Below are 142,769 nucleotides of genomic sequence, written 5' to 3'. Positions count from 1 at the left end.
ACTATTATTATTCAATTCAGAGTATTAAGGACCACATTTACGTGACATAAAGTAAATAGATGGGATGGGAATAGATAGATAGATAGATAGATAGATAGATAGATAGATAGATAGATAGATAGATAGATAGATAGATAGATAGATAGATAGATAGATAGATAGATAGATAGATAGATAGATAGATAGATAGATAGATAGATAGATAGATGGATGGATGGATGGATGGATGGATGGATGGATTTATTTTTCTATTCTTTATTTTTTACTGTCACCAGTACAATGAAATTAGAAAACATGTTCACCAGTCGGTGCAAATTCCATAAATAAAATCCCTTAAATATATAAAATAGCCAAAATGCCAAAAGGTAATAAAAAAATAGATAAAATTTAATAATATATAAAAACAGCATTCACACCAACATTCTGTTAGTTATTGCACAACCACAAACAGATTTTTTTTTGTGTGTGTTGGTAATTCTTTGTACTGCATTTGGATAAAAACTGTTCTTGAACCTGTTTGTCCTTGTTTTTATGGATCTGTATCTGTTGCCTGATGGCAACAGTTCAAAAAGTGAGTGTCCTGGATGGGAATTGTCCTTAATTATGTCCTTACCCTTTTTCAGGCAGCAGGAACTATGTAGTTCTTCCAGTGTGAGGAGAGGGCAGCCGGTGAATCCTTGATTTGTAATTTAAAACAGATCATATTATTATGGCCTGGATTTAAATATAGCAGATTTGTCAGCCAAACATTTTGTGTTCAAGATAAGTAATGCCTAATTTCTCTCTCGTCTATATTATGTTACTAAAAATAGTAAAATCATAAAATTTCTGTCGCTTTTCTGGTGACAGAAGTGAAAATGTGTCAACAAAAGTTGGTCCCTCGCAAAATTTAGGCCATGGCTGGACCTAATGTCAGAGGTACTGTTTTATGAGCACATAGCCAGAGTTAATAATGAAAATGAGAACTTTTAAAAAGTCATGGGACCATATTTTTTTTGCGCCTATGGTAATGTGAATGTATCGTGATGAGGCAAATATGCTGCTGTGGTGCCTGAAATATTATTCTATTGTGGTCTTGTATTTCCTTGTTTTCTTTTCCCTTTTTTAAAATACTTTTTTGGTTGAAAACTCACTTGTGATCAATCTAGGGACATATTACTGTACTGTATAATAACAATGATGTCTACTCTATTGTTGTTGTTGTTGTTGTTGTTGTTTTTGTATTTTTATATGAAAACTAAATAAAAAGTTGAATTGCCAAACAAAAAAGGAAGGGAGCTACATAAAAAGGAAATACTCAAGTAAAGTGCACGTACCTGACACTGTTAGCGAAAAGAATAATTCTGCTGAACTGGAAACAAAAAAATCCTCCAGTTTATCAAACTTTAATGAATGACATAATGAAACATTTGCAGTTAGAAAAAATAAAATTCACCTTGAGAGGCAGCCATTTATGGATTATTATACTAAATATAACCCAGTGAAAAATTAACAAATGTAAATTTTGGAAAACCTGACATCCTCCGAGTTGTATTATAATATTTAAATCTACTTTATTTGTAAACCTTATTTTTGTTTTGATATTTGATTTGACTCCACCTAGGTTTTTTGTTTTTTTGTGTTTTGTTTTGTTTTTGTTTTTTGTGTGGGGTTTACTGCTACTATCTGTTATAGGAATTATTTAGAGTGACCCTTCAATCGAGAAGATTGGATTTGGAGTAGTAAAGTTGAATTAGAATTTATTATCCTTGTACAAGAAAGAGCATTTAACAGTGCAACACACAACGAGGGGTTACAGACAAAAAGGCTCCCAGAGGAGCTCTAACAGCTGGTTCTTATACTATTATTGATAATGGGCTGTCCTAACCCTTGTAAATTGTTAACAGACAGTGCATCTAGACATTTTCCTTTGTTCCCCTAATCAGTAATCAGGATATCCCCAATCTAAATGTCCTCTGACCTTTCTCTAATCCTCACTCTGTTCTAGACTTCCTTTATTGATACTTTACCCTGAACCTTACCTCACCCTGCCAGCCCCAGCAATAAAGTCATATAAGAGAAGTATAAACAAGACATGTAAGAAATGGGGCCTCCCATACTCATTGTAGGATTTAAAACATCTGAAACACTGTATAAACCTAATTTTTATAACACTATCATTCTGCTCTTTCGTGTTGATTTTAAGCATGAATGAACATGTACATTCTTTATTTTTGTATGTGAACGAAAGAAAAAAAAACAATAAAGAGAAGTTTGAAAAAAAAAAGTACACGTACCTCAAAATTGTACTTAAGTACAATACTTGAGTAAATGTACTTAGTTACATTCCGCCACTGCTCATATTAACACCAGTTAGTACAGTAATTTGTTCATATGCTCAATGGAGATACTGAAAGCTATTTTCTAGAACTCATGCAACCAGCAGGGGGCGTACCTGGAGAATGTTGTACCCACTTTTTTTTTTCCCCCAAAGCTGAACAATAACGATACATTATTCATTACATTTCTTTCACAGAGATTACATTTGTATTCATTTTACCTATTGAAATTTCATCTTGCATGGAAGGTCCAGCAAAAACAATATAATTCATTATAGGTTTGCTCCTATTTGTGTTTGATTTGAGCATGTGATAGAATGTTTAACACATATTCTCTCTCTCTTTGCTTGTATTTATCACTTATTCATAAACGTCCAATGCTATTTTGTACAATTCCTGCAAACATGATCTTTTTTTTTAAATTAAGGGACCTTCTTAAATGTATGATCATGCTTTATTCATTAAAAACGTCATGAGGAGCTTTTAGTTTTAAGCTTGTGCTAACAGTACAATATTTTACTTTTAACTTTAAGTCAGGTGCAAAACTTTCTCAGTTTGATATGTACAGCCCCAGTTATCTAGTAAAGTAAAAAGCAACACAGTTTAATTGGAATAGGACTCCAATTAAATTATTCTGAACAAGAAAAGTCTGAACAAAACCAAAAATAGACATGAAATTCTTTCTCTGCTTTGTGTATCTCAAGGAACATTCTGTTCACCTCTTATTGGCATTCACTGCAGCCTGCAGCTTTGCAGGGTGCCGCTAATCTCCTCCTGGCCATTGGGGCGTATAAAGTATGTTATGAGGAGAAAAAGTGAGTTCAAGAAATCAACTTATTTATCAATAGTGTCTTTAATGAAAGCTTTGTATGCATGGTAATAATATGTTTGGCTAAAGATAAAGTGATGCAGGGATATGATTAAATCTACTTGCACTCTCCTTGGGCATGTAGCCCATTATTTTTCAAACTGGGTCAGATTAATACAATCGAAGCAGAAACTCACCAGGTGTTCCTTGGCATTGCGTGCCAGGTAGGTAACCTTTACACACGATCATGAGGGAGAGATGGAAGCAGGTTTTACACAAACAAAACAGAGGACAGGTAATCTGATGAGACATTTATTGTTTGCATTGTGCTGTGAAACTTGATAATCATTTTCTTCAGAGGATTAAAACTTCAATGTCAGTAAATGGATATGTTTTTACTGTAAGGGTTGAAAAACACACCAGGGCGAGACAAGGTCGTACTGACCGCACAGGATCACAGCTTTGTATCAGCATTTTTCCAATACACTATAATTTGTGCCTGCTGCCACTGTGACACTGATACCTTATACCTCCCTCTTAGTGAATAACTGCTTGATCAAATTATTATGAAGAAATTGTTGAATATGTATTTGATTTGTCCTGACATGACCTTTTTGGATGATACATACAGGGTTGAAAAGACCAAAATATCTTAATTGATAAACAGTTCAGTCAAGCTCAATTCAGTTCATGCAATGGCATATTAGCAGTGGTGGAAAAAGAATTCAGATCCCTTACTTAAGTAAAAGGACTAATACCACACAGTAAATTACTCCACAACAAGTTACAAGTCCTGCATATAAAACTTTATGAAGCAAAAGTATTCATTATGCAGAATGGCCCCACTCATATATATATATATATATATATATATATATATATATATATATATATATATATATATATATTCTGCTATGTGGTTTGATTTTCAAACATATATATATATATATATATATATATATATATATATATATATATATTCTGCTATGTGGTTTGATTTTCAAACATGCATATCACTTAAATGTATCTGGTTTTGTTCAATCTTGACCATGGAAAGTAACTAAGCTGTCAACTAAATGTAGTGGAGTAAAAAGTACAATATTTGCCTCTGAAATGTAATTAACTTAACTTACATATGTGTAAATACTCAAGGAAAGTACCTCGAATTTTTTAATTAAGTACTGTTCTTTAGTAAGTACCTGGAAGGACCATTGCTGAATTGACAACATGATTTAAGACGTTGGACAAAAGAACCCCTTCTTCTCTTTTCTAGGTTTTACGGTAGTTCTACCTTAGAAACGGAAGTCGCCGTGACATCTTCCTTAGTAACAAGAAGCTTGCTCCTCGGTGTATTTATGTTTAGCATAGTTAGCTGAACGCTTCCATTAAGTTTTTTTCTGAAGAGCTTATTTCATTTTAAAGTTGTTTTATTCTATCGCGAGAATACAAGCGTCTAATGTTGTAGCGACGAAGGAGAAATACTTGTAGTTAACTGTAAATGTGACATTATCCACATTATCTTAGCAGCTGCTGTTGTCTGCACCATGTCTCTCTGAAGAAATGACTTCCAACCTTCGGTGCCTTTCTCTTTACATATGTATCGTCTTGTGTGGACGTTTGGCTCAGGCAGCCACAGAATCAGGGCTCACTTCAAGCGGCACTCCCAGCCCCAACAACTGGGGGCAGTTCAGCTCAGCAACCCCTGCTCCGGGCGGCACAGCGGGCCACGACTCCACCAGTGTCGGCACCACTGAGGCGGCTACCCCGGACTCTACTGTGGACTCTACTGTGGACTCTTCCCCGGACTCTACTGTGGACTCCAGTCTAGACTCTATGGCCACCACGACCCTGACTGTGTCTGAAGCCCCCGCTGTGGTCACTGAAGCGCCCCCTACAACCAGCGCCCCGCCTGTGGTGGCTTCAGGTGGTAACTCAACACTAGAGCTCGACCTATATGGGTTTATTAAGACCATTGGTGATACTGATTTTAGAAGGGGGGGGGGGGGGGGGGATCATTTGTTCAATTGTTTGCACCTCTTTATAAGTTTCCCCTCTCCAATCAACTTTTTAATCAAAGTACGCTGATCTTCTCAACAATGTCTTGAACGACCCATTTCCCTCAGGCTTTCAAAGAGAAATGCATGTTCAGCAAGTGCTGGCTTCATCTTTAAATAGGGACCACCTGATTCACACCTGTTTTCACTAAATTGATGACCTCACTGACTCTCTCTCTCTCTCTCTCTCTCTCTCTCTCTCTCTCTCTCTATCTATCTATCTATCTACACACACACACACACATATATATAAACATATATACACACACATATATATATATATACACATATATATATACACAGCATATACAAAACACAATGCAGATAAATAAAGAAAATAGAAAATACATATAGGACATATATACAAGCAGGAAAAGGCAAACAACAGTAATAGCAGCTTTTTAAAAAAATGATTTCCAGCTACATACATTTGCAGGTTATTTACAGAGAGTTAATTAACAAATAAATATAGCCCAACAGATATGGAATTTTTGAGACTGATGTTGATACAGATTTTAGAGGGGGAAGTTCATTGATAACGATCAATATCATTAGTGTATAACATTGTTATACATATTATACAAACAATGATTTACTTTGTCAGCCAATTTTTTTTTTAAATGATAACTGAGAAAATAAAGAATAAATAGGACTAAAATAATAGCTTAATGAACATCATTACTGTTTAGTGTCAGTCAATTGCTGACTATTTTTTATAGTAGAGTAAAAAACTGAATAGCTAATACTATTTCTGAATCATGCCAAGCATTGTTTTCTGCATTATATATTGTGTAAAAAAAGTTTTCATAACAGCACATATCCGATATGCCTTTAATAGGCCAATGCTGGTGATATCTGTCAACCCATATATCTGTCGGGCTCTACTCAAAACACGCACACCACCCTCAGAGACTTCTTTCACAGAAATTTTATTTGTACAAAACTGTAAATAAAAGTTATTTATAGAGTCCGACAGATGGGTGGGGAAGCCTGGATGTTGGCCAGCGATGCTTGTTGGACTGTGTATTTGTATTTTTTTTGTCAAAATGATTTAATCAAATCTAAATGTTAAGAAAAATATAGATTTATTAGTCCACGACGGGGAAATTGCACATTGGCAAAGCAAGCTATGATGCTTTAAAAAACAACAACAATTGTCTATAAAACAATAGTTTTAAATAGTTTGCCCTGTCTCTCTTGTGCACTGATAGTTGTCTACTGTAATAGCTGCTGATGTTCTAAAACTACACAAAACTAAAGTTGTTCTGACTAATTAGTATTTTCTGTTGTTATCCAGGCTGTCTCTGTGATTTAACTCCTGATTTCTGTGACATTGGCTGCTGTTGTGACACAGTTGATTGTGGCATTGCAAACCTGAGTACTGTCTTCACTGGATGTACACAGAAAGGCATGTAAGTATTCTGCACATGCTTTACAGTTAAGCCACATAAAGGGCACATTTATTTGCATTTATTTTTTCAAAATGATTTTACAGATCGGGAGTTTGCATTGAGGAATGGCTGATGTTCAGGGCTAACGTGGATTCGTCTCTTGTCACTGTGACTGATTCCTTGTTTTGTGTCCGGCCTGAAGGTATGTCGATGTAATAATATATTAATTTTAAAAATGAATTAACAATCCTCAGTGCTGTCGCCAGGGGAATCACAAAATATACAGTATCACAGCCAGTTTTGGAAGAGTGCATCAGTGAGCAACATATAATAATAATTCTGTTAAAAATCTGCATATCCCAAAAGGTAATCCACCCCAGTCCCTCCCAGCTCGACTTCAGTATCCAGCTTTAGGGGACTCCTACCACTTCTCAGCACCAGCACCTCCCAGCAGCAGCCACAGCAGAGATTTCTACAGGGTAAATACACTGGATGTTATTCTGCAATATTGTTTCTAAAATATTAGAAGAGGTAAAGGTTTAGACAATACTAAAACTGAATCAGAGAGTGTGTCTTTATAAAAAGAAATCCATAAAAGACTTGATTTTTGTAGGTTGATGATGTCATCCAGACATATTTCTCCAGCTCGGCCGTGCGGGGTCTCCTTCGCCAGCCATCTCCAGGAGTGGCTGCTGAATTCTGTATCGACCGCAACCCTGCAAGTAAGTTCAAAAACAAAAAGTATGTTTAAATGTCTTTTTCATGTCAGCCTCTCAGTACACCAGCAACAGCAAATTTACAGAAAGTAATCTTTTACCAGAAGACCCCTTTATCTCCCTTAAGGTTTTCCAGCAGTCCCTGAAGTACTCTTGCTGCATCTGATAGTAACAGATTTTTAAATACACTACCGATCAAAAGTTTTAGAACACCCCAATTTTTCCAGTTTTTTATTGAAATTCAAGCAGTTCAAGTCAAATGAACAGGTAAACAGGAAAGTGTACAGAGGTAAGTGGTGAACTGCCAGAGGTAAATAAAAAAAGGTAAGCTTAACCAAAACTGAAAAATAATGTACATTTCAGAATTATACAAGTAGGCCTTTTTCAGGGAACAAGAAATGGGTTAACATCTTAACTCTATGGAGTCTTGGGCTATTTTGTCCATTTTTAAATTCTTTTCATGTCTTTGTAAGTCATTTTAAGTCTTTTTTTGGTCATTTTGTGTCTTTTTTGGTCATTTTGTGTCTTTTTTAGTCCTTTAGTCCAACATAAAATGTGATTTTGAATCTTTTTTTTAACTTTCAAAACACTATCATGCTCAATAAAGAATTTTAAATGTTGCAAATGTGCATTCATTTCAGAGTAGACTGAGACATTAAACTGCATAATTTTCAATTCAATTCTGGAAAAGTTGGTGTGTTCTAAAACTTTTGACCAGTAGTGTATATGTGCTGTGTTGTCATAAAAATGCACAATATGCCTTAACAGTTATTAAATTTCTTTGTTACTGTATGTGCATTATAATGTTCATTTATACCGTAACAATATTAACTACGATTAAAAAAAAATTCTTCCTTAAATACCTGTTTTTTTCTTTTGCAGAGTTCTTGAGGTCTGTGTCTCAGTCTTGTACTCGCTTGTTGACTCCTCAGTCATGCACCACAGACCCAAGTTTCAACGCACGCTCCTACTTCTCTGATCTGAGCCTGATCAAGGTCAGCAAGTTTGTATACACTAAATCCTTTTATGGAAACATACTGGTGAGAATCTCACAGCAGATTGGCTAACATAAGTATGTTTTATTACAGATTCCAATTGTTGAGACAGCACAAGTGTCAGGATTTCTGGTAAGTTGCTGATCAAATCAAATCAAAATCAAGTTTATTTGTATAGCCCTTTACAGTAGCCAGAAGGTACCCAAAGTGCTTCACAGGAAATCCATAAAAACAATACATAACACATGCATAACATATAAGTACAAAATAAAAGTGCTGCAGTGCTGCAAGTTAGTACGAGCCATAGACCATAGCCATACATAGAAAGGAACAAACAAAATAAGTAGACCTAAGAAACAGAGTTGGCAGAATTAAATGCCAACCTAAAAAAGTGGGTCTTCAACTTTGATTTAAAAAGGCTGAGATCAGAAGTGAAACAAATGTCAGGGGGCAGTTTGTTCCACAGCCTTGGAGCAGCGACGGCAAAAGACCGATCGCCCCACTGTTTAAGCCGTGTCCTCGGGACCTCTAAGAGAAGTTGACCCGAAGAGCGCAGGGCTCTGCCACAATTGCGAACAGTTAAAATCTCTGACAGATAAGATGGGGCCAGTCCATTAACGGCCTGAAAAACAAATAACAAAAGTTTAAAATCAATTCTAAAACGGACTGGAAGCCAGTGGAGTGATGACAGCACAGGGGTAATGTGTTCCCGTCTCGATGTGCCTGTTAAAAATCGGGCAGCGGCGTTCTGTACTAGTTGAAGACGAGAGATGGAAGACTGGCTGAGGCCAACGTAGAGGGCATTGCAGTAATCGAGTCTCGAACTGATAAAAGCATGGATTGCCTTCTCGAGATCCGGCCGAGTTAACATATAGCACTCCTTAGCAATGACAGTTAGCTCTTAAAGTTATGTACTTACTCGATTCCTATGGTCTATGTCTAGTACCATCAGGTTGAATGCACTTATTGTAAGTCGCTTTGGACAAAAGCGTCTGCTAAATGACATGTAATGTAATGTAATGTAATGAAAGATTTAACTTTGGCCAAGAGACGGAGCTGAAAGAAGCTTGTGCTGACAACAGAACTAATCTGTTTGTCGAATTTGAGTCCATTGTCAAATATTACACCAAGGTTTTTAACATGTGATTTTAAAAAGGGGGCCAGAGTGCCAGAGTTTGTTGAGCTGATGTACATACAGCTCAAAGCCATTTATGACATTAGCAGGAACACTTTTATTTTGCACTTTATATGCTTCTGCACAAGTTTATCAACAGTCCGCCTATCAAATCAGCTGCCAATGCTAGCATTTGGTGTTTTCTCTTGCATTTTGTAAAGGCACAAGTCTTAGAATGAAACAATGTTCTTTATGCTGTCTGGGCCAAAAAAAAGAATCTGTAGCCAGAATAACTAGCTTGTTAGGTGCCATCAAAGTCACAGAACTAACACCTTGTTTGCACATAGCTCTGTGTAAGTATGCAAGTTAACTGGAAGTTCATTAATTCCTTGCGAAACTCCTCCTTCCCTTTTTTTCAGTGCATAGTTTCCATGTAGTATGTTGAAAATTTGAACTTTTGGCCCAAATTTCAGACAGGCGTTATGTGCTCCGCCTTACCCAAACAAACTAGGTTAACACATTGTGAATTAGAGTAATCTTATTTTGCTGTAATATATAGTTAGCATAGGATACAGGTCGATAGAGCGTCATCTTGTCTCTGTAATGTTCCAGGTGTATATTCCATAACACTGGATGGTGAAAAAACACACAAAAATAACCTTTCTTCCATCTTTGCGATGTTATTTCTATCCATTCTTAAAAAGGTGCATTTTCTTGCATTGAAAACCAGGGAACATAAGCGTAACTCTTGTTTCAGGTTCCAGTTACTCCGCTGTCTGACTGGCCTGCACCAAGTGAGCAAAACAACTCCTGTGTCAATGTGGTGAAAAATGTAAGTTGACGAAATCTTGTGAATATTTTTCTCCTCAGTTGTTTCCTAAATCCCAAATCCATCAAAGTAAATTCTTCTTTTCTGGATTCTCCCGTAGGTGGAGTTTGTCATAGGCTACACAGGCAGAGGGGAACTCTCATATGCGACAGTGAACGTAGTTTTAGCTGATGTGGATCCAAATCAGTTGCTGCTGCAGACGCACTCTGTACAGTTCCAGGTAGTCTTTTTAAGCTACGGATTTAATCACTGAATGAAATGTGGATTCAGACTTCACCACTTACATGAATTCTGTTTCTGTCTTCCAGCTGGCCACACCCAGCCCCACTCCAGCAGGACTGACCCCTGCTGTCGGACTTAGAGTAGGATCTCCTGTCATTGGTCGCTTTAATGGAGAAGTTCAGCCTGTATCCTCACAAACAACATCACACACTTCTGTTTCAGTTATGTTTTCATGTATTGTAATAGCGTTGGGTCATGCATGCATCATCCAATGCATCTTCCAATGAACGCAGCCTGGCTCTGCCCCCCGTTGGTCCAAGGAAATCCAGACTCTTTGCACTTCATGTTCCCCGCTGGTGGAACACACTACCAGTTCCTACCAGAGCAGGGGCGTCCCTCTCTACCTTTTAAAAAACTCCTGAAGACCCAGCTCTTCAGAGAGCATCTTCTCTCCTAGACCACATGATAAGTCTACTCCTCAAAGAATTGTCACTAGCACTAATAGCTCTTACTGCACTATACCTTGATTGTTTGCTTTTACTCTTCCTGTAAGTCGCTTTGGATAAAAGCGTCTGCTAAATGACTAAATGTAAATGTAAAATGCATCATGGTTCCTTGACAGTGAGTTAGCTGACTACACTGGGAGTCTCACAGAGCGGGGAGTGTTCCTCTGACCCCAGCAGACGAGCAGCCGTCCTCTTCACACACAGCACTGTCACTGGATGCACATTCAGGTGAGGAAATGAGTACCAGTATTATAACAATGCTATACTGAGTTTTATCAGATTTTTCATGTGTTTCATTTCTCTGTGTGCTGTTTAGTTCCCCAGCTAACGACTGTTTGGAGCTGCGTTCCCAGATTTACGGGATCCTGCAGGGACTTGCTACTCCTGATGTAATTGCCATGAACCTGGCTTCCCAACCGGACTGGACAAGAGTCATCACCCAGGAGTGTCCCGTCAGCCTGGAGGTACAGCTGAATCAGGAATTTAAAGTAACTTTGCATCCCTTTAAGAAAGTTGCTCTTAAGGGTCTAAAAGAGAAAATTGTCTGTGTCAAAAAACTGCCTTATAATTATATATTAACATTATTTTCAACTTCACTGTGTTTAATCTTTTCACCAACTTCAGGCCTAATAATACCTACCAAATACTCCCAATGCTACTATTTTCCCCCAGTCTGGGATATGTCAGTGATTATCAACACTGACTTTGATGCATTTTTATTTATCCATTATACAGCAGCAATAACTCTAGTGGAAACCAGGAAAAAAGACACGTTTTTGCAGACATGAGAAAATGTGTCTCAATCCGATGGAAAATACTAATGCAGTTTTGAATTATCTACATTAAAAGCCTGATATATCAGAATGTATGGCTTGATGCTGTAATGGCCATGGGATCAAAAATTGTTTTGTTAATTGGTTTCAATGGGGAAATTTTGTCCTTAAGGGTCTCTAAAGTTGTGTTTCTCCTATTTCGTCATTTATTTTGTCCCCTCTCTCAGGAAACATGTGTCTCAGGCTGCGTCCTCCCCAACTCTCTCTCTATCCGAGTGCTGTGGGCCCGCCAGGGTCCTTTAGACCTTCCTCAGAACTACATCCTGGGGGCCAAATATCTTTTCCGTTGTCAAAAATTCAAGGTATGACTATATACTCTCTCTCACTGTGAGGCAATCATCAAAAATTCTTCTCTTCCGTGGAACATGTTGTTTCACCTCTATGAAAATTTCACAAATATTCTCCTTGTGTCTTTTTATTTTTAGTGTGCTGTATCGTCCCCTATCACTCTAACCACTGAGGTGACATTTGTCGACACTACAGTTTACCCAGAACCCCCCAGGGGCTCACCTCAGCCTAACTGGAAGTTTCCATTCGGTTTCTTCACTAGAGGCACTGCTGAGCTGGACGGCCACACCGTCAGCAACGGCAGTGACAAAGAGAAGGTCACATGGAGTTTAATGCTGTTCACTGTCATGTTACTAACAGGATTAGAGTTCTTCACAAGGTAGTCTGATAGCTAACAGTGCAGCAGTTAGGGCACTTTTTAACTTCTTATCTTGAGTAACTAGTTGTACATGAAAGAATGTTTGATATGTAATTTTATTTTGTTAAACTTTTTTTTTTTTTTTTACAATATTAAGAGTTTTCCATCTCAAGAAAAAAATAAAAAGACACCTTAACTTATTCTTTTGTACATTTTCAAGAATATAAATATTTTTACAAAACATTTTACGAGTCATCATTTCACTGAGGTAAAGATGCATTTCTTGCAGCCAGCTCCTCTTCTCTCTCCTCCCTTTTTTCTGGTTGCTGTCTGTGTGTTCTTCTCTCTTCTTGTCCCCTGTGGCGCACGTAGTTCAGGAGATGGACGATAGCAGCAGGTGTTATACCTTGCAAACGTGTAGCGGCACCCAGCTGGAGGATATGTAAAAAAAAAATATTTAATTTAACAACAGGTTGACCATTTAAAATATAAAAATGAACAAAATATTATTATAAACACTACACTCACAGTGGTGGGTCGAACTCTGTCCAAAATCTCTCTGACTTCCTGAGACAAAGACACCGGCAGAGAGAAATAGTCTATGTCCTGAGGGAGGGACATGTTCTCCTCCTTCTGAATCCTCTCAATCTCTTTCTTCTGCAGTTGACAGTGAGGCCTGTACACAGCTACACAACAGGAGAAACGTTTCTTTGAGAGAGAATAAGTAGTAGCTTGAAGGAACACAATGTCAAAACATTTAGAGGCAATGCAGAAGAATAACTCAATAACTCTTCAGTGTTGCATCAAAATGTCAAAAGCTAGTGTTTACCCTCTATCTTGATTCTTTGTGCAAATTCTTTGTGAGATGAAAGGCATTCAGGGAAAGCAGATGCCAACATTTCAAAGGACACATCGTTGTACTGCAGCACCTCCATACCACTGAAGAAAAAGAAGCCACAAAGTAGCAATCAGGACCAAAAATCAACCACGTTTGACTGTATCTTGAGACGAAACATCAGTCATGCTCAGCTGGGCAGATTTAATGCATTTTGTCACTCACTTAACTAAGGTGTTCTTGTTCTCACTCATGCGCATGTCAGGCAGCTTTTTTCTCCAGATGGGTGTGGACAGGGTGAGAGCCTGCAGGGCGGCCATTGCATCCTGCAGACTGTCCCTCACTCTCACAGCCTCCTGGTAGCGCAGAGCCGACACACATCCCACCTCCTCAAACCCTGGCAGAGGAAAAAACATTTCAGAGGAGAAAAACCAAGACACAGAATATAGAGCTCATGGGATTCCTCGTGGCTCTTAACCCTTAATAGGGCACTCATTGAAATACTTGCAAATTCCAAATTTCAACCCTAAATATATTGGAGGATATTACATACAGCCAGAATGTGTAAAAAAAACATACAGACCTGGGGGAGGGAGGTAATATTTTGAGAAAAAAGTTTTTGAGATTAAAGTGGCAAATCTAAGTGAAAAAAACCTGCATATTTATGAGATTTAAAGTGGTGAATCTGCGAGAAAAAAGTTGCTTTTCCCCACTTTTTTTCGTAAATCTGCGACTTTTTTCATGCAGATTTGTCACTTTAAATCTCTTAAATCTTCTGGTACAAGTCACTGAAGAATAACTCTGTTTGTACGACTGTTTCTAGCAGATTTTGTTTTCTACATTTTTTTTAAATTGGAGGTCAAGGTCGATAAAGTTAATATTATTATATTATTATCATACTGATTGGTCAGATGTCATGGTGTCACCGTCTGTGACGTAGCCTGATCTTTGCTGATTATCTGGAAGAAATCTATGTGGTTCTACGGCCAAACAGAGAGACATGAGGACCCCATTTAGATATCCACCGAAGTTACCTAATATAGTTCTTCGCCCGATAAAGGGTTAAGGATGTCACACATCCAGACATGTGAAAGAAAGATATGAGTCCCAGACACCACCTACCTTTCAGAGTGAGGCGGAGATCAGCATTGTCTGGCCTCAGAGAGGTTCGAAACTCAGCCCGGCTGGTGAACATGCGGTACGGCTCTGTAACGCCTCGACTCACCAGATCATCAATGAGAACTCCTATATAACTCTCTGTTCGAGACAATGCCACTGCAGGCATGGAGAGCGCCCAGCGTGCTGCGTTCACCCCCGCCCACAGGCCCTGCACAGAAAGAAACGAGATTAAAGCAACATTATGTAACTATTTTACCTCTAGATAACAGTTTCATTATTGTATTGGTGCTACACTGTCTTGTTATTCCCACTCTGTGTCCTGAACACATGTTCGTGCACTGTGTAACTTTGGTGAGTGGGTACGAATTGCCTTGAGAATTGGCTAGCACTCCGCCAGCTATATCACTGATTTTCATCAAATCGTATCAGATTTATGAAGAGTGATTTCTGTGTTTTCTCTCTGATGTCTGCCTCGCTGGTGATTTATGAACTTTCCTGACGGACAGAAAGCATTACTTGTTGCATAACCCTTTGATGCACAACATATTGATCCCCCTTCTAAAGCACAACATGGGTCAAAAATCAAGTTATTTTATGATTGAATATTCCAAGTATTCTTTAAATATCTTATTTTTTGACAAAAACGTATCATTATTTCCATTTTGCCTCTCATACTTTATGAAGAAAAACAGTTTTTGTATTATTACATAGCTAACTACTTGGCTCACTAGCTTGCTAAGCTAACTACTTAGCCAAGAAGTTAGCTAAGTAGTTAGCTTAGCAAGCTACTTAGCTAAATACTTAGCCAAGAAGTTAGCTAATTATTTAGCTTACCAAAAAAATGGATATGGGTCATTTTTACCCATGTTGTGCATTAGAAGAGTAGTGACACAAAAATGCATTTTATTAAAAAATGAATAAAGGAAAACACAAAATTAGGATGTATGATGATCAAAAACAAACTAATTGAAGAAAACCTGGAATACTGAATGATGAAAATAATTTATTGCAAAGATATAGAACATAAAAACTGTCGGGTCACTTTTGACCCATGTTGTGCATCAAAGGGTTAAGTAAAGCTAACTGCTGACTGCTGCTAACTGTAACTGCCGTCAGTTAGTTAGCTTGGTTAGCCATGCTGCTAGGACTGGGAGCTTGGAGTACCGTGGTAGTGTTTTTATGTTTACATGGACAAGAGTAAATCTCAGACTTGCTTTTGGAGAGCTTCCTGAAATAAAAGCCTACAGACAGACACAGAGCTGCTCTTCTTGCTGTCATATGTGATATTCGCTGGTTTGCTATGTCACGTGTTGTTGCACTTGCTAGATGTTTGGATGGGATAGCAAAGTTGACTATTTCTTTAACCAGAGTTATGTGATTATAACAAATGTACATGCACAGCTGCCCATTGATGACAGCAGTGTAGGAGTGAATACACTCTGAAACTGTAGGGGAGCAAAATCATGCTCCATGGAACTATTGATAGTATCAGATCTAATGTTTATAGGGCCCAGAGTGTGTACCAACTGGCAGAATACTATAAATCCGGTGATATTGCTGCCCACAATAATCGCATGAACTTTAAAGGCTGAAAATAGTGTACAGAAACAAAAGCAGCTACCTGTGCAGCAGCCTCCTCATATCCTGTTGTTCCATTAATCTGACCTGCCAGAAAAAGCCCCTGGGTGCTTTTCACCTGCAGGGCAGGGCTCAGCTGGGTTGGACACACAAAGTCATACTGCACACCATAACCTGAAAATATAAGAAACATTCAGGCAACATGTTGCTCATTGTAAATCACTTTTAGATTTACTGTATCAGGTACTGTGCATATTAAAAGGGACTCAGGCAAGCGTACCCGGCGTGTGGATCTCTGCTCTGTGCAGGCCAGGGATTTCTCTGATGAGGCGTAGCTGCACGTCTGGGGGCATGGTCATTGACAGACCCTGAGGGTACAAAAGGTCAGAGGTCAACCCCTCAGGCTCCAGCCACACCTGGTGCTGTCGGCCTGGGAAGCGAAGCACTCGGGACTCAATGGACGGGCAGTATCTGTGAGAGACGAAGACTCAAGTTATTAGTCTAGGGATAAAGACCACACTGTGTACTCCTTGTGTGTGTGTGTGTGTGTATGTGTGTGTGTGTACGTGTGTACCTGGGACCCTTGGCGTCTTCCTGTATATGACAGTTGAGATGAAGACTCTCCCTCACCACTTTCTCTACACCTGGAGTAGTGTGGGTCAGGTAGCAAGGCAGCTGGTCTTCAGGCTTAAGAAATGTCACATTTCAAAATAAAAGTAAGAATTTCAAAATTAAAGGATATCATATAGTTGTCCTTTTGTTGTTTTATCCTTTTTGTATCTTCTATACTACTGAAACTATGAAGATTTTACTCTCAAACTAGTGCTGAAAACTCAGTTCAAACTCTACCTTGCAGCGTATGTTTTTGTTGAGAAAGCTGAATGGAGTTGGATGACTGTCAGGGGGGTGAACCTCAACCAGGGAAAGGTCTACTGAGTCCTTCACAATCCTGGGAGGGGTACCAGTCCTCAGTCTGCCTGTCCTGAGCCCCAGCCTCTCCCTCAGTGTCCAAGACAGCCCAGCGCTGGATGGAGCGTCTCCAATCCGGCCCCCGGGGGACGTGCTTTGGCCCATGAAGAGGGAGCCGGACAAGAAAGTTCCAGTAGTAAGAACCACGGAGCTGGCTGAGATCGGCTGGCTTCCATTTGCTGGAATGATGTCAAAACAAGTGCAAAATTATAAACTGATTAACTGATTTTGTTTTTATGAAACTTATATTGGGAGATTTTGAAAGACTATTTAACTGGAAACAAACTCCAGATTCTCTTAAAAAATCTGTCTGATACTTAGGATTTAGTGAACACATATAAATTATTTAATAGAGAAAAAAAATATGATTGAAGATGAGATTTACATTTTGATTTGTTGATTCACTACAAAAAAAGAATAAATAGAAGATGATGAAATTGAAAGTTAAATTTGGTAATGAAGCATCACAAGGATAAAAATGGTTGAATGGAAAAAAAATGTGTTGACACAAAAACTTAACATAGAAGTTCAAATCAACGTTAAAGTTGTTGCCACATTGTATTATTTTTTCTTGCCCTACATTTTCGAATTTCAGATGAACTTCTGACGACAGTATTAGTACATTAAATGTAAAGTATGTGCCATTTAGCTGTTTAGGTTACCCTGAAACCACATTTTCTTACAAAGTTTTTATTACTACTTACAGAGTAGAATCACTGACTACAGGTTGGTTTGTTTCTAAGCTGACTAATAAATAAGCAAAGGCAAACAAGTCATGATTGTTTTCGATGATTGCCTTCTAAATTTAATTTGAACTAATAGTAGGATAAAAATAGCTATGGTAATCATCTGCTCCCTACCCAGATGTATCCCAGTGACTCTGTGGTGCCCCGGCTCTTCTGGGTTTGGTTCTGATACCAGCAGCTCCTCCACTGAGCCCTCCAACACCGTCAGCCTGGGAGTGGACAGCAGCTCAGACTGAAGGAGAAACAGCAGATGGACGTATGGTTAAACCAACAGTTTAGACTGTTTTTAAAAGTGGGTTTGTATGAGCTATTTATCTAGGGGCTTATACTTATGGGGAATACTCTGACTATGGGTAAGTAGCTCAAACAAACCACTTTAAACATTCCAAGCGAATATTTTAACAGTCACAGACAATCATTCTGTTAAACTAAACACTGAAATTAATTCACATCTGTGTATAATGTACACTACAGGCCAAAAGTTTGGAAGCAAGATCAAATTTGTACAAAAAAGATCATAGTTTCATTGCTGTACTTTACAACCAAAAAATGTGATTATTATATAAAGAGTCACTTATTAGAACACATTTTGACTATAATTATCAGGTTTTTGGGTTTTTATTGTTTAGACTGTGTGCATCCTTCTTTCCTTAATGTATAAATCTGTACAAATTTTAGCCATATCTGTGGTAGTTTGTCAGAGATATGAACACAGTTGAGATTTATTGGCATTTTTGTATCCAAACTCTCAAAACCCAAAAATAATGCAAACTGTGATTAGTTTTTTTAACTTTTGCACTGAAGTTGTGATTCTTCCAAATTTTCTCAACACTAAAACTAAGCCCTTCTTTTCTTTTGTTAACATTTATTCAGCAATGGTCTGGTAACATCAATGTATACATGAAGGTAAATTGAGGAAAATATACTAGTTTTTAAGAAAGCTATTGTGAACAGAAAAAAGTTGCTTCCAAACTTTTGGCCTGTAGTGTACCTGAATGAATTCCCGGTATTGTTGCCGGTCCAGCTGGGCCCTTGGACCCCACACAGCAGGTCCTTTTCTACGATTCAGGATGGAGAAAAAGATCCCAGCCCAGTCTCCTGCTCGACCACACAGCCCATCCAGAGCATCGATCTCCTTCACCAAATGTCCTTTCCCTACTCCTCCCAGAGACGGGTTACAGGACAGAGCACCTGGGGGATTTCACAAGAGAAGGAGTGTATGAGTGTGTGAAAAATTCCACTAAAGAAATAAGCTTTTTGTAAAGCGAACTGTCTCTTTGTCTCACCAATGGTTTGTATTTTCTGTGTGACAAGCAGTGTCTCAGCTCCAACTCTGGCTGCAGCTGCCGCCGCCTCAGTTCCTGCGTGACCCCCACCAACAACAATGACATCATACTGCTGTCGGGCAAGGTGACTGGTATGTCTGGAAAACCGTGACAGAAAACTCTGCAGGGGGGGGAGCTTCTTTGTCAACATGTGGGATGCATACCTGTTGAGTGATGGTGAGAAGGACATAAAAACTTGGACATAATGACTTATTTAACCTGCTTACTTACTACTGATCAAACCTGCTTTACTCTTGAGTTGAATATAAATTAGTTGATACTAAAATAGAATATTACTCCATCTAAAATAAAAGTCATGCATTCAAAAGTTGACCCAAGGTAAGATTTACTAGTGTCAGCACAAATGCATAAAATGCACAAACATATTTGTTTCATTATGCCTGACAGGAAACAAACATTTTGATATTTATGATTCAAATTCAAATTCAAAATGAATAGCTCTGGAAGAACGAGACAGCCTGATGGCTTTAGGAGCGAATGATCTTTTGTATCTGCAACGGAGAGAGAGGAGCCGTGCAGTGCTGTTTTTTTGGTCCATAAAGGTTTTGTGTAGCGGATGATCCGGGTATTTCAGGATGGCCTTGAACATCTTGACAGGTCATCTCTCCACCACCTCCTCCAGTGTGTCCAACCTGGCTCCAACCACAGAACCAGCTCTTTAGACCAGTCCGTCCAACTGCCTTGCATCTCTGTGTCTGATGCTGCCTCCCCAGCAGACTGCTACTACTAAAATCCACTGCATTTGGGGGTAGTAAGCCTTTAGGGGCGAATATTTCACAATAAAGGCATACATTTTTTCTTTCACTTAAAATGAATTGTACAGGTTACTTTCCATACAACAGTTTTAGGCCTAACTGTATACTCTATTTCAGTAAAGTCAGATCTATGAAGATCACAGCATGCAAATACCAATTAGATATATACATTTTGCAGAGTTTTTTTCTTTTATACTATGAGAAAAACATTGACAAATAATTTCATATGTAGGCCTACATTTACCACACTACTGCCGGTCTGTATGTTAGCAGGCTAGGTGCAGGTCCATGGCAATTACTTAATCACCTCCTCAAATATTAAGGTACTTACAATTCTTCTTTGGTAGAAGACGAATGGGATATTTGTTCGATGTTAAATGATGTTAGAAGAAATGTATTCAAAGGGAAGCTCAAGCTCCTTGGGGGAACTCCTGCTACGTAACACAAACGCTCTCTATGGAGGCTGCCATGCTGCTTGCAGCTTACAGTCGTAATAACTGGTGTATAGACGCACTGAGAAAGTTGTTTACTAGGTCAAGTTGGGTTGCCTTGCATTCGCTGTTATGATGAACTCATGAATGAAAAAAACATTTTCAAGCAACAGCAAAATAAACATGAAAATATCGTCACACTGTTAAAATAATCGCCCAAATCTCTTTTGTCAAAATAGGGTTTTTTTGCCCAAATCATCTCCTCATGACGCCGGCCACCTTTGGTAAAATCGCCTACATCCTCAGTTGATCAGATCATGTGATTTTACCCCTTTAAGATCATCACTTTGACAATTTGCCACATTCATAGGCATCAGATAAGAACCCAGCAAAGAGGAGCTAGAGGGAGATTGTTTAGTTATCAGTTTAGTTTATCAGTGTTTTATTGTTGACACTAATATTGGTAACACTTTACTCTAAAGTGTCTACATAAGAGTGACATGAGCATGTCATAAACATGACATGGGATGTCTCATGAACATTAATGACACTTTGAAGTAACATTAATGTTCACGATACTTGTCATGTCATGTTTCTGGCAGGCTTGTGTGACTTTTATGTAGACACCTTCAAAATAAAGTGTTACCATATCTTGCTTAAGTCACAAAGGCATGTTCAAAAAATTGCCTAAGTCAATTTACACACAGTGTTATTACTATGCCAATAGCCATCCTTTGTTACATCCCTTTTGAATGAAATGATCAATAAATGTAATATGTTACACTTTTGGTGAAGTTTTTTGTGTTTCCTGCAAAACCTGAAAAAGTGAGTTGTGACGATATGAGGGTGACGATATGTATAATAAAATAATAAATATCAATATGATACGTTGTAAACAAAACAATAGTGATGTTGTGTTTAGTGACTGCCACGTGTACAGTAAAAACCACGCGTTCTTGTTGATAACAGAGATAAATCAGGATAAATAAATAAATATTTTTTCCGATTCACATAAAATTTCACGTACGCGCGCTCACTAGTAGGTCAAAGGTGCACGCGCACGTCAACGCCCCCCCCCCCCCCCAGCCGGTTTCCAGTCAGCCGCGCGCGGATTGAGTCAAGTGAAGCTACCGAGAGGTGGTGTTGACCGACCGCAGCAGGTTTTCAGCAAGAAACCTGACAAATCTAACTTCCTAAGGCGACTGACAGTAACGCCAAGACCTTAATAAACTAAACGGAAGGGTCAGCGGTGCCGGAGTTGAGGCGACGCGACAGAGAGAAGAAAGTAAATCCCGGAGGGAAAGCGCCCGAAGTGAGCTTGAGGATCAAAGCTAATGCTAAGCTAGCCAGCTATTGCTAAATAATTATACGGAAACTCGTGTCACATCGTCAGCTTTGACATAACCACTGTGGTTACAAAGTAGATAGTCGGGGGAGATTTGTTAAGTTATATGTTACATTTAATTTAAATCGCGAGGTGCTTTGCCTTTACATTTTAGGCCACAAGCGACTTAGCAAGAGTAGCTACAATAGCCGGTCTTACTGAGGTTACACCGGCTCTGCGCTCTTTAGGACAGACAGGTGATACTGCTAAAGATAGTTCGCTTTCAAAGCAACTTTGCATCTTGAGGAATTAGTGTTTATAAGTTAGACTTGGTGGTGTCTAAGCCTTGTGCTTCACAATGCTGAAACAACAGCAGCAGCCCGGCTCGGGCGGGCGAAAAGCCTCGAACGGGACCTCGGGCCCCGCCGGTATGTCTTCCCCAGTCAGCGGCATCAACAGCGGCAACAGGACGCCGGCCGGGAGGTAAGCTGGGTGGGGGTCTGCTGCCAGGACAGTCCGGGGATTGTCCTGTGACTTGGAGGCCTACCGGTTAAGGCGCTGTATGCTAAGTGGGCGTGTCTCGGAAATAGATTTTCTCTGCAAACCAATGAGATTAGTGCATGTGAGATTGACAGGGGCTGTGGGCCAATTGGAATGCCCACATTGAATAGAAGACAAAAAAGTGAGGTGGGTCCAAGTTTGGTGGAAGCAGTGAGCAGCAAATCAGCATACAAGCTATGCAAAGTTTATCTGGCCTGTCAGTGAGAGCGAAGGGACCTTGATGATTGAAAAATGTAAAAAAAATACAACACATCTTTGTAGCAAAGAAAAGCCTGAAATAAATATTATTAAATCGAATTTCGTGGCCAGCAGCAGGTCATATGAGGTCTAAATCACTGAGATGTGTGTGGTTACTGAACTCTTGCCAGCTTCGTCTCAGTCTTTGTTTTGTAACCGTCTATGTGACGAGCAGTGATATCATCCCATGTGTGCATTCTTTATCGAGGGTGCATTTACTCTCCAGATTCATCTTATCCCTTTAATGATTGGATGTAACAACGAAAATAATTGCTCTAAACCACGTTTCCTGTTTTTCTAAAACGTTGACGTGGTTTAAACAATATAAGGATGTAGAGAGATTCTAGGTGGGATCCATTTAAAGGGGTCAGGAAGACTTAAACATGTTTTTTCTTATTAACCAGTGTAGTAGTTTTATTTCAAGATTGAAAATAATACAACACATTGCCATCTTAAAAATTGCCCCTCTTCTGATGCCAATGTTTTTGCTTTTAGCCAAAAAGGAAAATATTGCGGCATGTGGATGTAGACATTATCTGTAAAAGTATACATTCACAATGGGTGATTTTTAGAGACCAAGATTTTCAGTGCACTAAGAATGTTGACTGGGGAACTTGTCAGACCTGTAAGAAAGCGTGTCATCATCTCCCAATCTAACTATATGTTTTATATGAGGAATGTGATACTGCCTTGACAGGTTTTAAAGTTGTACTCCTTTTGTTTTTAAGTAGATGAACGTGTTTTAACTGTGATTCTTTTCCACAGGAATCGAACTTCTGCAAAGCCATCATTCCAGTCATCTCCTGTGAGTATCCTGATCTAGTCAAGCACAACACAAAGTGCACACAATATATAGTGCACAGTGTAACAGTCCTAATCCATCACCTTCCTGACATATTTAAACCCACAGAATGCAATTTCTGCAGTTATGGGTCTCTCAATCAAAACGATAACAAAATATGGACTTTGAAGTTGTGAAATAATCTGGGATCTTGGGAATTGTCTTCATTTTTTAACAACCACCATTCTGATTAAATCTTACCAAAGTGACTTGGACAGAAATAATATAAACAGTTGAGCTAATGTATTAAAGCTTATTTCAACTTACGTTTAGTCACATTTATTTACATTATGACATTTAATTCTAATCAAATAGCCAGAAGTAATGTTAAGTTGCTATGTACCATTAGATGAGTCAACCACCCATTCAGCTATTGTTGCTTACATTAGGGAGCAAATTAAATTTTGGGGTAGCACAGTGCTGTTGGACAGTCTGTGGTCTTACCAAAAATAATTTAAGCATGCTCAACATTGTTGTAACTTTATAATGTTGGCATACACTTTAGCTTGGTGGCTGGCATACTAGCAAATTCTAGTAAACTGGATCGATATTACAATTTCATATCAATAAACTACTAGATTTCTGTGTTGCAAAACGGAAAAAATTGATGCTGTAATTCTGTTATGTAGATTCTGTGATGTGTTATTTTTAAATTACCTCCCAGATGTAGCATCTTGAGTTAGAGCAATTTGAGGGGAATGACAATGGAAACATTTAAGGTAATTTAAGTCCACAACTTGACAACATATATAACATTTTTAGACATTTTAATGCAGAGCTGTTTCATAATATGCTCTTTTACCATAGCTCTTTTAAAGGTTTTATATCATGTTTAAGTGAAGATTTGAAAAGATTGATGGGAAATCAGCTTTTGTTTGTGCATCAAGTCCCCGTACTTTAAAAGATGATGATGTTTCACTCCTGTGCAATATCCGTGACGTAAAACACATTTTATAGTTAGAAAAAAATGTTAGGTGCATGAAACTACAGTCCAGTTCAATCAGAGGATCAGGAACAAACTTGTGAGAACAGTCCATTTGAATGGATGAGATCAAGGTTAAATTTATTGCCATATAGTGTAAACACAATTGGATTTTTTACAGCCAGTCATGCATGGATGTGGTTGACAGAAAGGACATATAAGACAAGACATGATATGACAAGATGACAGTGCAATGGATTGATAGGTGCTGTAAGTGATAATACTGATATTGATAATAATGATGATAATAGTAGTAATAACAAAGTGCAAGAGTGCATTCAGTCCTGGTGGGGTATTGTGCTAGCGTTGAGCATCCTGGCGGCCGTGGGGAAAAAGCTCAGGCGATGCCAGGTTTTCGCAGTTCTTGGGAGCCGAAGCCTTCTTCCGGAAGGGAGCATTTGGAACATGGCAAAACCTGGATGTGAGGGGTCTGCCATGATTTTTCTTGCCCTTCTCACAGTCTTGGTGTTGTGTAGGGACTCTAGGGAGGGTAGAGAGGTGCCGATCACCCTCTCAGACGAGTGGATCACCCACTGCAGCTTGGCCTTGTCCTTGGCTGTTGCAGCAGGGAACCATGTGATAATAGATCGTGTGATGATGGATTCGATGATGGCAGTATAGAACCGGATTTGTGTTGACCTGGGCAGCCTGAATTTTTTCAGCTGCCGTAGAAAGAACAGTGTGGGTCTTTTTCATGAGGGCCATGGTGTTCAGGCCCCATTTAAGGTGGCGGGAGATGGTCCACCACTATTTCCACTGTCTTCAGAGCATTAAGCTCTAGGTTGTACCCGCTACACCAACTCTGCAGCCGCTCGATCTCCCTCCTGTAGGCAGATTCATCTCCCCTGGATATGAGGCCCACCAGGGTGGTGTCATCTGCAAACTTCAGGAGCTTGACCGAGGGGTGAAGAGAGGTGCAGCTGTTGGTGTAGATTGTAAACAGGGCGGGGGAAAGGACGCAGCCCTGTGGGGAACCCATGTTGGTGGACCTGGAGCTGCATGTACACGATCCCAGCTTCACCCGCTGGGACCTGTTGGTGAGGAAGTCGGTTATCCACATTCGAGTGGGGACCGGTACCTGCAGCAGGGATAGCTGGCGCTCCAGGGTGAGGGGGAGGATTGTGTTAAAGGCCGAGCTGAAGTCCACAAACAGGATCCTGGCGTAGTTCGCTGCAGTGTCGAGATGTTCTAAGACGTAGTGCAGAGCCAAGTTCACCGCATCCTCCGTTGATCTATTGGCTCTGTAGGCAAACTGCAGGGGATCCAGGTGTGGGTTAAACTGCTGTTCATGAGAGTGCGTCAGAAGTGGTTTTCCTGTATAAACAGAGTGTTGGTCTTCGCCTTTCCTCGGAATGGATTGCCTAATTTTCTGTAGTGGTTAACGCATTAAACCATGTTCATTTAACCCAACATTCCAGTCTTAGTTTAACTGCACATGCTCTCTGTATCACCCTGCAATTGATTTTTAAGTTATTTTACTTACCTACATCAGATTCCCTGCTGTCTTATGTTCTGTTATGATCCCTTAGATCCCCTACTTGTGGTTTTCTAGATATTAAAAGCTATACCAAAAAGTTTTTTTTAACTTGGGATCCCAAAGCCAGAGTACCCAAAGATATTAGAGAGGCAAGATCTGTTGAAGCTTTTAAATTACACTTAAAAACATATCTCTTTGACCTAGCTTCGTTCTAGCACCTCTTCTTACAATGAGCATGCTACCCATGGAGGCCCACACACTGATTTAAAATGACCTTTTATGCTTTTGAATGCTGTTAAATTGTTATTTTCATGATGTCTCTATGTGATGGTTTTTATTGGCATGTCTTTGGGAAACATTGCTTGATGGATACTTTCTACCTTTTCCCATCTGCAGGTGTTTGAGGGTGTGTACAACAATGCCAGAATGCTTCATTTCCTCACAGCTGTTGTGGTAAGTAATTTGGCTTGTTCTAGACTTTCTTCTGAAACTAGGATGATTATTCTGGAAAATGAATGGCTTTCAACACCCGCTTTGACATAACAGTTAGAGATAAGGTGTAACCTACTACACTGTAGAGGTACCTTTTCTTTTATGACCTACTGTGTCTATCACAGGCAGTGAAGGATAACAGCAGCAGGCAGAATGTTGCTGATTGAAATCCATACCCATCTGATTGCAGAAACCAGCATATAAGCTGTGCATTCTGTGTCAAAGCTACAACTGAAAAAGAATAAAGCTTACCATATCTGTATAATTAGTCTTCAATAATGATTAAATAAGTGTTTTTAAACTAAATCAATCTCTCTCTCGTTCTCTCTATCTCTCAGGGCTCCACCTGTGACATAAGAGTGAAGAATGGCAGTGTATTTGAAGGCGTATTCAAGACCCTCAGTTCTCGGGTAAGAAGCTCACACACTTCCAATTTAAGAAAGCACTACATTCACACCAAATCACCAAATGTTCTGATGGAAAACAATAATTGAAATGTAATATCTACTTGCGCTTCATTTGGGGGTTAAAGTTTAAGTGGCACTTTTACACCGCTGCACAACCCTGCGGCTAATTCCAGTATTGCCTGATTTGGTGCAAATACATCCTAGTTTTGTCACCATTATGGAAAACGTGTTAAAGGAAAAATACGACCGTTTTTAGTCCTGCTCTGCAATCTCGAAGTCCTCAAGTTTCCTTTCGCCTTCCTAATGTTTGTTCTGTAGTGCGAGTTGGCTGTGGATGCCGTACACAAACGCGGTGAGGAGGAGGGCCCATCAACACCTCTGCCACGGAGGGAAGACATCACTGACACCATGATCTTCAGCCCCTCCGACCTGGTGACTATGATCTGCAGAGACGTCGACCTCAACTATGCCACCAGAGGTACAAATGCACGCAACAGAGGTACAAACACACGACACACTAAAAAGGAGAAGAGGGGTTTGTGTGAAAGTAAGCATTAGGTTATGCCACATGTGTCAAACTGATCCAGGAAAGGGCCAAGTGGGTGCAAGTTCTCATTCCAACCAAGCAGGAGCACACATGACTCCACCCATCTAATCACCTGGGCTGTCTTCACTCGTTTGATTTGTCGTATCAGGTGTGCTCTTGCTAGGTTGGAACAAAAACCTGCAGCCACTTGGCCCTTTCCTGGATCAGTTTGACACATGTGAAAGCACATGTGTCAAACTGATCCAGGAAGTGAAGACAGTCCAGGTGATTAGATGGGTGGAGTCATGTGTGCTCCTGCTTGGTTGGAATGAAAACTTGCACCCACTTGGCCCTTTCCTGGATCAGTTTGACACCCCTGGGTTATGCTCATGCTAAAAGTGTTTTTGACTGGTTTGAATTAACTCTTGTGGAGAGAAAATACTTTTGAGACCAAAATGATCATACCCAAACCTAGGCTGTTGACAAATCTTGACAAATAAACAATTCTGAGAGTGTTTCATCTTCTTCTGTCTTTGATTATAGACACCTTCACAGACACAGCCATCACCTCCACTCGTGTCAATGGAGAACACAAGGAGAAGGTTTTGCAGAGATGGGAGGGAGGAGACAGCAATGGAGAGAGTTACGATCTGGAAAATGATGCCGTGAGTTGCTCTGTCTCTTTATTGCACACAGAACCCCTAACTATTGATGATATAAATGTACTTATAGATACTACACACATTTATGTATTTACTCTACTAATTTGTAATTTTGTTGTTTTTTTAAGTCCAACGGCTGGGATGCCAACGAGATGTTCCGTTACAATGAAGTGAAATATGGAGTCACGTCAACATACGATTCCAGCCTTTCCATGTATACGTAAGTTTCCGTATGGATTCCTTCAGAGCCTTCAGCAATTTTTGATGTACTAATATTACTAAGATGTGCTAAAAAAACAGGAAAGACGTGTAATGATCTGACATTTTGTTAAGAATGAATACAATATTAAAATATTTTATCAAAATTGTGGAATTTTGTCAAGGAAAAAATAGAAGTTGGTGCGTCTTTATTTTGTTGTAATTAAGTTAATCAAACAAGCAATTGTAGGATGTCTGAATGTAGTGTGAGCAATGAGACACTGCATGTACATCTGTCACATTATACAAATATAATCTATCTATGAGGTATTTAAAATTGCCAAATGACTGTTTTTAGCATCTCTTCTGTAATAAAGTCAAGTAAGGATATGTTGATAATATTCTTAAATGACCATATTCTTCAATTATGTGATGCACATGATGTAATACTTTAGTTAAGTTTCCCTAATGTTCTTTTCTAAAACTTGGCTCTACCATCTCTAACTAGCATTAAATAACAGTCAATGTATAATGAAATGTAAACTAAAGCTAATAAACAAGAAAGTGTCCTTTAGATAAGATGTTTAGTTTTTACCAGCTCACAAAATGTCAGTAAATTCATCATTAAGTCTTAATTTTTAAAAATAATATGATTCACATATTTGCGGGAACTTTAAAATGAAAGTTTCTGTCTTACTTTGGCATCATCGACAATTTCAAAGGTTTCTGTACATCATTTTATTTGTTCGTCCCACCTCTCTCCTTCTCTCCAGTGTACCGCTAGAGAAGGGCAACTCTGAGATGTTTCGGCAGAGGGAGGCGCGAGCCGCTCGCCTGGCCAATGAGATTGAGTCCAGCCCCCAGTATCGCCATCGTGTCGGCTTGGAAAATGATGAGGGCAAAAGCGAGGAGGACAAATACAGTGCTGTGGTTCGGGACGGGAACGATCGTGAGAGGGGCCGTGAAAGCCCCCGTGACAGAGAGCGTGAAAGGGGCCGAGACAGCCCTGGAGCCAGCACCAGGTGGGAGGGGCCACTGGTTTGTTATGCATGTATAAAAAAAAAAACAGGGCCTTATTAAACCACACCAGCACAACACAGCACTTTAGTTTTTATATGTATTTTCAGCCCTCCCTATGCATTGCCTCCATGTTTTACTTATTCTCCTTCTCTTTCAGGGAGGGCAAGTACATTCCATTACCTCAACGTCAGAGAGAGATGAACAGGGAACGGGAGCGAGCTGAGAGAGGTCCCGGTGGGCCTCCACCTCACAACCGTTTGAGTGGAGGTTATCGCTCCAACCCTCCATCCTCCTCCCCCAGACCTCCACTGCCCTCCGCTACTGGTCCACAGTCTGGCGTCTCCCCCTCAGAGAGAAACAGCCCTCTGTCAGGCCGAGGCGGGGCCTACACCCCACACCACCCCCAGGGAAGCCCAAGCCCAGGCCCAAACTCTGGTCCAGCGGGCCCATATACACCTGCCTCTCCAGGAGGACCAGCACCCACACCAGCCTCTGCTTCCTCTGCCCCATCCCCAGCCAGTCCCCCCGCCCCACATGGACACACAGTCCCTCATTCCCACTCACTCCCACACTCAATGTCTGACGCTGGCAGGCCTGTTAATGGAGGTTAGTGTTTGAACCCGTGTCAGAAAGTGTTTGAACAGCATCTCTGCATGTTGCCAAGGCAATACAAATTTTGCAAAAATGTAAGGAGATTTTTTTGTGTGTACCTTTTCAGTCTCTACCAGAACATCGCCCAAAGCCCAAAGACCGACACAGTCGAGCAGAACAGTCCGAACTTCAAACTCACACAGTCAGTCCACATTCGGTCATCTGATTTTACAAACTTCTCTTCTTTAATTTTGATTGAGCTTTACTTCAAACATAACTTTTCCCTGTCCTGCCCTTGCAGCTACTCGCTCCCCTAAATCAGGTTCTTCCCAGGACACGCCTTATTTGGACACATCGTCTGTCTCTCTGCCTCCCCAGAAGACGTCTGGCCCCGCCCCTCTCTTCCCTGTCGATGGTACTGTCTGGCTCCTGGCATCCTGATTTTGTTTTTATAGTTTGAAATCAAAGTCAAAACCATTTTTCTCCGATGACATAAGCTTCATCTGCGTCAATAAGACGTCACCTCGCTGCAGTAAGCAGCAAGTATTGAAGGTGGAATCCATTAAACTCATTAGTGTACCATTTGTCTCTCGTCTTCACAGTGAATGAGATCCTTGGTGCAGCTGCAAAAGAACGCTCCGCCGAGAGCCCCAGCGGCACAGAGGAAAGCAAAAGTAGTAAAGGTGTGTGTTTAAGACTTTAAATTGGTGCCAGCTAAACACTGGAAATGAGCCACATAGGCTCATCCACTTGTCCATAGTTGCATGCTCTGTGTGCTTTTAACAAAACAGTTTTTCACATTTTCATTATCGTTTGTTTCCTCTCTCCTCCACCAGCACCCTCAGTTCAGCAAAGGTCGCAGATTGAAGAGCTGCGGAAATTTGGCAAGGAATTCAGGGTAAGAGTTCAGTTGCTTTTCCATGAAGCGTGAAATTAGAAAATCTGTGACCAATCAAGAGGCTACGACCTGAGACATCACTGATGTTTGACCATTTCTTAGAGAAAATGCATCTTATTCATTTGTTGACCATTTACGTGTTTCACAGACTGAATGAATTGTACCTTCAGGACTCTGGTAGCCCTGGAACCAGTAGAACCTGAGCATATGGTTTATTTGCTCTGGCAGATGAGACTTTCCACCTTACCTTAACCTTAACGAACCTGCCCAGAGGCATTTTGGGGTGCGCTCGATGAATACTCCACTTGGAAATCAAAAATTAACTGAGAGGTTCCAGATTAATGGCCGATTTGCTAATTAGTCTTGACTCTGTATCCATGAAAACTGAGATTAGATAGGCCGCCATTTTTCTGTCAACTGGTAGAAGAGACGAGGTTCAGACATGTTTCTCATTTCTTGACATTTTGACTAAAATTCAGTTTTATTAAACAGGTTCTCTGTGTCTTGGGGCTGCTCACTAGATTTGGTGGCTTAAAATTGCAGTCAAATTATGATATTCTCCAGATCAAAGGCTTAAAAAGATCTTTTCTAAGGGTTGAAATAATGTAATTGTATTACGTTTATGTGCGCTAAATCTTTACCTAATTTATCTTTTTGCCATCACCTCATCCCTCCTTATCCTCTCCCATTGACCCAATCCTTATCTTCCACTCTTTTTTTCTTTTCTTTTCTTTTTCTTTAGCTCCAGCCGAGTGGAGGCAGCTCCAGCTCTCCCAGCTCTCCAGCAGCAGCAACCCCACCTGCTGTCAGTGAAGTCGCCAGCGCAGCTAAACCCTCGCCATCAGAAGCTCACACCGCTTCAGAGCCCAAAACTCAGGCTGCAGCTCCCAGTCCTTCCCAGCCCCAACCTCAGCCTTCACCAGCCCCTGCTGAAGACGCCAACAAGGACACCGCAGCTACACCTGGCTCAACAAGCACCACCCCAGCACTCGTTTCAGACAGGCATTCACCAGCCACCCCACAGCCAGCCAGGACCCCGGGAAGCGAGGATTCCCGGTCTGAGACATCAGAGGGAGTGGCAGAGTGAGTTTGAAAAAGAGATTTCTTATTGTAAACATTTCAATCTTGCTACTTTTGTTGATGTGATTGTCATTTGTAAACTTTTATTTTTTCTTTTCGTATCTTTTAGCCAAGTAAAGAAATCAACCTTAAACCCCAACGCTAAAGAGTTCAACCCTATCAAACCTCAAATGCCTATGGTAAGTCATTTCATTCCTGCTGAGTCCTTGAAACGTGGGAAAAAAATCTTACATTTTATACAAATACATTTTTTCCCATGGTGTGAGACCCATTCAAAAAGATTATAAAATACACAATTTTTTAGTCCTAATACTTTTTGCAGCAGATATTTTATAACCAAAGACCCATCTGCTTTATGTCAGTATTTAAATTGTAGTTTATGTAAAAAATGTTCCTATATTGAGTAATAAAATGTGTTGAAACCCCTTTGATTAGCTCATTGACGTGCAGATTTATTTACCTCTGCCTGTGTTTCTGTATAGTCGAAGCCGAACACTGCGCCCACCCCACCTCGGCCAACTCCTCCGAGCCCTGTGGTCCTTCAGCACCCAGGCGGACAGGGACCACTCTACAACCCCCCCTACCTCTCCTATGTATCACAGATCCACTCTGTGCAGGTATGTGAGAAAAATATTTAACATATTTACTGCCCGTATCATTTTTAGACATGGAAACTAAACATAAGTGTAGCTCAGCAACTGCTCTGACCAGCCACTGTGGAGCACTGAGCTGTAATTAACACATCACTTCCTGAGAGCCTCCTTCCTGATTTGAGACTTGAATGGTAACTTGTGCCAACCTCGTTATTACCACATTGCATTGTGGGATAATTAGGCCAGCATTGGTGTCTGCATTGTGGGACATTTAACAGGAAATGGTATGCAATTCATGACCTATTGGTTTCGTACTAAGCTTTCGGAAATGCTAAAAAAATAAAAATAAAAAGTTGCTTAACCGATGATTATTTATTTCTCACAATACAGAAAAAAAGGTTTTGCTTGAGTTGACCTTAAACATTTTTGTCTTTTTTAGCCCCCACCAATGTACCAGTACACCATGTCTACAGTCAGCCAGGGAAAATACCCCCGGACCAAGGGTAAAACATTGTTTTTCTCTCCAGTACTGTATGTCTATTGTTTTAAGTTTTAGTTTCCATTTTTAAAGTTTGACTGACAAATTGCTTCTGTAATGAATATCCCGTCAGCTTTTGTCAAAGCTAGATGGCAATAACCTTCAACACATCAGCGTAGTGACATCAGCGTAACAAAATAACAATTTAAAAACAGCCTTTTGCTTTTAGTGTATCCATGTGTAATGTTTTTCCCTCCGTGTTTCTGTCTACTTTGTAATTCTTTGCCTCCTCTAGGCTCAGTAGTGGCTCAGCGCTCTGACCATGGTACTTCAGCACCACCCATGCTGCAAGCTGCAGCGTCAGCAGCTGGGGCCCCACTGGTCGCGTCCCCCTACCCCCAGTCCTACCTTCAGTACAACCCACAGCAGTACAGCCAGCAGCAGGTCATCCAGGCAATGACACCCTATCCTGGGCAGGTAGGACGTCTACCCTCACCTCCTTATTGAATTAAAGCTCCCAGGTTATACAATTTAAAACAAATTATTTGTTTCTCTCTTCCTCTTCAGCCAATGTACTCCATGCTGCAAGGTGGAGCCAGGATGTTGGGTCAAGGCGGGGGTCCTCACCCACAAGCCTTGGGACCACCAGGAGGCCCCCAGTTCTCTGCACAAGGAGACGGACCTCAGGGACCACAGCAGGGCATCTATGGTGAGTTGAGTGATTGATGTGAAACACAAGATAGGGGGCAATGATCCAATATTGATAACCCTTCGATATTATTCATTTTAGGTCACAATGCTCTCATACCCTATCAGGTTTTTGACACATCTTCAGTGTCTCAACCTTCAATATAAACCTTAATTGACACTGATTTTGTATTTTCTGTGTAGCTCCACAGTCATTCTCCCACCACTCGGGTGCAGTTCACCAGCCCCAGCCCTCCAGCACCCCGACAGGCAACCAGCCCCCTCCCCAGCACGCAGCTCCCAGCCCTGGACAGGTGAGATACAGCTTGGCTTGGATTTCCCCAAAAATTCCCCAGATGTATTTGCTGTGTCTGAATTCCTTCAAGGTCTGGATGCCTAGATGAGATAGACAAGCCACAATGATACTAAAATGTTTATAATTGCAGACTACTTTATAAGGCCAGGAGGAGTGCAAAAACACACTGCTACTTTCTCTCATTCTGGGAGGTATCTAGCCTTGAAACCAGTCAAATCTGCCGAGTTCATGTTTTATAAAATCTGCACAACAAGGAGCTAATCACAGGGGTTTCAACACATGAGCTATTTACAATTGTTTATGTAATTTAAAAGTGGGTTTGATAATCCTATCACTGAAGCACAGCACAATGAAGTTGAAGCTGTCAAAGAAGCCAGCTCAGATCAAATATGAATCAAGTTTGTGTTACTTGTTGCATATTTCTCACCTCAAATGTTTTTAGAAACACATTTGAGTTTACTGTTCGAGACAGTGTTTACCGGGCCATCAGTGTTTTTCCTGCTTGAAAACTGACAAGGCACCACCCTAACTTTCCTGTGTCACTCAGTGCTACATCACACGCGCTTAGTGTGTTGGCTGCAGGTCTGTTCATAATAATGTCTTTGTGAATTAGTCTGGTAAATGCCAGGCTTGGAGGTGCCAGTTTAGTCCAGCTGTCAGGTCCTCTAAAGCAGCTATTCTCAACCTTGGGGTCGGGACCCCAATTGGGGTCGCGAGATGATTTCTGGGGGTCGCCAAATCATTTTGTAAGTCAGCTCTGTCTCCACTGTGTTAAAGTGTTCGTGTGTTAATGTGTTTTACTCTTTTTGGTCACTTAATGTCTTTTTTTTTGGTCATTTTGTGTGTTTTTGTGTCTTTTTTTGATCATTTTGTGGTCAATTTGTGTCTTTTTTTTAGTCATTTGTGTCTTTTTATGATCATTTTGTTTCTTCTTTTGGGTCATTTTGTGTCTTTTTTTGGTCATTTTGTGTCTTTTTTTGGTCATTTTGTGTCTTTTTTTTATCATTTTGTGGTCAATTTGTGTCTTTTTTGGTCATTTTCTTTTTTTTGGTCATTTTGTTTCTTTTTTGGGTGATCTGAGCTGTGCATGTGAGATTCTGTTCAGTGAGCTGGGGTCGCGGACAACATGCATGTTAAATTGGGGGTCGCGACTCAAAAAGGTTGAGAACTACTGCTCTAAAGGTCTAACTATTATGGGCCACATCCTTAAGAGCCTCCAGCCAGAGATGTGGTCATTGTGATTAATTCATCTCTTCTAACCTTTTGACATTGTGATCTCTGCTTTCAGAATGCCCAATCGGGCCCCCAGCCCCAGTCCTTGTACCACTCAGGTCCCTTGTCAGCACCCACCCCACCCAACATGCCGCCGGGCCACACGTCTCCACAAGGCTCCTACCCCATTCAGGGTTACAGCATTCACAGCCACCAGGGCATCCCACAGACTTATCCCCTGGGACAGTTAGCGCAGGTATGGATCCACGCTGCTGCTACTTACAAATGAATGTTTGTGGAATAAAACCCAACTTTCGCATTTGCAAAGTTTGATTTAAACTTTGTTGTTTTTGTTGTTCCCCAGGCCCACGTACAGGGAGCCATGTCAGGCCCCCACCACTCAGGGAGCCACGGTCAGCCCCAGTTAGTGATGTTGCAGCCGCCTCCTCAGCAGGGTCCCGGCTCAGTGCCCCAGCACCCCCAGCACGGACCACAGCAAGGAGCACACCAACACTTTTACATAGGACATCCACAAGGTGCGAGGCATAACAGCAAGAAAAATCCATCTCTTGATATTCTCTCTGTGGTTGAAAATATAGCATTTACAGATTTCTGTTTCCCTCCCACAGCAATGCAGGTACAAACGCACCCTGCTACGTTCCATCAGCCTGGAAACTGAACCCCATCTGCCCTCCTTCCCACCTCCCAAACTGTTCGTAGAAATGAGCCCCGACATCCCCACTGCCTGCTGGATGTGAGGCCCAGACTGAATGCGACTCATAAAAAAACAAACTGACAGAACCGTACAGAGGAGAGAAGAGGACAAAAAGTCTTGACAGCACCTTATTCTTCTGCTGTAATGTTCTTCATCAGTACAAACCTCAGTGTCAGCCCCAGACGAAAAAGGAGCTTTTCATTGCTAATGATGAAGGTGGCACACGACAGCAGAAGCAGCGTCCGACCCCTGCTGCCATCCTGCTTCTCTCCAACTGCCTCCCAGACATGAGACACCCTGCTGGGCTGACCAGTCGGAGAGGAATAAACACGGATGAAAAACAGCAGCAGACACTTTATCTTCCAGCAGTGTGTTTTTTAGCCTCACAAGGTTCCTTGACACAAATGGCGAAACAGACTGTTGAAGGATTTTCGTGAATTCAGCATGAAAGGATGGATTTGAAGAGGAGAGGGGATTTTTTTTAGCAAATAATTTTTCCTTTTTTTTTAACTCGATCTAGTAGTTAAAACCACCCTTTCTTCGCTTCTTCTCTCCTGTAGGAAAATATAATTAATAAAAAATGGACAAGACAAAAAAAATATTAAAACAACAATGACCAAAAAATAAAGTTTTCAACTCAACTTCAAAGCTTTGGTTGTTTTAATTTATTGAATCTTTATTTGCGGTTTCAGTTTCTCTCTGCACTGCATGAAGTAACGGTTAACAACTATAATGAGACATATACATTTTTCATTAGACAATAACAAGAGCACATTTAATTTGAAGCTAGATAAGCATTTGCTATTATGTCAGGCTGACAAAACAAAGTAATTACCTCCTCTGGGACTTTTTGTATTCTGTTCACATTCTCATTAGCTTGGATTCGTTCCGCTCAGTGGTGCACCTCTGCATGTTAATTTAAAATGGTCACTAGGGGGACCCCTCTTTATACACCAGCCTGATGAGGCTCAGTCTTTATTGTGGCAGAAATGACTGGGTTAGTGGGCCACTCTGCTTCCCCTTCAGGCACAAATGACACCACACTTTGTGGCTCAGTGACAGCCCTCTAGATCGATGTACTACCGAGCGTGCCAACTAGCTCTACGTCAATGTGTCAGTGTGTGTGGCCAAGTTTCCCCTCAGTAAGACACGGGGCCACACTGGGTCAGTGCAGCAGGCTGTGGCGGTCCTCTCAGTGTGACAGCGCGTAGAGTTGCTCTGCGCTGCGCTCCAGCCGGTCCCGGTACTCGAGGTTGGAGTAGTTGCCTTCAGGGACTCCCTGGGTGCCGTACAGGAGACCCCAACAGCAGCAGGCGATCACTGCTGTGCTGTCACTGTCACCTAGGAGATGGAGAACTCCACATATTAACCCTCTATGGTACACATTATTATGCCAGTTAGGGGAAAAAAAGTTTGGAGTGTTTTTTGTCTTAAATTAGACTAAATAAACATTATCTAAAGAAAAAAAAATCAGAAGTTTTTGGGGTTTGTTGTCCGTAGGCAACATTGTATCATAACTGCACAACTGAAAAAGAAAGTTTTAAAATTAATTTTAACATAATTTATTTTAAGATTCAGTAGCTTCAACATGGTACAATACATACCATTTAAAATTTAAAAACATTACAAAAGGATCTTTTTTAACTGGTTTCTTGTCTGGATGTTGCCTGTAGGCAACATTGTACCATTGAACCAACGACCCATTGAACATGCTATGTATATGCAACTATCAAAAATGAAGGTTTACTCACCTATCAGTAGGAACATATATTTTTCCAGATGGAAAAAAGGGCCAGTAAATGACATTTTGAGTGATTTTTTTGTGGCACAAAATGGCAAAGCTGTTTCCTTTGAAAAAAAAAGTCTGCAAAATAGGGTTTCAATATGGCCTCCTGGAGGTCATGTGACAAATTAAAGCATTGCTACTGGTTCCCTATACTCTTCCCTCTTTTTATAAGTATCACAACACTCAAAAACATGCATTGTAGAAATTTGGAAGGCCAAAAATGGGAATGTTGACTGAGGGCAACACCGTACCATAGAGGGTTAATATGTTAATCAATATTAATGTTTATCAATAACTATTTTTTTAATACTTTAATAATTTAGGTGACAAACTATCCATCTAAAATCTTTTTTTTTTAACTTTTTTACATACTATACAATTACCTGCATATGGTGTGCTTGACTGACACTTTTTAATTCTGACACCAAACTTTATATTCTTTAATATAACTTTTGTTGCATACCATATAGCATTTTTATTTATTGGATGCTATGATTTAAAATAAAAATGTTTGTCATACTAAACTGACATTTTTAATGATTTACCACAGCTTTGTTTTTTTTATGTCATACAATAAGTGATTTTTGGATAAAGATATGTATCACCAGACTATAATAAAGTCATTTTTAGGCATTTTAAAATTTCACCATTTTTCACAAAAAAGTTTTTTCTGGACAAACTGTACAACTAATATGTATCAACGGACGAAAATAAAGTAATTTTTAGGTATTTTAAAATTTCACCATTTTTGACAAAAACAAACCCCACCATATTGGGATGGCCAAAAATTACCCGATTAAAATGCCATACTATAGCATGTCTATTTTTGTCAAAATGGTCAAATTTTCAAATTCCTAAAAATGCTTAAAATTGGTCGATTATAGTCTTTTGATACATGTGCTGGTATATTTTGTCTAAAAATAGTGAAAAAACACCTTATTATGGGATGTCCAAAACTGAACCCCTCAAAAAATAAGTCATACTATAGCATGTCTTTTTTTTGTTGTTGTCAAAAATGGTCAAATTTTAAAATGCTGAAAATGGCTCAATTATAGAATATAGTATAGTATTATATTGTATATCTAATAGGTATTATATATCTATTAGAGCATAATATGGTTAGAAAAGACAGAAAAAACACCCTATTATAGTATGTCGAAAATTTTCTAAAAAAAAGTTTTTAATGCCCCGAAAAGCTCAATTAGCTTATTAATTTTTGCGGATACATGTAGTATACTATGGCCAAAAATGACAGAAAAACACTATAGTTAAAAATGTTGGGGGATTTTGCAGAGCTTTAGCATTAAAGTTGGCCGTAACGCTAATTTTCATTATCAAATAATTTGCAAATCATTTCCTCGATTAGTCCTCTGGCCTCTTAAATGTAAAAAAAACAACAAAAACAGTTAAAAACGTCTATCACAGTTTCTCAAAGGCAAAGGTGATGTCTCTAAATTTCTTGTTTTTTCAGATACTAGATATTTAGTTTAAAATTATATAAATTTGAGAAAAGAAGGAAAACTGTTTTAAAGATTAATTGAAAAATAGATGGTGATTGGTTATATATTGCAGCTTAGGGTCATCACAATGCCCCTTTCCCAGCTTATTAGATCAATAAGACCAAAACACGAATTGTCTTGTTTGAATCTCTGACCTCCATGGAAGCCCGCTCTGCTCATCAGCTCCTCCCAGTCTGACCCCGCCCCCAGCAGGGCGTCCAGCGCAATCATGGGAGCATCATGGCCGCTGCGTCCCGCCCAGCCTGACAGGCTGAAGCTCTTGTAGGCTTCATCTCTCTCAGCCGGGCCGTAAGAAGGGGGCCAAATCACAGGCCCCACCCCACAAGAGATCCCCCTTGTATCCAGGTACCTGTAGGCAGGAGGGAAGAGGTTTTCCTGACTTTAAAAGCTGACATGTTCAATAACAAGGAACTGGTACAAGACTGAATCTCCTCCCATAGAACAATGGCTAGGGATTGTAAGAGAAATATACTGTATGGAAAAAATGACCTACCAGCTTCGACTGAAGGAAGATGTTTCTATTTCAAAGTGGAAAAAATGGGTGCTGTATGACATAACGAAAGACATGTGAACTGCAAACTGTATGAATCTGATTTTGTAGAATATGGATACCCGCAGCCATGAATGTTGATACTGTTTTATTAATGTTAAGTGTTTTTTCTTTTGTTGTGTATGTCTCTTGTGTACATGGAAAAAAAAACCTAATAAACATTACAGTTTAAAAAAAAAAAAAAAGCTGACATGTTGAAAACTTAAAACAAAGCCTGATTTCAGACGCTCATACCACTGCCACTTGTTACAGAAGTAGTCCCAGTCTCTCTCCGTCTCCTCCACGGCGAAGCCTCGACCCTGGACGAAGCTCTTTGCTATTGGACAGGCCTCGTTCAGCAGGCCGAGACCCCAGGTCGTAATTGGCCTGCGCTGGACGGCGTACGCAGTAAAAAGGGCCGATGCTACGGCTCCCAGGAACCCAGTGGGGTGAGGGTGGGTCATCCTGCCCGTCTCCACGGCAACCGCCACCAACGACAGCAGCTGGTCAGGCTTTGGATACCTGGGGACAAAGTTTTAAAGTCCATATCAGCATTTATTATGTGGCCTTTTTAGTTGAAGGTTTCTCCATAAACCTAATGAGGTCCAAACACCTGATAAATATTTTTTCTGTATTAGTTTTCTGTTTATAGTGATTACTTCTTCTAATGCTTTAATTGACTGCTTCTGGCTAATGCTTTCCCCCTGGAACTCTGTTATTTATTTGCTATTTTCTGCTTGGTGATCAAAGAATGTACACCTATTCGACCAGTGCATGTATTATAAATGACTTCGGATAAGAGCAGCAGCTGTGTGCTTCAACTGTAAATTTAAATCTAAATGTGTGTCCTTATGTGACCAAATTAATTTTCACTGTGCATTTTTTAAAAAGCTACTTCATTTTTTTATTTTTTATTTTATTATGCCTCATCATGAAGATAAAGAGTAGCAGTTGACCAATGAATCAGTGGGCCAATTCAAGGTTGATATTGTTGTTTATTCATAAATAGTCTATTTATTATAGCGTTATACTGAACCAACACTAAGGAAGACTTTATGCAAGTTTACATTTTTCTTTGTAATTTAATAAAAGTGCACTGCAGACAACATCGTTAAATATGTTAATTTAAGTTCAGCAATTTTGTGTCTCATTTTGTATTATTAAATTGTTGTCTTTTATCAAATGCAGATTATATTGTTTCTAAATGTCAACCATTAATAAAGAAAACCCTTTCATTATTCCTGCAATTAAAAAAATATATATTCTTCATTACTTTAATTACTTGATGAAGAGGCAATTATTTTGTTGAGTGATTCATCATTTAAATCAAGTTTTGAGCAAAAAGGGGAAACACTCAGATTGCAGCTTCTTTAACCTAAAGTTTCACTTATTTATGGGAAACTTCAGGGAGATGTTTCTCTACAATTTACAAAATAAGCCATCAATTGTAAAAATAAGATTAATTGATAATGTAATAATCATTAGTTCTTTTATCATTATTTCATTAAGTTATTTTTTTTAGATCCCAAAAAGCCAGAATGAGGAAAAGTAGTGACACTCACTGTCTCTGAAACACAGTGAGTAAGTCAGGAAGCTCAGAGTTATTTTGGACTCTGACCTTAACTTTGAAAGTCACGTCAGTAACATAAGAAGGGCAACTGTTTCCCACTTTAAAACATATTAATAGTTCTATGATCTAAAGATCAAGCTGATTCTTTTGAGAAACTTCTTCATTTTACCATGTGGGAGAACTGTAAATGTTCTGTTTGCTGACTGATGTTTTTAGCTCTGCAATAACACATTCAATAACAAACAGGAAACTGTAGTTACTGTTGTATGTGTCTGAATGTCTGGGTCTGGGGGGGGGAGGGGGTAACTGGGTTACTTACTGTCTTTGGGTGGTTTTTACACATTCCTTTTAAAAGTATATGTGATCTTTGCACACATTTTCAAATCCAGAGAAATAAGTAATTTGTGGTTATGTAGAAGTTCAATTTCATTCAGTTTAAAGCCACATTTTAAAGTAACATTTCACATTTTGCAGTTTTTTTACTATACATTTCACCTGGATTTAGGATTTTAGTCAACTGGATGTTATGGTACAAATGTAATGGGAAGTTGGCTTGCACAAGATGTCCTCTATCCACCAAACAGCATCCAAAAAACAGTTTTTTAAAGGTGAAACTTTTTTGTTACTGCAAACACCAGGGGCCTGTTTTGACTAATTTTCAGTTGATTCGGCTCCATAGAGAATTCGAATAGTTTTTCGAATAGTAAATTGCAATAGAAATCGAGCTTGAACTATGTTGAATTTTCTTTATGGAACCGAATCAGCTGAACATGAGTCTGACTGTGTCTGGATTATTTAGTCAATCTGGCTTTATGGAGCATATTCCTGGTATGTCACAGACAAAAACAAAACCCTACAGATTTCAAAAACCAATGTCCTTACACAACAAATTTGCTGGAACACCTGCTATTTAGAGATATGAATTGATAATATAGTCCCACTCAACTCGAAATCAATTTGCAACACATTTCCTTTTCTCTTGTTTTCCCTCGGTTGGTCATTAAGTTGCCCTGTAGCTGCTGGGGAAAGCAATACAGCAAGATAATTGACAATTAAAAAATAATAACCAAACCCACGGAGGACTCAGACAAAAGACAGAACATTGAAACTGGTATGCATAATGCTTAGACAGAGTAATTCTGTTTTTATTTTAAGGACAAGCATCTTACCTGAGGCCAATGCACATAGACCTCATGGCTGCTCCACAGCCCGTCCCCTCTGGGTTATAGGGCACTCTGAAGCCCCCTTCCTCTCCAGGCTTCAGCTGGGAGACCCCTAGAAGAGCAAATGAGAGTCAGTCAGATATCTGCCATCACTATGAATAAATGTGATTTTTAATGAAGACTCTGTGTCACCCAGAATGCTTGAAGGCCCTGGTTTCCTCCCGTCCATGTCTTTCATCCCTTCCACATATCGAGCAGCCACTTCATGCAGGAGCTCCTCCCCGCCCTTCCCTACGACGGAGACGACACAGACATAAGTTGTTCAAACTGCAGACGTGTCCTCATTACCGTTTAAAGGTGTAAGGGACCTGTTAACAAGGCTGGTTGTTTGCCTTATCACAGCAAAGGTCAACTTTAATTTCTACCATTTTCCTTTCACTTGTGCAGAGCTCTAATAGAGCAGCAAATCAAGGCAAGACTGGGAATTACATTTAACCTTTAGTTACGAGGAGGAGGATGTGGTGTGTGTGTGTCCTGATGAGGCCTCATCAGAACGAATCTGACTCTGAGATCAATCCAATAAAGTCCTTGTTTGGAACAAAATGAGGAAAAGAGAGACTAAGCCGGAGAGAGAAAATGGCTTCAGTGTCATTTTGACCTCACCAGTTGCCAGTCCTTCAGCTGTTGCCAGATGCAGAACTGTGTCGTCGCTGACCGGCCAATCAGGGAGCTCGGCCTTGATGTTCTTCAGACCGCCGAGCTCCTTCAGCTCCTGCAAGATCAGGAAGGACGACGGGAGACATTTTTAGGATAAATACACCTTTAGCAGTGGTTAGCTCTAGCACAAACTCATCCCTTATTTTTATGTTGGTTCTGCACTGACCTGATGAATACCAGGTCCTGACTCATTGTACTCCCACAGCTGGTTTTTGTATCCCAGAGCATCGCCGACACCACTCAACAACATGGCTGCTTTATAGTGCTCCACTGTAGCAGATGCACTTTGAAGTTTCTGACTGAGACAAAGGAAAACTGAGAAACTAAAAGGGGAACTCTAAAACCATAAAATAACAAATGTAGATGCTTATTTTAATGGTCTTACTTTCACTGTTCATAAAACAAAAGACATACTAATGAGAAGCTGTTTTATCAGTTTTACCAAGACCTGTTTTGCACATTTGAAAATGTTTTTATTTTTATTTTACTTACTTACTTTTAATTTAATATGATTTAGTTTGAATAAAAAGCACCAGTAACCTGAGCCTGCACAGGTTTAGAGCTGCCATGTGAAACTGCAGTGCCATAAAGTATGATATGTAGTATTAATAAAGGTCTCACAGCTGTAACAATAAATAAATAAAGGAAAAACAGCTAAGAAAATAAGTTGTAGGTGGGGCCCTAATTTGCATTCAAAGAAAAGTAGTAATATACAGTTTATACAATGAGCCAGTGGTGGAATGTAACTAAGTACATTTACTCAAGTACTATTGGACATACTTGTACATTACTTGAGTATTTCCATTTTGTGCCACTTCATACTGTTACTCCTCTTTACTATGGAGGCACATGTTGTACTTTTCACTACACTAAATGTATTTGATAACTTTAGTTTAACTTTACATATATAAGTTATTAATACAAGACATAATGCCAAAGGATGACAATTATTATAGGTTAAGATACCCAACAGTATAGTATAATGATATAATATAATGATTATCTGGAATGGTGCATTCTGCAAAATAAAGACATATTTTCGGTACTGTATTTTAGTGCTAATACTCCTGCTCTTTTTACATAAGTAAAGTTTTGAATACAGGACTTTCACTTGTAACATAATATTTCTAAACTGTGGTGTTAATACTTAATATATAACCGCTACAGGTTAAGGTACATTCCTAATGTATGTCGTCTCACCATGGTCGTGGCGTTCATACGAAACTATAAATTCAAAACATAAACAAGTCATCTTAAACATAAGGTTGGTAACTGTGGCTTGATATAAGAGTAATCTAGGTAAAACGTTGCACTTGCTGCAGGAAAATCCTTCCTCCGTGCTACGGAAGTCTCACCGGTCCATTGCAGCGCGTCGTTCCCCGAAATCAAGCTTCACAGGCGGCCACACACAGAATTTGACACCGGGGCTGCAGACTGAAGCGCTGCACACCCACCGCTGCTGACTGTTTACAGGATTTTTTTGCAGTTATAATATCGCTCCCTGCTCAGAGGCATGTAGCGAACACCAACGTTCATTCAATAAAGTCTTTGCAGCCGAGCCGGCTGGTCGGACTCCCTGAAAGCGTGGTGGCTAAAAAAAGACACAGCTGCAAAGCAATTTTAGAGGGCTGCCTTTCAGAAGGCAAGATGGAGACATAAAACAAATGGCAAATCTTCTCACACTCAAACAATCATTGACAAACCATTACCAGCTGCACCACAGATTTCTATTTGTATAACTCAACTGACAATGATTAGCTTTTTAGCCTACTTTTTTTGTTGTTGTTGCTGTAATGTATTAAACCAGGGGTCTCAAACTCAAATTACCTAGGTGTTTATTTATTGTTGCTTTTATGTATGTATTTACTATTTCTATATATACATTTTAACCTTTATCTACGTTTTTACAGCCTAAACAAGTTTTATTTTATTTTGCTGTTTTATTTTGTTAATTTTTCTTTCTTCTTTTTTTTTTTTTTTGCTATTCGTATTTTAGTTCACATCAATATCTAAGTATAGTCTGGACCTGTAAGAACTTTTAACAATTTTTTTTAAATTTTACATTTTTTAATTTAACTTGTCATTTCTTAACTCCCACTGTCTTAAGTTGAATGATGTGTGATATGTGCCTCTTGTGTGGGTGTGTGTGTGTGTATATATGAGGACTCTATACTGCAAACAAAATCTACCTCTGGGTACAAATAAAGTAAATAACATAGATAAAAAGATAAAAAAAACATGATAATGATAATGAATTTCATTGCCTTAAGTCTTATGGTCTGGGCACAGTGGCACTTATTAAATTAAACTGCCGCCAGAGCGCCACCTAGGGGCCGATCAATAAAATCTTCAAGGGTTATCCTCAGGAGGGCATTGACAATAAGTATACCAAGTTTGGTGTTAATCCGACCAACCAATTTGGAGATATAAAATATTTCAATTTAAAGAACGCCACCTAGTGGTCAGCGCCCAAAATTTTGCACAGAGCCTCAGGGGCTCATGGGGAAGTAGTAACCTGAGTTTCATGTCATTCAGACACACCAATGTGGAGATATGCAACAATTCGTCTTTTGTGTTGAAAATAGCGCCACCTGCAGGAAGTTGTTATTTAATAACTTGAGTATTCTTTGGGTTATCAAAATTATTTTAATAACTTTTTGTTATGAGGGTCCATAGATGATGTGTGCAAAGTTTGGTGCAAAACGATGAAATTGCCTCGGAGGAGTTCGAAAAAGTAGGTTTGCGTCATTTCGCAAATTTGCGAAAAAAACTATATAAACTCTATAACGAGATTCAGCAAAACTCAGTGAACGCGTGGATATAAGATTTTTGAATGTGCGATAAAGTATGTGGGAGTTATTAGCCAAAACGCACTTTCCTTTATTATAGCACCACCTAGTGGTGAAAATTCAGGATGACAATAGATTATAAAATTTTTCGGCAAGTGTGACTTATATTTAAAGTTTCATGAATTTTGGGGTATGTTCAGGCAGTGAAAATGCGATCATTTGGGACAAAGAATAAAAATAATCATTTAAAATACAATAGGGACCTCGCAGGTCGTTGCCTGCTCGGGCCCTAAAAAAGACACTAAATGACCAAAAATGACACTAAATGACAAAAAAGACACAAAATGACTGAAAAAAAACACTAAATGACTTCAAAAAGACACAAAATGACAAAAAATACACAGAATTACCAAAAAAGACAAAATTATTAAAAAAAAGACACAAAATGACCAAAAAGGCAGAAAAAAAATAAATTATTAAAAAAGACACAAAATGACAAAAAACACACAGAATTACCAAGAAAGACACAAAATGACCCAGAAGACACATAATGACCAAAAAAATACACACAATTACTAAACAAGACAAAGATATTTAAAAGACACAAAATTACCAAAAAAGACACAAAATAATAAAAAAAAAGACACAATATTACCAAAAAAAGAAAGAAATACCAAAAAAGACACAAAATGATTTTTAAAAAGACACAAAATTATTAAAAAAACACAAATTACCCCAAAAAAAGTAATGAAAGGGACCTTCCACACACAACATGGTAAAGTGCCAATCATATTAAACTTTCATATCAAGGTGGGGGCCACAAAATATCGTCACGAGGGCCGCAATTAGCCCATGGGCCGCGAGTTTGAGACCCATGTATTAAACCCTACTTGAATTGCCTTAACATTAACTTTTCCCTACCTATAGCCTACCTGCTTGCTCATACCAAAATATGTCTATTCATATGTAGGCCTATTGATAAAATAATAATGTAGCTAGACAGAAATGAAAAAAATACTTGGTGTTTCACACTTTATGTTTTGTTTGTCTATAATAACATTTTAATAAGGTGAATATTAAATTGGGGCACCAGAGCAATAAAGAGTTCTTAAACCCGAAAGTAAGTTAGCATTTTAGCGCCCTGGGGTCTATCCTCTCAAACTCAGTGAGAATTTTGAATGGGTTTAGTGGTGTGATGCCTGAAATAAGGTCTGTGGTTAACACAAGCTTAAGAGATGTTTGCGTTGCTAACAAGTTGCTAAATGAGACTTAAGTGCAGTGTTACAAACTGCTCAGCAAGGAAAGTAGCTATTGGCTGTCCTAAAAGTAGCTAGAAGTCTTCATCACCCAATTTGCATAATTGACCATGTGCATGTTACTGTAATGGACGCTGTAGGAGAGAGGAATAACCACAGACTATATAAAATAACGTGGAAGAGGCAAAAAGAGAGTAAAAAAAAAAAACCTAAATATGTTTAGAACTACAAATGAACTTTCTTCTGTCGATTCTTGTTTGTTTTTTTCTTGTCATAGTTCCAATCCTCCTCCTTTATCCGGGTTTGGGACCGGCAAAAGTGATCCACACTGTTAGCATGCTAACATTTACTAATAGGCACTGACAGAATACAAAGTATGGCAGAGGCTGATGGGAATGTTTTTATTTTTGCCGATATTGAGTCATAAATTATTATTTGGGCCTATTTTAAACAAATAATTCTATTTCATTCCCCTCTGCCGCTGTGTGTCTCTTATGCTCCTCTCCTGCTGTCGGGGTGAGTAATTCTATCCCTGTTGTCTCTCTGACCAGATGTTGAACTTTGTGTAAACCCTGGATGGATAATCAGGGCAGATCATAGCCTGAGTCCCTCCTCCGCTGTCCTCCACCAGCATTATACACCCAGATGTAGACATACATGTCAGAAATAAAGTACAACATAAAACTTTCATCAAGCAGAAGATGTCAAAAGTCATACCACCATGCATTTGTATGCTTGAAAGGATTAAACCCAAATCCTGTAAAAGGAAAACTCAACATTATGGGTGAGAGGCTTAAATTCATTTTTTTGTGTCAGGAGGAAGATGAGAAAATTGATTCAACTCTTATGTCCGTACAGTAGCAACAGCCAGGAGAATCTTAGCTTACTTAATTAATCAAATTAACCAATTAACCATATTGTAAAATTAACAGTTTTCACTATAAGTTTCATTATTTTGCTGGTAGGGACTTGTGTTTTTGAAAAAATGTAAACAAAATGTTGGCACGAATTGTAAGGGCTTGAGTGTTTATTAGACACTGTGGGGACATATATCTGATCACATTATAGGGAACACCTACTAGATGTCAGTGTCACATGTGCTACATGTAAAATTTGTGTCAAGAGGAAGATGAGAAAATGAATTCAACTCTCATGTCCGTACAGTCGCTACAGACAGAAGAAGCTTAGCTTAGCATAACGACTGGAAACAAGGGAGAAGCTGCTAGCCTGACACAGTCCAAACAGTCCAAAGGGTAAAAAACAAAACAACAACTGCCAAACACGTTCTCCAAAGCTCATTCATTAACACTTTTGCTTAATCAATACAAAAGATAAAGCGTAAAAATATCTATTGTCTAACATCTGCTGGACCTTTGTGGGTGAAGCCAACCACTGTTGACCACAGAACTATGACTTGGGCGAATATCAATGTTTCTACAATAAGTGTACAATAAGTATCTTTGAAAAGCGCTACACAAATTGTGTAGCGCTTTTAATGTATTATTATTATTATTATTATTATTATAACACATTGTCTTCATACCAAGACTCTAGCCAAAACAGATGATGAGGGTAATACTTTATTATCAGATCAAGCCTGAAAATGTTATTGCATAGCAGCAGCTCCATTTGCAACATCATGATTGCTTGGTGACAAATCAATGTACTGCAGAGCTCTTAAAGTAAAAAAAAAAAAAAAACAATTTTTTTTTGTAATCAAGTTATCTTGAGCAAGTTTTTCATCTAGTGGATCTAACTATCTAACTCGTGCACAAAAGATAAATATATCACAGGCAGAATTCAAAATAAATAAATAAATAAATAAATAAATAAATAAATAAACAAACTTATTGGACTTGAGGGGCTCTGTAGTATGCAGAAGTGGCTACCAAGTTGGTTACAAAAACACATTTTTACTGTCTGAAATGTAGCAATCTAGCTGCTATCAGTAACATCAGCATTGTAGCTAGGATGGCACAGAGGAATAAGACTTTAATAAATAAATAAATAAAATACACAAATAAATAAAAAAAGAGTTGTCGACATCAAAGTAACCTTTAGAGTGTTATCATCAAAGCCTTTTATAGAATTCTATAGAACTATGAGTCATATCAATGATGACATCACAGTAGAGATTCTACATTGGAGGGATATACGGATCAACACAGATCAACACGGAGCAGCACTCAAAACGCATTGCAGCACCTGTGGTTTATCCAAAGAAGCACTTTTTCAGAAGTACATATTTCTGTGAAAGACGACCTTTTATTTGTGCGAGTCTATAGTTAATCACAGGCCAGTTTTCTGGAAGTAAGGTAAGTCTATAACCCTGTGCAAAGGATCATCCCTCAATAATCTAATATAGGTATTAAGACGACTCTGCTAGTGTCTACTTAATTTTACAGTATAGCTGATTAATTAAGTAGACTGTTAATTTTACAGTACAGCTGATTAATTAACAGTTTTCATGATAAGTTTCATTAGTATACAGGTAGGGAATTATGTTTTAGAAAAATTTAAACAAAATGTTGGCAGGAATTGTAAATATTGATTTATTGACAAATATTTGATTTCACCACTGTAATATTGTAAAATAACTTTTGATTTCTTTGTCTGATCTGTTTAGTCAAAAACCCTAACCCAAAATGGACGGAAGAGGAGATGGAGCACACAATGGTAGAAACCGTAAGTACTTGATTCATCATTTTTACAAGGACCTTTCTGACGTACAATATTTAAAAGCTATTTGAGGGACTAAATTACTGTTTGTTTCAATTAATGGCTAATGGTAACATAATTCTAATAATTATTTTCTTATTCTCTTATCTCTTATCACACTCTTGCAGGCCGAGCATTCCCACTTCAATTTCTTCATAGAGGAGAACGGCCACCAGCTGATCAACTTCATGCTGGAATCATTGCCTGGATTGAATTTCTCATGAATGCTGGACACGAGCGGCCTGCCCTTGATATGTTTGCAGATTTGGTGCAGGATCCTGAGATACCAGTTGTCGCTGTCAACATAATCAACGATGAAGACCAGGACAATGAAGACAACCAGGGCCATGAAGACAACCAGGACAATGAAGACCAGGATAATTTAAATCCAGACGTTGAAAACCAGGAAAACAATGACAACGAGGAAAATTCTGGCAACAATGAAAACCTTGTCAACAATGAAAACGTTGTCAACAATGATGGGAGCCAGAACGTCAATGGAGATGACAATATTGACAACGCTGACAATCACAGTGTTGATAATAATGAAAACTCAGAAGATGCTGGCACTAGTCCCGGGGTTGAGGCTGCCGCAGAAGAAGATGATCCCATGCCTGGATGTTCCAGGAAGAGGCCAAGAGACGAGGATGAAGAAAATAGTGACGATAGTAGCAGTAAAAGATTTAGATGGGATGAGTTTGCTGACAGCAGCTCTGACAGTGACACTAGCAGCATTGGCTCGGATTTCAACAAGAAAGCTCTCAGTAGTCCAGTCAAACTTACTGAGGTTCCTGAAAAAGAGCCTCAGCCTGGTCCATCCAGGAAAAGGACAAGGAAAAGCACCAGAGAGGAGGCTGAAGAGAACACTGAAGAGAGTAGCAGCAAAAGATTTAGATGGTGTGATGAGTTTGCTGGCAACAGCTCTGCCAAGGTTCCTGAAAAAGACCCTCAGCCTGGTCCATCCAGGAAAAGGACAAGGAAGAGCACCAGAGAGGAGGCTGAAGAGGATATTGAAGAGAGTAGCAGCAAAAGATTTAGAAGGTGGGATGAGTTTTCAGGCAGCAGCTCTGACAGGGATACTAACAGCATTGACCAGGATTTCTACAACAAAGCTCCAAGTAGTCTAGTCAAACTTGCTGATGTTGCTGAAAGAGACCCCCAGCCTGGTCCATCCGGGAAAAGGAAAAGGAAGAGCATCAGAGAAGATGATGACAGCAGCAGCGAGAAATCAAGACAGTTTTCAGAAAGTAACCCTGAAACTGTAATTGCTACAACCAGCCACAGTCTTGCTCAAATTCCTTGCAAAACTGATGCAGCTAAAGATGTAAGTGCTGCAGAAAAGACCAAAAAGGAGGAGGAGGAGCAGGTAGACCTGGAGGAGGATCCACAGCCAGTGCGACCCAGGAAGAGATTGAGGCAGGAGGATGAGGAGGACGATAGGAGAGGGCGCAAGCAATTTAAACATTAAGATTAGTATTTTTAACTATAGTTAAAAATAATTAGCTTTAAATAGATATAATCAATAGATTTTTTAATAGTTTTAATAATATATTTATTAAAATTAAATAGATTTGATGGCATGGTGGATCAATGTCATAACAGTGAAAAAAACTAAATACATATTTTAATATTTGCGTACATTATTGGATAGTGACAGATAGAATGGAAGGGGGAGACAGAAGGGTAGACTAGCGAAAAAGGGACCCCGGGCCGGATTCAAACCAGGGTCCGCCACGGCAAGGACTTAGCCTTGTGGTGCATGCATTTTTTTTTTATGATTATTTTTTGGCATATTTTAGTGCTTTATTGGAAAGTGACAGATAGAGGGGAAGGGGGAGACAGAGGGGTAGACATGTGACATAGGGACCTCGGGCTGGATTTAGACATGGGTCTGCCGTGGTAAGGACTCGGCCTTAGTGTTACATTATTTTTTTTGGGCATTTATTCGTGCCTTATTGGATAGTGATAGAATGGAAGGGGGAGAATGAGGGGTAGACATGCGACAAAAGGGAACTCTGGCCGGATTCAAACTGGGGTCCACCGCAGTAAGGACTCAGCCTTAGTGATACATGCATATATTTTTTTAAAGATTATTTTTGGGCATTTTTTCATGCTTTATTGCATAGTGATAGACAGAGTGGAAAGGGTAGGCATGCGACAAAGAGACCTTGGGCTGGACTCAAACCAGGGTCCTCTGCGGCAAGGACTCAGCCTTAGTGGTATGTGCATATATTATTTAATTTTTTTAAGATGATTTTTTTGGCATTTGTTCATGCTTTATTGGATAGTGACAGATTAAATGGAAGAGGTAGATATGCGGCAAAGGGACCTCGCACCAGATTCAAACCGGGGTCCGCGGTGGCAAAGACTCAGCCATAGTGGTACATACATATTTTAAAGGGTAATTTTTGACATTTCTCCATGCTTTATTGCATAGTGATTGATAGAATGGAAGGGGTAGACATGCCACAAAGGGACCTTGGGCCGGATTCAAACCGGGGTCCGCCGTGTTAAGGACTCAGCCTCAGTGGTACATGCATATATTTTTTAAAGATTATTTTGGGGCATTTTTTCATGCTCTATCGGATAGTGACAGATAGAACGGAAGGGGTAGACATGTGACAAAGGGACCAGATCAAACCGGGGTCTGCATCGGCAAGGACTCAGCCTTAGTGGTATACATATATTTTTTAAAGATTATTTATTTTTTATGCTTTATTGGATAGTGACAGATAGAGTGGAAGGAAAGACAGAAAGGTAGACATGCGACAAAGGGACCGCAGGAAGGACTCAGCCTTAATGGTACATTTTTATTTATTTTTTTTAAATATTTTTTTGGGCACTTTTTCATGCCTTATTGGATAAGGCTGAAAAATGATGAAGGCTGATGAATGAATTGGTAGACATGCGACATAGGGACCTGGGACCAGAGTCAAACCGGGGTCCGCCGTGGCAAGGACAGTGGTACATGCATATACTTTTTTTTTTTGTTGTTGCTATATTTTCATGCTTTATTGGATAGTTATAGATAGAGGGGAAGGAGGAGACAGAGGGCTAGACATGTGACAAAGGGACCTCAGGCTGGATTCAACCCGGGTCCGCCATGTCAAGGACTCAGCCTTAGTGGTACATGCATTTTTTTTAAATTATTTGTTGGCATACTTTCATGCTTTATTGGATAGTGACAGATAGAAAGGATTGGTAGACATGCGACATAGGGACCTTGGGCTGGATTCAAACATGGGTCCACCATGTCAAGGACTCAGCCTTAGTGGTAAATATATGTATTTTTTTAAAGATTATTTTTTGGCATTTATTCATGCCTTATTGGATAGTCATAGAATGGAAGAGGGAGAATGAGGGCTAGACATGCAACAAAGGGATCTTGGACCAGATTCAAACCAGGGTCCGTGGTGGCAAGGACTCAGCCATAGTGGTACATGCATATATTTTTTAAAGGTAATTTTTGGCATATTTTTTGGCATGCTTTATTGCATAGTGATAGATGAAAGGGGCTGGATTCAAACCGGGGTCCGCCGCGGTAAGGACTCAGCCTTAGTTGTACATGCATTTATTTTTTTAAAAGATTATTTTTTGGCATTTGTTCATGCTTTATTGGATAGTGACAGATAGAGGGAAAGGGGGAGACAGAGGGGTAGACATGTGACATAGGGACCTCAGGCTGGATTCAGACATGGGTCCGCCATGGAAAGGACTCAGCCTTAACACCGGGATTCCACTGGATGCGTTACGACTCCGAAAAGGGTCTGTCCGCAACGGCTGCGTATCTACGCAGTTCGTCAACACACACCGGATCCGTCTGTGTCGAGCTGTTGTGGACAGTGGAGTCCCGAGGACGCACGAAATCTTGCGAATTCACGTGTAATCAATTGATATAACTGGAAGAGAATCAACATCTCCTCATTAATGACTAGAGACAAATCCAGCGACTCCGTCTTAACGAGCGCTAACGAGGTCGGCCAGCTTGTTAACAAGAGGCTCTTGTTAACAAGCTGGCCGACCTCGTTAGTGGCAGTTAGCTTTGTAGCAGTACCGTGTGTATGTGCTGCTGCTGCAGGAGGTGTTCACTGGATGCGTAACGGCTGCAGATCCGTCGTCGGAGCCGTTACGCACTCATTATAATGAATGTGTGAGATTCCACCGACTCCAGATCCGCTGCGTAGTGAGTCCGACGTCGCATAGCCATCCGACAGCCCTCGCAACACTTGCGCTATATTTGTCGGACGACGGAGCACGCCGCATAAATCAGCACAGAGCAGATCGTTCGGGACAGGAAGTCATGCACAGACACAAAATAAAACATCCAGTATATTTTCAAAATAAAGTACCTCAGGTTCACGGCGGATCGTATTTCACAACTTGAAGATGTGATAATGGGCGGGGACAGACCTGAAGTCAACAGGTTAGAGGTTTTCACTCGTCTTTTCACCCCACTGACACCGCTCACTCCAGTGCTTGTTGTAAACAAACAGATCGCTAAGTGAACACCTCCTGCAGCAGCAGCAACACATACACACTGTACTGCTACAAAGATGACTGTAGCTAACTGCCGCTAACCTAGTTAGCGCTCGTTAAGACCGAATCGCTGGATTTGTCTCCAGTCATTAATGAGGAGATGTTACATTTAGTCATTTAGCAGACGCTTTTATCCAAAGCGACTTACAGGAAGAGTAAAAGCAAACAATCAAGGTATACTGCAATAAGAGCATCAATAAGTGCTAGTGACAGTTCTTTGAGGAGTAGAACTGTTGTGTGGTCTAGGAGAGAAGATGCTCTCTGAAGAGCTGCGTCTTCAGGAGTTTTTTAAAGGTAGAGAGGGACGCCCCTGCTCTAGTAGGAACTGGCAGTGTGTTCCAATAGCGGGGAACAAGAAGTGCAAAGAGTCTGGATTGCCTTGGACCAACGGGGGGCAGAGCCAGGCGCCATTCATTGGAAGAGCGCAACGGTCGTGAGGTAGCATATGCCTGAATCAGGGCGTTCAGGTAGGTAGGAGCAGTACCGGAGACAACTTTGTAGGCCAGCATTAGAGATTTTAATTTGATGCGGGCTGCAACAGGTAGCCAGTGGAGCTCAATGAGCAGCGGAGTGACATGTGACCTTTTTGGCTGGTTGTAGAACAGGCGCGCCGTCGCGTTCTGGATCATCTGAAGCGGTTTTACTGTGCAGGTTTTACGGTGCATGTTGATTCTCTTCCGGTTATATCACTTAATGAGGCTTGAATTTGCGAGATCTCGTGCGTCCTCGGGACTCTGCTGTCCACAACAGCTCGACACAGACGGATCCGGTGTGTGTTGACGGACTGCGGAGATACGCAGTCGTTGCGGACGGACCCGTTTCGGAGTCGTAACGCATCCAGTGGAATCCCGGTGTTAGCGATCTCTGTTTGTCAACAACAAGCACCGGAGTGAGCGGTGTCAGTGGGGTGAAAAGACGAGTGAAAACCTCTAACCTGTTGACTTCAGGTCTGTTATCACATTATCACATCTTCAAGTTGTGAAATACGATCCGCCGTGAACCTGAGGTACTTTATTTTGAAAATAATAAAAATAATAAATTCAATTTTTATAGCGCTTTTAAAGGTACTCAAAGTCGCTTAACATAACAGGAATTAGACACACACAAACACAAAATGCAGAAGAAAACAGAACTATAGAGATGAGAGATTTGAGTTCAGGTCTTGTTAGCTATTTTGAAAAGGTTTTGAGTTGATTTTTGAAGGCGTGGAGGGAGTTGGAATTGCGGATGTGAGTAGGGAGGGTGTTCCAGAGGGTTGGGGCAGCAGTGGAGAAGGCTCTGTCGCCAATGGTGCGGTGCTTGGTCCTGGTGATGGGGGTCAGTAGGTTGGCGTCTGAAGATTTGAGGTTGCGGGTGGGGGAGTGACGTTGGAGGAGATCTGTGAGGTATGGGGGAGCAAGGTTATTGAGGGCTTTGTAGGTGATGAGTAGGATCTTGAAGTGGACTCTGTGCTGGATAGGGAGCCAGTGAAGGTGCTGAAGGATGGGCGTGATGTGTTCTCTGGAGCGGGAGTGGGTGAGCAATCGGGCAGCTGAATTTTGGACGTATTGTAGTTTTTGAAGGTTGGTGGAGGGGAGGCCGTAGAGAATGCTGTTGCATATAAAATATACCGGATATTTTATTTTGTGTCTGTGCACAACTTCCTGCCTCGAACGATCTGCTCTGTGCTGAAGTGTTGCAAGGGCTGACGGATGGCCGTGTGATGTCGGACTCACTACCCAGCGGATCTGGAGTCGGTGGAATCTCACACATTGATCACAAAGAGTGCGTAATGGCTCCGCTGACGGATTTGCAGCCGTTAGTGTTCCATATGTATATTTTTTTTGGCATTTATTCGTGCCTTATTGGATAGTCATAGAATGGTAGGGGGAGAATGAGGGGTAGACATGCGACAAAGGGAACTCTGGCTGGATTCAAACATGGGTCTGCCGTGGTAAGGACTCAGCCATAGTGGTACATGCATATATATTTCTTAAGATTATTTTTGGCATTTGTTCACGCTTTATTGGATAGTGACAGATTAAATGGAAGGGGTAGACATGCGACAAAGGGACTTCGGACCAGATTCAAACCGGGGTCCACATCGGCAAGGACTCAGCCTAAGTGGTACATGCATATATTTTTTAAAGATTATTTTTTGGCATATTTTCATGCTTTATTGGATCGTGACAGATAGAGTGGAAGGAAAGACAGAAAGGTAGACATGCGACAAAGGGACCGCAGGAAGGACTCAGCCTTAATGGTACATTTTTATTTATTTTTTTTAAATATTTTTTTGGGCACTTTTTCATGCCTTATTGGATAGTGATAGATAGAGGACTCATCTCAGGAGCTCGTGATAGTGCATCGGCTAACTCTAGATGCTTGCCAGGTGTGTATTTCAACTCGGAGTCATACCTTTGCATTTTCATGATGAGGTGCTGAATCCTCGGCGACATCTCATTCAGGCTTTTCTTGATGATCGACACAAGAGTACGGTGATCTGTCTCAACTGTGAAGGTGAGAAGTCCATATACATAACCATAAAAGATTTCCAGTCCATAAGTCAGTCCAAGACACTCCTTTTCAATTTGGGCATATCTGCTTTCAGTCTTAGTCATGGATCTGTAAGCATATGCTACTGGCATCCAGCCTTCTCCTTCTGCCAGTAGCAGTGTGGTCCTTAATGCATTCCACTCTCTCTTATTCCTCTCTGTCCACTCAAATTCTTTGGAATCATGAAGGAGCTCTCTTAATGCTGGCATTCTCACTGACAAGTTTGGTATGAACTTTCCAATAAAGTTTATCATGCCCATTACTCTAAGCACACCTTTCTTGTCAGTAGGGCGTGGCATGCCTAGGATAGCTTTTATCTTTCTTTCATCAGGCTCAATGCCCCGAGCAGACAGTTTGTCACCCAAAAATGTTATCTCTTGTACACCAAATTGGCACTTTGCATGGTTTAGTCTCAGTCCATTTTCACGCACTCGCATACACGCATTTGGAGCATTTTGAAGCTTGGACCCCCAGACAACCACGTCATAGACATAACAGCGGACCCCTTTTAGTCCCGACAAACATGTTGTCCATGGCACGATGAAAAATCTCAGAAGCTGAGATTATGCCAAATGGCATTCTGAGAAACCTGTATCTGCCATAAGGTGTGTTGAAAGTGCAGTATTTTGAACTTTCCTCATCCAAGTTGATTTGCCAGAATCCCTGTGCTGCATCAAGTTTTGAGAAGTATTTGCCTCCTGTTTTTCACTTGCAATCTCTTCACGCTTTGGTATCTGGTAGTGCTCACGTTTTATGTTCTTGTTTAAATCTCCAGGATCCATGCATATTCCCAGTTCTTTGTTTTTATTATTTTTATCTGTGCACACCATCAAGTTTACCCACTCAGTCGGTTCCTCCACTTTTGTGACGACTTGCAGCTGAGACATCCTGTCTAGTTCCTTTTTGAGACGCTCTCGAAGTGGAGCTGGAACTCTGCATGGCGCATGAATTACTGGTTTTGCATCATCTTTTTGTTGGATTTTATATGTGTATGGCAGGCATCCCAATCCTTTGAAGACATCATCATAGCGCTGCACAATAGCGTCAACTGTGCATGAGTGTACACTTATTGTTTCTGAGCAGTTAATGTTGTACACTCTCCTTTCCAGGTTCAATGTCTTTGATGCAACTCCGCCCAGCAGTGACTCACGGCCCTCAGGTATAACTGAAAACAGTACATTGTAAGTTTTATTCTTCACTGTTACTTTTAGTCTGCACTGACCTTTGCTTTCAATGTCTTTTCCATTGTAGTCCTTCAGTGGCACTCTTTTCTTGAATATTTTGGGTTTTTCTTTCATAGCATTGATTTCTGTCATGCTGATCAGGTTTGCCTGTGCACCTGTATCAATCCTTAGTGCTACTATAGGTCCATTTATTTGAAGTGACACAAGCCATGTGTCTCCTTTTGCTGAGCACTTGTCATTTTCCTCTGTGTCCTCCTGCTCTGTTTGTGTATTATCACATGACACTATCCCGATAAAGAAAGTCTCACTCAGGTCAGTATCTTCCACTAACCACACTGATTTGGGCTTGCTTTTAGAAAGACACTGTTTTGCAAAATAATTTTTTCCATTACATTTTCAACACTTTTTGCCATACGCAGGACACTCCCGGGGCTCGTGCCTGCCACCACAGCGCTTGCAGGAGTAGCTTGGATCATCATGCCTTTCTTTTGTGCCGTGATTCTTTTCATTTTATTTTTAACCAGTTACTTTTACACCTTCATGGCCCACAGTGATACCTGTTTCACTGAATGTCTTTGCGAGCTGTTGTGCTAACTCACTTGAGTGGCACTGTCTCTCCGTCTCTTCGAGAGTTAGCTGAGCATTCCGTAGCAGCTGTTCCCTGGTCCGCTTATCATAGATCTCATACACAATTTGATCACGGATCATGGAGTCTTTCAGATCCCCGAAATTACATGATTGAGCCTTTAGTTTTAAATCAGTCACAAAGCAATCAGAAGTCTCTTCAGGCAGTTGCATCCTTGGCCGGAGCATGTGTGTCTCATATACAGTGTTTTTTCTTGGTGAGCAATATGCCTGGAACTTCTCAATTACCATGCCGTATTTACCTCTGTCTTCAGGCGCCGCAAACTCGAACATATTAAAACTTCAATGGCTTGAGGACCCGCTACTGTGAGCAGTAGTGCGATTTTCCTGGCGTCAGGTTTTGAGTCAATGGCAGTCATGTACAGCTCAAATTGCTGCTTGAAACACTGCCAGTTGCCGTCAACATTTCCCACCAGTTTCAGTCCCTCCGGTGGCCTCAAAGTCTCCATCTCGAGTCAAAAATTGTGCTTGTCTTGCCTTTCACTCCTGGTACCATGTCTTGCTCATCTTAAAAATGATGAGACTTTTGTCTTTTGTGAGCTCACTAGCTCCAACGTTTATTTACTTCTTCATACACCTTGTTCTGAATAACCCCCACAGGATGTGCCAGCTCCCTATATTGGTCACCACTGGTAATGACACATTAATATCAACACATCAACGAGTATTCTTACCACTACTAGTGCAGAACTAGTCCAACAAACTTATGTTAATGACACCGTGTGTAAAATTAGCACGCTAAGCTAGCTACCAATGTTGTTAGGCGCTTTACATAATACAGGGCTGTACATAGGGTTGCCAACCGTCCCTTGAAAAACGGAATTGTCCTGTATTTAGAAACAAAAGCACCCGTCCCGTATTGAGGTGAAAAGGGACGCACTTTGTCCCATATTACTGTGACAGTCAAAAAATAGTCAGTTAATGCCAATAAAAAATGAATAACAGGGCGCTTTATATTTAAACTTACAGTAAACTTGTTCCAAGGCTGAGTAAGACGATACAGAATACGCTCATCCCATTGGTCAAGATAGCAGAAGACAACAAAGCAGCATGCGTAGGTTACAACTGACACAGATGCTGACGCTGCTTTACGGGGCGATACACCTTCCAGCAGCAATGCGACTAGTACTCCTCCGAGAAAAAAAAACAGAAAAAGATGCAACAATACTATGGAATGGGGAAAAGGAAACACCTGGGTGGGAAAAGTGCGTGATAACATCTATAATACATTTTACTTTAACAAAGATGCTTTTGTGCTTTTATTGTTTGTTGAGGTTCTGGGTATTATAAAAAGGAATACCCTGAGAGGTATTACCTTTGTGTGGTTATAGTATTGCAGGTATAAATTGTGTGGGGTTGTATTGTTTCTAAGAGAAGGGTAAAACTGAACAATATAAAACCCGACTGACCAATAATCTTAAATGCCAGGAGAGAGACCTGGTTGGCAACCCACCTGTGACGAACAATTTCTCATAATCTCTGTTATTTTCACCGGGAAATAATTTTGGCTAGTGGAAATTCTGATTGGCTGGTAACTTTAGAAAGTTAACAGCCACATTGGCTGGTGATCAAAAAAGTTAATTTAGAACCCTGCATGTACTCATGTCACACAAAAATATGCAACTAATTCAATTCAGGTTCGAGTCAAATTAAAAAATCATTTCAATCACAAAAAAGGGGCTAAATATATAATATATGTGTATTTATAATATAAATGATCATGGTGTGATTCCAATTAATGAAGTGGTGTGAAACTATAGTCTAACTTATCATCAAACCGTATGTCGTTTTCGCCATGTATGTTAGCCCCGGGTTTACGCTAACCCCGGTGAATTAGCCTAGCGATATCGTTTTCATGGATCGGTCACTTTCATCTCTTCGCTGTAAAACAATGGCTGCTGATTTTTTTCTGGGAAAATATCACCGTTATTAACCATCGTTATCAACACACCCGGTGCAGTTCCGTATTTATTCAGTCCTTCACAATAAGCCACAGTTCAGTAAAAAAATACACATGTAGCCTATAGCACATGCTACATCAGTCTGTGCTATGGATGATTTACCATCTTTGCACCAGTGACATCTTATTAGGGCCACGGGGCAATCGCACCGAGCACTATTGTTATACTGTGGATTTTTTCTTCTTCCTCTTCCGGGCGCAATTTTGTCCCGCTACTAGACAAATTATATATCAAAATGTGTGGTTTGATCGGGATCGGCGTGCTATTATTTTTCTCTACGGAATACGAATTTTTTGCGACATAAGTCGCCAAAAACTGCCCAAAATTTTGCATTTAAGTGAATGGGACGGCCGGAAAAAAAATGAGCGAAAAAGAACAATAATTGGAGATTTTTAAACGTCTACTTCTCCGGCATAATTTCACCTAGAGACTCCATTTAAACTTTAAACAGTAGACACATGTCATGTGTATCGGTGTATTAATCCACTTTTCGATAGGTCATATAGTTTTTTATCAATGACCTTGATCATTTTGGGAGAAATTCAGAGATTATAATGGGTGTGTATTGCATGGAATGTTCGTGTCACATTGTTTGACATCATCGCCAGAGTGTAGAGGGAGAGAAAAAATTGTCAAAAAATAAATTTGAAAACTGCGCTCCAGGCCACAAATTCCACTCTACAGAAATAATTTATACATAGAAACGTAGGAAAATTTGTCTCCTTTGTCTCCACTCATAATCCTTTGGTAAAGCTGTCAGAGTTATAGTTTGGGTGTAGGACGCACAGATGCACCACCAACACGCACCAACAGCCTCATTGGCTCCCATATTAATAATGTAGGAAGATTTCTGAAAAAGGGAGATTTAACATTTTTTTTAGATCGCTTTAACAGAGCTATTTTTTCATTTTTCTTAAAAAAAAAACATGTAGACGTTCGGGTCGATGCAGGTGGAGAGGTTTTAGTAGTTTGTGAGTTCAGATGTGGTGTGGGGGTCACAAGGAGAAGAGGTTGACATTTTATCTGATAGAAGGGATGAGAGAGAGGAGGGAGAAATGGCTTGTACCTTGCTAAAAATTGTGCATTTCTGTTCAGGCAGCTACAGCAGCAGTAGTGGTTAGCACTCTTGCTTCACAGCAAGAGGGTTGCCGGTTCAACTCCGGTCTGCAGCTGTTCTGTGTGGAGTTTGCACGTTCTCCCCCTCTTCAGCGTGGGTTCTCAACGGGTACTCTGGCTTCCTACCACAGTCCAAAAACGTGTGTATGAGAGTGTGAATGGTTGTGTGTCTCCAGTACTGATTCACCGACTACGCACATTGCGTAGGGCCCTGCAAACTAATATAGACCCCGTGAAAAAACAACAACGTGACGATGTGACCGTCCGTCACGCTGCTCGCGCACGTCAGATTCCCAGTGCATGTGCATCAACCTAGCAAGATAAAGCGGAGTTATCCTTTATTGGGAATGAGAAAATGAGAGAGAAACAGCATGAAAATGAACTGCGGGAACAGCAGTCAGGTAACTCTCCTCTCCAGGTGGGAGAGTGGGAGAGACGGGACTAGTCCGTGTTTGACCTACATTAACATAGCGGTGAGCCCTGGGTGAACCCCGGTCTCCTTGTGCATCTTGCTGGCTTCTATCATTTTAGTCGTAGTGTAGTTACAACTGCACTTATACAAAATGGAAAGTAATGGATAAATATTGACTAAGACTGAATTTTGTTTGCTTGGATAGCCCACAGGCAAATAGATGCAGATATCTTAGTGAATAAATAAATGTTGTGAAATATTATCACAATGGTGCTAAATACACTAAATAATAATCTAAATCACCTACATCTGAAGTATATGAAAGTAAAACAAGTGCAACCAATTTGATGGAGCTGGATTAATAGTAGCCTTATCTATATTTTACAGCTGCTATGCTTAAGTTTTTCACAAGCAGCACAGACTCCAGCTAGTCAGCCAGTGGAGGGACAGAGCCAGCTTCATATAGGACAGGCACAGATTAGCCATTTACACCTGCAACCAGCACAGATGAGTCAGATGCAGCCGCCTCAGTCAGTACAAGCAGCACAGGTCCAGTACAGCCACCGTTGTCAAGTGCAGACACGGAAAGAACAGGCAGCCTCGGCCACTATTCACACAACCACGTTTGCACAGCAAGCATCAGAAGCTAGCTCAGACTCTAAAGCAACAGTCTCTGCTCCACGAAATGATCCAGCAGACTGGCCCCCAGTCTTAACGGACAGTATGCGGACTGAGTTAGTGCGCAGAGGTCCATTCAATCAGGAGTGGATTTTTCTTACCCAAACAAATGTGTTATGAGTTAGGTTGAGTTAGGAGTTAGGTTTGGGAGGGCAGTAGACAACAGCAAAAAAAGCACTTAAAAATAATAATAATAAAAATATGTATTAATTGTTATGATCCTTTTTTTTACCACAGTAGCCCTCATTTTAACAATTCTCCCCCTCTAATTCAATTAATTCATTATTTACGACTACGATTCTTGTGCTTAATTCAATACTTGCGGCTAAAAATCTTGTAAATATTTTAAATTAAAATGTATGCATTATTTAAAAAAACACTTTAAAGAATAAATAAACAAACATAACTTAATTTTGCTTGCTGGGTCATTGTCATTACTCTCAGAATCCAAAATATGTCAGTATTTCAAATGAGACTTTCAGAATATAAAGTTAATATAAATGTCAAAAGAAAAGCTTCTACAAACTTTACATGGAGTACGTTTTGTAAACATGTTTATGTAGATGGAGTCCTGCATGACAGATCCAATACAAACAGTAAGTATAAGAATTGTCTCAAAGTATTAGGAAATTTGCTTTTTCTCTTTCTTGCCCAGAGTTAAAAGATAAGATCAATACCAATATCATGTTTTTATGCTAAAGATAAAGCTACGATTAGCAGCCAGTTAGTTTGGCTTAACATAAAGGCTGGAGAAGGGGGGAACCAACCCGACTCTGTTCTAAGGTAATAAAATCCTTCCAGCACCTCTTAAGCCCACACTGTATACCACATTTCTTCAAGCTGTACTAAAACAAAGCCAAGCTATCTGGCTGCAGGCTCTAACTACACATTGACCCTTCAGACATGTAATATCTTTACAATCTACCCTTTGGCAAGAAGGCGATTAAGTCATTCCCAAAACAGGTAAGCTTTCATATATGTTTCCTTAGTTGTCTTACACGTGGAACTGTGTCCATTTACCCCATAAATCCAGGTCTAAGAACGAGAATGTAAAACATGTCCCATGGGATTTACTCATGTTTGTGCAAACGACATGGAATGATCGACCTACCGACAGGTCTACGAGGTTGAACAGGTTATTAATTAACAATTTTTCCACAGTCCAATAGGCCTTGTCCGTGTGCCAGTCACTACACAGATTAGGTCAGAACCACAAGTATATAAGTAGGGTGCAGAAGGAATTTGGCCTTGTTAACCAGTGCTTAAAGACATTGCAAAACAGCTAATATTTAAACCCACTCAGGTGCCTCATATGTGTGAAATAGTTTTCCTGCATTTGAACCTTGACGAAAGAAATCATGGGGTAAAATATAGTATCTCCCTGATGTATAACTTGTTTTAGAATAAACCCTTTTAAAAGAGAAAACACAGCTGGTTGTATTCAATCCAGAATCACTGTTCACAGCAGAAAACTACAACCCAACACCTCAGCATTGTGCATGTTCCGCCCACTGCACAGAGAGAAAGCACCTGCTTAGTTTTCCCCTGGGAACCTGATGTGATCTTTGCATGTTTGACACAGAAACTTAAACTATCAACATTAAACAAACATCTGGGTTGCAGTTTGCAGCAACAGGGTGGCGACTTGAGAATGTAGAACTCAGTTCAACCAGAGGACTCGACTCCAAGCTGCAGTGTCAGCAAGCATCCATCCTGCTAACATGTCCTTGGGCGAGACACGGCTGTTTTGTATGTGACCCAGCGATCCGACCTAAAGGTAGACGGGAAAGTGAAACTAGAGCTCTCCTCCAGGGATCAATAAAGCATTACAGCGCATTAAAATCAAGTTTAGGATCCTGGATCAAGCTTTAGATTTAAAACCTGTGCTCTGCTCATCAATCTGATGTGCTCTGGAGCTTTTCCCTCCACAGGGTGGCATGGTTTCACTGCAACACACATACAGTGGCCTTGAAACGGACTCGGTGATTGACGCTGGCAGCTGGTGGATCCCGATGCCAGACAGTGATTCCCCATGGCTGATGCACACGGTCAGTCTTCGCTACCAGACGATTATCATCAAAGAGAAAGCGCAGATTGTTGGGGGGAGCTGAGGTATCAGGAGAGAGGCAGCCTGGAGGCTATTTGTCACATGAGCTGTCAGGGGCCATAAAGGCCGGAGGAGAGAGGCACAGTGGTGAAATAAGAACAAATGGTCCATGTGCAGATATGCCTGGGCGGACTGTGATGGAGCCCACAGTTTCAGATTTTGTCACTACTGTTGTAGCTGAGGGACGCTGCTGCCCAGCGAGCATGTGTGTTTGAGTAGAAGTGCTCCAGAGAGGATGAGGAAACATATGACTGCTTCAGTAATAGCTGCTAGCTACTGACTGGAAATCTCAGTTCAGGTTCCAACATAACACCCATTATTATTATTATGGCATATTATTTATTCATGTCGTCCACATGTTCTTCATTATACAAACACATATCATTTTACAAAATAAGTAAACCAAGATAAGGACCATACCATAACATAAAATAAATAAATAAAATAATAATACTAAACAAATAAATATGAATAAATACATTTTAAATCATTACAATAATAATAGTTCTGATCATGATAAACTATTCAAATAAGTACAAACATAAGGTAGATGAAAGCTAATTTGCAAAACAAATGGAAAAAAGGTGACTAGTATGTCATAATCATTTCCTCAATCCAGTTCAATCATATAGCATATTTACCCACGGACCAAAGGAGAGAAAGGGGAAAAACAGAAAAGACAAATATAGTCCATAGATATGGGTCATTAAAATTATATATTTTTTAGGTCAAGTGTTGTTTGTTTTAAGTGCAGCTGTTTTAAAGACTCTTCCCTAGCATTTATCTTGTACTTCACCTACATGCAATAGGCTTCTGGCAAGGATATATTATGTTGAGAGAGAAATGCACTTATCTGAAGTCTTTATGCAATGCTATACTCTAATTTCAAGGACATTTCCTTAAAATTAGCTTATTACTTACCGAGTGTTAAAAGAAAAGGTTGATACCACTCTTGTGACTGTCTGGTACATATACAGCTAAAGTCAGTTAGCTTAGCTTATTTTAGCTTAGCATAAAGCTTGGATTTCCCAAAATATCAAACTAATCTTTCAACCACAGTCTCATCTAAAACAGACATTTGTTTCATTTCTGCTGAGCTTGGAATCAGCAGCACTGTTGTGGATGGTTATAGACCAAATTCAACAAAAGACCATTACCCTAAAACCTGCATGAATTATGAATGTATGTTTTTCCTTCTTCCTGAAAGTGCTTGGGAGACAGCTGGAAACGGGATAATGAAGAAGCCCATTATGTTGTTGCAGTGCAGCCAAACCAAACAGCATCAAAGATATCCCCGCTCGCCACTGCTAATTATCAAGCCAGAAACATTTCTCCTCATGTGATTATAATGTTTTTTAAATTGCCCCCTTTGGCACGGTTGAGCTCCAGTAAGCAGCGCTGCTTCCCCACTGGGGTGCTTCGTTTAGTTCTGCTTGGTGACAGGCAGAAGGTACAGTAAGTCTGAATAAGCCTGACAAACTTGCTCCCAGGTTGCCTCTTAGGGATGAAGGATGGAGTGGAAGAGTTGATCACATGTGTGTTTGCAAGCGCTGGGCAATCCAGACAAATCTAACTCCCTCCTTCCACTTGGATAAGACTTCTCTTACACTTTGACCAATTTACTAAAACATGATTAATTTATTAACGTGGAGGGATATTGTGATATTTCATCTTTTCACGGTAGCATGGTATACCAATTCAGGGAAAATATCACAATACTAGAAAGACAATGTTTCAACTTTTCTCTAACTCTAATAAATAAATTAATCAGGAGATGAATTGACAATGAGAGTAACTGCTTAAAGACCAGAGACTATTTACATTTAGGTGCTGGAGCCAGAGATCGTTTTGCACCTAAACGTGTCTAGGACGATTAAAAAGCAAAGGCACTACTGACATTTTATTTTATTGTTTGTGCTATGTGTAGGACATTTTAATTTCAAAATATCAATTTGGCTGGCATTGCATTTTGTTCCAATTAACATAAAAATTACTTTTGCAAAGTTTTGAGGAATTCCATTGAGATTTAGGGGACCTAACACATTTAGGCACGTTGGCGAAATTTCGAAAAAAGTGCAATTTTTAGTCTAATTGCCAAAAGGTTGACCTGGAAATGTTGAGTACAGTGAACTTTTATACAGTAACATGTTCTATATGGTTATCAGAGTAAAAGTTGTTTATTTGCCCTTTGGGCAACTTGGGCATTTCTCAGAATTCAACTTTCAAGATTCTCCATTCATTTGTCCTATAGACAAAATGAATGGAGGTCAATGGGACATGTTCACGTGGCCTTACCCTGAATTTTGTGCAGCAGTGATGGATGCCGGACACACATATAAAGTTTAATTGACTTTATTGTTAAACACAAGGGGTGAGTGTGATGACTCCACCTTCGGGTCTGTGAAAACCTGGTTCAGGAAGACCTCACCAATGTTGTGCGGCACCCAGACCAAAGCAGTGGTCGGCCCAGTGAAAGCTGTATGGCAAAGCAGGCTGCTGTGAGATGGCCGGTGTTTGACGCAGTGGTGTCAAATGCCATGTTGACAACCTGGTCAGCACAGCACTAGTCCTGCAGCAACTTGCATGTCAACCGGGCCTCATTGGTCCGCTTCTTATACGCCGGGACACCAAGCAGTTTCAGCCGCTCTGCATCTCCAACCACCACTGTAAGACGATGCTCCAAGTGGCGCACATTGCTGAGCATCGGTGTTAACTTGCTGTTTCACTGTAGGGTGCACAATGGAGGTGGTGTCCACTGCTTGTGCTGTTCCTCACTGATTGTCTCCAGCACTTGGCGTCTTGCTCGGTCAGCTGTTGTAAGATGCAGAGAGATGTGTACATTCACCGCCTGACTCTGCAACAAGTCCACCTGTGAAGGCAGCCTGTTGCATTGGTGACATCTTCAACCTTGTAGCCAGTGACACGACAGTTGGTCAGTTAAGGATGTAATGTGGAATGAAGATGTTTGTTCCAGTCATCTTATGCTTGTGGGATGGTTTGCCCTGATTGTGTTAGTATCTTCCCCTGACTCCTCATCACTCTCCGACTCCAAGCTGGACAATGCCGTCATCTCCTCCAGCTCCTTTTCACATCGGGACTGCCTGGCTGCTGCAGCAGCTTGATGCTCCTCTCGCCGCTTCACCTTGAGCTGAAGCTTTCTGTCCAATACACCAAATGTGGCCACTCTGTCAGTCTTCATGCTGGCCAAGAAAGCTAGGTCTTCTGGGTTATCAATCAGCTTTTCAACATTTGGAGGCCACAGCGGAAATGTGACATCAAGTCTGCACTCCATTTTCTCCAATTGTTTCGCTGTAGTCTTGTTGTAGCTTGTTGTTAGCATTGACTAAGTCTACCCTCTCGTGGCACGCACGCTTGTCCCTCACCATTGGGATGTTGGCTTTCTTGTAAAATGGCCGCACCTGCTCCAGGACAACCTTGGCTGCCTCGAGCTGTGACAATGCTCCATTTGCACCCTTCTTGGCAAGCATGCAGCGTAAGATCTGACGACCAGTTGGCAGTTTGGCGGCGGTGATGATGCCATCCTCACTGGTGATGTTGGGGAACAGACCAAAGACCAGGCTGTGACTGCTAGTCTGGCAGGGACCAGTTGGTGAGGGCAGCATCTTAGGAGAGCTGGATCCTGGGGTGGGTTGTGTTGTGCAGTGCCAGAGAATCAAAAGGACACACGCTCAAGGATAGTGTTAAAATCATATCTTACCATACTTAATATCACTCAATTATGATAAACCATTCTTAAATAAGCCTCAAATTTTAGCTGTACATAGTGTAACGTCATCATAACTTACCGTTTAATCACTACCAGAGTAGCTAGCTGTGCTTGCAAATATACTTGTATTTAAAATGTTAATTTACTGTAACAACTACAATGCTACTCTTAATAAACATGAGACATCTGTACACTGAATATGACATTGTCCACTCTAGAATACTGTTAATGTTAAGCGTAATAGCTTAGCTAACATAGATAGCTAACTGTGGTTAGCAAACTGTTGCTAACTAATGTTAGCTAGATGTAATGAGCACCAAATGCCTATAAATATGACTTAAATGACTTATGATAAATAAGTATACAAAGACACAATTACAGATATGATAGCACTTTGTAATAATATATACCCAACACAGAAAGATCACCTCAGTTTTCTTGAGCTGTAGTATTGTTTACCTCAGATCTCCATTGCGACCATTGAGCACTGTTAACCACTTTATTCAACAAAAACAGATGTGCGGTGGCACCCCTAAATCATCATGTCCTGGAAAAATATTTTGCATGTGTTGTTTGTACATATATTGGAACAATTTTAGCACCCATATCAAAATTCAAGAATTGTTTTTTTTTTTTGATGCACCCTAATGTGCAGTGCAGTAATATAATAAGTTGCTTGTTAGTTAAAACCCTAGTTCGTTTAGAAATATTTCATCTTTTCAGTATCAGAGCATACTGGTGAAATAAATGTAGGAGACATGTGGTCATCTGTTCCTGCTGTTCTGCCCCTCACCCAACATCTTACCCGCTCTTGTAGAACCGATCTTGTCAGAAACCACATTAGTGCTGACTGTGATGGTTGGGTGGTCATAGGAGGAGCCAACACGGGTCCATTAGTTGGAGCGACCATAATCGTTTTCCCTCCGGAGGCCTTCTCTGGAAAAAAAAAAACCCTTACAACCTCCTCACCCGGCCACCCCACCCCACAGTGGGCCCTGATACCCGAGTGCTATTACAAGTTACAGTGTTGCCTAGCAACTGGCTGACGGATACAATTGGAGCTGTACATGGTGGAGATTTAACACTGTTTATAGGGATGTCAATGTGTGTAAACGTACGTGTGTGCGCATACATTTGTGTGTGTATGGGGGCAGAGGGGACTAGTGTAAATCTGTAAGACTGTGTGTGTGTGTGTGTGTGTGTGTGTGTGTGTCACCAGCGCCCTGTTTCCCCTGCAGCTTCCAGACAATATACTGGTAACTTGGCCTCAGAGTCATGATTGGAACAAAATGGATTACCAGGTGTCCGCCTTGTAAACATTCAATTTCTCTGCTGCTGGGACTGCAGATTGATTTCACGGTCAGTTGACACTTTGGAAACTACACTCATTTGGATTCTTTCCGAGAGTTAGATGAGAAAAATGATACCGCTTTAATATTTGTCTGGAAAATATGAAGCTGCAGCTAGGCAAGGGTTAGCTTAGCTTAGCGTAAAGACTGGAAACAGGTAGAAACTGTTAGACTTGTTCTGTTCAACATGATTTAAACTTCTAAGCTCTATCTTATAGCTTACATTTTTGTCCTCTCTGTTTTTTATAAACATGTCTAAATTTACTGTCCTCTGTTAAGCCGTGACGATTTAGTCATGATGGTCTAGGGCTTATGGGAAAAGCTGTTTATTAAAGAGCTAAAAAACAGGAATATTGAATAAACAAAGCCAGATGTTTTTATTAGAAAGCTTAAAATTCGGTGGTATGTAGATACAGTGGTTAGTCGACATTGTTGACAAAAATGACAAAATTAGTTGCTGACCAATTTAAATGTCAATAATTCATCAGTTACATCATCGCGCATGTTTTTTACGCTGTGCACATACCAGGCGGCAACCTCCGGGTCTGAGCAGGGAGGCAAACCAGGAAGTGCTTTAAACCTGCATTCTACTGAAAATTCCAGCAGGGGGTGCTAAGTGTGATTGCAGAAACATTTCTGTCCATCAATGCAAAATGATAAAACTTCTCACTTGATTTTTTACCTCTTAATCGCTAGTAAAAAAAATTGTGTGTGCAATTTGATGTTAAAAGTTTAAATAATGGCCCCATTTAGAAGAAAATAGAAGATAAAGAATCGTATGATTTGGGGCGTGGCTACCTTTGATTGACAGGTCACTAACAAGGCAAGCCGTCATCAGAAGAGAAGCAGAACAATGCGCATCCATAGCAACGTGTCAATATTACATTACATTACATTACATGTCATTTAGCAGACGCTTTTGTCCAAAGCGACTTACAATAAGTGCATTCAACCTGATGGTACTAGACATAGACCACAGGAATCGAGTAAGTACATAACTTTAAGAGCTAACTGTCATTGCTAAGGAGTGCTATATGTTAAAGAAGAGAAAAGAATAAGAGGTTTATTTTTTTGTTTTTTGTTTTTTATATATCTGTTAGGTGACCATGACTTAACCGAGGTATTGTTGGAAGAGATAGGGCTTCAGCCTGCGGCGGAAGATGTACAGGCTGTCTGAGGTCCTGATGTCGGTGGGGAGCTCGTTCCACCATTTGGGAGCCAAGACAGAGAAAAGTCTGGAAGTGGTTTTGAGGCGAGTTGACCCACGCAGGGTGGGAGTCGCCAGCTGTTTGGCTGATGCAGAGCGTAGAGGACGGGCAGGGGTGTAGAGTTTGACAAGGTCCTGGATGTAAGTAGGACCTGAACCGTTAGCAGCAGAGTACGCCAGAGCTAGAGTCTTGAAGCGTATCCGCGCAGCCACTGGTAGCCAGTGGAGGGAGCGGAGGAGGGGTGTTGTGTGTGAAAATTTGGGAAGATTGAAGACCAATCGAGCAGCTGCAGTAAAGCTCAATAAAGTAATATATAACGTTATATAGATATAAAAAAGGACGTTTAGCGGTTTGGTCTCAAAAATTTATTTATTTACTGTATTTTCACTTAATGACAGGTTATTTGAAAGTTTTGTTCATTAAAAGTGTCTTGTTTGCGTTTGGTTGGACTAACAGACACTCCAAGGAGTCGCTGTTCATTTTTCTGAGGTAAGTAACATACATTTTGTTTTTGTTTTTTGCTAGACAAAATGAACATCCCAGTTAATGCTAACATGGATTAGCAGTCATGTTGCCGGTGTAGAGAGGCGTGTAGTCACTGTCAAGATGTTCAAGGTCATCCTGAAATACCCGGATCATCCACTACACAAAACCTTTATGGACCAAAAAAACAGCAGTGGACGGCTCTCTCTCCGTTGCAGGACGGAGAGATTCAAAAGATCCTTCGCTCCTACAGCCATCGGGCTGTCTCATTCTTCCAGAGATTCTACCAGACTAACTAATAAATAAAGTCATTTTAATTTGATTGATTTGAACTCGATGCTTCCAACGAGCAGTCCACAAACCAATGGGTGACGTCAGGGTCACTACGTCTATAGCACAGACCTAACTTCGTGTTCTGGAGCTAATTTGTGAAGGGTGAGCCATCTTACATCATTACTGTCTTTGTTGAGAGTTGCACGTGCCAAGTGACTGGGAAGCATTGCATCTCCAAACTTAAAAATATGCAAGTATCTTACCCTAAACTCAAAGAAGAGAAGAAGAAGAGAGTAAGCTGCAAGATTTGTAAAACGGACCTTGAATGTTGCAGGAGAACGTAGGTTATGCACGAACATTTCAAAGCAAAAGCAAATCAGACATGTAGGTGATGCAGACTCGTCCAGGTAAAATGATTAGATTCTCAGCTAGCTAACGTTAGCTATCTATAGATGGAGTTGTATTGGTTTAGGATTAAAAACTGCTCTCACCTTGCCTTAAATCGCACCCGTTCCTATTTACGTTTCCTAAATAGCAACTTAATGTTAAAAAAGATATTCTTGAATGAAGAAGACATACGTGTCAGTAAAGTTATATATAACGTTATATAGATAGAAAAGAGGACGTTTACCGATTTGGTCTCATAACTTTGACCCTTTCACTGTATTTCACTTAATGACAGTTTATTTGAACGTTTTGTTCAGTAAAAATGTCTTGTTGAGTGTTTGGTTGGACTAACAGACACTCCAAGGAGGCGCTGCTCAGTTTTCTGAGGTAAGAAAGATACATTTTGTTTTTGTTTTTTGCTAGCCAAAACTAACATCCCAGTTAATGCTCCAATTAATGCTTACATGAATTAGCAGCGGCTTCTCTCAGTCGGGTTGCCGGTGTAGAGAGGCTGTAGTCAGTGTCGTCAGATCCCTCTCGCTCCTCCACAGTCCAAATATGGTCTGCTCCGCATATCAGAAACAAGATGGCGGCGCAAGATGGCGACGAATGTAAAGCTAAACTCAAGGCTTCCAACGGGCAGTCCACAAACCAATGGGTGACATCACGGTGACTACGTCCATTATTTACAGTCTATGGTCAACACACACCGGATCCATCTGTGTCGAGCTGTTGCGGACAGCGGAGTCCGGAGGACACACGAGATCTCGCAAATTCACGCGTAATCAAGTGATATAACCGAAAGAGAATTAACATCTCCTCATTAATGACTGGAGACAAATCCAGCAACTCTGTGCTATGCTGTTCGAAGTTATAACTACAAAAGGTAAATGCACTATCATCTGTAGATAACCTACGTTATTGTTAGCCAGGAGGCGCAGTTTATTATAACCCCTATTTCTACTATTCTCACAAGCCCTTCTCTGTCACCAAAGTAGCACTGAACTTTAGTTTTAAGATCCTCCATACAACTTTCCTCTAATTCTGACAGAAATGTAATTTAATAGAGTGTGGCCCTTTATGTCTGTCCTGGGAGTTCTGCTATGAAAACATAAGTGCACCACTGTCCAATGAAAGGTCACTTTTAAAGTTAATGTGCCAGGCCTCACTTGACTTGGTTGTCATCTGACAGATTTAATTCAGTTGTTTTTGAGAAGCTTTTACTTCTGGGGCTGAAACATTCAGATTGGAAAGCTCTGCTGGATGAGATAACGTATTGATTTATGTTTCTCTCTTCTCATTTTTCTTGTTTTTCCACCTTAAAATCAAGCACTTAAATTGCTGTTTAACAAATAGTTGATAAAAGATGAGGGTGAGGTGTTAATGGAGACGAATGTTGATTGTGAAAAAGGTGATGGCTGAATGGAGGGTTTGCAAATGTTGTTTGTAAGGAATATATTTCTTTGATAGCTGTTTACAATATTCATGTGCTATTGTATTTATGAAGCAAAATGTTACACTAAACACACCTCTGCTCAACAAAGGCACAGCACTCTCATCTTTTTCAATAAATCCTGACTCTCTGAGGAATTTCAAAAGCGTTATGAAAGTGAAGGAGGTGTCCCTGATATGTAAAATCAATATCTCAACAGAGCCGGAATAACTTTACTCTCCTGGCTGATGCATTTTCGAGATGATTTGATTATTTGACTGTCTGCTCGTGAAGGCGTCTCTTATTCTTATATCCAGTCTTTCAGAGATTTCCTGAGATAAAAAAGCTAATTTAAATTGTCTGAAATTTCCACGACGACTCTCGGCTTCGGAAACGTTTATCTGACAGCTCATCTCTTCTTCTTACTTCCCGCCATGTTCGTGCTTCTTCCTGCTCTGTTTCCACGTCCCCCCCTTTCTTCACCCCTCTCCCCTTCTTGTCTCTGTTTCTTTCTCTTGCGTAAATTCATAATTCATTAACACTGCACTTTCAAACACTTCAACGGGCTTGCTGATTACAGCCCCGAGCTTATGTCATGTAATAAGGCAGCCGAATGATGAGTAGAAAACAGCACATCTCATGTCAAAATAACATTTTGTTAATGTTTATTCATCAGGTTTTTACACGATTAGGGCCTTGTTTCATGGGTGTTATGCTGCAGCCTGTCTGTCACCATTTAAAATTAGAACGTATGATATTTCCATATAAAATTCATCACATCAGATGTCACACTCTGATTAGAGCGTCAAACTGAAATCCGTTTAGGTCCTCTGAGTCCCTTGTGATTATCACATCATACCCATGAACTCAGGCGGTAATATTTTTACTGGGCCACCTACTATACAATCACCTGCAACTGCAGCATTGAAACCTGCAATTTAAATGTAATTTAAGTCATGTCAAGACATTATATTTATAAAGTTCAGTTTAAAAAGTACTTAATGCAGTAATGCATGAAGTTGGAAAAAAATATTTTTTTACCTCTTTCCATGAAATGATTATGGCAATGTGACTTATTCTTGACATACACAGTGTATATCTTCTCAAAACGTTATTAATCAATCTCTTCCAAACATATCACAATGAAAATAAAACCACAATTAACTGAGGATTGTGTCTGAAAACAGAGTTATTCCAACTTTATGGGCGACCATGTATCTGGGATGAACATTCAGGAATAACAAATTTACCATTTCTATCTCCAATACTACTTTAACCCTAAGAGCTATTTTTGTCTTTTTTAGCAGGGGGTACTTAGGGGGAGATAGCAGGTCAACAGTAGATGTCACATAGAAGTGGTATACACCATCTGAATATCAGGAAGCTGTAGATTAATGTGGTTTCAAGTCGTTTTAGTCATAAATCTGTAAAATCTGTAATAAATATTGTGTTTTGGTTAAATGTCTATTCAAATTCTGAAAGTAAAGACAATAAAAGTCCTGAGAACATAATGATGGGAGTAGATTATTGGCATATCCATGCTCTATCATCATATACTTAACAACTGCATATATATGTTCATCATATTTAATATTAGGGTCAAATAAAATCCCAGAATTCACAAATGCAGAGGTTCCTGAGATGAAAGCTACAGTTTTAGCACTATCTGGAGATCTGTCCTACTCTCGTGTACTCACCATCCAGTGCTTAATATTGTCAATGTTTCAGTGCCCTAGAAGGATGTGGAGGCCTAGAGTGTCAAAAGCAGCGCTGAGGTCTAACAACATAAATATTGCACAGTCTTCAGCATCTGAAGACAGCAGCAGGTCATCTGTGACTTTGATTAGAGCACAGTGCTCAGTGCTGCTGCATGGAAGCCAGATGTAAAAATATCCAAAATGTCATTTTTAGTTCAAAAGCATGATACTGCTTGAAGAAAACCTTTTCAACCATCTTGGAAACGAAAAAGGAAGAATTTAAGAGTGCCATTAGCGCACATCTGTCTGCTGTGACGGATTTTGCACACAGCTGAAAAGGTTCATAAAACGTTGTGTTCGACCAAGTTTGAGGTTTGAATCGATTTTGACTTTTCAGCGTCCTGTGAAATGGTTCAGCTTGAAGCGCAGACTGCCTGTCTGAGAGACGTATTGGAAGAAAAACACTTTTCGTACATAATATTCAATAAGAGTCATTTTTCTCATTTAGCCAGGCATTCCTACTGTACAATGACTTTGTGAAGACTGCAAACCAGCACCAGACAAAAAAATATTCATTTCCAAATGCCCTTTCAAGCCTTTCTGCATATCAATGTAGTTTTAATAGAATTCAGATTTGAATATGGCTGGCTGCACATCACCTGAGGCTGTATGTATGCACTTTTGAGAGCAAAACAGAAAGCCAGTCGATGCCATGCTCCCATTTTAAGGCAACATCTCAGCACTTTACACTTTAGCTCAGATTTAGACAATGCTGACATAAGCAGCTTGTCAGGTTGCATTTTATAACCGAATGAATGCAAAACTAAGAGATTTAGATGATGCAGGACTCAATATGTATATGTAACTTTTGACTGACATGCAAAACACTATATAATAATACTGTAAATATTAATATTTTTCAACCACAGGGACTGAATTTGATTTAAACAGAGCATGAAAGACACCTCCACAGCTGCAGCCTGAGGCCATTTGTGATAAAAGCATAAAAATCTAGGCTTTGGATTAAATCAGCTTCCAACATAAACATAAGCCCCGTTTTAAAAATGTATATCATTATGAAAGAGATAGATGCATCATATTTTCTCTTACCAATTATGTTTGCCCTTTGTCACATATTTGCTTTAAACAAGTTCAGAGAGCGTTTTCATTAAGGAAATGTTTTTGCGGCAAGTTAATTTTAAAAGTGCACTTTAACCACAATCCTGTGATTGAAGAAGACCTGGAATCAATTTTTGTAAACACATATTTTGCTATAAAACACTGCTTCTCAGCCTGTTTGGCTTATGCCCCACATAAAAACAAACCCATGTCTCTGTATAACCCCTTTCTCACAGGTTCAATAAATGCAGTTCAGCTAAAGTGATCTTCCCTCCTCAGATGGTTTAATTAGATATTTTCTAAGACTTGAAAGACAAAAACTCTCACACAAGAAGAACTGTTGGAAAGATGTCAAGACAGAAATTAAACACATAGCCATCTTTTGACTCCACGGGTTATTTACTCTGACGTGATTTGATCTCCACAGCTGAACGCATGAAAAAGAGACAGCTAATGCTCGTTAGACTTCCTCCTTTCTATAATGAAGGACAAACACATCAGCAAGTGTGAGAATCAATCTCATAAGAGGTTACGCGGACTGACTCCAAACAACTCTTGGTTCTCCACCATTTCTCCTGGGTCACACTAATGAAAGAGTAACTCTCTGCTGACTGCAATGATGTCTCCAAGAAGCTTTTTGTTGTAGGCCACTCCCACTATGAGGGACAAAAAATGACATAAGTAGAAATAAATAAATACATAAAAAAGTGAATAAATGTAGAAATAAATGCATAAAAAAAGTGAATAAATGTAGAAATAAATACATGTTGAAATGAATGAATGTTGAAACAAATAAATACATGTGGAAATATAGAAATAGATATGAAATACCTGTATAAAAATATAAAATGTATGTTTATCTTTTGCATTTATTTATATATTTATTCCTACATTTATTCACTTTTTTAATGTATTTATTTATTTCTAATATGTCATTTTTCATTCCTCATATTCCACAACCAACCCAATCATTTTTTACTGACCAACATAAATCAATACAACCGCGCTTTTATTTTGAAGGCAATGTACATGTCTCTGCATGAATAAGCACCAGCACAGAAATGCGTTCCACAAAAAACACTGAGTTCGCTGGTTGCTAAAATGGCAATGACACACAAAATGAAGACTTTTTAACAGACATGGACTCCCAAGAATTTAATTAAAGTCTTGAAAAAAGAACTGAAAAACATAAACACTTTTTGCCTGAAGTTAATACATTGCTGGATTACTGCAAAACATACATGTTTTTGTGGTTTGAATGTATGTTGTGTTTAAAATAAATTGAAAAGTAAGATAATGATTGGAGTTTTTACTATTTTTTACTGCTATATTTGACTTACTCCACATAATTATTCTAATATAAACATGTATTCTTAGCAGAAGCAGCTCTAAACCATATAATGTACTGCATTTTATACAGCGTTAAAATGAATATTGAGCAGAATTTAGTTCAGACTATTGGTCCAGCCCTCCGCAACCATGTGGCCCCTCATGTGGGAAAATTAGTTGCCCACCCTTGCTATAGACCTTTTATCAGACACATCACTCTAGTGCCACAAACGATTGTGCACGCATGCACACAAGACAACGTTAATCACAGGAAGAGTTGTAATCTGTGTTTAACATGATCTGTGTTGTGCCAAAAAGGAAAACTTACTAATAAAAGTCTTCATTTTTATACATATATATATTACATTATTATTTTAAACATTTACATACAAGAAAAATGCAGTGAGAAAATAGCCTTTTTTGCCAGCTAGTCTTCTTTGTGCAACCAGCATGCATGTGCATTGTCAATGTTTGTGTACAGACAATTAGTCTATAGAGCTGTTGGTTTCTGCTAAATGTTGCTTTTGACAGTAGCTTGGCTATTTAAAAATCACAGGTTTGTGAAGAAGAACCTGTGTCTGCAGGATTTTAACTCAACCTTCTTGTGTCGGCTCATCTCATCTGGAACCTTGACTGAGATTGTACCAAAAACAGTACTTCAGGTAAAATTCACAATTTTGGAAAAAAAAAAAAAAAAAGTGGTTCGAGTCGAGTAGCGCAGCACTGTACCATGCAGTGAATATCTAGCTTTAGACACAGTTAGATGCAGCTTTGATTTCTTTTGTAAAAACTGGACAATTGCAGATGCATTATGATTTCCCTACACAGAAATAATCATCTAATAGTTCTTTTGTGACCACTTTGGGTTGGGAACCACTGATCAGTAGAAGGTCCCTTATCAGCATTTCCTGTCCTGGATGGCTAATAAAACCATTGGGAAAGAGCAGAAACAACCAGTGATTCACTTTGATGTGTTTAAAACCGACCTGTGATGCTAAAGGCAATTTTCTACATTCATGGACAATTAAGATGATTTTTAAATTTGATCCCAGAGTAGTTTTTTACACCACAGGGTGGTAGACTACCATTTAAGTCAAAGAGTCATTTAGAGGAGGGGAAAAGCCATTACTGTCCACTAAGGCTGGGCAATGGCAATAATCTTGATAGTCGTCTCTTGTCACTAATTTCCTCATTTAGTTTAGAAAATTGGTGTACTGATAGAACCTGTGAAATTGTGTTAATTCCTGCTCTTTCCACAAAGATTATGTTATCTGTCACAGCTTGCAGCCTTGTGCTGTGCATATCTCTACATTTTCTGCAGTATAGCACTGTATCTTGTCCTTTCCTTGCACATATTAGTGAACATGATTGCACTAACTGTCAGCTCTATTCCCCACACAGCTCTAGGTATTAAACTATATGAACATGCAGAGGAAGCTGCTGACATACTATACCACACACACTCTACATACTGTACATTCACATCACTTTATAATGAGTGAATGCTAAGTACACAGACACACAAACACGCCTGAATCTGCACATTGGGCTGCAGGGTTCATAAGCTGCTGCACACAGTAGTTTGCACACGTCACAGTCGCTCATGCACTCATGTAAACTTGTCCCCTGCCCTCCATGACTGTTCCAGCGGCTCGTCTCCATATGGCAACCAAGGCCGCTCGCTGAAAGACTCTGCCGCCGTCAAACATCTCAATTAAAAACACGAGGATAAACAGACAGACACTGAAGAGAAGAACTCAAAAAGCAGCTGTAAATGAAGCAGCTTTAAGATATGTTTTACCTTTCCTTTCATCAAACCCTTTTACACTACATGAGTGGACCAATAATGCCCGCCTTAGTCAGAGACTCCCTTGTCTCTTGGTGTAAAGATCCATAGGGGATGAGCTGGAAGAACAGAAAAGGTAACTGGGGCAGCACCCAGGATGATATACGGTGAGTAAATGCACATCCTATGCTGTTATACCATAAGAAGCTCCTATCAGATGTTCATTTCAGAGAAGAACACGCTTGAGGCTAAAACTTTGTGCTGTTTCCATTTATTGTTTCACACTCTCCTGACTGGACTTATGAAATAATATGATAAAGTTGCGTATATTCTTTTGCCTGCAGCGTGTGCTCCCCCTGGATCTTTATGGATTATCCAGTCATTAGATGAAAGGAACAAACCCTGCAAGGTTCAGTTCCTTAGGTAGTCAGTGTGAATTATCTGCTGTTTATCATTCATCTTCTTACATATTGATTGTTTCAGATGATAGAAATTGTGTTTGGTCAAATGGCTATAATTACCTGAACCGAGACAGGATACTGCGGACATTTCTTCTGCAAAGAAATAAGATGAATAAACTGTTTGTCCTCGCCTCCTTCTTTCAGACATTCTTCTACAACTTTAATCTTTGTTGTTTGGCTGCAGTTTCCTCCCGTATCTGTCACTCTCCTCGCATCATAACCGCTCCTGTATTTCTTTTACACAATGCTGCTATCAGGCTCCTCGCTCTTCATTCCTAACATAAAAGGCGCACAGTGCTAGCATTTCCATTTCACACGTTTATGGGCCAGTGACTCACGCAATACATCAGGGCAGCTCATCTCAATGAGTGACAATACTGAAGGAGCAGTGTGGTAGAGTGCTGCGAGAAGCTCCAGTCCTTTTTCCTTTTCCGATTGGTACACGACGACCTTGCAGTCCCACGGCTGACAGTCAGAGAAAAGAGGACCTTGGTGTTCTCAGATTGTTTCTTTTATTCTGCGTGCCTCTGTTTGACATGATTACCGGAGGTGCAGCTGCTAGTTTATCACCTAATAAAATTGTTTTTTAAATTAAGTGTTATGTTGCAAAGTGGTCGTTATGTTGCTCTGCATAAGAACAAATTGTACCTTCTTTTTCCTTTTTTCCCCATCTTCTTTGTCTTACATGAATATGACAGCATTTCTATAATGTGTATGCGTCATAGATATAGCTACAAAACAGCCTATACATACTGTATACCACTATATACACTGAATACCACAGCTGACTGAAAATCCTGATGCACAAATTATATCTGCTATCTATTTGGATCTTGTTGCTAAGATAAGATTAGATAAGAACATTTCAAGTTCAGGTTTCTTCATTCAGAAAGTTGAGAAAATTCAAACAGATATACAGTGTTAACTGTATATTTTTTGCAGGCTATTTTTTATATTTTGAACATGACCACATAACGTATTTGTCAGCATCTATAGTGACTTGCCCTTTTGGGCTATTGAATCCTTTTAATTCTGGCTGTATTTACCACTTTAAAAATGTTATCCATGCCATTTGTTTGTTTGTTTTTTCAGCACAACCTCACCTTTATGACCTGATAATTATTTTTTCACTTCTTACTGTCTTACTGGATCAAGTTTTTGAACACGAAAAAACATAAAATCATGTTGTTGTTTTTACTTGCACACAAAAATACTCCATGAAGAATTTTAAATGTTGCAAATGTGAACACAGGTTCAAAATATAACATACAAAAGGTAAAATGAAGATAAGATCTGGTTCTATTATTTTATATTATATATATATATATATATATATATATATATATATATATATATATATATATATATATATATATATATATATATATATATATATATATATATTCCCTTATCTCCAGTTTTACTTGGCCTATCATCATCAAACAAAAAACTGACTGGGAGCTTCAAGCCAGTGCTTTAGAGGGATATTTGATGCTGGTGTGATCAGTGACTCCAGAGGGTGAAAATTTCTCCCTGGTGTACACACATATACACATATATCTTAATATATACTAAATAGTGGGCCACTTGTTAATGTAAAATAACTCTACCTGCTCATTAATAGCCGACAGGTCTTGAAATCAGTCACTATTTGTCAAAATCAATTTTTTTTAGGTTGCATTGGTGATCTTCGGTGGTTAAAGGCATAGTTCAGATGTTTTGAAGTGCAGATGTATGAGGTACTTACCCACATTTGGTGTATTACCTGCAGTAGATGATGGTTTGCGCGTTCCTAGTTTGGAGACCTTTACACACGTTACAGGCAGGAAACAAATTAGTATATTGCTCTAGACGGGGACTGTCACAAAACATATTTTAACCACCTAAACAAAGGCCCAACCGTATTTAAACTTACTATTGCACCTATGCTTCGCTACCAACTACGGGATTCAGACCAAAACAGCAGATCTGCAGCAGGTTAGAAAGCATATTAGTGCATTTACGTGAAAGAACGTGGCAGTACTACGGTGGAGAAAAGGTGGTGACAAATGAAACAGCTGTGGATATCAACAGAAATTGGTGGACATATTGTAAATATGTTATGCACATAAAAGGGTATAACATTTTTATGGTGGGCCTTTGTTTGGGCGATAAAAATAGTCCCAATCTGCAGTAATACAACAAACTGCATGCACACAGCGTCATCATTGTTTGCAAACTGTAAAAGGGCATGTTATCTATGAAAAAGAAAAAGAAACCAAAATAGGTTCTCAACCCAATATATATATATATAAAACAATTGAAAGTATGGAGGAATCTGTATGAAATTGTCTATATTCCTGTGAAAAAAATGTTTATACTGTATTTATTGTTTATACAGAATGAATAAATTGTCTAGTTGAGACTCCCATTTTACCACTGGTTGGAGAAATGATTCCTGTCTGTGTTTGTCATCTGTGTGTAACCAGGGCAGTCTGGTTCGCTGATGTCATTTGTTCTTGTCAGAGCCATTGTGGACTCTGTTGCGGTCAGCTGTTTTCGCTGAAGCACTAGCACCCGTCCCCGACATAATTGGTGTGGAGAGAGCACGTAACGACTATGCATTTATAATGAAGAGAGATTTTCAATCCTCATAAACAGGAGGCGGGAGAGTAGAGATATGACAGGGAAGAGGGAGGTGGAATTAAGCCCAAAAAGGTGATGTGAGGGGTTTATGCCATATATATCTGCAGTGAATATATGTTGAAGGGGCTTTTGATGGAGTTGGCAGAGTGGCAGCTCTACACTGCAGTGTGTGTGTGTGTGTGTGTGTGTGTGTGTGTGTGTTTGTGTAAACGTGTGTGGCATGAGCTGTTTGCATGAAGGAGTGGGAGTCATCTCTCTCGAGTCTTATGCAGTATATTGCCATGTTAATGCATTCATGCATGTGTGTGCCACGGCATCAATTTAATGGGACACACAAATGTGTGTGTGTGTGTGTGTGTGTGTGTGTGTGTGTGTGACAGAAGAAGAAAGAAACTGGAGAGGGGGCACGAGATAAGGAAAGGAGAGAGACACCACCGAACAAAGACATCAAGCATTTTTTTGAAGATAGTACAAAAAAAGCAGCTGTAAGTCTATTGAGCAGCCTGTGCTGTGTGACAGCTTCTTGGCTCCTCTTTTATGATAGACGGAGAGTTTGGGAGAGTGTGGACTCGAAACTGAAAGAAAGAAGGACAAGTCAGATAAAAAGAGACAGAGAGAACACCAATTTTGTCCCTTCGAGGGGGAAATAGCATGTTCCCCCTTGTCTATCACTGACTCGAGAACCATTAGCTTAATTATATGGATGAACTGAGACTGGAGTGTATGTGTGTGTGTGTGTGTGTGTGTGTTTCACAGAGAAAGACAAAGAGATTTAGACACAGTGTATTAGTTTGGAATTAACATGGACAGAAAGATGGAGCGATTTAATTAGATGTCTTTTACCTCTGTAAAATTAATACAAAGTCTGCATTTAATAAGAGATGCTGTCTGTGTGTGTGTGTGTGTGTGTGTGTGTGTGTGTTTGTGTGTGCCTGTATCGCGGACTGACGGTGATTAGTGTACAAAGACTGGAAACAAGCGGAGACAACTAGTCAGGCAGAAAAAAAATACTGATTTATTAACACATTGCACCTTGTTTGTTAAATTTGTATGTTATGAGAAATGTAAAAATGGCTGCGGGGGGAGCTGCCCAACTGCTAGATAAGAACGTCAACAACTTTCAAATTTATCTGCGTATTTTGAAGATTTGCATGAGAAAACAAAGTTGTCCTATTAGAAACCACTTTTTTGTTGTTGTTTATTCCCTCGCACAAACTCTACTTCTTCTGCTGTTTACTGACAGATTAGCCTACAGCAATACATTACACTGCCATCTTCTGACCAAGTATGTTTATGCAGCTTTATTTATTTGCTCTAAACGAGTTGATGGAAACATCCCTAAATCGCATTTCCTTTCATGTGAAATTTCAAAATTTTGCTTCAAAATTAGCTTTTGGCTTTCATGGAAACACAACCACTGAGTAGTTACTTTATCATATTCAATGCCAACATGTTCATATTTTTGTGTTCTATGAAATCTGTACATGTTACAAGACAGGGCTTATATATGACATTTATAAATAATTTTCACGACTAGTACAACTAAAAGAAAAACTGTCATGAAGTATTTTCAATTAATCATTTTCACTGAGCGCGGAATCTGCCCTCTTGGCAAGTGACTAATTAGGCGACTATAAATCCATTATAACTAAATGTCTACCCGCTTGTCTCCTGAATGAGTCCCTTGTTCCTAAATGATTCAAAAAGTAAATAATTTAATTAGGTGACATTGTGGTTATGGTAGTATTAACCATGTTAATATTATCACGTAGATAACATTCAAATTGTAACAGGGTCCACTTTGTATATGGGCACTTTGGCTTAGGAGCTCAACTGATATTGTAATTGTTGCCAAATAGTCAGTAACAAGTGAAGTTTAGAATAACAAGTAGCAAAGGCAAACATTACCAATTTCCTGCAAGAAAATCGGATATATAGTGTTAACCAAAACATCTTGCTCGCCCCCTGGTGGCTGGCTGCAGTATATGTCATAAACCCCGCCCCCTCCATGCTAAAGGATGGGACATGAACCAGAACAAAAAAATCAAAGCATGTGTCAGATAAATGTTTCGCAAAAACGGTGTCTGTCATTTTAGGACATTCATATCACACTGTTTGTGTTCATTTTCCTGATGAGTTTGGTTTTAATAAGTTATTTGATGCTGTTAAATGTGGAAGTAACATCATGATTGACAGCTGCGATTGACTTGTAATTGGCCCGGCAGGTACTTGATTCTGCAGCTCCACCATCTGATAATTGCTACGCAGACTCTGGCTCCAAATGGGCAAGATGGCACCTTCGCCTGTATTTTGACCAAATTTTAGTTTGTTTTTTTTAGGTTGATCTGTTCTTTGTCAGTGGAATCAATTTGCACATTTGTTTGTTCACCCGACTGGCTTTGTCAGTTTGTCAGTATGTTTGCTGTCCCTATTTTTTATGAGAATTGGTTGTCAATTCCCAACAGAAACCTGGCAGCCATAACTGTCAAGTCGTGCTCTGTGTCCGGGATATTTTGGCACCATTTTTGTACAGTGGGAGGAAATGGAGACGTGTCATCCATATGTATATATATACTCTATGTTGAACCAATTAAATAACCTGAATAGGTCTTATGCTTACATATATATTTGCTGCTGTTGTAAATAAAGGATTTTTTCTGAGAAAATTAAGAAAAATGTAGAATATAATCAGCTTAGTTAGTTTAAGTCTTCAAGGAATAAAAGCAAGTCAATTCAGTGTCCTCCAAAGTGACAAAAACAAGTGTGTGTGTGTGTGTCTGCGTGTGTGTGTGTGTGTGTGTGTGTGTGTGTGTGTGTGTGTGTGTGTGTGTGTGTCTGTGTACGGGGATGGTGGGGAGATGCAGGAGGGAGTGAGGCGAAACAGTCACATGCACAACAGACTGTCAAGTAATAACTCCCCGCTGCCTCTCTCTCTCTCTCTCTCTCTCTCTCTCTCTCTCTCTCTTTCTTCCTCTCTCTCTTCCTCTTGACTCCCTCCATCCTCCTCTTCCTCCTCCAGCATGCCGCTCTCCTCCCCTCTCCCCTTTCCTCTTCGTTTTATATCAACTTGAACTATTCGTGCATTTAATGTCTAATGATACATGTAGAGCTCTCTCTCACTCTCTTTCTCTCTTTGCCCCCCTCCTCCTCTTTGCCTCTCTAGTTTCTGCTCCTCTCTTCGCCACCTGTTAGTTAGTCTCCCTCTCCTCTCCTCTCCTCTCCTCTCCTCTCCTCTCCGCACTGGAATCCCCTTCTTTTTTATGAGGAGTTTCACACTTGCACTATCAGTGAGGTAAGTCAGCTGTGTTTTTCTTGTCTTTTATTCTGAAATAACAGGTTGAATGTGCTAACAAGGTTGCATGTGATCATTTTCTGTATTTTTTCCTCTATGTTTCACACCTGCTTTATTTCTTTCCTTCTCTCTCACCCTCTGTCACCATCATTATATCTTCACTTTATTTCTCTGTTTGCTTGCATGATTTTCCCTGCTTACTGCTTAGAGAATAAAATCAGATGCAGTGAAGATGAGACAGAGACGGACACATTTATCCTGCATCATTATCACAGCAGACATGTGCAACATGTGGCAGTCTGCTTTTGTACCTTCTTACCTGCTCCCTCACTTCTCTTTCACACCTTCCGGCAGGCACACACTGAAGTTTACTCATCCCTGTCTGCCTGAAAATATCTTGCCTCTAATTGACAAGTGCTCACTGTCACTGTTGTTAGCTATAAATGATGCGCTGACTGTCAGGCTCTAATGAGTAGCTACAGTGTGCGCCACTGTACTATACCATCTGCCTGTCAAGCCAGCAGCTTGTTATTTAAAGGTGAACGGAGCTCGCCGCAGGGGCCCATTGTATGTAGGACACAAGAAGAAGAAGAAAACCAGCCAAGAGAGAGGGGGAAGAGAGCTTCTTATATGCCTACAGGTGGAATAACGTGGTGTCTGAGAATGTCTGACAGCGAGATAATGACAGAAATAAAAGAGGGGAGAAGAAGAGATGAGAAGAGGTGAAGATGAGAAGGTAGAGGATGCGGGTTGAGGGAGGGAGCGTCCATGCCTGTGATATGAGTCTAATTTAAAGTGAAGGAGCTAAAAGAGGAAGGGGAGGCGGGGGTCGCATGTTGCACAAAGATATTCCTGACTGCTGGCTTCCAGCTTCATTCCTCCCTCTGAAACCTATGTCACATCAGGAATATACGCAACAGGGCCACGCATGAAATACTGTACTGTATATGGTTGCATAACTAGCAGCCAGGGGGCTAACTATGCTGTATCTAGCTGACAAGTTGTGGCATTAATATACTGTAGTTTATAGGAATTATGTAAAGTAGTTAAAGCATGTGCTCCGAGGGTAAGAATTGTGTATGTAAACGAGCTTTTAGCATGTAAGAAAATCTGTTGAAGTGTGAGGTACCTTGTTATTGTGGGTGTTAGAGCTTCCCAGCAACAAGATGATGATGAAAAGAGAAGATGAGAGGGAGAATCCAGCTGGCAGCATGAGAGCGATCAATCATGAGCTCCCTGTGAGCTTCTGCTTCCCCGCGAGCTGCGAGCCACCAGGCCCTCCGGCTGTACGTGCGCCGGAGCTGGTGGAGCTGGTGGAGCTGGTGGCGGTGGTGGAGCTGGTGGTGGTGGTGCTCGGGCAGCTCCAGCTTACGGCCACATCTGCCAGGACTGGGAGGCGACTGACTGTGCACATTATATCAACAGACACAAGCCTGCAACAGCTGCACTGTGTGTGTGTGTGTGTGTGTGTGTGTGTGGAGGGATGAATTAATGATCTGACGGAAGTGTATTGACATGTATGTTTGATGGCATGCCTTTGTGAATGTTTTTATGTGCTTTGAGGGATTATATATCGCTCATAATGAGAACAATCATTATCATCCACTCATCCGAGCTAATTCATCTTTGTAATCAATTCTGGTCATAATCATAATTATCACACAGAGTTTCATTACTTTGTTTTCACCTTCTCTTTCTTCTTAATGTCACGCAATCTTCTGCTTAATTTAAGATCATTTCACTGCCGTTTAATTGTTGTGCCAGAATGAGATGATTTACTGGAGCCGGTTCATCTTTAGATTTGAAAAACTGTAACAGGAACCGCAGAGTCTCGCTCTGAAGTGCAGGAGTCTGACATTATCTCTGCGCCACTTAATTGAGCAGCGATGAACTCTGACCGGTTGTTCAGCGCTTCAGAAGTCATCAATTTTCCTGTTCTGGTCCCTTAGTGGTACCAAAATGGCTGCTACTGATTTTTCAAAAAGGCAAGGTGTCCATTATGTTCCACTCCAGAGCCAGTGGTCTGTCAAAGTCCTCTCGGTCAATTGAAAGGAAGTTTTCTGGCTGGCACGCTGCAGCAGTGGCTTAGAAGTTTGTTTCATCTCGAGCCAAGAAAAAGCTGGATGAGCTGCGATGTGTGTCGCTCACTGCAGCGAGACTGGACCGTACATGATAAATGACCCTCACTGCCTGTAATTCTGCTGAAGGTCAACAGTCAGAAGCAACAATTTCAGAGCCACTTTCCGACAGGGCGCCATCGGTCATATTGACTTCATGCCGGCGACTGCGGGGGCGGAAATTAATCTGTTTGCTGGTTTTGACCCACTAACAGAAGTAAGGGGACATGACGAATAATTATAATCTTGACGTCCTTTAGACAGCCATTAGGGGAGCAGATGAACTAAAACCTTTTTGACAAGATCGATACCTCCCTCATGTCTCTGTACAGGCAGCAGCAGGTTAGCTTAGCTTTGAATAAAGACTGGAAAATAAGAAAGGCTTCATCCAAAGGTCCACCTACAAATAACACACAGTGGTTGCACACATCCAAATACTGTTAAAGACAGATGCTGGACCAGTAGAAGACATAAAAAACATTTCCACACACTGTAGCATCAACAAGTGATGTTTTGATATTTATAGAGATGCCATTTTTAAATGTAGATGCTCTGATCACATGATCATTACATGATAGTCCTGGTGAAACACAAAACCCACAGATAAATGAGTATGTTGTGGGTCAAATTGACCAATTTCAAAGTTTAAAAATCTAAAAAGAAATAATTTAAAGTATTTTTTTTCATCAAAAGAAAAAAATTAAAGTGTAACAAAAAAACAAACAACCAACATCATGTAAAACCATTGTATTTTATATGTAGGACTTTCCAATGTACATTTAAAAAAAAAAGTTTTAACATGCATTTTCTATGAAAAAAAGAGTGAATGATCTTGATTGATCCATGATCTGTGAGAGGTAAAGAATACCATTGCACTAATTATTGATTGAAATGGTTAGTAATGGAGTTATTAATGAAATAAAAACAATGTTAATTGGGAAAACGAACATTACAGAAGGGTTAATCGCATATACAGTATATGCATGTTAAGACAAACACATATATACATTAAAATCTTCTCAATCTACTCATCTCAAGCTACTGGTTTGAGGTTCTTACTTGTATTTTTTCTACAGAATATATGTGTGTTTGTCTTAAAATGCAAATGTAACCCAACTTATTGCTCACTAGAAGTATCATGTGACCCGAGAGTCTACATTCTACGTAACCAAGTCTGAAGTACAACATTCAGCAAGTGAGTGCAAAATGATTTTTCGATGCATCAAAACTTTTAACTTCCATACATGATAGACTTTTTTCTAACTTTGCTACTATTTGTTACTTTTGAAAGCGTTATGTAGACAACAAAATTCAATTATACTTTCAGAAAATTGCCTAAAAGTTTTTACACTCGCTTGAGGTGGTTTTTATCTTTTTCGAAAAATAGTTGATGTGCTCAATGGGAGATGGAAACACTACGTTAGCTTTTAGCTTTTCAGTGGTGGTGGTCGCGCTCAGTCACCCTCACCTAAACTGATTAAGTGGCCCAGTTTAAAGTTGTTCCTCATCAGTCAAGTCAAGTCAATTTTATTTATATAGCCCAAAATCACAAGTCACAGATTTGCCTCAAAGGGCTTTACAGACTACATGGTACGACTCTCTGTCCTTAGACCATCACATCGGCCGGGGAACAACTCCTCAAAAAAACCTTTTAACAGGGAAAAAAGAAGAAGAAATCAGTGTGATGCAGAAAACGCAGGACAGGAATGTGAAAAATCTACATGGAAATTTTCCACATGATGACTTAACACAAAACAAAAAGCCAACCGACCGAAAAACTATAGTATACGTCTTGAGATCATTGGGATACGATGAATATGGTAAATGGTAAATATAAATGCTGTTCCCACACACATTCATACACTGGTGGTCGAGGATACCTTACAAGGTGCCAGCTGCCACCATCAGTAAACATCCATTCATTCTCCGACGATGCAGCATCAGGAGCAATTATGGGTTCAGCATCTTGCCCAAAGATACTTCAACATGTAGGCTGCCATGGTCAGGGATCGAGCTGCCGCTCTACCATGTGAGCCACAGCCGACCAGTTAAAGCCGCCCATGTGCATCTTGTTTAGGATCATTATGTTTCACCATCTAATTGGTTTCACCATAAGGAACGTACAGCCAGATCAGGCATACATAATGTAGAGAAATGGATTTTAAATTCAGATTTTTCTGCATGAAAACATAATCTTTCCAGAGAGAATCACTATGAGCCTAAGAATCAGTTCCCGTCACCCCTAATTACTGCATAGGGATGATCAAAAATGCTTTTCCACTGACTTGTGTTTATGGGGATTAATTTCCGTCACCAGAATAAAGTTAATATGACCACTGTTCCTCACAATTTATTCAAAAGCCCCCCTCTGAGTCGTCTCATTTTGACATGTCTAAACTTCACCGACAGTCAATTTACAGACAACACGGAGGAAGTGCAAATACTCACAGTGCAAATATTCACTTCTCAGTTTCAATCGATTAATGCAGAGAGAGCAGAAGGTAGTCCAGGGGGGGTTTGTGCAGTATTGAGGACAGAACGCCCCCTCAAGGCCTGCTGTCTTTAGAAAACAAAAGCTGTTGGATATTTTGTAATACAGCCCCCTCTTTTTTATTTTGGGAAGAGAGCAGACACATCAGCCTCGTGGTCAACTCCTCTCCCCGCTACCACAAGTTTTATATAATCACCGGGACTCTTTCGTCTATACGAGTATACTGAAGAGCCTGTAAAGACTTCATCTCGTAATTACCTGCCTGGCTGTGGAGGATTGTTAACCACTTTAGATAACATGTGCCTCTCAGGCTCACGCACACACTGCCATTTCATCGAGGATGATTAGGATTCGGGGGAGACCCCTATTGTACGTTATTCTTTATCCTCGCTGATAGGCTTGAGATTATTCAGATGGATTCAATTGAAATGCAAATTGGTGCACATCCTCTGCTGTATTTTGTCACTTTATGAGTAATGTCTTTCTTTTTAAGAGTTCTAATTATGTTGAAGGAGGTTTCAGTGATGGAGCCGTGTGAGATAAATGCTTCCTATCACAAGTTCTCTTTCTTGACTATATGGCAGATGGAAAACTCCTATAAGATGTTATGATATCTCAGTGCAGGCCAGACACAAAAATCATACTTTCACCAACCATCCTACTCACCTTGTTTTGCCTGGAATAACAGAGGTGAAATTGAGATCAATAGCTCATATCTGTGAATCAATGCGTTGGCTGTTGCTTCAGCTGAATGCATTCAACATTTTCTATTATTGCTTTGCTTAAAAGTGTGATATAACCGTTCCTCCCTCTATCTCTGACAGCCCTATGACTGTGCGAAAAGGAAAACGTTTAGGCATCTCCATACAGGAGCACATGGCCATCGACGTATGCCCGGGCCCCATCCGCCCCATCCGTCAAATCTCTGCCTACTTCCCTCGCCTGTCACCCACTTCCTCCTTCTCCGAACCGCTCTCGCCCAATCAGGTGGCAGCTCCCACCACTCTCAGCCCTGGCAGCACGGGGCAAGGTGGAGGGGCCGCTGGAGGAGGAGGAGGAGGGAGCAGCGGCCTGTTGTCACCGCTGTTACCAGGAGCGGCGGGCGGAGGGGGGTCGCTGTCAGCAATGAGCAGCATGGACACCTCCATCGAGATTGACAGCTGTGACAGCGATGATAACAGTGAGTCACCTGAAAGTAACAACCTGGTTTCACTTTTGAGCCCAAGAATAGAAATAAACTCATCACAGATGTGGGACGAAAGTTCTTGAATGATTCAAAGAAATCCAAACTGACCTTTCGCTAAAGTGCTGTTGTGTCAAGGTTCCTGTTGTCACACATAACATTATGCTGTTTGCAGTGATGACAGTGGTGGGTTTAACATCAACACTCTTTTTTTAAACAATAGGGTCTTGATTTCACACATAAGTAAAAAAAAAAAAAAAAAAAAAGCAGGCTACTCATTTGTAATAGACAAAAGTTGACTTGCAGCAGCCAGTTGGCATAAGCTAATGCTAATTTAAAACCCTAATGAGTTGGTTTAGAACACTGTGGCCAGCTGATTTAAACAACAAGTCCTCCAACCTATACGTTTACATAATTAAGTCCTACAATCGTTTCTTAGATTAGATCAACATGTCTTCATCCCTAAATGTATCAGTTGCCTGTATAAACACGTGGTTAACTCTGTGAAACAGTAATAGTTTTTTATGCAACAAAATTACTTGATAATGTTTAGGAAAAGATCGTGCTTTGGGTTAAAGTAACCATGTTTGTAAGGACATGACAGAGTATGTTATGTAGAACATGAAGTAGTAAAGTAATGCCACTTAACTTACAAGTTAACTTAAAAAAATAATGTTGACTCTTGGTTTCATTGGTGAAAGTCCACCACCAAAACAACACATCCATGCTGACCCCCTGCCTTTGCAGACTTTGTCAGTCTTTATACAATGTCACCTCACTTCCTCCTTCGACCTCGTCATAACTACGACAGCCACTAGAGGTCGCTGATTTAAACAACAAGTCCTCCAACCTATACTTTCAGATAATAAATAAGATAATAACTGATCATAAAATTGTTCCTAGATAACAGCCCTTAATGGTGACAGGCGATCAACACGTCATCATACCTAAACGCAACAGTCACTGTTTTACATAAGTGATTAACACTGTGAAATGGTCAGAGTTTGTTTACGTTCAGGCAACCAAAACTGCTTAGTTATGTTTTAGAAATGATAATGTTCGTAAGGACGTGTTGTAGTTATGTTAAAGATGTAGAGCGTGACGTACAACATGATATAGTAATGCAACGTAACTTTACTTACAAGTTAACTTAAAATAAATCAATGCTGACTTTTGGTTTCATAGGGACATGAGCAGGGCTCGAATACAGTACACCCATCCTGACCGTTTTTATACAACATTACCTCATTTCCTATTTCGCACTCATCATAACTACCATGGTCACTAGGTCGCGGGGGGGCAGAATCACTTCCTGTAGTCTTATGATTAAACAAATAAGATATAATGTGTTAAGTTGTGAGCTGTAGATGTTCTATTCAGTCGTTTTGTTATCTTAGACAGAGCCAGTCTATGTTGTGCTAAGCTAACCTGCTACTTATCTAGCTGTCAGCATGAAAGTCAATGTCATGTTCCAAAATGTTGAAATGTGAGTTAATGAGTGTCACTTTCTGAGTGTCTATATTCAGGCAAGGCTAGACAGTTTTTCCTGAAAGTCTATATTTGTATTTCTTCCTGACATCTTTGTCTGTACGAGGTAATTAAGTCATCAGCTGAAAAGCAATTACCAGTCACAGGCACATTCGCAAAACATTTTTATCAACTGCCTTCCAGCCTCCCTGGGGACGCTGGAGTTTGACCTACTGTATGAGAGAGCCACCAGCTCGTTAAACTGCACAGTCCTGAGAGCAAAGGTAAATACAGCCAGTTTGTCTTCTAACACAGAGCATAAATGTTTCATTTAACTTTGTATCAGTTATATTTGTTTGTTCAACCAGAGACACAAAAAAGCTGTTAAATTATTTTTAAGCTACGAGCCAGCAAATAGAAAAAGCAACTGTTTTTAGACATGCTTAATCCTACTGACTTTTCTTCTCGGGCTATGATGATGCAGACATTTTTTTAGTGAAATGTCTTGACAATTTGTGTCTATACTATGCATTAACATGTTAATGTTGAACTAAAACTGTGAACATAGTACATGGCAACATTTTACCTCCTACATCCACATGTCAGAAATGTCCCTGTGAGCGTGGGCATGCTGTCATAAGCATTTATCTCAAAGCACCACTGTACCATGGATGTAAAAAAGAAATTAATACAGGAGGAACACCAGGCTGTGAAGGCAATTTGACAGAGTGGGATTCTCATGTAATTACAACTTCAGGGTCCATCAGGTGAAACAATTGGGGACAAAAAATGTTTTCCTCTAGACTTGCATTGTGACAGAGAGGTCTGTATCAGCAGATATTTTTTGAACACTTAAGTAGCCTTCATTTAAATCATAATCAGATAATGAGAACAAGCGGCTAAGAGCTAGTGCATTTGCTCTATTGGCACCATAGATGCGGAAAATATGGGTAATTTTATACCAAAAAGTTGAACCTTTTTTGCCTCATGCTCCACTGAGCTACTTTCATAGGGATGAACAAGGCTCCGCCTCCAACGCTGTATACAGTTCTCTGTTATAACCATGCTCTGTGCCTAAGTACAGCACATGGATGTATTAGAGAACAAGATATGGTGCCGCTTCCCAGCCTTGCAGACAATTTTTCCTAGTGGCCACCTGTGGTATTGCAACAAAAACAGCATTTTCTCCATAGACTACCATTAAAAAAAAAAAAAACATCTGTAAAGCTGTTGAAAGGGCCACCTCCAACTCTTTCTATAATTTTTGATCCATGGAAGTTTTATGTTTGCAAAGCTGTCTAAAAGCAGAGCAGGAATGGAGAAACACTACTGCGCATAGTCAGTGGTTTCCATAACGTGGAAGCTAGAAAACTTTTTTTGGCATGTGTGCCAGGAGAACAGTTCTTATAGGACTGAATAAACTCCATTTTTGGTTCCAGTATCCAGTTCCTATGATACATCCATGGTACTGCCACACAGAGCTGCTAGCATGGGTTTAGACTCTTAGTCTTGTTTCTTTTTAGCTTGAAACTCCATTAAGTAGCTTATAGTTTTGTACCTGATTTAATCACGCACAAAATAAAATCCTTTCTTGGTAAATATTCAATCATTACTTGTACAGTTCTTACAGCAGAAATGCGGCAGAACAGCTCTTTGTTTCATTAATTTAAAAAAAGATAAATAAACACAGACTCCAGATAAATGTCCTGCTTCTTCCTAGCAGAGATTTCAGTTTTCATGCTTAATTTTGTAAATATTGAAATGGAAAGTATGGCATATGCACAATGAGGCTGAACTGAAACTGTCAATTGAAACCCCTCCGCATCCTCTCTATCGCTGTGCTTTTGATTGAATTTGTAGATGAACTCCTCACCTCTCAGTCTGGTAATCGTTTAATAATTCATTACTGATGTTTGGAGTCTGCACAATGTTCTCCACCCATTATTTTACATCTCTGCTTTATATCCTCTCTCACTCTCTGTCTCTGTTAGGGTCTGAAGCCGATGGATTTCAACGGTTTGGCTGACCCTTATGTCAAGCTGCATCTGCTGCCGGGAGCCTGCAAGGTCTGATTTTATTATGGTGTTGACTGTGTGTTTCTCTACAAGTGAAAAAGACCTTCAACAGCCGGTTTGAGTGCACACTCAGTCAGGCTATAATGTTGAGCTGCATTATGGAAATGCAAGTGCAGACCAGTAAATCCGCTCTGAAACAAAACAACCTTGTAGGCAGTAAAAACTAGTTTTCCTGTTGAGTTGTTTTCTGTTTGCAGCCCTGAAATTATTGTTTTCTCCCTCCTGTCTGCTGTGACGCACAGGCCAATAAACTGAAAACCAAGACAGTGCGCAACACTCTGAACCCTGTGTGGAACGAGACGCTCACCTACTGTGGAATCACAGAGGAGGACATGTACCGCAAAACACTCCGGTAAATGTTTGCTTTATGTCTGGCTATTTCTGTCTCCTGCACTTCTTGCTGCTTTGTCTTGCCCATCAGGAAGCTGACTTTGGCTTACAAAAGGATTTCTTATCGTCCCTCTCAATCACGGAGTCTTTTACTCTCTCTTTCCATCCTCTCTTCTCTCTCTTATCTATGCTGATCCTTTGATCCTCCTCTGTCACCTCACCTTCATTCCTCCCATCCTCACATCTCTGCTGTCCACTAGGATCAGAAAAGATCTCCCCTTACTCCTTCTGAACCATCCCTCTTTTCTCTTTGTCTTTCTTCCCTGTCTGTCTATCTCCCTTCCTTTCTCTCTTTGCAAGTTGTAGTGACAGATTGAGGTCAGACTAAGCACCACAGGGTGTTTAATTTCATTGACCCCCTCCAGAGGTGACGAAAGCTGCAAATCGTCTCTGCTTGTGACTAAAACTTTGCCACGGCGCACGTAGGAGTGGGATTTAAATGGGATCGACGCTTGATCTCTCGGGGGAAATTAGACAAACTGGCCCAACAACCCCGTGTTAATTCAGCGGAGGAGTTTAAAGATCAACAGATAAGAAGTTGAACCTATTAAAATGTGTTGACGTTGCACACTGCAATGCACTGACATTTGAAATTGACTACAGAGTGAAAAATTCATCACTTTTTTTACACCCACATACGTCTGGATTATGTAATAGACATAATTAAACTGCTGTTGGGGCAAATTTTAAAGGATTATTCCTACCCCGGACACTTTGTTGACACTGCTGTTGATTTCCTCGTTTGTTTTAGTCAATCCAGTCTTGTTTTTAATCAAAAGCTGCGCTACTTTCAGTGCATTTTTTAGGCTAACAGCAGGGTTTTTCTCCCAGACTTGCTATTTTTTAGTGAATTTCAGCATTTCCAATACTGAAAGAAATCCATTACAGAAAAGGTTATGCTCAATTTCTCAACTAGCAGCAGCTTCATTCGACCAGAGCTCAATGTAACGACACAATATGCCTCCGTTTGAAAAAGGGCAGAACTCTTTCCTGCTGATTTTTCTAATATGACTCCTGCATTTGTTGCTGGGTGTGGGAAAGAAGTGCTAGGTCGTCAGCAAAGTCTAGGTCATCCAACTGTGTCCAAGGTGTCCACTGGATGCCAATTATCTTCTGGGCAGTTGATGTCTTCATTGTCAAATCTATCGCCAACAAGAAAAGGAAAGGTGATAGTAGGCATCCTTGCCTTACTCCTGTTCGCACTTGGAAAGCATCCGTAAGGTGTTGGCCATGAACCACTCTGCGTGTCATTCCCTCGTAAGAGTTCCTGATGATGTTAGTTATCTTTTCTGTTACCACATAGTGTCTCAACAATCTCCAGATGGCCTGCCTATCTACACTGTCAAACACCTTCTCGTAATCAATGAAATTGACATACAGTAGTGTTCAAAATAATAGCAGTCCAATGTGAATAACCAGATTAATCCAGGTTTTTAGAATATTTTTTTATTGCTACATGGCAAACAAGGTACAAGTAGGTGCAGTAGATTCTCAGAAAACCAACAAGACCCAGCATTCGTGATATGCAGCTCTTAAGGCTGTGCAATTGGGCAATTAGTTGAAGGCAGCATAAAGGCAGCATAAAATAAAAGACAAGTTACAACAATAAACAAAGTTATCACAGACACTCAATCCATATACAGCCATCACAACAATGCTGAGTGAGCATCAGAAGCCAACTTATATGGAGCAGTCACACTGACCAAGGGAGCCGTTTCCTTTGTCCTTTAAAATCGATTATAGTTCCCCAATAGTGATCAGCTCAGACAGTTTCAAGTTATTTTGCAAATTATTCTAGGACAAAGGGGCGGCGTAATTAAAAGCTTTCTTACCTAACTCAGTCCTCAGTCAGACCAATAATGAGTTTGGTTTCGACACATGTATGTACACAGCTATAGGAGAGCAGCCCAAGAATAGATTTGTAGATAAAAACTAACCAATGAGAGAGCCTGCGAACATACAAAGACGACATACAGAGTATGGCCGTGGCACACAGAGTACAATGATATGTGCGATTTTCACAGCCAATACCCAGAGCACAGTGATAAACACAGTCCAACTTCTTGCTCTGATTAGTTGCACTCATAACAAGCAGATGACCACAGTCCAGTAGAGGCAAGAAAGTTGCAAAAAATCAAATATTTCCTTGACTGATAAGAGAAGCAAGATTTGTTTCTGAAGGGCTTTTTAATTAGCTTTTGCACAATAAGGACCGAAGTCTCTAAAAGTTAATTCCTGCCAAGTAAGGAAAAACATATAAAGATTAAAATTATGAATTATACAAATAAACTAGAAACCACAAATATGTTCTATATCCTACCCCTCTTCTTCATTCCTCGGACCACACCCATCTTCAAACCTTTATTTTGATCTTCCATGATTTTAACACTCTTGAATTTACTAAATCTGCACACAAACAGTCAACAAAGTACTCCAAAAAGTACTCCAAAACTGGTTCTGTGGTAGTTCCCACGACAGCAGCTATCTCCAGGACAACATGTTGCCATGATAATATACACACAGCCTCAAGCAGAGATGGGAATCAAGATCCAGTTCAAGTTGAAAACCAGTTACTAATTGTCTAACCCATCTGAATTTGCCTCAAAGCTTACCACTTCCTTTTTAATCAGTGCCACAGGCCAGGTTTTTCCTGCAGTTGCACCTTGCAAAACAATGATTTCAAACTCAAACTTGCAACAAGAATGAGTCATATTGGAGGGGAAGGAAACTATCCAAATCATAGCTTTTTTTCACAAAGACCACCAGTTACATGCTGAAACATCTTTCTCCATAAATGCCATGTATTTGACACATACTTTGACTTCGACTCGCCCCCAAAAATCGAGGTAATGTCTGATGAAGTCATGATGTTAGGGCAGGCTTCAACTTACTCTGGGGTGTTTTGGGGATTTATCACTACAGTGAAGTCACTATTTTGATTTATATCCTCATTATTTTTTAGGGAACAAGCCAAAAGTTTGACACACCTTTAGTATTTTCATTTTTACCACGTCTTAACTTTTCATCTGTTTTTTTCCCCCCGGCATAAATGAGCTTCCATGAGCGCTGTTATAAAAAGGTGTCATTACTTATTCATGACCTAATATCCATCCAGTGTGACACTTTAAAAAGCCTTTAAATTATACAGAGTCAAACAGTATCAGTGAACATCTCCAGTCTGTCATGGACATTAAAGTCGGTGACAGCATGTGTTGATTAGATTTATCACCCTGCTCTAACGACTCGATTATCTCTGTGATGTCGTGGTAAATGTGAGCTGTGATAGCGACAGTGGTAATGTGACCGCATGCTGCGCGGCTACAGCCTTACGTCCGTCTCACATCCTAATGACTGCGCTTCACACTTGACTTTTTGACCCATCGTATTCTCACAAACCACTCCATCCTCAAGCCCTTTTCATCACAAACGTTCTTTACTTGTACATCTAACGCGTCATCTTTTACCTCGCAGCTCTGACTGACTTCCCCTCTCTTTATTCTTTCTTTCCCTCCCAACACAGACTCTTCTACCGTTCCACCATTTCCATTTTCCCTTTTTGAAGCTATTTGATTCTGAAGGGCTCATAAGCTCTGAGACTCTGGGGACGCCAGCACATATCTGGCATCCCCAGGCAACTGGCCTCCTGCACCTTCTTCATTTCTGCATTACCGTGTTTTATTACCGGGCGGCTGAAGCCAGCAGGTGACTGCGATGTTTCATCCTCGTGGTCATGACTGTAGTTGGAAGTTAAATAAAACCGAGTGTGAACAGGCGTCCCATTCATATCTGGACTTCTCTGACAGATTGCATTCTTACTTTTCTTTTTCCTATTGCATGTCTTTTATTCACATTTTCATAAAGCAGGGGGGGAAGCAATCACATTGGATGTCACTTAGCCTGTAGCATACTGATTTTCCACTTCTGCCTGTACAGACATGCAGACATAAATGCTTCCTCACACACACACACACACACACACACACACACACACACACATGCAAAATTTAAATAATTTCTTCCATTCTTATCTCTCCCACTCACCCACATCACTCCATCCCTCGCTCTGCGGCTTTTGATTCCACACACAGCCTTCCTCCGTCTCCCCCACTCCTCTCTGCTGCTCCCTCCCAGTTATGCATTTAGGTGACATTATAGCAGATGTAAACGTTTGCCAGCCACATAAATATGGATTGACTTAACCTTGCGTGATGCACTTTTACACATCTAAATCCACACGGGAGGGAAAATGCTAATTACTCGTACAATGTGCATACACAGAAGCTTACTTAGTCTCTGTCAACTGTTTCCTTCCCTCATTACAATGTTACCACAGAACTAGGAATAATTTAATTAATATGCAATGTTTAACTAATTCCACCACCCTCTGTCCCTCACACACACAAACACACACACACACACACACACACACACACACACACACACACACACACGCACACACACACCTGTCTGACATGTCTTTGTCTCAGTAATCAGCCCCTCTTATTCTTGTTTCCCTCTCTCCTCACTCTTGAGTCTCACCATTTCTCATCTTTACCCTCTTCTGTCTCCCACACCCAGGGTGTCCGTGTGTGACGAAGACAAGCTGACACATAATGAGTTCATCGGGGAGTCGCGGGTGGCCCTGCGTCGCGTGAAGCCTGACCAGACCAAACACTTCAACATCTGTCTGGAGCACCCACCTCCTGTGAGAAGAAAAGAGGGGAAGGAGGGGGGCAGAGAGACTAAAAAGGAAGGAAAGAGGGAAATGTATGAGGGAGATAAATGACTTCAGGGTGCAGTAATATTCAGTGTATTAGGGCTTTCTGAAACCTCATCTTTTAAAGTAGAAAGCAGACAGAGGGGGGTGGAAATGAGCAGAATAACAATGGCAGGAAATTGTTTACGAGCCGACAGGGAGGTGTTAAAATGTCGATATTTAGTAGAACACTGATGACCGCACACCTGGGTCTCACAAAACAGTAAACCTGTCTGCACAACCTCTGCAGCATTGTTCGCAAAAGAGCCAAACAAAAGCTTCCCAAAAGCTGCCGGACAAAAGACTAATGCTCATATTGATAAATGAGTAAACAGAAAATTGACTGCTGCATACATAATCATAAATATTTTAAAAAGGGATCTGTCTAATGTATTTATGAGTGTTGTAAAAAATAAATATACTGAGGCAGGACCATAACTTGAAAGATGAAAGTAAACTTCAAAGGGAATGTACTCATTATAAATAATGGTAAATGAAACAAATGCAACAAAATGTGTGAAAGGAATAGTGAAACATTTTGGGAAAAATGCGTATGGGAAAATGTAGTTACTTTATATGGCCAAAAATATGTGGACAGTGAAATAAAGTATATAAGGCTGGTACTTTCTTTGAAGGTGTATTAGGGACATTTGAGGGTAAAATAATAATAATAATAATAATAATAATAATAATAATAATAATTTAATTACAGAGCTGGAAAGAATCTGAATTTTTTTAATTAAAGTCAAGAAATCTTAAATTTATGAGGAAACATTAATTTAATGAGCTGTAATATTTTGTCCCGCTGAACCACAAATCCTATTTGAATTGCTGTAGCTGTAACCAGTGAGCCTTGCACTGAAATAGTGCGACAACAAGACTTTTTTGTCTTCCCACTTTCTGCATTCAATAGATGTAAAAATCAATGCATTCGTAAAAGTTAAAATTAGTTTGTACAAATTATCTTTTGCTTTGGATTCAATCTGGAAAGTCCTAATGTCGACCTTCATTTGCACTCACAAAGTCAGTCTGTACACCGTTGATAAATCAGAATTGTTACTTTTTAAGCACAGAATTAATGCAACGACACACCTGCACCCTGGTGCATATAAATCAGGATTTGTGGCCTAGTGGTCGATGACTGTCTGCCAAACACTAATTCACCCCAGGAAAACAAACCTTCCACAAACTAAAATACCATTGCACAATGTGCAATATTAAGATTTCCTTTTACCACAACCAAACCAAGAAAAACAGAGCAAAGCTGCAGGTCTGCAGGCTCAAAAACAGCTGGTAACACTGGCCCACTGAGAATGACAAATATTAGGTAAACAGAGGCCAGAGTAGCATATCTATTCTTATAGCTCACAAACAGCTTTTTGTGCAGGCTAAATGTCAGCCGGATCACGCGTGGGAAAAGGGTACATAGAGATTGGGAGAATAAAGGGAGAGCAGAAAGAGCGAGAGGAGGGGGGGGGGGCGCAGTGGTGCTCCAACAGACGGAGAGAGTGAGAGAGAGATGAGAAACAAATGGATTAAAAAATAAAAGTGGTGGAGAGCAGGGGGCATGTGTGTGAAAAGAGACGGGAGGGTGCTGGGTTTTTGTTCTTCACGAGTTGGAAAGGGCTGTTGGTATTAGATTGGCCCTCTGGGGCCGGTGGCCACTCTGCGATCAAACACTAAAGCCCCTCTGTCATCCAGACGCTGTGTCAGGCCTGTAATTTTCAAAGTGGATTCACCCTCGACTCTATACGTCTATCGCTTTCTCATCCTATGCTCCTGTGACCTGCTCTCCTGTCAGTCATATCCTCTTATTATGTATCTCTTTCTCTTCTCTTCGCCTCTAGCTACCTTCACCGACTGCGATGAGCACCGCCCTGAGAGGGATCTCCTGCTACCTGAGAGAGGTGACCACATGACTCTCCCTCTGTCTGTCTGTCTGTCCTTACAGTCCATATGACACTTCATACGAGATAATATATCTCACATAAACTGTTAATGTTTCAAGGCTGTAACAAATTAATCCGTTAATTAGCAAAGTTAAGTCGGTTCTGTGACTCACGAGCATATTTTTTGCCACTTTCTTAATTCAATTTTATGTTTAATTTTGCAGGTTAAAGTTAAAGCATTTACCACAAATTGTGTTTGCATAACATCTCAGCTCACCATTCTGTAAACCATTTGCATGCTTTTTTTTTGCTGTTCCAGGCACGTTAGTTACTATTTGTTTCCGTAAGACATGGGAATCAATTAGCAGACTCAACAGTCATTTAATCCATTAAGCCAACATTAATTTAGTGTTATGAGGTAATTAAGTGCAGTACATTTCAAATCAGTCCGTGGTTAAACTGGATAATCGAGTTTGGTTTTTGGTGTCATGGGTAAATGAGTGAAAACAAAGCAGTCTGTTATGAAAAAAAGGAATATGTCTATCTGAAATGGTACATTCTGCTGGCAAAAGTGATAATTAAAGGACACTATTTAAAGCAGGTGAGTCATAAAGTTGGTGAACTCACTCTGTAATGTCAGTATCACAGCAGTATCTGAAGTGTGCTGACATTAGTGAGAGGATGTGAGAGGGATGACTACGACTTCAATCAATTCTCAGTGTTTCTTATAAACAGACAGACAGAGAATGGACCTGTCAATCATTTCAAACTAAATTAAATAACGTTTTATGCCATCTTGTTGAGGGCTCAATGTTCATTGTTTTTTTTTAACTTAAGAACATTTTACTTGCTCCTACACATATTGTTTTATTTTTTAGTGGTTAATCAAATACTAACAAAAACCATTAAGTTATTATTGTCATGAGAGGACTCACTTCAGCTATTTTAATTATCAGCTCCAGAAAAGCAATGTGTTTAATTATTTTTTACCACTTTCCCAATCACAAAATAGCAGGTGAATTGCTAGCTTTACTAGCCTGATGTGTCATTTTACTTGCTCTTATAATCAAGAATTTAAAAAACAAAACAAACCCATTGACAGGCAATTGGATCACATCAGTTGATGCCAAATCAGATAAGAGCTGTAAAGTGGGGGGAACCCTTCCCTGCTTCCTACCAAGGTTATTATAGTTAACGAAAACTAACAAAATAACAGAAACTAGAATTGAAAAAACATTTTCGTTAACTGAAATAAAAATAAAAACTTTTTAAAAATATGATAACTAACTGACACTGTATTGTGTGGTTACAAAACAAACTAAAACTAACTAAAATTAAAGTGAAAATGTCATTTGTTTTCATCTTTGTCAACTTTTTTTCATACACTGAGCATTGGTTAATATGTTTATTGAGACTGGGATGTCTCCATGACTATCTGAGTCGATTGCCTTCAAAAAGTTCAGCACTTCACTCGAACCAAAATTCAAAACACCCAGAACTGCAAGAGTTAATAACCTAATTTGGGCTGAGATGGATAAGACAAAGGAAATGAAGGCAAAATGTATTGTGACCATTAAAAAAACACACACTAAAGCATTTTCCAGAAACTAATAAAAGCTAGCAAACTCACTGTAAAAACTAATTGAAATGAACTGAATTTGAAAATAAAAATTCATAACGAAATGAAAACTAAAACTAATTAAAAATCCCAAACTATTATATCCCTGTTTCCTTCTTCTTGATCAGGTGATACCCATCTGTGAATCCAGGCTGTATTTTTATATAGTATTCCATTTTCGGCTTGATTGATAGTGGAAAGGGGAAGACGTGCAGAAAGGGCTCCACGACGGACTAAAACCCGGCCTGCTGCTTGGCAAGGACCAAGCCTTAGTGGTTCGAGCCACCGGGACGCCGTTTTGGCCTGCAATTTGATCTCAACTCCACGCAGTTTTGTGACTGCATCTTGCATAATTGTGACTTTATCACGTTGACAAAATCTGCTCACCGACAGAGACATAAAAACACCTGGCAAAGTAGTCGAAACTGTTTCTGTTTCCACTACAACAGGTGTCACCAGGAGCACATTTTGCCTTGATGAGACACACACAAGTTGACAACAATACCAGCAACACAGGGTTGCAGCTGGATATTATGCAAGCTTCATAGTAAAGAAGAAGGGCCGGTGTGGTTCTTTGACATGATGAAGATTACCCGAGTAAAACAGCTGCCTCTCTGTTTCCATCACATTCAGGGTTGTTTAATGTGATCATCTTGGCAGTTCCCTCACCGTGCAAACCCACCCACGAATTTATCTCTCTCCCATTCGTCTGTCACTGTGTGCGCCTGTAGTCGTGTGTGGCTGGCTCCACATTGATGCCTGTTTATTTTCACCTCCCTAATGAGTCGCTCTCTATCGATCTGTGAAGGTCTGAGCTGTTCTAATACCAGATACCTGGTGCAAATTATCCTCACTAATTGCGAGTCTCCTGCTCAGTCACAGCAGATGGCGAAACTGGCTGTTGGCAGTAATGATGATTCCCAAAGAAAAATACAGGGGAAAAAATAGGAAAGCGAGATTTAGAGAAAAGGAAGTGGGGGGCAAGCTGTTGAGACAATTAGAGAAAGGAGGGGAGGAGCATGGAGGCGTGCGTGTGGCATATTAATCGTCCAGGCTGCGTCCACCTCTCGCCCGAAGATAAGACTTAATGACAGATGGAGAGAGATAAAGGAGAGGAGGGACATTTAGTGATGGATCCCCTTTTTACATTAAAATCACATTAGAGGCAATAAAACAGAGCTGTTTCCCTATTTTCAGTGGTGAACCAGAAAAGATACCTAGAAACAGATGCACCTGCAGTGATGGAAAGCATCACCGTCTTTCCTATAAATAACATACATGTATGGGTGCTGTCGGCCATGAGGGTGAGTCACGGTCTTGCAAGAACATCATCTTCACCCTCTGCTGCTGCTTCTTCGCTTTCTTTCATCTGTCACTTTAAATCTACTCTGCTGTTCCGCCTGTTGTCAAATGCTTTGGTAACAGTTTGATGTTGTCCGTGGAAAATACTTGCACCAGGAGCGACAAAGTGCATTAATATGTCTTTAAGGCCGGTTGCTCCAGTCCGTCTGACAAAAGGTCTTTGCTGTCTACACTCCTGTTTATTACTTGTTTGCAGCGATAGCAGATACACTCAAATGTTAGATGAAAGTCACTGAGCTCTTTAGGTGTGTTTACTCAGGAGAGAGATCAGAGAGATGAACTACATAACAGCAAAGGGCAAAAAGTACATCTTAGAGCAAGTGTAATTTCTTCTCACAAATAAAAGGCAGAGCTTTGAGCTTGTGCTATTGCTAACTAGTAAGCTTGGTGTAAAAATGAACAGTAGTGAAGGGACAACGAAGCTTCGTGAACCATTTGCTTTATTTACAAGCCCACCAGATGGCGCTCTTTGTTCAGCAAAGGGCTGAAAACACACTCAATTACCATTCCTAAAGCCTTTTTTAAGCCAAGACCGCCATCTAGTGGGGTCAAAAAATAAAGCAAATGGTTCACAAAGCTTCATTGTCCCTTCACTAATGAACAGCCAACTCCTTAGAGTGTCTTTTAGTTCAACTGAACAAGACAAAAAGGTTATACACCATGAAAGGATCAAAGTTCTAAGACCAAAATAAGTTCACAGCTATTTTAATGTACTCAGTGCCATGGATACTCATCGCTATGCCTCTATCCTGATTGATAGATTGTCCTTGTTGTGACAAATCAATCACAAGATAGCTTCACCCTGAAGCTTACCTTGCCTAATCATGTATTTTACATTAAATGGAACCATGATTTACAAAATGAACATCATGCTAAATTGGAGAAGACCTAGTGATTGGGACCGTAAACTCATTTGGAAAATGTTTACTGAGGTAAAAAAAAAAAAAAAAAAGTTGTAAGTAGGGTAATTCTCTACAATCTGACTTCTTTTTGGAACCAGTGGAGTCGCCCCCTAGTGGACATTAGAAAGAATGCAGGTGGGTGCTCGTGATAAAAAAAAACTATAACCCTAAGTCAATTTGTTTTGGGTCTCAGTTGGCTCAGTCTTGTTGGGTTGTAAAGATATGGTTGGTATCAGCTGTTTTCTGTTTTAGGCCCTCTGAGAACTCCTCTACTGCTACACTGTGTTTTTTATAGATTTGCTTTGATTTCTGCTGTGTGCAGGAAGATCTGCATTGTACTGCCATGGTTTGTTTTCACTGCAGCAATATAGATTGATTGATTGATTGCATAGATTGATTATTTTGGCCACAGTAAACACAACAATGACATATTATCACCTTTTTAAGTTGATATATTGAGCGTTTCAGCTGTGGCCTATTTACACATCTAACAGACACAGAGCAACATTGGCATTCATTTGAAGTTGTGTTTAAGTCCACAAGTCTAATATCAACCGTCTTTATAGCTACTTCCTGCTGTTGGTCAACTTCTGAGGAAAATAACTGGGCAGCTGCTAAAGGCATCACTATGTTTACCAGCTAGACTCTTAACTTTGTCTGTCTGCTGTTTTGGGTTGAGCAAGGGTGCAGTGGTTTTATCAGAGATGTTTCACTGAAAACAGCTGCCAGCTGCAAAACAACTCTGTGAGAGCAGTGTTAGTGAACCAACTCTTGTGGGCTGTAAAACAAAAACAATGAGCAGCAAGTCTAAAAAGCTCTGTAGGGCTTTAGGAAACTGCAGAGTCAGTGTGATAATTCTCTGAGGGTGTATCACTTCAAGCGACCCCTTTTACATTACACACAGTCATTTATTCCACTGGTGGCGCAAAAATATTGATTACAGCAGTTTTAGTGGAACAACTTGAATATTGTTGCCTGTTTTATCAGCAGGTCATGACACAAAACTCATAATTTTCAACATGTGAAAATAACTCTGCAGCTCTGTTTTAAATGTCTTATCTCTTGTATCCCCTCTTTCTCTTTAGTGGGAGACTGAGCAGCAGAGAAGTCTAGAGGAGAGAGGCCGTCTGCTGCTCTGCCTGCAGTACTTCCCCCCGACCACTGATGGCGATGTGAAGGGCGAGGCCAAAGAGAGGGCTCGTGGCGGGCTGTGTGTTGGCGTCAAACGATGCGCCCACCTGGCAGCCATGGACGTCAACGGGTACTCAGACCCCTACGTCAAAACGTAAGAAAGACAACAAACCAACAACCGAAAGCCATGATGACTCGGATTAGATTAAATTAAGTATTGTTGCTACCTGAGCGATTAAAGCACCTATAAGGAACTTACATTCTGTTGGTTTGGCGCCCCCGAATGGACAGAAGCAGTAGTGTTTCCAACAGCACCTTAACTTCATGTCGTAAACTGATCTGATCTGGCTAGTATGTGCATTGGTTTTGTGAGTATGTGAAAAAAAGTAGCAACTTTAGATTTTTTTCTTTTTTGAAAATTGTTTTTAGGATGCATAGCGATGACACTGTGATCGCGAAGAAAACTAACTGTCAAAAAAAGACTTTCACACAGGACTTTTGCTTACTGTCGATATGCTGTTGCAATACTATAACAACATGTACAAAATAATAACGTAATGTATATGTAAAAAACTTAAGAATTAAGTTTTATTAGTATTTGGCAGCCCTCCGCACAACAAATGTTCAAAACAGGTTGCAACTCTTCCTGTGATTAAGGTTTTCTTGTGTATTTAAGCCGACTTCAGCCATTACCACAAAATACAACGTCAAAAATAATATTCTCCAGAGAAAATTCCCCTCCTGCTTCCCTTTAACAGAGACAGTTAGAAAATGTAAGCGCAGGCTCTTCTGGTCTGCGTGCTGTCAATCGTTTCATATGAATTTGCAAGATTCAGACCCAAGGACAGGCTTCAAGAATAACTGAATAGAAATAAAAATCTTCTCGCTGATGGTCTTGTTTGCTTATGTAGGTCATATAGAGGCATCGGTGTCAAACAGAGACTGTTTCATAACCAGTTAAAAACTGTGCTTTAAATCATGACTACAGGACTTAGACTGATGGATCGACATTTCACAACCCCTCATTTCAGAACAATTTCCACATGACCTATCCAGCAGCAACCCCCCCTCACCTTATTACCTGTGTTGGGTCTTAACTGGCTGTTGGCTCTCACTGACCCCATGAATCACCTTCTGTCGCCACTCATGAGTGATAGATGGCTTGATTTAACCCCACACAAGGTAATAGTGACAGATGGGGGCAGCTTTCACACAAGAGGAAGCCATTGTGAAATATACCACTCCATCCTCAAGATAATGGTGTCAGTGTGTGTGTGTATTGACAGCCTTCAAAAGGATTGACGTGTTATGGGCGCAGTGTATCACGAGGAGAGTGCTATTGTTGGTGTCAGCCAGGTCCTTTGGAGTTTCATTACTCAGTGATGAAAGGAAAGCAATACAGTGTGTGTCACTGTGTGTGTGTGTGTGTCACTGTGTGTGTGTGTATGTGTGTGTGTGTGTGTCACTGTGTGTGTGTCACTGTGTGTGTGTCACTGTGTGTGTATCACTGTGCCAGAGAGGGCAGGAAGGTCCCTGGGTTGAATGATGCACCCTGACAGAAACTGGACAAATGAGCTTTAAAATCCGATTCTTCTTCAGTGGGTGTTCTCCTGTTTCTGAGCTGCATAAAACACTAATCACACACACACACACACACACACACACACATAAATGTAAGCATGCCACCACGCTTGCCTCACTTCAGCACACACCAATCTCCCTTCTCCTTTTCCCGTCATGCCTTAAACTCTCTCCGTCTTTACATCCACCACACCTACGCATACATCCCTCACAGTAATACATCACGCACCTTGTTTCATTTTGGATTCATGCTTGCATCTTTGCCCTTTGGCGGGAGCTTTTTCCCAGATGCTTTGTTGTGTCTGAGAGCGTGTGGGAACATACGCTCTCCGAGCTGTGGGTGGTGGGTGGAAAGCAAATGCGAGTCGAGATTTCGCCACGCTCCTTCCAGCTGGCTTAAAAATATCCTGTGAATTTAATGACACTTGGTGGAGGGGATGCTGAGCTTTTTCAATCTGTGCTGTGGTGGTGATCAGTCCTCACACTCACATATGTTTAGTTTCACAAACAATATATTTAGGGAATGGATCAACATTTTGGAAAATACACTTTTTCACTTTGCTGCTGAGGGTTAGATTATAATACATCATTTCTGCTCAATAAATATGGAGATACCAGCAGTTATTTTAGCTCAAATACTGGAAACAGCTAGCCTATCCAGTTACAAAACCCACCAACCAACACTTAAAGCGGTGGTTATGTGCAAAATAAAGTTTTACTCAAGTACAAGTAAAAAGACAAAAGTTTACTGCGACAGAGTAAAAGTTAGGGCAGTTAAAATGTAACTATACTGCATTACAGTTTTAAAATGAAAAGGGTGGAGAGAGGATAAAGATGTGATGATGTTTAATGACTTTATTAAAGTAACACATAGAACTACTTAAAGAGCATTCCCACAACAACATATAGGCTACACATCACCCCACAGAGCCCTAATGTCCAATCAAACAACATATTCCATTTTTATAGACGGTGCTCTCTGCAGCCTGTCGAAATAGGTAACGTTAACTTTACGGTTACGGTAAAGGTAAGGGATAGGGTTTACTTATAGTTACCCAAGGTCTCATGTAGGTTTAATGGCGTGGTTAAATGAAATATTCAGTTAATAAACAACTTCGAACGATACGGTTGTGTTTTGCTGGTGACAAGAAGACCCAATGCGGTGACTGTACGTAAGGAACTGCGCTGACCAATCATAGCATCGCAGGGTGTGACTTGTTGTGACCTGCAGTGTGATCCATAATAACACAGTGTTACAGGACAGGACCAACCAGGGCTAGCTGGTTAGCATGCTAATTTCAGTAGATAGCTGATAGGGTGCAAGTTGTTGTGGTTTAATGAAGGAGGAGAAGAAGCGGAGAAGTGGCGTTCAATGCACATTTAATCCTCACAACTTCGGTTCTGGCATGCTACAGAATGAATGAGCTAATACAGTGAATGAAAGTTCTTAAATAGTCTTAATGGTGCACCTGTCAACATGGAACATCTTACAGTTTACAGTTGCATGTTGTGAAGAATTATAATGAATGCATCCTAACAGTATCTCTGCAATACAACACATAGACACCTTTGGCATAACATCTACAAACGGCTTCTTCACATTCTGGTGATAACGATAGTTCATTTTATGAATGTAAAAATCTGCCCAAAACTTACACACTGCATCTTTAATCATCATCATCATCATAACGACATAAATAGCCTGCCTTTTCCTTTAGAATCAACAGCAAAATTAAAAACAAAAGCACCAAAGCAAGCAACACAGAGATGTTAAAGCAAAATAAACTCCACAGCAGCTGCAGCCACAAACACACAAATCTAACGTGGAAGCAAAAACACAAGAGCTGCAAAGTTTTTACAAACATGCATGAAACACTAGTTTGCAGCCTGGACGTCATTCTGTCAGTCTCAGTCTGCTCCAGGTTCAATGTATCTCTTTTTGTTGTTAAAGTGTGATATAACCAGTCCACTCAGCCTCTCTGGGCCCAGTATACACACAGGCTGTGGTCAGAAACAGCAGAAAGTCCTCACACACCTCGTTGAAGGTAAAAGTTGCTTAGTGTAAACAAAAGTCACCAGGTAGCATGTTGTACATGTTAGGGATGTACCTGCTGAGGTGTGTTTGATTTGTGTCACTTAGCGTGCCTGCTGGGTGGTGCCAGTGATTAATTCAACAAAAACATATTTTTTTAAATCCTGCATTGTTCTACTGTTCACATATTGCTAAGGCCAGCCCACTTACGATTGAAAAAATACCTAAATAAAATTTAATATAATAGTTATAAATAAGTATAACTGACATTTTGAAAAATATTTTTTATTCCATCCATCACTCAAGTCGATTTCAAACCCAGCACAGAAATTGTAAGTCTTTTCAATCAAAGAAGAATTATTGTATTGCAATTAATAATTAATATAGACTTCAAAAAACATAAACATCTATAGAAATAATAGATAATATAAATAAATATTTATGTTTCATGTTGATTTTTGCTTTTGCTGTGAAAGTAAAATAACATTTTCAGCTTCTTGGGACACAACTGAAATATTTTTCTGTCTGTAAAAGAAATAATGGAAACAATGAGGCGAAAAAACAATGAAAGATGCAATTACTGCCTTTAAAACAACACTTGCGAATGAAAAATATCCAAATAACAATAATAAGTCAAATTGATATTTTGAAGCAGCTTTTTATTTCATCCATCACTCAAGACGATTTTCTTTCAATCAAAGAAAAAAAGTGATTTTTAAAAAATATATTTTTATAAATTAAGTGCAATAAGTTTGTATTGAAATTAGGAATTTATATAAACTTAAAAAAAACGTAAACACTTATATAGATCATATTAATTAATATTCATGTCTTAAATTGATTTTTGTTTTGCTATGGAAGGAAAATAACATTTTCTGCTTCTTGGGACACAATTGAAATATATTTCTGTCTGTAAAAGAAATTAGGGAAACAATGAGGCGAAAAGACAATAAAATATGCAATTACTGCTTATAAAACATCTTGTGACTGAAAAAGAAACTACTTATTCCATCCATCACTCAGTTAAATTTGGTGCAATGAGTTTGTATTGCAATTAAGAATTAATATAGACTTAAAAAACATTAACACTTATATAGATAATAAATAATATGTATTAATATGTTACAATGGATTTTTGCTTTTGCTATGAAAGGAAAATAATATTTTCAGTTTCTTAGGACACAATTTGTTTTGAAATTGAAATATCTTTCTACACTTGCAACTGAAAAATACCCAAAAAACAATAATAAGTCAAATTGGTTATTGTTTAAACTCAAAGAAGAACCGTTACAGTTACTTCCACCCCTGCCTTCAAGTCAATACATGTTTCTAACTCGTCCATCAGTGAGGAAGTCACTATGAGTGAAGGTAAAACATAACACGACTGAACCGAATCCATCCATTACACTGACATGCAGTCATTCCTGACTGAACATAATGATTTTCTACATGCGTGAACCTACTCTGACCTTTCCACAGGCTAGTTTTTCTACACTTGTATTTGCCGTCACCATTAGTGCCTCACTATAACTTTCTTCGGTACTGTGAGCTGTGAATAGTAATGACCTGTATGATGGTACCACATTCCTGTGTCTCAGGTACCTGAAGCCTGACGTCCAGAAGAAATCCAAGCACAAAACGGCGGTCATAAAAAAGACTCTCAATCCGGAGTTTAATGAGGTAGACATCCATGTTTGTGTATGTGCGTAACTGTGGGAGCGAGAAGCAGTTTTGCAACGGCTGAATGTAAAGAGACAGCTCATTTGGATGTATATAGTCCTGAGAGACACCACACTGCATGCAAAGTGTCTGCAACCTCAGTCTAAGGCAGCCAATTAGTTTCCCAGCTATTATCTGTTGCCTCATTAGTGAGTATTTTATAGGTTTATCGTGGTAGGAAACAAGTGTGATGTTGTGACCTTTGCCCTCGTCCACTCACCTCTTCCCCTCTTTGTTTTCAACCAGGAGTTCTTCTACGAAATCACCTTCTCAGAGTTAGCAACCAAGACGCTGGAGGTCACAGTGTGGGACTACGACCTGGGAAAGTCCAACGATTTCATAGGTGACTTCATAGGCAGCTTATCATTTCCTGCTGCTGTTTTTTGGATCACTGATTATCTGCCTGACTACTTCATTAGCAGTCGAACAATGTTGCACCCATGGCAGATGTTACCAAAGATATTTTAGGCTGCTCTCTATTATCTGCCGCTGAGTGCATCGCTGTGTGTAATTTGCAGTTTTTAGCTGCCAAAAGGGTGTCAGTGACATTTTGGCTAAAAATGAGCTTTATACTACACTTGCTCCACCAATAAGAGTAAGCAATTACATTTACACCTGTTCCCCTATTTGATTTACTTTTTTTGTCCACTTCCACATCTTCTGTTATCTTTTAAAATCAAAATGTTGAATAAAAAAAAAAAAATTAAATGTCAAATCTTTTGTGTTTTTCTCCATTTTTTTAAATTCAAATTGATTGCAAAGGCCAACAACCAACAACTGCCTCTCAATCCTTTCAGACTTCTTTTTCCTCTTAAACTAATCCAGTTTGTCAGCTTTTTAAAGTGATAAAGATCCCAAAAAATAATTATCCTCCAATAAAAAAAGACAACTCGATCAGTCACTTTAACTGTGACATTTAGAAGAAGCTACTTATTCCCTCCATCACTCAGGTCTATTTTAAATCCAGTAGAGACAATGTAGCAGCCTTTTCAACACTCAGCTCTATCTGATGGTTGATTCTGAATCATTCGACGCAGAAAGAAAATACTATAGACTTTAATCATGAATACTTAAAATTATAAATAATAATAAATATTCATATTTTTTTCATATCTTGAGGCACAATTAGTTTTGATTTGAATTGGGAAAACAATTAAGGGAAAAAGACCATAAAATATGCAATAACTGCTAATAAAACATTTCAGCAAAAAACTAAACAACCCAAAAAACACAATGTAGAAGATCTTCAAAGGACCAAAAAGTTGTAGGTTGAAGCTACATCTGATTAAGACTACTCTTCCTATCGACATCAAAAGTATTATCTATGGAAGAGGATTAGGGCCAGGTAGGAAAAAAATAACTAGAGGAGGAAAAAATGAATGGATTGTACACTTTGAGGAAAAAGTCCAAATGTTGAGAATAAAGGCAGCTTTTAGAGTTCGGTGAAGTACACTGCAAACTACAACCTGATTCTCCTCAATATGTCTAATTATGTCTAAAAAATTCACATAAATTACATCAAAGCAGTCGTGGCAGCCTATTAGCAAGAATAGCTCATTTATGTGTCAGAGGATTTTTAGTACTGTTACACTCTTAAATATTGTGGTTATTGCTCTTATTTTATGACAGTGATGAAAATCAGGTTGTAGCCTGCAGTCTACCTAACTGTTTGGACAGAAAACAATGTTCCTCTGATGACATATTAACAACAGGAACAACCAATCTGTGAATATCTTTCTAACTTTAACGAACACAAAAAGTTGACTTTATTCCCGAAATTTAAACTTTTTTCTTGAACTGTATAATGAAAAAGAAAATTCCTCCTCTCACTGTTTTTTTCTCCTACCTGGCCATAATCCTCTTCTGTGAATATCAGACAAAATGCCAACATGTCATCATACATTTTCATATTTGTTTGTTAACTTTTGTACTTTTGCAGCGTGTGAGACGTTTTCAGTTTATCACTACAGCTGTTACATAAGCCCTGTCTGAAATGCCAAATTGCCAAAAGCTCATTGGCACTAGATATAAAACGTCCTACCCCAGCTTTAAATACAGTTTAGTTTGTTTCTCAAACATTGACTTTCCTCTCGAGTCACACTGACTATCTTTTTTTCTTGTCTGTGCACTGGTAAGGCGGTGTGTCCTTAGGGTGTCACTCACAGGGAGAAACCCTGCAGCACTGGATAGACTGTCTGAAGAACAAGGGCAAAAAGGTGGAGCGCTGGCACACGCTGACTAACGAGCTGCCCGGATCCTCGCTGCAGGAATGAACTGATCCTCTGACACTGGAGAGACTACCTGACGTTTCATCGCATGCTCTGAGGATTTTCTGCATGACTATGAAGGATTCACATCCTACTTACTTTGTGTCATAAATGAGATCATAATTCATAAGAGCATACCCAAAGGGAGGGAGGGGGGGGTCACACTCAGAGATCAATACTCTAATCTTGGATCTAAATAGACTTGATGCAAATCTGGGAAACCGTCCACACGGCATGAGAATTTTCATAATCGTATTCATTGGGATCCATGTCCCCTTTTGTGGATTTAAATCAATCTAAATGCTCCCGTGCACTGCTCCAAACTGGCCAGATCTCAATCAACAAGGAAAATTGAAATCGTGCAAGAAAATATAATGAGGTAGAAAGCTGAATTATTCCACTCTCATGTCAGGTTGACTTGCTCTCATTACATTCGGCCTGTTATTTTCATTAACCGCTGACACCGTTCTGATCATCCATCTCACAGCGCACATACCTCTCCCTTGCAATAATGTTTTGCCAAATGCTTCCGAAAGGCCTCCAAGTGGTCTTAACACTGTCAGACACTTTGTATCTTATTGATCTGCTGTTGGGTCGCCTGCAGAAAACAAGAGAGGCTGTTGGTTCTTCCATGTTGATGGTTCGTGTCAGTTATTTGCATGTTTGGTGTTGATGGAGCAAACTAATAGTGCCAGGCTCTGCTGCAGGATGTTTATCATTGTGTTGCTCCCAATTCTCCCGAGGTGTGTTGCTGCTCTGATTCACTGGAGAGACTTTTTATTTCGTTCAGGGTCACAGTTCTTTTTAATGTTGTTTAATGTGTCAGCTCTAATATCACAGTGTCAGTTTCTTGTCGGTGACATGTTGACCCAATTTTGCTTCACAATCCCTAATTTGCACGGAGGAGAAGAGCGGTGTAATTAACAGGAAAGTTTCAGAGCAGATTGGTGTATGGAGAGCTGTGAATGGTCATAGTCAGCCTTTGAAAAAATATCAGCCTTTGTTTGATATCTAAATTACAAATATGAATGGTGTATAGAGCACAGTGTTGTCTAACTGCAGGTTGTATCTCATGTGGTTAAAGAGGCATGTGGAAATAACCAGTGGTGTTCATATGTAAATATAAAATGTGTTTCACTTGCTTTGGATGTTTGTCTTTTGGAACTTAAAGTGTGCATGATTGTTTTTCATAAAACGTTCATATTGATTTATTGCGTGCATCCCTGAATTTCTGTTCTATTTGCTCCACAGTGGCCTGTTTGAATCTCTAATGTTTACATGCAGCTCAGTGGCGAGCCAATAAAGCCAATACTGCCACCTAGCCTTCAGGATCTGCAGCTGCAGCCTCTTCTCTGGCAGTAAAGAAATAAATAAAATCAACAAAAGCATCAGTGCTGATTTAACACTTCACAAGCTTCACAAACCTGTGATTCTGTCATTTATGATTGGTTTGAAGAGTTAATTTGAAAAAACAGATTAAAACCAACACCAGTTTGATTGAATTTATTTTGAGTGCACCATTAAAAACATGATTTATGAATATATATTTTATTGTTTTATCTTATCAAAACAACCCAGCACCAGACTGATATCCCCCGGCTTGCACATACAAAAGCATGATTTTCGCAGGAAAGCAAGAAAATAAATAAAGCTGAGTCATCTGTTTTTGCAAACGAACCCTTCTGTTAAGACTTTAAACTATTATATGGAAGCCAATAATAACAGCTTAAACAGTTAGAATCTTATCTGAATATTTAATATAAAAATGAAAATGCTGCGTTGTGGGTTGAAGAATTGCAATTTCAATACCGGATTAGTAAATCAGACACAAGCTATACAACAACAACAAAAATCAAGAAAATAAACAAACTTATCTATCTATCTATCTATCTATCTATCTATCTATCTATCTATCTATCTATCTATCTATCTATCTATCTATCTATCTCATTTTCTAACCTTTCACTTTTCAGGTCATGGGGATGTTTCTGATAAACACGCTGTATGGACAGAGCATCATGACGACCACCAGCTGAGAGTCGAGTCATGGATGCCAGGATGGAGACTCGGTCTCGATCTGCAGTAGAAGATAAAAAAAAGTTTCTGATTAGTGTGCATTTCCTTGTGTATCATGAGAAGGAAAGAAGCTCCGTGCAATCAGAGAAGGCTTCTATTGTTTCATCTTAGTCACTGTTTGTTCCTCGCCTGACCTCCGTCCTCTGCAGGTCCTAACACACTGTCTTAATGTTGGACTAACCGCTAATACAAATATAAGTAAACTTATGTAGATGTGCTTGAGAAATGCCTTTCTTATTTGTCCGAACTATCACTTTAAAATTGCACATTTAAATGCTGCACTGCAAATTATTTGTTTCTGACCAAGATTTTAAAAAAACTTTAGAAGATTTAGAAGTGGTATATAATTTATATACATAAATATAATACATACGTATACATACATATATAATAGTGGTATATAATTTATCTTGTTTTAAGAGTTAATTCCTTATTCTAAGTGTTCAACGTGCTTATTTCTAGATTTAACAATCTTAATTCAAGAAATCTTGTCAAGTGAAATTATCCGTCACTCAGATTTAGTGTCTTGTTTTTAGACACCCCTTTTTTGCAGTGTGAAACTGGGCTTCTGCACAATCTCTCCTCCTGAGTAATCTGTTGTTTTATGAAGTCATTTTGAAGCTGTTTAAACAAACAGAGACAGAGAACATTGCAATAGTCCAGGTCCAGATGTAATAAAAGTATGAGTCCCTGCAGATAAAAAAAAGATCAAATCGTTTCACATTTTAGCAAGCTGCAGGAAGGAGGACTGGGCTGCTGATTTTGTTCAATGATCTAAACTGAGATTACTGTAAAAAAAAAAAAAAAAATGACTTGAGGAGAGTAAACAATCAATTCTCAACCTTTTAAAGAGATGGCCATCTAGTGATAAAGATGTTTAATTAAATGTAAAATCAACAAAAGCTGCAGAATAAAACATTAAAATAGAAAATGCAAAACAACAGGCAAACAGACTTTAACTGTTGAATAATAGTAGTTATTTCTACGCAGGGAGGATTAATGTAAAATCCAGTGGTTTAGCAGATTTCTGTGAAACCATAAACATTTATATAAAAAACAAGTCGTGTCCTCTCTGCGGGGACAATCACCAGCATTACTGCTGATTGAGAAAACACATAATAGATGATGATGAGAGCTACGAGTAGCACGTTACATCACAGACTAGTAACATCTGGCTGTCTGGAATGGTTTTCATTTAATAAACATTCGCATTGTTCCTTGCTTTGTGGGGGGAAATAATTATTTAGAATTATTTCAGCTCATGTTATTATGTAACTCTTGCATATATTATGGCAGCAGAAGTCATCTCATAACAATAAAACTGGAAGCATAATAAACAATTCAGTGGAAAAAAAGGCCACTGCTGAAGATAAAGGATAAAGAGACACCACAGTATGAGGACAATCTAAGAGCCCTAATGGAAACATTATTGTGATATTTCCCCATAGAGCTCTCAGTCCACTTTGTGATGATAAGTAGTTTTCATTATAAAGAGACATTAATGAGCACATTACTGCCACCTAGCCAGGGCTGTGGTGAAAAGTTAAAGGATGAAGTGGGCAGAGAAAGTGTGGCAGTAATAATGGGCCAAATATGAGCCTGAAGCTCAGGGCATTGCAATTAAGCTTCATGTAGATATCATAATCAATTATAACACAGTTCACAAGTAGATTTGCATAGATTATCTACTTCTCCGCATGCGTATTAGTGTGGAATTTTGTCACAATTACCTCGTTCCGAAGATGGAAAAAATGCATTTCTCTAAGTCATTTAGGAGACAAACTTCATTTGGAATCACTGTTTTCACACCAGGCATTCAAACGGCATATTCAAAACATGTTAAAAGATAGAACTGTCAAAAATTTTAAACTAGAATTTGAGACTATAAACATAAGGAAAATGTTTGTTGAGGGGATAAAATGAGTGAGAAATAGGGTAAATTTCACTCTATACTATGCGCTTCTTTTTGTTACTAGTCGACCCGCCCCCTGCTGGCCGTTAGAAAGACTGCAGGTTAAATAAATAAGTAAATAAATAAATGGACATTTTCAAATCATGCTATAATTTCACCAAATCAATGGGAACACTTTTCATGGGCCGCCCTATCAGAGCGCCACAGAAGCTGACCTTTTTTTATTTAGGACAAACACTTTCACAAGAGAAAGGGCACAGTAACAGATAACATTGATTATGGCTTCATTCCATTTAGGTTTATTCGTAAGCACTGCCAGTGAAGTGAGTTACACATGTGCTTTTCCTGCTTTGATGTTTTGAAATGAATGTTCTTTTATCGCATTAGCTACTTCATTTTGACAGTTTTTTGTTATTAAGTTATTATGACTGGAAGATGAAAATTCCCAGTGTTGACAGTAACTGTGTCTTCCAGACAGTTATTACTGGATAGAGTGGAGTGGAGTTTCTGTTAAGGTGAGCCTTTACGGACATATTCTTTGATGTGACAGCTATGGAAACTAACAGTGTCCTTTAGAAAACAAATGAATATTTTTCACTTTCCTATTTCCCAAACAGACAGCCCATCGAAGCATTAATTCACACTGATAATGATTTTTGTTCAGCTCCAGTGCTCTTTGCAAATTAAGCAAGCACTAATAGAAGAGCATCGCCACAGGTCAGTATATCTCATTATTTGCTTTGCTGACTGACAGGATGATCATGATGAATCTGAACGCTGCCAAGCTGACTCACTGCCTCAGTGTTTATATGACCCAGCTGGATAATCCCTGACCCACTTACTGCATCTGGATGTGACTCTGTCTGGTACGCTGATCCTCTTTCCAGCTGCAACTGTACATACCTACCATTAAATTAGCTGAGTACAAACAAAAATACCCTTTGCTGTCAAAATGTTGACATTGCCGAGCGAGAATTTGCTGTTGTCAGAAAATGCTGTCATATTTCTGCAAATGTAGTTGATTTTTTTTTATCTCTGGAAGTAAAGGAAGTTTTGCATGTGACACGAGTCTATTTAGATACTGAATGTTTATTTTGCATGTACAGTATTTTTTTATGTTCTGACCGAGCACTCACTTCACTTTATCGTTTATCAAACTCGAGCCTCTCTCTCTCTCCCCCTCTCTCTCAATTTATCAATTGCATGTTAAGACATCAGAACACAGTAAAAGCTGCCCATCACAATTTCCTTCAAATATCTTATTTTGTCCGACCAACAGTAAAAAAAATTCAAAAGATAATACATTTACTTTAATGTAAGACAAGGAAAAGTAGCTTTTCACAGTTGAAACGCTAGAAAATGTTTGGCCTTTAGTAGCATGGCTCTTGTATCGGGTGCTAGACACCTTTTTGACTAAAATACTCTCAACTATCGGATGTATTAGTTCTAAAATGAAAATATAATCAAGAGTAAGCCACACCCTAAGGCAGCATAGCCTGGTTTATTGCCTATTTACTCAACAACAACAAAAAGAGTATATCATCAATGGGTTGGTGGTTAGATGCCCGAAATTAGGTTTGTGGTGAACACAAGCTTAAGAGATGTTTGCGTGTTGTTGTATGGCATAAAATACGTTCCCAAATCCCCCACCTTGTGACTTTTGTAGCTGTATGTGTCTTTAAAAAGCTGGTTGCTAACAAGTGGCTTAATGAGACTATAGTGGTTGTAGGGGACATTAAACATAATCACGTCTTAAGGCCTCTAGTCATGTTTTTCAGTGCTCTTGCCATTTTGTTTAGATCGTAGATTAAGTTAATAAATAATTTGTAAAGCTATGGTTTTGTTAGCTCGTCAATACGACTGGTTAGCTTGAACAAAACGCGTTAAGCATCAGAAATGTGTGTTGCCAAATACCTGCAAATCCATGACATTTCCAACAGCCTTTGCTTAGTGCTAATTAGCATGTTAGCAAGCTAAACTAAGATGGCAAATATGGTGAACATTGGACCTGCTAAATATCAGCTTTTTAAAATGGATATTGTGTGCATGCTAGCATGAATATGTAAGCATTTGGTTAGCATGTCTGCAGAGTCTTTTTAAACCATTAATTATCAAAATAGTTGTAGAATTCCCTGTATTGACTAATAATTGCAACGCTACTTTAAACAAATGGTATGGTGTTAATTTATTGGCCAATGTGGCACAGACCAAGTGACTGTACACAGAATATCGACTCCCTGCGCACATGGCTCTCACCATGAAGGTGGCTAGCAGCTAATGGTGCTAACTCCACCCAAACAGTCCTGAAAACAGCAACAATGGGGACAGAGCTAACAGTGTAATCTGAGGAGGAACAAGCGAGTGTCGGTCACTTCCAGGACAGTTCCGTGGTTCAGGAAGGCGCCATCAGTGATAACTGCCATATGAGAACAGTGCAAAGCTGCAGTGAGTGGGACACTCAAGGACCGGCTCACAAAACAGTTTGTTGTTGTTCTTTGAGAAGCTCACATTAAAACACACACAAAGCAACACTTCATTCTCTGGTCAGGACACCATTACTCCCCTTTATCTTTAAATAGATAATAGTTGTTTACTGCAACATTAATATCCTGTTTGTTGTGTACACCCACTTTAAATGCTTACTGCTGTCAGTTTAAGTGCAAAAATCTATAACAAATAAATTGTAATAGTGAAAAATTGCCAATTTATTATTCTCGTATTGAATGCTAATAACTTAAATAGGTTGGCGTAAACAGCAGATAGTAATAGCTTCTTTAAGGCCTAAAAAAACCTCAAAGAAAATAATGAGGGATATTTTTGCTTTGATTTAGTGGAAGTCATCTGAGGCATTAACTCTCATTACAGCACAGTGTATTTCCTCGGCTCAGGGCCTCTCCCTTCCTGCTGCCTCCGCTCCATTGCCTGACAACAGCATTCGCTTTCAATCCCTGCAGCTTACACACTATCACGGTGCAGACAACTACATTAATACTCACCCCCTTTTTTTTGCTCTCATCTGCTAAACTGCAAACCCAACCTCTCCTCAGTGGCTAAGCTCTCTGGATATTACTCACTTTTGACACTCATTCTCTCCCACAGAAACAAAACCTCTATAATCTCCACTGCTGCTCTTTATCTCTGCACAACAACAAAGAGAGAACATGTTGCATGCATTGTGTCTTTATTATGAATGTGCTGAAGAAGTATAATATTCCAAGTGCCAGCTTATCATTGTAATTTTCAATTTCTATCATCATACATTAATAAAAATCCACAACATGCCAATAACCACAAAGATTACAGAAGCCTGGTGGTAACACAATGACTGTCAGCTTCTGTGCCTATGTTAGATCATAACTACTGAATGCTAACTCATATCAACTAGAGAATTATCACAATATTGAGATTTATATCTGCAGAATACATCAACTGTTGATTACAATTAAATTTACATATTAAGTGCTAACAGAGGGAAAAGAATGCCATATTTAGTCATTTCAAAATTGTCTGCAGGTCATTATGAGAAGTTTCTGTACATGATTCAAAATCCAGGATCTAGTAAATAAGGAGAGTTTTATCCTTTTCTCGATGAAACCGAGCGGTTTCAGATCACAGTGAGAATCACAGGTAGATTAAGATTAGAGGTTAGTTAAGGATACACAGGAGACAGAATAATAATAATAATAAATCAGGATTAAAAAGCAGTTTTCCACAGTACTGCTATTCATTTCTCACACATCCATAAAACCATATTTGAATCAGTGTTTTACACATTCAGAAAACAGCATGTGTGACGACAGAATGGGCACCAGGGTTCGTAAGAGAAAAATTCAAGCATGTTTCAAGCACTGTCGAGGTACTGAAACCACTAAATTCTCAGAAAGCCTTTTTGAATTGTGAAAAATAACGTTTGAGTTCATTTATATCCAGAGCAATTAATGTTTGACTTTTTACCATCTGATTGTATGTCTTAAACATAATTAGTTAATGCTTGCTAATTTCCAGAATTAAGGGCTCATCAAAAGACTTAAGGTATTAGCCAAGTTAGCTCTTCCAGTTTGAGACACAGGGAGACAAGATTGAAAAAATTAAAAGAAAGATTTTTGGTTTACTATTTGACTAATTAGATATTCATTTTCTGGTAATTGTTTGGTTTTCAACTATGGGATTTGAATACTTTTCTGATGCATTTTAACAGAATCCTTAACAAATAATCAATAATAAATAATAAATAATGGAGTATATTCAAAATCAAGCATAATCCTAACTTTGAAAACATAATGGTTAAATTATGCATTTATTTTATGAGTCTTTGTACGAACCCTGGTGTACATAATTAAGGTGTTCATTGCAGATTAAGGGGGACAAAAAAGCCACAATCTGTCTGGTTTGGAAGTACCGGCTGCCTGTGGATACAGAACAAGGCTGCAGCCACAAACTTTGACTGCAATCACAAGCTATTTAATTTGTTAACCAAATAGTGGTGCCAATATGCAATACTACCATCTGTCAGCTGCGGCACAGCACTTCAACAGCATCACATTATGAAATTTCAAAATTATGTTTTACAAACATTATCAAAAGATAGATGGTGTAGCATAATTAGCATATAGTATCTTGCTACAGTGTTTTTTGGTGAACATGTACCCTCCCAAGGCTCACAGTGGTCAGTGGTGTTGAGCGGATATACAGCAACGTTGCAGCAGGAACATTTCCTCTTTACAACAATTCTGTATTCAGAGTTGGGTCTTTTAAATTCTGTTTTGGCACATAATTTCCTTGCAGTGATGACAGTGCCTTCTGTGTGAGACTTTCCATAATCCCTTTCAGATTAGCACCCATTGCTAGTCCTTGGTAAGTCTCTTTTTCATCCTCTTTTGCCACCCGTACACACTCTCAATCACTAGATGTATGGGGCGGGGCGCGACGAGAACCACAGAGAAGAGTCAGAAATAAGAGAAACACTGTGAATTCAGAGTGTTTCTTCTTTGTGTGGGAGTCAGGTGAATTTCTGCTCTGTGATTCCGATGCGACCACAAATCCCGGAGCCTCTCCAAGTATCCGAGGCCGAGGGGATTTAGCGGCAAGCTGGAACTCTGTCATCGGGTGCAGTGATGGATGAACTTGGGCTGACATTTTGTTGCATGTGGTGCTGAAAACTGGGAGGCAATCCTTCCCGTTCTGTAACCACCTCCTCTGGTTTACCCATTTTCTAGTCCACTTTGTCGGAGTCAGTTCCGCGGGTGATGATGGGAAGAGTTTCTCAAGATCCGTTCTGAATGTGTTGAGCAGAATACGAAGGGGCTGATTAGACTGTCTACTCCCTTCTCCATCTAACAGACAAACCCTCCTCCCCTGACCCACAGCAGCAGCATTTGCATATTTTATTTTCTTCCATTAGCAAAAAGGGATTTATATAGATTACAGAAATACAAGTAAGCACTGTATATCGGGTGCATATTTGTCACACATCCAGGTAATGACTAGGCGGTAAAGACGGTGGTGCAGGTGCGGGCCAGACGGTCAGTTGCCTTATCCAGTTTCATCCTGGGATGAAACTCAGGTTTTCACATTTACTAAAAAAAAAGAAGGAAGCGTATTAGTCGAAGAGCTTTATATATTCTGCAACTTAATATGGATGTATAAACTTTCGCAGACTACAGAGGACAAGTTACATAATGAGAAAAACGAGGGTTGTTGAGTCCCAGAGCCCTTAAACTCATCTTGTGTGTACAACGGCTCTTACAGTCATTACGTTAATTAGGACATGTCTTGGTTTAATGAGACCCAACAGGCTGCATCCAATAACAAAGTACAGATAAGTATCCACTTGAACTGAAATGAAGAGGCAAAGAATCATTTAACTTACTAACCCTTCATACATAATGTCAAGCAATTTTCAAGCATTTTAAAGATGCATTTTCAAGCGTTTTCTGGCTCTTTACAGCTGTGGTAAATGACATTTTTATAAAAATATATACTAATTATTTAAATGAGATGTTACTGTGGTATTAAAATCTAAATTAGGTTTCCAGACAGTGTTATACAGAAGTTAAACAACTTAATTATATCTTTCAAAATGTGTCATATGTTTGTAAGTACACTTGGCATCTATTATAACATACATTTCAGGAAGTTTCAAGCACTATATGCAAAATTCAAGCACTTCTCAAACCTTTAAGCCAAATTAAAATGGTATCATGTGTTTTCAAGGATTTCTAGCCTTCGTAGGAACGCTGACCTCTCTTTAGAGGTTGTCAAAAGTATTGATAGTTTTTCAATACCATGTTTATAGTATTATATCCACATTTGATTTGTATCAAAAGTACCAAAGCTGTTAAAAAAAACCCCAAAAAACAGATCACAATCAGATTTTCAACCCAAGAAAGGAAAATCAGCTGTGTTGATTTATGTTCAGTGGCATATTCTTTTATAATTGAATTATATTAAAGTTTAAGATTCTGTGTAGTGACAACCTTAGCCTTTAAAAAGGAATAATCACTGATCTGTTATCAGAATCCTTTTATTCGGTACAATAAATGTACATTTATTAGCCCTGTGAGCATGCCAACATCTCACACACTGACACAGATTATATGTAAATATGGTCCACGGACAGTACATTTTGTACAAGCAAACAAGGGCAAGGCAAACACCAGACACACACACGACTCTACAGATACACACACATCAATATGAGGCATGCAGTCAGTTACAGCTGGAGGCTGGAGGCCACCCGTGCAAATAAAGAAACATGTCAGAAAATGTAGATTTGAGTCCGATGTGATTAATTATGATCTGATGTTTGTGTAACGATGACATAGTTCTTACAGTGCCGCAGTGTATCAAGACTCGTGCAGGCAATTGTAACTAGCGCTTAAATCTCCAGAGAAGGGTCATAATATCAGTGATAACAGTCAGATTGAGCTGAATATGATATTGTGGTGGGAGAAACGGTGGCGGTGGCATGTGTTCAGAGGGACGGATCACTGCAGACAAGAGGGAAAAAGACAAGGTTAGGGGTTAAAGGTCAGATTCGGGAGACTCACTGGCGAGGTTGACAATGCAGGCGATGATAATGACCGTCCCTCCTACTAGTGACACCATGGAGAGCATCTTGGCCACACGCCCCAGACGCACGGCGCCGTCCAGGTTTCCCTGCTCGAGGCTGTTCTTGGACTGCAAGAGAAGGTTGAAGCATCTGTTAGCTTGATACAGCAGCATATGAGACACTGCAGGCAAAACACTGTTGCTAATGCTGTTGTCAAACTTGAGATTTTGGGCTATTTTGCTTCATGTCTTCTTTCAAACTAGTGGAAAGAAAAACAAAGAGGAGAAGAAGAAGAGCACATTTCTGTGTTTTTACTACACTTTGTCGACTTGCATCTGGAGATTTCTCCTAATTCCGCATTATAAAACGTTTAATTTGCATATTTAAACAAAAAAAAATCAGAAAACCAGTGCAGAAAAATATATGTCTCAACTAGTGAAGTTTTATGGTGATATTTATAGACTGAATAAAGAATGGACGACATGTCTCCATTTCGTCCTGCTGTGTGAAAGTGAAGCCAAAATAGCCCAGATAAGTGAGCTGCCATCTTGTTCATTCGGAGCCAGCGTCTGCGCAGTAGTGATTGGCTGGTGTAACCGTGGTATTGAATTCCCGCCAATACACCCACCCGCCCGGTCTCAAGTCGATCACAGCTGTCAATCATGATGTTACATCTTTGTTTTATAGCAGCAAATAACTCATTAAGAGCCAAATCAACAGTGTGATAAAAGCTTCCTATATAACAGAAACAATCTCTGAGGAAAATATATTTAACGTTTACTTTGAGTTTTTAGTTTGGCCCATTTTCTCTCCGCTAACATGGAAGGGCAGCATTTTTTTACAAAATGCATGAAATTGTCCTTTCTTTAAAAGCTGTTTTCTCAAAATTATTTTTTTCTCAATCTCAACTTAAGTAGAACTCGAATACACTAAACTTTGCAGTTGAAGCATTTTGGAGAGGAGGTTGTTCATACATCATTCATAGTCTTGTTTAAATGGAAATTTATTCCTAAATCCTTGGCAAAAATTTGAATTTTTTTTTAACCTGGACAATGTTCAGATTTCTGTTCTAGAAAATTATGCAAATGAGCACATATTTAATAAGATAATGCCTGATTTGCATATTTTAACACAAAATTTGGAAAAATTTCCAATATAACAACCATCTTAATGCAAGCAATCCATTTAGGAAATTTCATGGTGATATCTATAATTTATAATTGTTTCCCCTGTACAAAAAGACAGAAGATCCTGTTCTCCTCACCATGATGGAGTAGACAAATCCCACGATGTTGATGGGCCAGACGGGGCAGAAGCAGGCCAGCACAGAGAGTAGGAGGTAGTCTTTGACCTTGGTGCGGTCTAAGGGTGGGTTGGTGGCGATGCTTGAGTGGCGAGAAAGCGACGGCCTGGGCGAGAAGGCGGTGTAGCCGATGGAGCTCGCCCTGCTCCCCTTCCTGGTCTTGTTGTGATGGGGGTAAGAGATGGAGTGTTGTCTTCTGGGAGGAGAGCAGATTACTGGGGAGGCGCTCTCTGCGGGCGTTTGGTGGATCCCGTTACCTACACATGAGGGACAAAAAGGTCGGGCAAACGTTTGAAACACTGGAGGAGGTGAATGTGTGTGTGTACCAGGAGTCTGTCATGCACTGGAACTTTCCCTGAGTGAGCTGACGAAGCAGCTGTATGACCTCCCCTCCTCCTCCCACCCGCTGCCTTAACACGAGGTCATACTCAGTCACTTACTGTTCTGCAGCTTCTCGTTGATGACTATGACTAGCTCGCCTTTGGATTTGCTGCGGGGAGGCCGTGTGCTGACCGGGCTGCTGCTGCCGCTGTGGATGAGTGGTTCACCTCTGACTGGTGGGCATGGCACAGAGATGGGGGCTTGGCTCGTCAGAGAGGCCTCCTCATCCAGCAGCGACGGTTGGTCCTCCCCTGGCCAAATGGCGGGAGTTGGCATCATGTTCACAGCCATGCTGACAGCAAAAATGAAGCCTCTGTTTGTGGTCCAGTCCTGTGTGTGCTGCCTGTAGTTCACCTGGGGGCCAGAAAAGTGGTTTTAAACATTTTTTGTAAACACATCTTTGTGAACAGATGCTGCTCTTATCAGCTTAGGGACTGTACAAAAATGATTCTGGTGGGATTTAAAAACAGAGAGGATGGGGTGCTCTAAAATATTTTGAGTAGCAGTATCGAAATTTCTCACCCCAAAGTTCGATTTCATGCGATTCTGAACAAATAAAATTTAAGATCAATATTTAGAACAAAATTTTTTTTTATTTTGTGTGCAATACAAAATATTAAAGGTGCCTTTTGCTGTATAAGGAAAATAATAGTGTCTCTGCTTCAGGGGGTTATCCTACCAAACAATAAGACAATAATAATAATAAAAACAAGACAACTAAAAGAGAGGGAACTAAAATACACATTAATCTGTCATTAGAGCATTAACTTTATTTATTTTTTTTACAGAGTGCATTATTGTTTTCTAGCCTACAGTAGTACCTAGCTTACTTCTTTACACGAAAGAAGATTTACAGTCAAATAAATAAGATAAAAATGTTAAATTATATAATTGTTAGACTTACAGCTCCTGCTTCACCGATAAAGAATTGCTGGAATAATTTTTAAACAGGGCACGTCATTAACTGACCACAGGTTATGTTTGGGCTCAGTTTGTCTGTTTGTCAGCAGGGTTATGGAAAAACAATGATTTTCATGAAACTTGGTGGAAAGGTGTAGCATGAGCCAAGGAAGCACCCATGAAATTTTGGACCCTCTGAAATATGGCACGACCCTGGTGGAGTCTGTGCTTTCCGAGTGTCCTTATAGTTTTGTTGTGTTTTCCATAATTTTGGCATTTGGTAATGTTAAAGGGAAACACAAATCGTCTCTTGGGGAGATAATGCATGTTGTAGTTTCAGACAGAGCTACAAACATTTTCTGTTTACCATAAATTGACAGTTTTGGGCAATGAGTCTTTATCATCCAGACACCACGAGTGGCATTATGGGAACTGTAGGTGCCAGGTTTTCGGTCAAGGAAGAATAATGTTTGAAATAAACTAATTAGGTCAGGGTTATGAGAGTACAATGCTGAGTCAGTAGCGTATGGTTTAAATTTGAATAAAATATTTGTACAAAATGTCATATTTATATATATATATATATATATATTTGGGGCAGGCTGTTGCTATTAAAATTAAAAGTTGTTTTTACTATATGTAGCATCATATCCACCTAGCTCATGTATATTAAGCAACTTGTACATTACTCCTCATTTATTCTAGCACCTTCTGCACCACTGCATTACACATTTATTGTGTTAATGTTTTATGAACATATAAAGATACTTTATGTATTTATTTATTTATATCAGTACATAGTCACGTTTTATCCTTTTTTTAGCCATTTGTTTTTTTCTGTGTAAAAAACCTTGAGTGAATGAGAAAACTAGAGTCAAAATCCTTGTGTACACACTAAAGCTACTTGGCCTTTAAAGCTTATTCCGAATGCATTTTCTAAGTCACGGGGAGGTCGAATGAAATAATAATGCTGAGGTTTTAAAATCACAACATTCAGCCCATCCTGCTCACTCTAATAACTTTCACAGTCCCTAGATACTCGGTTTCGGCTGATTTAGGGTTTGTATCCAGGCTCAATATCACCATAAGCCTCTTTTATAATCCACTTTGATTTCAGATAACATTCATCCTCTTTTATTTATTCAGCACGTCTTATGTCATGCTGGACTGTAAATAAATAGACTGGAGGTAAACAGATCAAACGCACGCACTGCCCCCACTATAAATCAGGCCTCGCATTAAAATAGAAGACCAGCTATCTCAGGTAACAATGAAAGCAGGTCACAATGACACGGGCAGTACAAAGGCATGGCAGATGGAGACAGGTTCCTTTGAAAGGATGGCAGCAGCCATCTCCGTGCAGGTGTGTACATACCATTATTTCATCATGTGTACACAAGCGCTAAACGAGGGTATGGTGGCCGGTTGTTGGGCTCAGAACAAAAGGTAAAAGAGGACAGAACAGAAAAGGACGAAGACAAAGGAGAAATACTCGGATGGACGAGTGAAAGAGGAGGGGGGCATTAATTAGCCTGCTCCTCGTGATTTAAATTCAGTGGATTTGGGCTGCTAAATTGCAATGATGGCAGAAAAAGCATGCACCTTGAAAACCCACACTATTGAGTCCGCATTTAACACCAATACACGAGGGAAATGTGAATAAATCATACTGACCTTTTTAATCCGGCGTCTGTCTCAACACATCCGGAGTGTGCCTGCCTGTGGCATCGTTATTCTCAGGTGCAAAAAAAAAAAAAAAAAAAAAAGCTCAGATACGACAAAACATCCCTCTACGGCCGCGATGTACGTGCAAAGTCGCTCCGCTTGCATGAAATCCAACAATATTGAATGTGAACGCCGGAGAAGCGGTGGTGTAGCGCCTCGCTCCAGCGCAGTGTGCTGGGATGGATGGGAAGCTGTATGGGGAGGCTCCTGGATGTCAGGGCGGATCAGAGAGGAGGGGTGTGTGTGAAATGAAAAGTGAAATCAACCAGACTACGTGCTGTAGGAGAGGGGAGGTGGAGGCTGGATTAGAGCATCCTCCTCTCTACACCCCTCTTAAAAAAAACGCTTTTCACACTGAATATTTATCTTCTGATGCTGTATAAAAGGTCGGTGATAAAAATGTATCTTCGTGTCTCCGCCTCGCACAGGACGAGTTCGAAAAAAATTAGCCCAATTAGGTTTTAAAACAGGAAATGGGCCACAGCTGTCCCCCAGAGAGGGTGACTGATCTGAGAGAGGAGGCAGGGTGCAATGGGTCAGATGTGAAAGTGACCATCAGATTTATTTATGATCATGAGAATAAACACTCAAATATTCAGTGACACGTGAAACATTTATTAAAAAGCAGGAGTGCGCCCCCTGCTGGAGCACAGTAGGAATTACAAAAACATCATAAAAAAAGCACAAGTGACAAATAAAAGCTTCCGAGATAGTAATACATTAAATCATGGCTATAATGAAAACATAAAAAAGATAAACAAAAAAATCACTTTCCCATGGCACTCAGGATGTTTGCCTGAAAAAAAGAAGAAGAAATGATTAGCACAGAGAAATGTATTCCCTAAAAGCTGCACAGTGCAATCACTGGCCATAATCCTCCACTTCATTAGTTTGAAGAGTCAACAGACTTGCTAACAGCTTTGATGGTTTAAGCACCAACATGCTCTTAGTTACTATGCCAACATCCTTGGCTACCTAGCATAAAACCTTAAGTACAGCTGAGGCTGATGGGAATGCAGTCACTTTCCAGGTTTTTAGTTATAAACCAAACAACTTTTGGATGTGACGGCAACAGATTAAAAGAAAACATGAATGCTCTGGACCAAATTTCATAGCAAATTTTTCAATACTGCTGTTTGAGACATTTTACCTACAGTTACAACTTTTCCTAAGACAATTTCAAGCACTTCAAAAGCATTTTCCAACTTCTCAGCACCTTACTGTTGTGGTAAATTATCCATCTATACATAACACTTATTTCAATTATCACATTCAAAATGATGTCTTGTTACAGTTTTCTGCAGATTAGTGACAAATTAAAAAGTTTCATGTTTCAAAATGTGTCAGATGCTTGCAAGTAGACTTTGATTTTCATGAAGGTGCTTTAAGCTGCTTGAAAGTGAAGTAGTTTTTAAATTGTATTAATCTACCTGAAAAAATTCATACCTTCATGAAGGAGGAAAATCTCTTTGCAGTCATGCCTTCAACTTTTTCCAGATCTTCCACCTGCAAAACAAATCATACCGTCACAAGAATTACATTAAAGCTTAAATTAATAAAACATAATGTTTATATACTGTCCTTTCATGATAAAACAAGATCTCAGCTCAACATTTTATCTACCAACCTTGATGAAGTTTCCATGGATCTCCCTCCAGCCCAGGATGAGCTTTGCCTTTTTGTCTCCGATCTGCTGCAGACCCTTCAGCTCTTTCAGAGAGCCACTGTTGAGGACGTGCAGGATTTTCTGTCTGGAGTGCTCCAGCACAGATGTGTCGAGTTGGGACTCCCAGCCGTTCTCCTTTATGTTCTCTTTACCATCTGGAGACTGAGAGAGAAAAGAAATCTACATTTAGAGTTGGCCTTTTAGAAAATGTACATTGAAATCTTATTCAAGTGTCAACATTTATTCATGCTTATTGGTCTGCGTAGGAGGTAATTTTGACCTAATAAATTTGAGATCTTGCAGTGTCTGACAAGACAAAAAACAAATTGGACTTAATGCACCACGTCAGCTTGTATCTGATGCTTGCAATTCTGCAGACGTGTCAAGCTAAGCGCAGTACAGTCAAGGCTTGGATGCTGACCTCAACCTGGTCTGAAAGCTTCCTCTCTTTCTTCTTGACGCAGACGGACTGTTTTTTGACGACAGCAAGCTGCTGAAGAGGCTTGAGCTGGGACACTGATGGGAAGGAAACCACATAAATTAATGTTTAATTCATTAAACTCTGCACAGTCCAACTCAGTCGGCAACCAATGGAAATACACAGAGAATCTTAAACCAAGTTTTTCATTTTAACAGTTTAAAAATTCATATTTTCTGTTTGGATCTAGTGCTGTTACAAAGCCTAATGTGAGAGACAGGTACCATGGCATCAGTTTCACTCCACAAGCTGCTGAGGGGTACAAAAAAAAAAAATCCCTCCTCATCGTCACTGGATACGTTTTCTGGCTCCTATATTGTAGACTGAGCTCTTGTATCACATTGCAGCTCATCAATAACTCCAGTGATTCAACATGATAGAATTAGTGAGTGACTACTTAGTATCGGGAATATGAACAGCAGAAGATTATGCAGCAGGAAAAAAAGTTTTCCTAAAAGGTCAGATGACCATATAACACTTACTCATTGACGGGCAATTTAAAGACAGCATTATGCGGTATGTCCATAGTCTTAACCCTCTGACCTGCAAACATCTTTCTAGTTGGCAGGTTAGAAAGATGTTTTCTTAAAAGGGGTTGAACACGACATTCTGAACATTAATAAAGCAGAAAACTATTTGCTGTGTAATGTTATAGTGTAGTGTGTGTTTTAATCAGAGCTTCTGTTCTTTTTAGACATCAAACAGTAGCTGGTCCGGCTGCAAGTGCATGTTTGTACATGTGAATCCCTGGGTGTCCCACTCACTGCCACTCTTTTTTTCCCTCCTAGATATGGCTGCTACTGCTGAGTCATTGCTTACTGCAACATTTATGTCCTAAATGTCGTGCAAAGAAAAAAAAACCCAACAACCTCCAACATAACACCATGTATCATATCCAGCAACTGTAATAATAGAACTTGTCATGAGACTTTCAAGTTTCAGATCGTCTTTAAATACATACGTTATGTATGCTTTTGTCATAAAAACAAACAAAGCTAAGCATAAATTGTGATATTTTTCTGACCTTGCATGGGTTGGACCACAGCCTGCTGCTTTTTAGCATTTAGCTGTTTTCTCTGCAGAGGAGCTGTACTGTTCTTGAAGGCAGGCTCATGTTTGTCACTGAGCTTTTCTCCAGGCAACAAACTGAAAAGCTTAGCCTTACTCTCCAACTCCCTCTGCTTCTCTTTGAGCTCCTGTAAAAACGAGGCGAGGTTGGCCATCAAATATCCATGAAGAAGAGTTAATAGATCAGTATGAAGATCTGACAGCATGAGGTTAATTACATACAAAGAAAAGACAAAAAACAGACCCCAGTGCAGATAAAAAAAACCCCCACCAAATCCTGGATTGTGCAAAATTAAACAACACTCAGGTTTGGATGACAGTGTGTGTTTTTACCTGGATCTCCTTGCGAGACTGGGCCACATCTTTCAACATGCTCAGTTTCTCTTTGTCCTGGCAGTTCATCATCAGCTTCTCCAGAGCTAATAGTCTGTCCATCACTGACGGTTCTGACGGACTGAAAGACACACAAATTAAGAGGAAAATTAAGAGTCAATTAAGTTAGGAAAACTTAAATATATTCATCAAAGACCTTGTTTTCTGTTACTAAGACAAGTTGAAGAAAATACAGCACCAACATAATTTTTAACACTAACTGAAGATAACATACAATATTGTCTTTAAAAATAATTTAACCAAAATCCCCCAATTTTTTCAAATCACCTTCCTTCCCCTCTATCACCTTCTCAAAAAACACACCAACAAAACAGAACTGCCTCTTACACAAAAGGACAAACTAAATATAAAATGTTCTGTGCCATCATCTACTTAAACTGATTAAAATAAGACTAAAATTTAAATATTTGAATATTTGTTGTACAACAGGGGGCCAGTGTGTTTGAGGACTTTGAAATGCACTCCAAAGGTCGACTAATACAAATTGATGAGATTCATAGCACAGACATATTTATACACCTGATAACAGATGGCGTGAAAGCAGTGCTTGTATCTTTCCCAAAAAGATCCCAGGAGACACAGCAGCTGTAGCCAATGGGAGCACTATGTTTTCAGCACAAGATATAAAATTTTTTTCCACTAATTTGAGGCTGTGGCTTGTGTAACTTGCTGTTGTGTGGATTAAATATGTTGCAGTAGCTTTGGGCAGATGCATTTTAATCCATCAAACATCAGTTCCTAAGTCTGATTAGTCAAACAAGCTATACGTCTGTGTGTGATCTTTAACCTGTGCAAGTGTGCAGAAGGTGAGGAGCCACCCTGTTCAGTCTTCCTCTCATCTTTCTGCCTCTTTTTCTGTGGCTCGGTGCCAGAACCCCCTGCCTCGCGGTCTTCTCTAGCCCGCTTCACTGGAGATGAAGGCAGAAGGGAAATTAGCAGTTTAGTATTCAGTGCACTTGAGCAACACTGTTTGTGTGGCTCTCTAGAGTGTAAAGCAATTCAAGATGGCACAGCAGTCAGTCAAAGCTGCATTGCAGTGCCAGAATTAACACACAGGGAAGAAAAACAGCATCAGGAATAGATATAAAGAAAAAAAAGTTTCAAAAAGCCAACTTCAGACATTAAACAAACATTGTAATATGACATCCATCCCACCCAGAGACCGCTGGCTGTTCACTCTTCTCTATCCTCTGGGGTGTTACATGGATGCCCCCTATTGGATCACATTTACAGCTTCCTCCAGCTGTTGGGCCCATTACATTTGTCAATCTGAACGAAAAAGTGTGTTTCACACTCAGTTTCACTCACCTGGCAGCACAGCCACAGTTTCACAGGTGAAGGGCTTGTTCACAATGAGCTTGGATTTGGAGGCAAAGTTGAGTGCACTAAATGTGTCAAAATAGTATTTGTACTCTGGCGCAATGTTGGTGATCATGACGGAGTGTGCCGAGCCACCCAGAGAGTCCTGCAGCAGCCTTGTCAGTTTACTGTCTCTGTATGGCACACGGATGGCAGTGCCAGAGTTAAGGGAGTCCACGACCTTGCTCAGAGTGAAGAGTGACAGGTTGATGGCGCCGCTCTCTTTCAGGCGGATGCCCTGGTTGCCAGTGCGACGGTTGTCCTCAGACCCAGCCAAGTCTATCAAGTACAGCTTTCCTGTCTGCTGTCTGTGGGGCGGGCTGCGCTGAGTCCGTACAATCTGGATCGTTGAAAAAATTAAGATTTGAGATGGGGTCAAATATAAGAAACATGGGGGAGGACAAGAGGGAAATGCAAGGTTAATATGGCAAAGGTAGGCAGCAGAAGAGGCTTTTTAAAGAAATGTGATATATTAGGCGCTTTCAGACCAAACCATCCCTGAGAGAACTACATAACTTTAAGGGCTCTTTTCACGTCATGCTTCGGTCAGTGTTTTCCACCATTTTCTTCACAACAAATTTTTGTACGCGTTTTGTGATATCCGTTAACAAGGCAAACAGTTTTTTAAAATTGCAGTTGCCTGTGTTCAACCTATTAACATAAACATTTTTCTGGACCAATCACTGGACACTCTCGGTCCATCTTGTGCTGAAAGCGTACCTACTCCAGGGATGGGCAACTGGAGGCCCAGGGGCCGCATACGGCCCGCACCCTCACTTGAAGTGGCCCTCAGTACAACTACATGCATTTGAGCATGAAATCTTAATAGTGCAGTGTAAAAATGCACAAAAATACTTCTTGTAATTATTGTTGGTCTGTGGTTCTTGCATTGAAAAAAAAAAAAAAAGAAATCACAGTACGTGGTTATTTTTTGATTTGCTTCAAACCTTTGGTAGTCCTATTTATACTGTTATACATGCATTTGAGCATGAAATATGTTAAGTTAATGCACTGTAAACATATTTAAAACTGCAGTTTCATCATATCTGGTTAAGTGCACGGTCCTATATGTGGCCCTGTGGTAGTGTCGATGAAAAACTGTGCCCCCCTCCAGCATTTAAGCTGCCCATCCCTGACCTACTCTCTAATAAGAGGTTTAAAAAAAGGGATTCAAAACAGCTCTAAGAACTTCAAGCCTACATAGTTCTTGCAGCTTCAACAAAATAAAAGGAGAGTTATTAGAACAATGAAAAAAGTGCCCCTGGTTTGAAAACACCTATGAATTCTGCGACAAAACAACAAGTGAGAAAGTTGAAAAAGGACAAAGTTAGTGAAAGGACAGTAGCCACCAGTTTGTTTCTCTCTCTCAGAATAGTCCCAGAAAGCCCAGAGTTTGCTAATGGAGCAGTGCAAGAGAGAACTGATCTCAGCACCAGCTACCAAATCCTGACCTACTGCTCAGAGGCCATGACCTGTTTAAGATGCCTTTTGACACTCATGCACAAACTAGACTCAAAGAATTAGTAATTAACAAATACATTTTCTCAGACTTCATCAGATTATATAATCAAACCTTGAGGAGGAGGACAGCATGGCTGCGGCTGGATCGCTGGTTTAGTTTGGTGGAAGCTGTGGTACGATTGAGGCTGGCAGGGATAAAGTGTTTGTCAAAATCTGAGAAGGAGGAGATGGTGGTGTGAGTGAGGCCAGGTATAAGGATGTTCTTGTCCTTGTCCTCTCTGATTGGCAAATCCTGGGAGCCCGGCGACAGAAGATCTAGCACCTGAGAAAGACAGATTGTACACCGTCAAACATAAAATAGCACTTTCAGAACCGCAGATGCTTTAAATGCTTAAATCCTAATCCTAAAATCCAGGTTGGAGTTCATTTCCATTTGCAAAACTAGCTTGTTTGGACTTTGAATTCAATATAGACATACACCTTTAAGCTGCACATGCATCAACATATTACCACAGTGTGCTGTACAAACAGACAATTCATTCTGATTTATGACAGAATTCTTTATTAGTAACGAAAATGGACTGCTAAATGCCCAATTATATGCCGATTGAAACATTTCTCTAATGGCAGTTTACGTTGTACAAGACAGGCCCAACTTGCACTTTGAACTAATAACATTTTGCATCACATTTCTGCATCACTTTCTTAATAGAAAGCATGACACTATTGGGTCACACTATGTGGCCAACCATTCATACCTTCTCATTGTAAATTTCCAAATAGGACATGCCAATGCTGTAGTCCCATCCCTCATCTTCATTCTTGGCTTTGACCAGCTTAAAGACCTCACGAACAGCTCTGGGAATCACACCTGGCTGATCTGAACTGCCCATCATGGTGTGAGTCTTACCTATAAATGGTGAGTTAGCACACACACAAAAAAAAAATATTGTAAACTAAGCAAATTGTATTCAAAAATAAGTAAAATTTTAGAGCAAATAGAAACATTATAATAAAAGGCCACAGAGTTCTTGAATATTCATTCTAAGCATTTTGACTGGTGGTGAATTTGTATGCATTCAATTGTAGTTCACACAACCTATGTCCATATAAAACCCAACTCTTAATATCACGTTTATATCGTGAAAATTTGAGACTGGGTGTGCCTTGATTACCATCTTTAATATGCACCCAAATAAAGTACAAGTTTACCCCTTGGCATGCCACTGATCTGCAGGGGGAATATCAGATTTTTAATTTTTTTTTTACATTTTCTGTCAGAGGCTGTAGCTGGCAAATTTGATCCATTCTCAATTTGTTTTTTTTGTTTTTTTAAAATCGCCTGATTCAGCACCAAATGTGCATAACAAATGGTATCAATCCAGAAACAACAACAACTTATGGTCATAGTTGAGCATGGAAATGGACTTCAGAGAGTCATACATTAATGTTCTGAACCCTTATACACCTTAATAGGTTTACTTGATTGATTAATTAAGTCACCACTTCTATTTGGCATCTATTTTTGACCTGCTATTTCCCCCTAAACATCCACTGCCCCAAAACCCCCATTTCTTAATAAAGGGGGGTAAAATGAAAAGGGGTTAACAAATGCAATACTGAAGTAACATACCAGCTCCTGTTGGCCCATAGGCAAAGACACTTGCATTTTGTCCATTCAGTATGTGTGGTAGAATGGGCTTCACTGATGAGAGGAAAACCCCTTGCTGTGTTGTTTGCTCACCATGAAAAACATCAAAACTGTTGAAAAATAAATAGTCATTAACAAGAGAATAATTTAGAAATGCGGACACTGAAGTGCTAAGATGTTGAGGACACTGACTGGTATTTCACGGTTTCTGCAGCATTTCTCCAGTTGATTATCTCCAGGTTCTGTGAGTCCAAGCCTCTCACACATGGCCCCTCGACTTTCTCATCTTGGTTATCCATGTAGGGTCGCAGACGAACCGCCACCCGAACCCTGGCGGTCTTCTTGTTTGCTCCATCTGACACCGCCACACGCTGAGCCATGTTTGAACTCCTCAAAACAAAACGCCTGGATGATAACATAAACCAAGTTAGCAAAGTTGAACAAATGTTGTGTTTTACATGTGTAGAATGACAGCTTATTAACACAATATTAACAAATGTGTTGCAGTAGATTTTAAGTGCATTGAGACCCCTGAAACAGATTTGCAAAATTAAGCGAAGTTTTACTTGATTAACGTTAGCTTCATGTGGCTAATAACAAGCTAACTTTTAGCAAACGTTAACGTCAAGTTTGCTTCTCAGAACAACCGTTTCTCGTCTGGACAATATTTAGTTAAGGTTTTACCACGTTTTTTGGTTTGTGCTTACCGAAATTATTTGCAGGGTCCTCGTTCAAACCGCGTTAGTCTCAAAACTTCCCTTTTAGCAGCATTGCAGACGCAGTCTTTTAACAATGGCCACGGAGCCCCAGAGCGTCTAACCGACTACTTTTCAAACGAGGAGCGCAGCAACCGGAAACGGACACTAACCAATCAGAACTCGCTCTGACTCTAGAAACGGACACTAACCAATCAGAAGTCGCACAGACTCTGGCAACGGACACTAACCAATCAGAAGTCGCTCAGACTCTGGCAACGGACACTAACCAATCAGAAGTCGTTCAGACTCTGGCGCCTATTTGACGTCTGCCCTCCTAATTTATAAGATTTACTCGTGTATCAAATATAGAAGTCAATGTGATGGTATATAAACATATATTTACACAATCTAAAATAAAGTAGTAACGTGAATAACGAAGCAAAATGTGTTTATTACAATAACGGCCGAAATGAAGTAAGCCCTGTGTGCGATTGCGCGCTGCGCCGGAAGTGGTGCTAACGGTAGATCTCCAGCGCACACAGCGCCACTGCGGCCTGTTTGTTGCGCAGTTGACGGATTATCCGCATGATGTTTAATCAGCGGGAGCGCGCAGTGCATAAGAACTGAACAGATCGTCACGCACAGCTCTTCTAGTCCAAAATGGCGCTATGTTTACGTCTCTGTTTAATCGTGTATTATCTCTAGCAAGTCTCATGGAGCGCTTTGGTGATTTTATTCACTGGGAAAGATAATTTGACCTAATAAACACCAGTGATTAACGACAAACCGGACACTCGGTAATGGCAATTGAAGGCTTTTTATCTAAGTTAATTGTTATTTGCAGTTCAGAGATAGCTGGCGGTTAGGCCTGATGTTAGCTAGTTAAATCAAATAAAGACAAGATTATGGTTAATGTGATGCTTTATTGACTACTTAGCATTCAGCACATCTTGCAACTATCGGTAGGATACCAGCTAAATTGTTATGCGCGTGATACCTCTCTTGGCTAGCTTTCTGGAAACTCACACACCCACAGTTACTTTCAGTTGTACTTTTTCTAAATTCATGCTTCTGTTTAGCAGATCTGTGGCTATAAAGTTGACCCGCAGCATGCAGGCTGAGGCCACAGACTCCTCGCTGAGAGAGGGCATAGAGGCTCTGGGTGTGAAGGACACAGTAAAACCTGCAGCAGTCAAAGAGGAAGAGGGCAACACAGAGCAACAGGACACGGAGATGACGGCTGCCACAGAGGAGGACACATCCACCAAGGAGGAAAAAGGTAACTAATAAGAAACAGTCTTTCCCTTATTAAAAGTCTGGAAAATGTGTCCAATCCAGATGTGTAATAACTCTTGATGTGACCTTTGTATTGAAGCCCATTTAAGTTAATGAAATTAAAAAAGTGTCCTGGAAGTACAGTCATGGAAAAAAATTATTAGACCCTTGTTTTCTCTTTGCCTTCTTGTTCATTTTAATGCCTGGTACAACTGAAGGTACATTTTTTTTGGAAATAAAAATATAATGATAACAACAAAAATAGTTCATAAGAGTTTAATTTAAAAGCTGATACCTGGCCATCTTCCATGGTTTTCTTGATAACAACTTTGGTTATTATCAAGAAAGCTATGGAAAATGGCTAGATATCAGCTCTTAAATTAAATTCTTATGAGCTATTTTTGTTGTTATCATTATATTTGCCAAATAAATGTACATTTAGTTGTACCAGGCATTTAAATTAACAATAAATTGAAGAAAACGGGTGGTCTAATAATTTTTGCCATGACTGTATGTATTAGAGCCGGACCAATATGGGATTTTTGAGAGCGATGCTGATACTGATTTTAGAGGGGGGAAATTCATAGACAACTTTGCTGTAAACTAATTTTCACCACTCTGCAAATATACACAGAGAGCTCCTTTCCCAAACATAAAACTTCATTCAATAACAATTACACACTGTTACACATTGTTATACATTATACAAACAGTGTATTACATTCTCAGCTAATTTTTGTTTTGTCTTTTGTTAAACTGACTTCCTCTGCTTTTTTTGCTGCCTTCACAGATGGAGAAACAGATGCAGTGGAAGGAGAGGCACAAAAGGATGAATCCCAGGCCCACATGGGGGTGGACGGTGAAGAGGGAAAGCAGGCTGCAGGAGCGGAAAGCGAATGGGAGATTGCATACAGTGACGAGGAAATGGAGGATCCCAAGAACTGGATGCCCCCTCCAGCTGAGATCAAAAGACTCTATGAGCTCCTTTCTAAAGGGGAGATGCTGGAATTGAACTTTGTGCCCCTTCTGAGGAGGCCCCCTACACCCGAACGCAGCCCCTCACCGGAAAGGGATGACGAGGACGAGGCAGCGAAGGAAAGAGAGAGAGAGGAGAGAGACCGCAGGTCAGTATACCCATGGGCGGACTATGACACACTGGGCACCTGTGCACAGACAACAGCACCTCGACTACACAGGAGAAAGACAGACAGACTTTATAGTTGTTCAGCCTCTTTTTGTTGTTGTGTCTCTTTGTAGTTGTCACGCATCTCTCTGTGGTTTTACGCCTCTTTGAAATCATTTTTTGTCTCTTTATGGTCATCTTTGTAGTTCATTTTATTTCTGTTTGTTGTGAGTCTCTTTGTAGTTGTTTTAGTCTCTCTTTGTAGTCTTTTTTTTTGTCTTTTAATGTTTTAGTTTGAAACTTTGGGCCCCTGGGACAACGCCTGGGGGACCTGTTCCATCCATGAATACTTATTTGAAATAATTTCATGTCAAAGGATTTGAATTTTTGTGTACAGGTAATGTATCATGACTCCTTTTTTTCCAGGCCTCCAACTCCAACTGAGTTTGACTTCGATGAGGAGCAAACACAAGCCACTCCGAAAAATGCCTTTGTGAACAGACGCAGAACACCAGGTAATAACCAGAGATTTAATGTTTTAAAACATTAAACTACCATAAGCTACATAAAAAAAACTTTAATTTTCTCTTTGCGTTTCACTGTTTGCTTCCAGTATGTTCTGAATGTGCAATTAAAGTGATGGTTTGGTGGTTTGAGAGACTTCTGATTGACATTTTCCCCTTCTCTCCCAGGGTCTTCTGCCCGCTCTTCAGTGAAAAGGGAAGCTCGGCTGGATAAAGTTTTGTCAGACATGAAGCGCCACCGCAAAATTGAGGAGCACATCTTGCGCACGGGTCGGGATCTCTTCAAGACCGAAAAGAAACTGGAGGAGGCTCTGTCTCCGAACAGCCAGAAGGAGCGGGAGAAGGAGAGGGAACGAGACAGCAACCCCAACACCATCTTCTCCCCGAGGCAGAGGAGATACTGAAGTATTCAGAGACGAGGACTTGCCCACAGTGCAAATATGGCCAACAGCTTTCCGAGGCTTTCTCAAAACTTGAATTTTTTAATGTAACGAGTTTTGTATGTTTTCTATGTGTGTTTTGTAAGTTGGTAATAAACATTTTAACCTTGGAGATTCCTAACTGTTGTAATCCAACTGGGTGCAGTAAGGGTGGGTGATAGATAAAAATCCTCTACCACACCCTTAAATCAGAACTAGTTTGACATTTGTGAAACTAAACGGATAAAATTAAAATAGGGATTTATTATCCGCTACTACTTGGCAATTAAAGGTATATGATAACATTCATGCAAAAGCCATATTTTTTAAAAATTGCAATAACATACATTTCCTAAGATCACCTCGTACATATGGATATTAAAGGGATTTATCCATAACACTACAAATGTAAAACTATTTTTTTTGTC

The 142,769-nt window shown here is 39.8% G+C and overlaps 8 protein-coding genes across 13 annotated transcripts; 4 read left to right on the top strand and 4 right to left on the bottom strand.

Annotated features, from left to right (window-relative positions):
• The first annotated feature begins 4,369 nt into the window (after window positions 1-4,369).
• Window positions 4,370-12,607, top strand: LOC131959629 (tectonic-3-like). Its single transcript, XM_059324840.1, has 14 exons — window positions 4,370-5,050; window positions 6,478-6,592; window positions 6,676-6,773; window positions 6,938-7,050; window positions 7,185-7,293; window positions 8,170-8,282; window positions 8,376-8,414; window positions 10,154-10,228; window positions 10,326-10,445; window positions 10,534-10,632; window positions 11,078-11,181; window positions 11,270-11,417; window positions 11,954-12,088; window positions 12,212-12,607. The coding sequence occupies exons 1-14, from the start codon at window positions 4,687-4,689 to the stop codon at window positions 12,455-12,457; spliced, it is 1,878 nt and encodes a 625-aa protein (XP_059180823.1). The 5' UTR covers window positions 4,370-4,686; the 3' UTR covers window positions 12,458-12,607.
• On the bottom strand, window positions 12,562-19,326 carry mto1 (mitochondrial tRNA translation optimization 1). 2 transcript variants are annotated; one of them, XM_059324838.1, is made up of 12 exons: window positions 18,966-19,326; window positions 18,671-18,870; window positions 17,794-17,911; window positions 16,814-17,112; window positions 16,539-16,651; window positions 16,245-16,435; window positions 16,008-16,138; window positions 14,390-14,594; window positions 13,493-13,664; window positions 13,262-13,371; window positions 12,961-13,118; window positions 12,562-12,863 (listed from the first exon to the last, which is right to left on the bottom strand). In XM_059324838.1, the coding sequence occupies exons 1-12, from the start codon at window positions 19,192-19,194 to the stop codon at window positions 12,693-12,695; spliced, it is 2,097 nt and encodes a 698-aa protein (XP_059180821.1). In that variant the 5' UTR covers window positions 19,195-19,326; the 3' UTR covers window positions 12,562-12,692. The 2 variants fall into 2 exon arrangements, with proteins under 2 accessions (XP_059180821.1, XP_059180822.1); XM_059324839.1 differs by having other exon boundaries at window positions 16,539-16,558.
• A 1,984-nt stretch (window positions 19,327-21,310) lies between these two features.
• LOC131959626 (ataxin-2-like protein) lies at window positions 21,311-36,156 on the top strand. 2 transcript variants are annotated; one of them, XM_059324836.1, is made up of 23 exons: window positions 21,311-22,018; window positions 23,099-23,138; window positions 26,030-26,086; window positions 26,464-26,535; window positions 26,851-27,031; window positions 27,602-27,723; window positions 27,849-27,940; window positions 28,692-28,940; window positions 29,096-29,544; window positions 29,657-29,731; window positions 29,831-29,944; window positions 30,132-30,212; window positions 30,366-30,427; window positions 31,170-31,510; window positions 31,617-31,686; window positions 31,990-32,124; window positions 32,540-32,603; window positions 32,874-33,055; window positions 33,146-33,287; window positions 33,470-33,579; window positions 34,870-35,049; window positions 35,158-35,329; window positions 35,423-36,156. In XM_059324836.1, the coding sequence occupies exons 1-23, from the start codon at window positions 21,894-21,896 to the stop codon at window positions 35,470-35,472; spliced, it is 3,165 nt and encodes a 1,054-aa protein (XP_059180819.1). In that variant the 5' UTR covers window positions 21,311-21,893; the 3' UTR covers window positions 35,473-36,156. The 2 variants fall into 2 exon arrangements, with proteins under 2 accessions (XP_059180819.1, XP_059180820.1); XM_059324837.1 differs by having other exon boundaries at window positions 21,312-22,018; window positions 26,851-27,010.
• Window positions 36,157-36,158: 2 nt separating this feature from the next.
• On the bottom strand, window positions 36,159-44,750 carry adprh (ADP-ribosylarginine hydrolase). 2 transcript variants are annotated; one of them, XM_059324843.1, is made up of 8 exons: window positions 44,149-44,750; window positions 42,960-43,088; window positions 42,740-42,848; window positions 42,269-42,367; window positions 42,083-42,188; window positions 39,599-39,865; window positions 38,949-39,163; window positions 36,159-36,849 (listed from the first exon to the last, which is right to left on the bottom strand). In XM_059324843.1, exons 2-8 carry the CDS (start codon window positions 43,041-43,043, stop codon window positions 36,701-36,703), a joined length of 1,029 nt encoding a protein of 342 aa, XP_059180826.1. In that variant the 5' UTR covers window positions 43,044-43,088; window positions 44,149-44,750; the 3' UTR covers window positions 36,159-36,700. The 2 variants fall into 2 exon arrangements, with proteins under 2 accessions (XP_059180826.1, XP_059180825.1); XM_059324842.1 differs by having other exon boundaries at window positions 42,960-43,092; window positions 44,149-44,749.
• A 40,690-nt stretch (window positions 44,751-85,440) lies between these two features.
• Window positions 85,441-115,853, top strand: LOC131960037 (double C2-like domain-containing protein alpha). Its single transcript, XM_059325246.1, has 12 exons — window positions 85,441-85,513; window positions 85,770-85,898; window positions 91,331-91,686; window positions 93,361-93,440; window positions 95,148-95,222; window positions 95,474-95,583; window positions 100,200-100,326; window positions 102,225-102,284; window positions 107,234-107,433; window positions 112,491-112,572; window positions 112,858-112,954; window positions 114,748-115,853. The coding sequence occupies exons 2-12, from the start codon at window positions 85,867-85,869 to the stop codon at window positions 114,882-114,884; spliced, it is 1,356 nt and encodes a 451-aa protein (XP_059181229.1). The 5' UTR covers window positions 85,441-85,513; window positions 85,770-85,866; the 3' UTR covers window positions 114,885-115,853.
• Window positions 115,854-122,541: 6,688 nt separating this feature from the next.
• On the bottom strand, window positions 122,542-130,708 carry prrt2 (proline-rich transmembrane protein 2). Of its 2 annotated transcripts, XM_059324514.1 has the most exons (5): window positions 130,176-130,708; window positions 127,661-127,955; window positions 127,182-127,477; window positions 125,916-126,045; window positions 122,542-124,442 (listed from the first exon to the last, which is right to left on the bottom strand). In XM_059324514.1, the coding sequence occupies exons 2-5, from the start codon at window positions 127,890-127,892 to the stop codon at window positions 124,426-124,428; spliced, it is 675 nt and encodes a 224-aa protein (XP_059180497.1). In that variant the 5' UTR covers window positions 127,893-127,955; window positions 130,176-130,708; the 3' UTR covers window positions 122,542-124,425. The 2 variants fall into 2 exon arrangements, with proteins under 2 accessions (XP_059180497.1, XP_059180496.1); XM_059324513.1 differs by lacking the exon at window positions 122,542-124,442 and having other exon boundaries at window positions 124,464-126,045.
• Window positions 130,709-130,820: 112 nt separating this feature from the next.
• On the bottom strand, window positions 130,821-139,167 carry kif22 (kinesin family member 22). The gene is made up of 13 exons (XM_059324510.1): window positions 139,010-139,167; window positions 138,495-138,707; window positions 138,285-138,412; window positions 137,410-137,561; window positions 136,764-136,973; window positions 135,140-135,530; window positions 134,619-134,739; window positions 133,772-133,892; window positions 133,395-133,566; window positions 132,314-132,408; window positions 131,854-132,054; window positions 131,673-131,732; window positions 130,821-131,022 (listed from the first exon to the last, which is right to left on the bottom strand). The coding sequence occupies exons 2-13, from the start codon at window positions 138,680-138,682 to the stop codon at window positions 130,993-130,995; spliced, it is 1,869 nt and encodes a 622-aa protein (XP_059180493.1). The 5' UTR covers window positions 138,683-138,707; window positions 139,010-139,167; the 3' UTR covers window positions 130,821-130,992.
• A 227-nt stretch (window positions 139,168-139,394) lies between these two features.
• On the top strand, window positions 139,395-142,472 carry pagr1 (PAXIP1 associated glutamate-rich protein 1). 2 transcript variants are annotated; one of them, XM_059324512.1, is made up of 5 exons: window positions 139,395-139,797; window positions 140,080-140,279; window positions 141,066-141,399; window positions 141,825-141,913; window positions 142,091-142,472. In XM_059324512.1, the coding sequence occupies exons 2-5, from the start codon at window positions 140,111-140,113 to the stop codon at window positions 142,324-142,326; spliced, it is 828 nt and encodes a 275-aa protein (XP_059180495.1). In that variant the 5' UTR covers window positions 139,395-139,797; window positions 140,080-140,110; the 3' UTR covers window positions 142,327-142,472. The 2 variants fall into 2 exon arrangements, with proteins under 2 accessions (XP_059180495.1, XP_059180494.1); XM_059324511.1 differs by having other exon boundaries at window positions 139,403-139,797; window positions 140,083-140,279.
• The last annotated feature ends 297 nt before the right edge of the window (window positions 142,473-142,769 follow it).

This window comes from Centropristis striata, chromosome 21 (assembly GCF_030273125.1).
Source record: "Centropristis striata isolate RG_2023a ecotype Rhode Island chromosome 21, C.striata_1.0, whole genome shotgun sequence".
Lineage (NCBI taxonomy): Eukaryota > Metazoa > Chordata > Actinopteri > Perciformes > Serranidae > Centropristis > Centropristis striata.
Note: the sequence above shows the minus strand (reverse complement) of the source record. Positions and strands in the feature narration are given on the sequence as shown.

Excerpts from the sequence above, each read along its gene's own strand:
- mto1 (XM_059324838.1), bottom strand. The coding sequence starts at position 19,194 with ATGTCCTTCTCACCATCACTCAACAGGTATGCATCCCACATGTTGACA. Across the intron at positions 16,139-16,244 it reads AGCAGAGATCCACACGCCGG|GTTATGGTGTGCAGTATGAC; the intron begins GTACGCTTGCCT and ends TTATATTTTCAG. Across the intron at positions 13,665-14,389 it reads TCTCCGCCTCACTCTGAAAG|GGTTTGAGGAGGTGGGATGT; the intron begins GTAGGTGGTGTC and ends TTCCTCTGCCAG.
- prrt2 (XM_059324513.1), bottom strand. The coding sequence starts at position 127,892 with ATGGCTGTGAACATGATGCCAACTCCCGCCATTTGGCCAGGGGAGGAC. Across the intron at positions 127,478-127,660 it reads CAACGAGAAGCTGCAGAACA|GTAACGGGATCCACCAAACG; the intron begins GTAAGTGACTGA and ends CCTCATGTGTAG. Across the intron at positions 126,046-127,181 it reads GATTTGTCTACTCCATCATG|TCCAAGAACAGCCTCGAGCA; the intron begins GTGAGGAGAACA and ends CTTCTCTTGCAG.
- pagr1 (XM_059324512.1), top strand. The coding sequence starts at position 140,111 with ATGCAGGCTGAGGCCACAGACTCCTCGCTGAGAGAGGGCATAGAGGCT. Across the intron at positions 140,280-141,065 it reads ATCCACCAAGGAGGAAAAAG|ATGGAGAAACAGATGCAGTG; the intron begins GTAACTAATAAG and ends CTGCCTTCACAG. Across the intron at positions 141,400-141,824 it reads AGAGAGGAGAGAGACCGCAG|GCCTCCAACTCCAACTGAGT; the intron begins GTCAGTATACCC and ends CTTTTTTTCCAG.
- kif22 (XM_059324510.1), bottom strand. The coding sequence starts at position 138,682 with ATGGCTCAGCGTGTGGCGGTGTCAGATGGAGCAAACAAGAAGACCGCC. Across the intron at positions 134,740-135,139 it reads AACTGTGGCTGTGCTGCCAG|TGAAGCGGGCTAGAGAAGAC; the intron begins GTGAGTGAAACT and ends CTTCATCTCCAG. Across the intron at positions 132,409-133,394 it reads TGTGGTCCAACCCATGCAAG|TGTCCCAGCTCAAGCCTCTT; the intron begins GTCAGAAAAATA and ends CCTTCCCATCAG.
- LOC131959629 (XM_059324840.1), top strand. The coding sequence starts at position 4,687 with ATGACTTCCAACCTTCGGTGCCTTTCTCTTTACATATGTATCGTCTTG. Across the intron at positions 7,051-7,184 it reads ACAGCAGAGATTTCTACAGG|GTTGATGATGTCATCCAGAC; the intron begins GTAAATACACTG and ends TGATTTTTGTAG. Across the intron at positions 8,283-8,375 it reads CTGATCTGAGCCTGATCAAG|ATTCCAATTGTTGAGACAGC; the intron begins GTCAGCAAGTTT and ends GTTTTATTACAG.
- adprh (XM_059324842.1), bottom strand. Across the intron at positions 42,368-42,739 it reads AGCTGAAGGACTGGCAACTG|GGAAGGGCGGGGAGGAGCTC; the intron begins GTGAGGTCAAAA and ends TCTCCGTCGTAG. Across the intron at positions 42,189-42,268 it reads AGGGCCTTCAAGCATTCTGG|GGGTCTCCCAGCTGAAGCCT; the intron begins GTGACACAGAGT and ends TTGCTCTTCTAG.
- LOC131960037 (XM_059325246.1), top strand. The coding sequence starts at position 85,867 with ATGAGGAGTTTCACACTTGCACTATCAGTGAG. Across the intron at positions 93,441-95,147 it reads GCACAGTCCTGAGAGCAAAG|GGTCTGAAGCCGATGGATTT; the intron begins GTAAATACAGCC and ends TGTCTCTGTTAG. Across the intron at positions 102,285-107,233 it reads TCTCCTGCTACCTGAGAGAG|TGGGAGACTGAGCAGCAGAG; the intron begins GTGACCACATGA and ends CTTTCTCTTTAG.
- LOC131959626 (XM_059324836.1), top strand. The coding sequence starts at position 21,894 with ATGCTGAAACAACAGCAGCAGCCCGGCTCGGGCGGGCGAAAAGCCTCG. Across the intron at positions 28,941-29,095 it reads AGCCCTGGAGCCAGCACCAG|GGAGGGCAAGTACATTCCAT; the intron begins GTGGGAGGGGCC and ends CTTCTCTTTCAG. Across the intron at positions 35,330-35,422 it reads TTACATAGGACATCCACAAG|CAATGCAGGTACAAACGCAC; the intron begins GTGCGAGGCATA and ends TCCCTCCCACAG.